The sequence below is a fragment of the Papilio machaon genome, chromosome Z (assembly GCF_912999745.1).
Source record: "Papilio machaon chromosome Z, ilPapMach1.1, whole genome shotgun sequence".
Classification (NCBI taxonomy): domain Eukaryota; kingdom Metazoa; phylum Arthropoda; class Insecta; order Lepidoptera; family Papilionidae; genus Papilio; species Papilio machaon.
This window is the reverse complement of record NC_060016.1, coordinates 5238452-5343741: the sequence shown is the minus strand read 5'-3', so window position 1 is coordinate 5343741 and position 105290 is coordinate 5238452. Positions and strand designations below refer to the sequence as shown.

Here is a 105290-nt window from a genome sequence, read left to right as displayed (position 1 = left end):
TATAGGAATGGATGCGTGAAATACATAAAAGGACAACAACAATAACTATTAAAATAAATAGCTCCTTATATTACATAATGAAAAAATTATTCACGCTTTATGGTAATAGTTGCCAGTTTACAATATATGTATTAAATTTACAAAAAAAAAATGTACTCAAAGTGAAGTAATTCCAGAACAACAAAGGTAACAACATATGAACATTAATTATAACCTGTTACACATTAATAATTTAAATTACTCATACTTTTATCGGACATTAATAAAAATACAAAAACGGCCTGAATAAAGGATTCCGATTTGCTCCAAACTGGTACATGCCGACAACTGATAAAGTGTTAGTTTAACGTTTTTTATACATTTTAAGAAAAATATGTTGTAATCAGTATTTAGGAACTAAAAATAATATTACAAACAATGATATTTAAATTATGAATCACAATATAAACGTGGGTTTACATTCCAAACTCCTGTACAAAAACACATTGCCCCGCATTCTCTTAAAAAAATAGGGATAACATGTATTTTTTATTATATAAATTCAAAAGTGAAAACTCGACGGTTATACCAGTTGTCTTTCAACACGATATATAAAATAGCGAGTATAACTTCATTAGAAATATAGCAGGAATATCATAGATATATAACTATAGATGGAGTGTTTCATACAATTTTGACGTCTTTAATGTTCTGGATTAGGTATCTATGGTATCTTTGCACATGTAATACTTTTTACGAATAAAATAAATAGGTTTTAAAGTTTACAACATTTTGTCTTACATTATCACGAACCTATGTGACACATTATTTTTAGGGATATAAAACTTAAACTGGTGTCCATCGATTTTCTATCCCTGATTTCATATAAACTCTTAAAAAGACAGAAATATATATTATATAAATAAGTTATAAATAGTTTTTGCGAGTTATTCGTCCAACTTTGTCGTACTTAAATGCTATTTGGTAAAGCACACCTTTTCCTCTTGTGATGCAAAATTAAATATTACATTTTAATGTTTTAAAATATGATGTCACCGACCGATGGTAAATGCCGCCCCTTTGTATTTTGCCTAGGAAAATTGTAGAATCAGAAAATTGTCTATCGAAAAGAATATATTCACAAGTGACGTGTTTTACATTCGACATTTTGTAAAAAGTCATCATAACGATACAAAGTGTTAAAATATAAAACATCATTTTGTCTAGACCAATACAAAATGGACGGCGTTGACGATCGTTCTTATATAAGCGTTTGCGAAAAAAACTACATCCGTATACCCGTGTGTATATTAGTGAATACTACAAACTAGGGGATTTGTAAAGTTGCAGGACTAACAAAGACCTACAGGAGTTGATCATTTTCATAGACTGGATAAAAATGGCAATAGAAAAAATTGAAGCCACTTATGGAAGAACTCAAGTATTAAAATGGACGACTTTTTAAATCATAAGCGTAAGGGAAGTTCATTTACACGACACAAAGATATCTGACCAGGTGGGCATAATTGGAACTAAATTAAGATAGCACACTAGCGCCCTCCTGTCAGTGTCAAAAAAGTGTCACAAGGTCGGTTTCGTTATGAAGCCGTCATGTTATATTTTATTCTTTTGTGCCATTTTCTATGACCATGTGGGTTTCACCAGATAATATGTATATCTGACAGTATTAACCGCAATATCAGCGCCTCTCATTGGGTTAGATAACCTTCACTGAGTAGACTTCGATCCTGCGTTTGTCGTTTGACAACTTTTTCACTGATTTATGTATTAAATTGGTAAGAATAGAAAAACACTTGTAGCAAGTCGTTGTTCACTTATCACTTATTTAGAATAAATACAATTGATAATGAGGATCGATATAAAAACGCGAATATATTATAAAAATATTCTCTTAATTTACATACAACTTGTAATATCACGTTAGATAATTTTAAAAAATATTACATAACTGTGATTTTATAATAAATATATAACATTACATGTTTCATGTAAAAAATATGTTAATTTGAACAGCTATATTAGATTCATAGAATATATAAGTTTATTTGTACATAAATTACAATAAAGCACTTTTTAGTACCAGGAATTTTAGCTTCTAGCTAAAAAAGATTACAATTTTAATATCAATTGTTAAAAATCTTTTTAAGGTTATTGCTCATTATACCCACGTGTTAGCAATTTGCCGCGGCTTAAATAAAGCGATTTTGTGTGGATTACAAGTCAACGTCTCGCATTAAGCGCTTTAAAGTGATTAATTGACTATATGGAATCATTCGTTCTTCGTGTTAGACAGCTTAGAGACAAGAGGGAAGCGAACTATTCGCAATTGGTTCGCGTAGTCGCATACTATGGCGTCCTTAAGCGGCAATATTTGTCGTACAAATATGCAGCCATCGCTTTGTCCTTAAAAATATATACATAATATAAGGATTGTTAAAAATTGTACAACTAAAAAAGTATTGTAGAGAAAAATTATGTTAAATGTTCCATCAGACTAGCTACCACACAAAGAGTCGTATATTCAATTAAGAACCATTTCTAAAACATTTATCTGGGATATTTTTACTTTTGTTTCCATTTTTATTAATCTAAAGATCGCAATAGCAATTGAAAACTTGATGCATTATTTAAAGGGTAATTAATTAATTTTTGTACACCGTTAAAGTAATTAAAATTATCTTACCTAATAATACCCTTCTTATGACATCTCCGCTGCTTAGGTCGTAGACAGTGAGGCCGCTGCGGTCACCCATCACTAGTAGTGTGTGCGTCAGTGGTAACATGCGACTCATATAGTTCAGACCCTGACAACATATTGGATAGATTTTACCAGGAATTTTAAGAAAAAAAACTTTTTTTTAGTAAATTGTGCCTAAATGAGCATCGCTACAATTCTGAAATAATCACTGCCCATAGGCATTTGCAAAAAGGTTAACATTTTGCAAATGAGGAATATAGAAAGTGCATATTCCCTTCCCTATTAATGTATAGGGTAATGCCCTCCCCTGCCAAATTCATTATCGTTCTTTCTTTTACAATTATGATGGAAAGGGGATGAGGAATAAAATGTGTGCCGGACACAGAATCATCAGACAAAATGCGGAATTACATTCACGTCTATCATCGGTACGTTCCTTAAAGTACAGTAGTAATTGAATTAGATTTCTCAGCTTCACACTTAGCGCTTATTTTTCAAGTCTTAACTGCAATAAAACCATGTTAACTTACAATATGTATGGAGTTGAGCATGTGACCTTGAAATCTATCCCATATACAGAGGCGTTCGTCTGCTCCTGCTGACACCACATAAGATGCGGTGTACGCGAGTGACGTCACCGCGCCGTCGTGCGCCTGCATGCTGTACAAGCACGCACCTACGTACAGTACACACAATCAGTACATTGAGGTAACCCGCAATGTACAACAATGTGAAGATTAACATCAACAAACACAAGTATAGATGAATTTAATGGAAATGAAAAATTATATTAAACGTATCTAAACAATTTTGCCTTTACAAGGCTTTAATTACAGACACACTGAAATGTTCCCAAATCCATAGAAAATAAATGACACTTTCTGTTAACCAGCGAAATGTGTAATATGGTTTCATATTCCCATTTAATTCTACCATATGTATAAATGTTTGACTACAAATAGTCCTTATATTTCACAATAGCAAATTAATTGACTTAATACCCTTACACATGCCCTGTTTTTTCACAAATATTGAGTGGGAACACAATCTATTTTGGTACAGTTTTGATATAAGAAACTTGAGGTTAAAAAATACATCACAAAGTTGACCATTGACAGTTACTAAATTATAGATAAAATATTAAAAATACAATATTGAATACTAACCCGTATGTAAATCCCATACGCACAGTAGTCCGTCTTGCGAGCCGCTGCCGGCTATGGTCGGCGTTGCATGGTCAATGAAACAGCTTGTTATAGGGCCGCAGTGGCCGTGCAACGTGAACAACAGACTTAATTCAGAACTAGAAAACACCTGGAATTAGCAAATAAATATATTTTAAATGTAGCATCAGGGCGGAATTAATAACAAAAAAAATTAGTACCCTAGGCACCCTTCCAGACTATGTTTTACAACTATTCCAAATTTCAGCGAGATCCATTCTTCCTCAGTGAAGTACTGTAACTCACCTTTACGACATGGTCTTGAGCGCCAGTCAGTATGCGACCGCCTTCAGAATGCATCTCGGTAACAGGCTGTTGGTGCGGTCTACAGTGTGCAATACGTATACACACCACTTCTGTTAAACAACAAACAACCGTAGCTATAGTTAACTAGCTTTTAAAAAAATTATAATTACTTGATAGTTTCAAAGGAAATTACTTATTACCCAACTAACTATGGATAGTCCAACGACTGAACGAACTTTGATGAAAGAGGTGTTATTACATTACTATTTATCTAATATAGTATATAAGGTTTTATTTTTCTTTAATGAACCACAACAAAAACACCACTCAAGCCTTTAATGAAGAGGGGTAGAGAGAGATCAGAGAACTCCATTTGGTATGGCCAAAGAATCTCCGCAATCCACTTTTCACCATTTCGGGACACAGAACGTGATGAATGACGCCGTCTTTTTCTCCAATTCACATATACGTGCGGAATGCATCACGATGTTTTCCTTCACCGTACGAATGTCGGATAAATGTACATATGTAAATCGAAAAACATGTACATGGCGGGATTCGAACCGAATTTCGAAAGTCAAGTACTTAACCCCTGAGCCACCGACGCTCTCCTTAATGAATTAATATAAGTTAAATTAAATCTATACCTTCACCATCGCTATAGTCAGATTCGTATGAGAAACTCATGCGTGGGCGTCCGTCGTCATAGTCAGTACCACGGGTGCTACGCATAGAATCTGCCGACCCGGTGCGTTTGTGAGCTGAAATACATACACAATAACATGATTGTCTTCGAATACAATGATAGACAATGATAAACTCGACAGTTTTCGAGTATAACATCTCAATACTATCAAGTAAAAATAAACTTACTTCTTCTATAAGCGGTGCTGAATCTCCAATCAACGTGTGCGCCAGAGGTGGCATTGTAAGCATCGAGTCGCAGTAGTGTAAGATGACCGCTGAGGGAAGCAGCACACACCCGCCGACCACCGCTCAATGCACGCACGTGCGTCACGCCCCCCCATCCACTCTTACTCTCCGACCCACACCATATACACTAAATACAACAAATAACCGTCAAATTCCACTGCCGTTACAATTTAACAATATAAATGTAAAACATATTGGTTTCATACAAGTGTTCAGTTACAACATGTTGGAGCTTTTCATATATTTTTTTTTTATTTTATGTAATTTTGTATGTCGATATAGATTTTAAATGTTTTTATATTTAAGACAGAACTATGTCGGTAGTTCATCCTATACCAGCCCTGATAAGCATGTTCAGCTCTTATGGTGACAGTTTGCTGTACAATAATCAACTCCAATTAAGTAAAGTGATTTCAATGCTTTGTCTGAAATCTACTAGTAGAAGATAGGTTTAATGTCGAAGTATTCTGTGTTTTAACTTATAATTGAGATATCAGAGGACTAGTTCCATAAGCAAAAGGGAAAATCCCTTCTCTGGGGGATCCCTGGACATGAACTTCTGAGATTGTCTTATGAAAACAAATTTTTATTCTATTAAATTGATGTAATTATAAGATCTTACCATTAATTTTCCAGAACTGGCTTCCCAGAACTCGAGCCGTCCATCAGCACAACCTAATATAATGAGGTCATTACAAAAGTCAATGCACCACACCGGAGATTCACTGAATGCTTTGCTTCTACAATTATCCTCAAGCACTGGACCCGCATCACTACTAGTTCGTCTGTTCATTTTATTTTCATGCCTGTTCCTTAAAATACTTGCACTTTCAGCACTAGAATTGAAAACAAATATACTTTCGTTGTTCTTTTCATTCACTTCACTATCTGTAACACTCATATCACTTTTGTTCACACTTAAATTGTTCGTATTGACGTTTTCTTTGGTCTCGCAATATTCCCTTCGACGATTGTAGTAAAGATCTCTGAAAAAAAAACAACATGTCTATTTATATACATATTACAAGGTTAATAAGATTAATAATATTTTAACTTGTCTAACTCTGGAGTAAGTGACATTTTTGACACGTGTTTGTTTTATTCAGTACAATAAAGTGCGAATAGTTAAATTCGTGTTAAAAATGTTTTTAATGTTATTAAAAGAATATATTACTTGTAGCTTTTAGCGAAGTTATATTTAGTTGTTTCGGCAGGTGAAATGTACGATGGTGACTCTCCGCTCGTAGCCCGAAAACGTAGCCCACTCAGATGATCACTTAAGCCCCCTTTGTAGCGGGAAATATTCTGGAAAAACAAAGATTTTCCTACAGTAATGCATATTTATACGCACATATTAAGTTAGTTTCATAATACTAGGCTTACTAGTTTTAGCAAAACATAAAAGTTATAATAACAAAAAAATGCTAGAAACAGTTTTTACAGTTTTTAAGAGCGTCGGTGGATAAAGGGTTAAGTACTTGACTTGCAACCTGTGGAGTTTAGTATCAATATCAAGGAATATCACCATATACTGATGTGTTTTTCGATTTTCGATTTACATGTTATGTACATTTATCCGAGATTCTTACGGTGACGGAAAACATCGTGATGCTGCACATATCTGACAAGAAATTCAATATGTGTGAAATCAACCCGCACTGGACCAGCGTGGTTGACTAAGGCCTAGTCACCCCTAATTTAGGTTTAGGATCCTATCCCCTAGGTGGGGACGTATAGTGAGCTGATGATGATAGTTTTTACAAGGCATAAATATTAAGTCATTACATTTTTGATGTCAGATGAAAAAACATAGCAATAGGAAAATATAAATATGCATTCCTCAATGCTTTGTGGAAAAAATATACGAAGCAATAAATATTTAAATGCAGATATAGTACAATATAGATTTCTATTAACTTAAATTGATCGTTGAATTCATAATTAGTTGACAATTCATAATATGCCTAATGGCGACATGCATAATATATTAGTTTTAATTATTCATTTTTACAAATAGTAGCGGATTACCTAAGGCAAAGGTTTTTTTTTCGACGATAAAAAACCTCTGCCTCCCTCTTTTAAACCCTTTATCCACCTAGAGATTAACTACGTATGACGGTTTTTTCGTACAACAATCGCTATAGCGCTATTAGTAAAGTACAGTCAGCTTCATAAATATAGTGGCAGTCAAGATATCCAAATATATAGGAACACCTAAAGTGATCAATTATATAAGTACAACCAAAGTCATCAAATTAATTGAAGCATCCACTCTGCTCAAAAAGATCGAAGCGTTCACATCGTCATATATATGAGTACATTCAAAGTGCCCATAATTATAGTAACAGACAGAGCGTCAATAATAACGAAGCATCGAAAGTATGCAAAAATATCGTAACATTAGACAAAATTGAACTCTATCTCTATTCACTTATGATACACTTTGAAATATACTACTTCGGTTAAATTCATTTGACGCTTTGTATCAACATAATAGGTTGTCCAGTAAGTTCGTTCCGATTTTCAATAGGTATTTTAGAATAGACCCGAATATATTACAATTATTGAAAACATATGACATGTTTACATAACACATACATACTAAAAGAGGATAACTTCAGCCATATTTTGACAAATATTAGGACACGATTCGTTCTTTTCTATTAGTTTTATAAAAACTGATTGACTTAATTTTTGTCGAAATAAATAAGACGTTTTGCTATAAAATCGAACAAATATAATTTAAAAGACGTATGCCAAAACTTAAGGGCCTTTAAAATTTCCCTTAAAAATGGGCACGAACTTATCGGACAACCCAACATTTTTCTTCTTATTATTATAACGCTTAAAATTTATAAATTTACGATACATGACAGATACCTAATCTATATATATAAAAGAAAGTCGTGTTAGTTACACTGTTTATAACTCAAGATCGGTCGAACTGATTTTGCTGAAAATTGATGGGGAGGTAGCTTAGAACTAGGAGACGGACATAGGAACTTTTTATCTTGTGAGCATTTTTTTTATTCCGCGCGGACGAAGTCGCGGGTAAAAGCTAGTAAGTAACATCAAATTTTACTCTGTCACAATATGTGCTAGTTTCAGTGTTTTACTATTTTCGCCGCGGTACGTAAGTTTAGTGGTTCGAATCCCAGGCTTACAAGGTTTTTATTTTTCAATATTATCAATCACATATAAAGCTTGATTTTTTTTAATGAAAAGGAGAAATCTGGTAATGTACTTAGAATATGTTTTTTCTTAACAAAAACAATTTTAAATTTTTATTTTTGGGGTATTAAATATTTAAATAAAATTAATAACGATTAGGTTCGGCCATCTCGGGATAAAGCGAGTGGGCGGAGAGTGTTTTCATTTGTCATTGCGGTCATTGAAATTGAATTCTACTCGTATATCCATATCCTTGAAATACACTTTGAAAGTAGGTATACAACTTCTGTTAAATTAATTAACAATTTGTATCAAAATATTTTTCTCTTACTGTTAGGTATCTTCAGTCCGGTTGCAGTAGAATTTTCCAAGCGTAGATTTATTACACGTATTCGATGTCGCCTGTGACTTAGTCCGCGCGGAATTAAAAGACGAAACTTACAATAACAAACGTGAACAATAAAATAGTAATAGTAACCAATAATTGTTGCGATAAAGTTCAATTTTATATAACGCTTTGATAATAAAATTAAAAACCTTAAAAAATGTAAAAATAAATATACATAGTTTGGGATTCGAATTGCCAAAACTGCGTATTACAGCGAGCAGTTAAGCCGTAAAGCCAAACTGTCATATATGGTGACAAATTAAAATTTGATATTGCTTATCTATCTCGTACCTATCTGTCATGCGGGACGTAAACTTGAAGTAAATAGCAAAAAAATGTTTTGATATAAAATGTCAAATGAATTTAAACGAAGTAGTATATTTCAAAGTGTATCTTAAGTGAATAGAGATAGAGTTCAATTTTGTCTAATGTTACGATATTTTTGCATACTTTCGATGCTTCGTTATTATTGACGCTCTGTCTGTTACTATAATTATGGGCACTTTGAATATACTCATATATATGACGATGTGAACGCTTCGATCTTTTTGAGCAGAGTGGATGCTTCAATTAATTTGATGACTTTGGTTGTACTTATATAATTGATCACTTTAGGTGTTCCTATATATTTGGATATCTTGACTGCCACTATATTTATGAAGCTGACTGTACAAGCAAAAGCTATATAAATTATAAATTGCAGTCGCATGCGGCTTTTGGTTAGTGGAAAAAGGATGTTACTATCTCAAGTTCTAGTATTACGCCTAGTGCTGTGGCTATCTTGCCTGGATGTCTGTTTATAATTTTGAAAGCGATGGACAAGGTATTAATGTACTAACAACAAACATAACAGTGAAGAGAAGCAGGTGATTGCGAGCGCCATTTTTAACATCAAACTTACGTCAATAGTTTTCGGCGCTATGTCATCAGGCTTTGAAGACACTGAAATAAATATATATTATAATAACATATTTATTAATAAAGATTGTTTGTTTTAGTGTTAGTGGCGCTGTGGTTAGGTTAGGTTATAATCAGGTCCTGGGTTCTATTTGTTTACCCAACGTTGAAATTTCTGAGTATACGTGAGGGAAACGTATATAAAACCGTATAACGCTAGCTTTTCATTCTAAATAAAAATGTTAATATTTAAAGTAATAAAAATAACTAAATACCTTTTAAGATATCATAAGAAGCATCATTCGCTGCGATTTTTTTTAGATTTGTCTTTTCATGTAGCTCCTTTTGTAATTTGAAAAACCTGTAAATAATAAAGACATCAATATGTTAAGGTGGTATCGCATAAATTGTGCAAATTAAAAAATTAAGATCTATTTGCAACAATTTCACATCTGCAAAATTATCACGAACTAAAAAGTTACATCGCAGTTAAAGTTTGAAAAACCAGACTATACTAGGCTAGGAATATTGTATAACATGTTTCGAGACACATTTACGTACGCATTGCGGTCGATGTTAGTTATGATCTCGCCATTGTGTGAGTCCCATACTTTGATGTTGCTCTGCAGACACGAGCTGACAATGGTGTCACCATCCGTAACTAGACATTCCACCTCTTGACTGTGACCAGAGACCACTAGAGGAACCGCTTCCATTACCAACTGAAAAAAAACTTTACTAATTAAAAAAAAAACAATAATTTCACTCAAGACACACAATTTACCTATATTAAATATAGTTAAACAGGACGTTTGTATATAGATCTATGCCACAAATGCACTGCGGCACTAAATCGCCGATGTTTACAACGTGTGGCATCTCTTTAAATTATTTATGAAAAAGCATAATATATTTTTTAATATATTACCTGAACGGCTGGTTGTTTAGCAATAATCTTCCTGTACTCTTCATCTTCATTCCAAGAAGCTCTCCATTCAGCGTAATGTCGGGAGCATACACATCTGCAATTTTATTTAAAAATCCATAATATAAAGACAAAGTGAATGTTAAAATACATTTGTAAGTAAATATTTTAATTTTAATTCTTATATTTGCTTTTTCTTTTCACTTCTTAATAATAATAAATGTACCTGTATAATACCACCATCATGTAAGCTATTACAGCGACGCTGATCGTACATAGTATCGCTAGAAGTAAAATTTCCATAGGCGTTGTAGGATAAATGGGCAAATCTGTCGCCTTCCCCCATTGATGCGCCTGACTTTTAGTTTCTGTTAGCTCGAAATCTTTAAAAAACAAAATATAATACTTATCAAATCATACTAAAAATTTAAATAAATACTTAAGATTCTAAAGCTAAATAAAAATCGATTATTAAACGAATTATTTTTTAATTTTTATCGGAGATATTAGTAAAATAACGTAACGAACTCCATTACAGTGATACTTGTGTCATCTCATTAAATCCCTTTGACATAACATAGACGTCAATACACAAGTTTTGATGCAGTCGAAACCAACAGTATTAATAATATAATCTAGGTACCAGGTAATATATCAATGGGGTCTAGCGCGGCGGCTAATGCTTGCCAGCGGAGCGGCGGGGGCTCCCTCTCATCCGGGTGGCGAAGCCCCGCTGCCAGTTCGGGGCTCACCCGATGACTCAGAAGTGTCGGAGGCAGGATGACGGCGTACCTTCCCGTCACCGTCTCATTGTAATTCGAAAGTATCGCCGACCAATGCGAAGGAGATAGTCTGTGAAAATTAAAAATAAATAAAATAACGTTCCATTCTGTTACAATCAGAATGATTCACTAACTATTCAGTCAGTTCATTCTAAGATAAACATTTTTTAATGAATTAAATATTAAACCTCCTTATATTCCTACAGTTGAATGACTAAATATCACAAATATCTGAAAATAAAGACTATTTTTAGCGTAATAAATATGTTGAGTTGATTTTTTTTTTATAAAAGAAGGGGGCAAACGAGCAGCGGGAACACCAAGGTGTTGATAATAAAACACCGAAAATATATTTAATATAATAACAGTATCTCGCCGACTTATCTCTAACAAGAAAATAATTAACAAAGTAATTAAAAGTACATATCAAAATTGTAAAAGTAGTACTATTTATATTTGTTTATTATATTATTACTTCCAGTTTAAATATAAAATTTGTTCGCGTAATAAATCATTAAATTGTATTCTAATACATTAAAGCGACTTATTTACAAGTACAAAAAATATAACACGGAAGAGCTAAACAAATTATATATCAATCTGTTCTGATACTAAATTTTTTTTAACAACAATTATAATAATTTAACGAAAATTAAGGAAGTGAATCGGATGCAAAACTACTGAATTACGAATTTGGACATCGCTCATAATTGAATAAAAACGTAACAAACAATAGTAAAGACTTCCTACAGACGGTACTGAATCATTCAAGTGATAAACGCTAAGTGGCCCACAATATGAGTAAGTGAATTGTTATGTTATGATCAAAAGTATTTTAGATAATATTCTAGATAACGTAGCCGTGAAACACACGTGTGCATTTTTTTTCTCTTTGTAATATTCAAGTGTCAAGGTTAAAACCCGTGTTGCTATTTCAATGTTACGATAATTCGTTAATGGTTATGTTAACTAAATGAACGAGCATAACATTTTATATTCTGAAATTTATATAATAAATATTAATGTATACTAGTAAGTTACATATATTCAGTAATATATTGGGTTGTTCGGAAAGTCATTTCGTTTTTATTTCTATTTTTTATGTATATTTCTATCTTTAATAATGCCTTTATCAGCTCCAATCGACTTTCCAGGACGTGGTTCTTCTTCGTCGAAAATACACGAACCCTAAGTCGATAAAAAACGAAATGACTTTCCAAACAACCTAATACATATGCATTACTACTAAACACGCTTTACGCCTTCATTTTTAATTGTACAGTCGAACTGTCAGTTAAAACTGAATACCTTTGTGGTTACACGCGTTTAGATTAGAACGCCAGTTAAACTTTAAAATTTTTGTCTACACACATAATTATTAACTGAAAGTATGTAGCGGGCTCCGCATATATTTTATTTTATTAAAACATAATACTTGTATATGAACGAAATAGTAACTAAAAGACGAATAAATGTTTTAATATTTTGTTATCAAGTTCATCAATCAAGAAAATTAGAGTGAATATATTATATGTAAACTTACCTTGACCAGGGGCGAGAATGTGGTGAATGTTTCAAAAAAATCGTATCATTTGTATCGATAGTTTTACCAACTTCTTCTGTATCTATTATAGTAGAGAATACCAAAGGATGTCGATCACTGTCATTGTATGTCATATAAACGGCCTGTTTCGTTTTATTTCTTTCATAATCATGTCTTGCGCTATCATTGTCTTTTTCTGTCGTTATAAAATAATCTACGATACCCGAATTGTAAACAATCATCGATATCCACACTAACATCCAGACCATGAAAGCCCGCTGAAAGAATCTTGTCCGAGCCCACATGTTCACTAGACGTATTCTTTTCGGCACTCTGTGGTCTTGTATGCTCGCGTTTGAATTACGTTTAGCAACAACATCGGTCGGAGTATTATGAGCTAATCCATTTAACCTCGGATGAGATTTGGATTTTCTTATCTTCTGCGGCGTAATGTTCTCTTCTTTATAACTATCATTAAATCGCCAATTCAGTGCGTTGTTAGTGTTAAAATATTCCTTTAAATGTAACTTATTATTTCTGTCCGGGAAACATTCCATTCGTCGTACGTCGATGCCGAGTATCGTCGCGAAGAACACCATTTGTACGAAATAATCAGATATGAGACTAACTATCATGAATATAGAGAACTCCTGTATAAATGGCACGAAAGTGAAGAAACTGACTGTGAGTATTGTTATTTCTGTGAGTAAATTTTTAGTGATCGACCAGCCTTCTTTACTGAGACCTTGTGCGAGTCGAATTTTAACATCCAGCCGTGAGTCGGTTGACGTCACACTTTTTGTTAGAACAAGAATGTTTTCTAGGCCAACGATAATCACTAAGTATGGAAAGATTTCTTTGCCTTGTAGGCTCAATGAAAATCCAAAGTAGAAGCAAATACCTATAGACATGGATAGACTGCCAGCTACAGTGACCACAGCGCAAGCGGCCAAGCCAAACTTTGATCGGATAAATTCTATTTTCCTCACCGAGAAATACACATAAAGGAATAATCCAAAAAATGTGATCAATAATGGTATAGGCTCGCGGTAATTGAATTGTCCAGGGTAGTATATTATGGTTACTTCATTGCCACTTATCGCCGCTGAATCTTGATACAACGGATATAATTCTTTAAGTTTATGAGTCAGCGAATTGATAAATCTGGAATAAAAGCAATATATTATAAACATGTCTTATTTACGCAGTCTTCGTTCCGCAGACGGAGAAGGATCCTGTCGTGCGCGTATTTATTTAAAATTAAAATAAGATTGTGTCTGCCATCGTATTTGAATGTTGCCATAAAAAATGTAATATCGTTAAGTATTTTTTGATTTATTTCTGTCGGAATGATATGTTTTAAAATAACAGTTATTTATTTTTTGTTCACATATATTATTGTTATCATACAAATATATTTTATCTTATATTTGCATAATTATATGACAATAAACCCTAAAACATATTATAAATAAAAAATCCGAAAAAGTGTAGAATTGTTATCGAAAAGCAAGGCCCACTGGGTCGCTGCATCATGACATAGTCCATGGAAAGTTCTGGTACCTTATTTTTGTAACAAAAATTTCAATCAATATACTGACCTTTCATTAGCTTCTTGATAGAATATTGTAATAGCGTACTGCAATACACGTGGGCGCGTTCTCAATGGATATCGCTTGATGCCGGTATCACGGAGGTGCATGCCAAAAGCCATTTCCGCAATCGATGCTTTACCTTTTTGGAGACTCTGCAGAAGAATTAAATTAATAAACTAGAAACATAAAATCCCTTTATTGGCATAAGAATTAATCAGCGTGTATCTAAAAATTAATGTATCTGTTTGCTTCTCCGTCTATTGTTAAATGTAATGGATTTTTTTTATCTTCAATAAAAAAAATATAAAATTGTATTGTTTATTTAATTTACATTATGTCTAAAATCTTAGTACACATTAAAAAAAATAGCAAGAACATTACTTTTATTTACACTTACTTAATGATCAAATGTAATTAATTCCATAAAACCATAACAATCTTGACCATGAACATTTGACGATTTATTTTTTTATATTATAAGGTGGCAAACGAGCAAATGGCCACCTGGATTCGCCGTAATAGCGAGGCGACCGTTGCCCATAGACATGCAGACGGTTATGATATTAAGAATGCTAATGGTGTGAGTTAGTGCTACAAAAACACCTGCGTCAAGACCTCGTGCAAAACGAAAACAAATCTTATTACTATTTTTTTTGTTTTGTTATTCTCCAAGTGCAAGATACAATGACAATACATTTTTTTATAGCACTGAACCTAGCATGTGTAGTCAGTCAAAATAATATCAATGGTCTTAAAAAAATTACATCAAATTGCAAGCAAAAAGTTTCATTAAAATTTTATTATCATTTTTTACATTTCCAAGGTAGAGGCATGTCCCTTGAACCAAGTATTTTATCTTGCTGATGTCACTATAGTCATCTTATATATAGCAGATTGAATAAGGGAATGAAGAAAATGTTTATTCACAGATCTTGGGATCCTTGGGATGCTGCTTCATACAATATATGAATTGTAGTAAAAAAATATAACAAACCTGATAATTATAAATGGTGTTGATTATATTGGCATCAAGGGAAAAAGTCTGTAGATTTTGTTGCCACAAGTTGGCAGGTGAAAGTAATAGACAGCTGTACTCAGGCATTACTCTTTCAATACTCGCTTTGCTCTCACGTCGTTTTATCCCTTCAATTTGATAGCAATGTTGTAGCAGAGAACCTTTGCTGTAAAATTAACACACATATACAATATTTAAATAATGTGTGTATAATTAAGAAGCTGAAAATCACCAATGATTTTTGTTTATTATTTATAAAATAGAATAAAAATGAATCTAATATTAATAAATACAACAATTGATAATATTTTTACAGCTATCAATTTTGTAAAGTTTATGTTTGGCATAAGACGGCAAACATGACACCATGCAGGGTAGGGAATTATGATCTCTAAATGTCAATTTCAGTGAATGAAGTAACAGAAATAACAAAATTATTTGACATGTCTTACTCAAATGCAATAGCAATAGTACTAATCAAAAGTGGTAATTCATACTGCATGCAGGTGTTATTCTACCTTAAGTGATTGAGCTATTGAGAATATAACACACAATAAGCAAAGCTGATGCAATAACTAAACAATGTCTATTAAAAACCAACAACAATTATCTTTGGAGGCAATTTAAATATAAACAATTTTCGCTACATTTTTACAGCACAGCAAAGAATTGATCAGGCATAAGTATAACATAAATAAAACATTTTAGGGAAGTTAAATAAAAATTTGTTTTTGCACTTTCATTGTTGCAATTTGATGATAATAGAGAAAAATAAAATATTAGAGACATGAATAAATGAATAACCAATCAAATAAAAAAAATTGAGCAAAAGCTACATAAATCTAGAATTTCTTTCATAAAACTGTTATAAATCTCTCGCTTAAGCTGCATCATTAGCATGCATTAAGTTAAACTACAATAAATTACATAATAAGCATATTGTAAATAGTTTAAACTTTTATGACATGTTATAAATTAGTTAAAAACTATACTTGAATATAGTCAATAACTATAAAATAATTATATTAAATAACCTTAAAGAAAAAAAATCAACATTACAGGCACTGTAAATTTTCAGTTACTCAAGACAAATAAGTAAATTCCTATTACTTAACTTCAAAATGTTAATATCTTTAAAAATGCTAGCTACATGATATACTACTTTTTGATATTACGGATACTTACGTTTCAATATCCTCATGATTTCGAATTGTTTCTAATAAACGAAATACCTCTTGCAGTGGACCTCTAAATGCATCCCACATTCTTAAATTACTATTCCAAGGTGAGACACCTAAAATGAACAATGCTTATTATATGCCATTTATGAAAATGTTTGCGTAACAAAATTGCAAAACAAAAATATTTCTACTGTCACTTTTGTCTTCTTAGCTAAAAGTTATGGATATTTCAGTTCAAACTGATAATACCAAACAAATAATTAAGGTCCTTAATGAGGGTCAGTACTAGATGAAACTGGATAATAAGGTAAAATATTGTATTTTACATTATTATCTATTTTTTATTAGTAAAGGGTCACCTAATTTAACTAAAATAGCAAAATAATAATTTTCTAGACATAATGTATTAATTACAATATTAACTTACCTATTTTTAATATAATTTGTTGTACATAGAATAATGGTTTATCTTTGGCCCATATGTAAGGTAGCTTTTGTGTCTCATTATGAATATGGCCTATCTTCAAAATATCTAAAAAAAAAGATTCATCAAATTGTAGTCATATTGATGAAAGCAAAGAAATAACATGATAAACAAATCAACCAAAAACAGATAGTGTACACTGTTACGAATTGATTGTTAACTGTGTATTACAAAGTATTGTACAAAACCCTAGTTTGGATTACACAGACAATCCTACAATACTTGTTTCGGACCTATTAATTTTTTTTCTGTTGATTATTACCTTAGACAGAGATTAATAATTAAGAATTATCATTTGTTCTCACCAGCATAGTGACAATTTTTAGTGTGGCAGTTAGTTGGGTTTTCAGTATTGTCATGTAGAGGTACATTGATCACAGTGGGTATGTTCCCCGGTAAAGGCACATTCAGTAATGGATAGCTGTAAACAGAATAGCATATACAACTGACTCGTCAAGGACAGTGTTTCTTTATTAAACTACAATAAACGATACTTACCAACACAATAAAACAACTGAGATGGCGATTGTTATCGCAGTAACGGGATAAGATGAACAAAACAAACCATAAGTATAATATATTTGAGCTACTCTTTCGGGAAGGGTTGCTCCTGCCATAGTTATCGTAGTGTTTATATATTTTCTAAACTGCGTGTGTAATTAAAGGAATTCACGAACCCATTGCACTTAGTTCACAGCACGAATTCGACATGGAAAACTTATATAAAGTATTTTTATCCGATATTAGACATGATACTAGCTCTTACATGTCTTGAAATATTAATTACGATTAATCCGGTATTAAACATTATGTATCAACATGCCGCTGTCTAGTATTCACTATTACATCAGTCATCAAACCAACCACGCAATGTTGACAGAATTACACAGTCCTATCTTATTGACGTTTGACAGTTCATGGCATAAATAATTGCCATAGAAAAAAAATTACTCGCAGATTAAACACCAAAATTCTACGTAATTCATTTTAATGTCCTGTTTTTTTGTGAATAATCGTTATCTAGTATCCACTGAATCAACCTACCAAGAATTCAACCTACCAAGATTTCAACTTAATTTGTAGTAGTTTACAGTCCAACCACAATAACTGTAGTGGATTAACAACAGTAAGTACAAATTGATAGTTTGCACTTAGCAATTGATACATTTTATCAAATTTGTTCTTCAAATTATTTTTGACCGAATTCAAAAAGGTCCTCAATTGGTCTATAATTAATTAATCTGTTTTTCTTTTATATTTAAAATATACGGCTTTGTTGGCCGTGTTTGTCCATTTTTTAGATGTAAGCTGAATATCTTGATCAAGCTTAGCAAAGATGATTGATTGTTTAACAACGACGTTTAGACGTGACAGTAACAAATGACATATACGTTATCATCATCCTTATCATCACCATTTTATTATGCTTTTCGTTCTCAGTGAAAAATCAGATAACACATAGGTGTTTCGACGGCGGGATTCCCACGATTATCTGTGTCTTTTCTTGCGAATGGTATATTATTTATTTCTAGTTTCTACAATAGTTAGTTAAATTTGCTATGAAAAGGTACTCACTCTTATGACGTTTACATCTGAAGCATATTTGGGCGAACAGACTAACTTAACTTTATGTATATGTAACATGTTTACACAACAGCTGGGGTGAACTTACTCTCTACGCTGCTAAATTACATCACGTCCAGACAGACACTAATATATATCGTAATAAAACTATCAACATATAAATATTATCTAAAGCTTTTACATTACTAACTTCCGGACTCACAGTCAAACTCTTAGTGTGGCAGTTAAGTATGTAGGTATTAATCCTCTAGGTAGGTATTAAGGTCTGGTAGGCCAAAGGCGTCAAGTCTGTACCTATTACCTGTCATCTTAACAATATTATAAATGCGAATGTTTCGATGGATGGATGGATGTTCGTTTGAAGGTATCTCCAGAACGGCTTCATCAACTAGATTCATGAAATTGTGCACAGACGTAGAACATGGTCTGTAACAACACATAGGCTACTAATAAATATATTTTTTTAATTACTGGCGAGTCGCGGGCGACAGCTAGTATACGATAACTATGTATATTGTTGCGATATAATTGCTCGTAACAATCGTATATTCCATTTGTAGATTTCAGATGTCATTACTGACAATTAAGCTTCAAGATAAACTATTTCAGTTTGGTTGAATTTCTGTATAGTTTGGTGTCAACGTCTATGTGTTAGTAATCAGTTAAAATTGAATCCAAACCAAGAGAGTAGCGTCTAAAGAGATCATGATGACAAAATATAATATTAAAGCATTTATTTCTATTATTATATAGTAAAAAAAATATAACACAATACTAGTGGCGTGTCATTAAAATTAAGATTTTTATTAATTTAGTATACCTACTAAAAATGTAAATAACTTACTCGTATTGAAGGACATAACTACAATGCGCTATTACAACAACATCAATAATCTTTAGCGACGTCGAGAAGATATCAAGGAAATTAATGAAAACCCCTACAGAAATGCAGAAACGTTTAAAACATTTTAAGTTTAGACAAATTAGTACTTAGCGAGGGACGTCTTTGGGAACAACACTTGAGTGTAATATTAAAATCCAAACTGTTTTGTGAGAATAAGACGAGGCTGCAAAGGCTCAGTAAGCGTCTTATCGCGAATGTTTCTTTGCGGAAACGCCGCGGCCACTTGCAACCGTCTTCCGCCAAGAAATTCTTAGAGTAGCCAAAATATTTATTTAGTTTAATTTCTATAAATCAGCTGTATAACGCAACATCAAAAATCAAAGAAGGTAGACATAAAGTTCTTACAAGATAGACAAATATTATAATAAAGTGTTTATTCATATAGGATATTTATTCAAAAACTTAAAGCATCTTCTCCTTATGGTATTTAGATAGTTCAATATAAGAAGATTAAAACATACATTTTACTTTCGGCTTCTAAGATTCCTTTTTATTATAATTAAATATTAACAAAATTCATGAGAAGCTCAATGTATTTCTATATTCTGGCTACTCACTTTTTAACAGCGTTAATAACGGTGGAATTAAAGCGCGAGAGGCCGCCGAGGACGATTTAATTAAACCTTAACGAAGATCCCTCCTTCCCCAACCCTCCCCGCCACCTTTACCTGTTCAATGTTCCGTTTCATTTTTGAATCTATTTCCACTAAACGTTAGGCAAACAGCTAAATTGCTAAGGACATTCTTTACAACCGACAACATTCTCATTTGAAAGAAGCATATTGTTACAAGAACTAAATATACTGTTAAGAATAAAATATATACTTGCGTACTTTCCTTAACTATTAGTATAATATGTGATTCCATTATTGCTTAGTTAAAATTAATATCTCTTCAACATAATTTTCGTTTTATTAAACTTTTAGCACACTTTCCACGTCCATATCTAATTAAAACTTATTAAAATTTTAAGTAATATATATTATTCATGTCAATTCTAATATCTTAGCAATATTGCTATCTAAGATAGAATTATCTATCAAATATTTAGGCTTTCTTTCCAGTTATAAGATATCATACATTACCTTTACACCTTTTAGACTTAATACATATATCTAATACAAAGTTAACACATAAGTTGGTACAAAATAAGAGTACTATAAAATGTATGCACTCATAATTATGAATTAACGTTAAACATATGTTAGATTGTGGTCAAATGATTTTCAACGTTAACCCTCGTAACGTGAGTCGTGAGTAGTGACTCAGATGGTCGCAACGTCGTATAATTGCTTACATTTGACGCCGGTCTGCGTCACTGATAGCCAGCGCCTGATCCCCCGTGATTTACGGCCTGCCGGTCCGCTAATGTGCACACAGCCTTACCGCAAGATGCGAAACCCGCATACATAGCAGCGCATACAGTAACTCTATATTACTAAACTAGAAGCAATTTCTATTTACATACGCTTAGATTAAAAAAAGATGCTTAATTTAAAAAATATGGTAAATCCTAGATTTTTTTCCATATAACAACAGTAGTCACTAGATTTTTTTTTACTGAATTTATATGAAATTTTTTGGTAAATAACATTATTTGTTAAAAACAGTTATATTGTTGGTCAGTGTTTACCAAAGATTGGCTTATAAATTCATCAAAAAATCTAAAATCTTGATTCGGCAAATCGTCAATTAGCTAACAACATCGTGTAAGTAATTTTGATCAAATTTAGAGAAGACGATAAAAACTGTCTATTTGAAAAAATCGGTGGATTTTTTTTTGTATTTTTTTTTTTTAGTAATTAGCTATTTAGCGGGTAAGAAATACTTCTTTAGTTTTTGTCGATTTATTCCATTTTAACGTTTTTTTCTAAATTTCTTTACCTTTCCATTATCATGTGACCAATGGTATTTTTTGGACGGCGTGTGACCAATGGTTAGACGCGGAGTGAGCAGCTCCATCTAATTGCATTAAAATGTGAAAACCGCCAATTTTCGACTTGAGCGGTGTAATAAGGTAAGGGATGAAATTGGTTTTACTAAATTTTAATTTCATAATTAAATGTAATTTTCATATGATTTTATTCAATTAAATGCAATTTTACTAAGCATTCGTTATTTTTAATATTCTTCGTTTTATTGTAAAACTTCAAACAAACTGTACCGTTAGATTCTAGAGATGTAAAAAAAAATTAATTCAACGTTTTCATTAAGGTGAGAGACTTGTTCATTTGCAAAATGATAAATATGGCATAAATTATTTCATTTAATATTCAATTTCGTTCTTTCGCCGCTGCTTCGGATATTATGAGAGAGCAGACACTTCGTTGTCGACACCCTTTTTGTATTTTTTTTATCCGTAACGATACTGTTTGGCTTCAGACACTTAATTTTGAGTTCAAACATAGGGGGAGATTCGTTCAAAAGAACACTTGACAAATCCAAAGTGTGCACCTGAGGTTATAATTCTCTAATATATTGCTGGATCGGTGATCCATTCATCAATTACTCGTATGAATGTAAATTGTCACAAAAGTTTCTTATTTACTTACAATGATTTCAAGAAACAGCAATATGATGCCTTGGATCAGTGGTTAGGATGTTTATTTGTTACAAGATTCCATTTTCGATTTTAAAAATAAAACTGGAAGGTTGTTTGTCAAGTTTACTGTCTTAAAAATATTTGCAATTATCCATTCGTTAGTTTTAATCTTTAATATAATGCAGCGTTTTTTATTATTTATGCTAGCAGTCGCCCGCCACTTATTCACCGCATAGTAATTTTAAAAAAGTAGCCTTAGCTACTAGATGCACCATACAAAAAAAATGATAGTTCCAAAGCACAGTACTACTGGTTTTAGAGCTGGTTTTAAGTTTTCAGCCTCGAAGGTTTGGAACGATCTTCCTCCACCACTAAATAAAATAATATCGCATTCAGGTTTTGCAAAGAAGTACAAAAAAATCTACTGGAGTCACAAACCAATCAGTGACGTAAATATATAAGATTACTGTTCACTTTCAATCATATCATTCCATTTAACCTATAGAGAAATAGTTTGTATGTATTCATATTTATATTTATATCCTTTAAACACCTTAACCTTTTTTGTTGTTATTTATTTATTATTTTTTTACTCTCCATATAATGTTATTATTATTGAAAGTTAAAATTATTATTAATTTCGCACAAACACTGTTTAAAATTTCAAAAATTGTACTATAATTCTCTTTTTTTTTTTGTTATTTAGTTTAGTTACCCTACCACCTAAGTGCAAATGTTGTGAGAGCAAAGGGGCCTGCTGAAAACTAGCTCAGGGAGGGCCGATGTCGTCCCTGTATCAGCTGAGCTGGCTATCTTTTGCCACGTTTTTTAATCTTTTTGTTTTAATATTAGTTCATAAGTTTCTTTTGTGTGGCAATAAACGCTTATTCTATTCTATTCTATTCTATTCTACCGCACAACTTTGCTACCTTCCAGTAAAAGTCCCGTTCAAATCAGTGCAGCCGTTTCGGGGATTATCTGAAACAAACGTGTATTATGGGACAGACAGACAGAAGAAAAATTAAAAAAAAATGGTTTTTCGTTATTGGTAAAGCGTATACGAAATATTATTTTTTTCCGATATTACATGCAGACACTCCAATTTAATTAACTGTATAGGGAGACAGGTATAAATAACAAGAACAAGTTTTAGTATTTCTTGTTAGGTTTTCCACTTCGCGTACACTTAATAAAGTTTCGTACGATGGTCCTTAAGTCTGGCTTGTCAACAACGGATAGTTTGCGAAATTTACGATGTGTTATATTATAATTTAGTGTTGCGAGGCAACAGTAAAGTTGGGCTTAAAAGATCAGGGCGGATGCCGATTATGGCCATAGAAAAGCGGTGCCGGCCTTTGACCTTTGTGCGACACTGTTGACTTGTTGTGTTACAAGATTAATTATTAACATAAACAAAGTGTACTTTTTTAAAGCCTAAACTTCAAATATTAATTTTAAAAAAATCTAATGAAAAATAGGGCCTCAATTGCTCGAAACTAAATTTTTATTATCACACTAGCTGTCGCCCACGACTCCGTCTGCGCGAAATTAAAAAAACTTATTTAGTAGTCTATGTGTTCATCTAGACTATGTTCTACATCTATGCCAAATTTCAACGAGATCCCGTAACCTTTGGTGATACCTTCAAACAAATATCCATCTACCCTAGAATCTAAACATTCGCATTTATAATATTAATAAGATTGTCATAAACCAATTACAATTATAAGTAACTTATTAAAAAAATGTATAACCTTATTATTAATTTTAATTTAAAATCAAACACAATATAAAACACTACACTTACCTTTTGGTAGTCGCTTGAAAATTTGTGCGACAAAGCCGTTACCGCCGTCGCTAGACATTTTTATGAAATTTAAAAGTTCTTGCCGCCGGCGAGCCGGGGAAAAAATGCGATTAAATATGTTTTGTTCAAGAGCAAGACATTAAAGCGATGTTAAGGGTGTGATAATAAGGGCGTTGATAAGCGTTTATTAGCCGGGCGGGCGCAGCCCGACGGCCCGGCAGGCTCAATAACACCACAGGACCGTTATCTGAGGGGAGTTAAATCATTTTAACGTAGTTTCGAGGTGCGACTCCTTTAAGAAAAATGCTACGTTACGACGCTTATTTGGCTTTTAAATTGCTGCTCGCTCGGCGAGACAATCGCCGAGAGTCGAGCTGGTTCCCTTTTCTTTTCATGCCTACAATACTTTTTAATTTCCCAAACTTTCTGCCAAGGGTGAACTTTGATTGTTTTAACATTTTGACCGCTTATTTTTTGCCCTTGGCATTTTACCGCTCTTTCCTACCGTAGCTTTATCAACTTATCATGTCAATTTAAATTAAGAAATGCTCATATTCTTTCCAAAACTAAACGCCTTTTATGCAATTGTAAATAGGCAAATCGGTATCTGAACGTATGTACTTCTTTTATTAGTCCACAATCTAAATAAAAGAGATAAAATACTAAATTATTTGTCTTATTTCCTAAAGGATAATATGAATATCTTGGACTACTTAAGAATTTTGTTGTATTCACGAGTAAGATATATTATTATACAACAAACAATTACAAACGTAGAAAACAAATCATGGGAATAAAAAAATATCAATCATCCGATGACAACAAGATTTAAGTATCAAGAAAGCTATTGTCGGGGGAGGATTGAAGGTGACTGCGGGGATTGAGTCAGGGAGGGGCGGCGGGGAGGTATAGGAGTGTTAAGTTGTGGAGCAAATCCCTCGCGGTGCGGTCACAGGTGCGTTCTGCGGGCCGGCTTAGCGCCCCGAACCGCACTATTGATGCCCCCGCTTGCCCTACAATGTGTACCAATGATTTACACAACATCGATACCGCCCATCACGGGGGCATGTGTCATAATGATTTGAATTACCTTTATAAGTAACTAGCTTTTGCCTGCGACTCCGTCCGCGCGGAATAAAAAATAGAAAAGGGGTAAAAATTATCCTATGTCCTTTTCCTGGTTCTAAGCTACCTGCCCACCAATTTTCAGTCAAATCGATTCAGCCGTTCTTGAGTTATAAATAGTGTAACTAACACGATTTTCTTTTATATATATAGATAGTAAAAAACACAGCTATTGCTGATGTTGAGCTGAACTTTAGCGGTAGAAGCTTAATTAAATAGGGTACGTGGTACGGTTTGGATTTGAATCGCAGAAGACATAGGTATTTAAGGTTCGCAAGGTTCAATAAGACTACGACATAAATTTCAACATTAATGTCTGTACTATTTACAATTATCCGGATCGTGTCTGTCGCGGTGTCGTAGTCTAATTCTACCATTAAGTATTCAATTTTGTGTAGTTTATACTTGCGTCTTTTGCTGTCCAGTTCACTCTTAATTAAAAATGCATGTCTTTTTATGTACAGGTATGTGTAGAGGTTAATTTAAAAATTACTGAAATGACTTAAATACTATTATTTAACTGCACAGTTCGATTGAATAAGTGTTAATTAGGATTATAAGCTTGATTACTTCACGTTCAGCAATATGTGTACAATAACAAAGACCCATACTAAAAGTATCGTGTACTTAAAAAGTCGTTTGTTTTTACTAGATTCCAGACTAACCACTAGGCACATTTGAAATATTAATAGTATAATTGATAACATAAAATTAAAGAAACTAATTATGTACATTCTTTTTTTTACTAGCAGTATACAATCAGATAGAAATTTAATATTGAACCTCAACCGTCCCTCTATATCTACTTAAATATAACTGGAGTCTCGACAAGCTTGGGGTCGTAAAACATGTCGGGTGCAATTAGTGATCTAAAATTTCAATTTGATTGGTGTAATTGCACCTCTTTACAGGAGCCGCGCCGCCACAGTTGTTATAAAGCGTTTCTAATTTAATATCATTTGCATAAACGTGACCTGAGCCTCGCCGGATTAGAAATACCTACGTGAAGTACCAACATTATAAACCATTCTTAATTTATTTTAAATTTTAATGGATTATTTTTTAGTTTTTATGGGCATTTTATCTAGGTTTAGATAATTAACTAGTTAACGAACCTAACTTTAATGTTTTATCTTAATACTTGATGTCACTTTCACACGTATATTATTTTTTGCCACACTCAAAGCTGTTCATTGGTCATCGATGGAAGCACTGTAGATTACTGCTTAAAATCGGCAATCAAACTATTATAAAGAATAATATTGGCTTTTAAATTAATTGTTAAAAGTGTGTGCAGGCAGACGGCCGACGATGGTGATGACGAGGGGGCCAACAAGGGGTAGGGTAGGTGAGGGAGGGGGTGGGCAGCCCGCACACCCCTGTCACAGATACAAATCGCGCGGATTTACGCGCACTCCAGCCCCACTGGAATTTATCCGGCGCTTCTATTTACGTATCCTTTTATTTGTTTCGCTCCTATTAGTCCCGATAGAGAATTTTTATGTTTGCATGCCCCTGGCGCCTGCCCTCGTAAAGCGGCGACTTGTGAACGCTTTACAGCGACGATAACACAATTTTCAAGCTAGCGATATTCGTTTATCGGATTATAGGGCAATAACTTATTGTCCTGAATCTAGTAAATATTTTCGTTTACATTCGCACGGCTCAACGTGAATAATTACGCCCGTTTGTTGTTTCGAATCCAGGTGCGTTGACAGTATAATCCCCTTAGAGCCGGGTCAGGTAATGAGTCGCGTTTACAGCATCCTGCAGGTACTATCGCTGATTTGATAGTGCCTAGTTACATCATTACTCAATACTACGATGTATAAAAATCGAAAAAGTTGCCTAACGGCTAATGAAGAAATATAAAATTGATTAATATGAAAAACATTTTTTGACTAACAATGCTAATTCGGCGTATGTAATTACAAAATTTTCGAATTCGTAGAGATCTACGATCTGCGTAGCGTGCTACGTATGTGGTGACGGACAGCAATATTATTTATAAACATGTTTGTATGATTTTATTTATATAACATAGTAGTAGCAGTTTTTTATTTATACAATGTAGTTTTTGAAATTAATTTGTTCCACAAGTAGCAACATTCACTGCAACGTCGGCCACAGTGGATGACTAAGTATAAGACCATTCTTTACTATGTAACACCATGTTGTCAAGCCAATATTTTTCAAGTCCAAATATTTACAGTAATATTTAACTCTAGTTAGTATATAAAGTCAAGCAATATGTATGAAAGTAGTGGTAATAATACTTAACTATTTGTCAATTGCTTGTACTAGCAATTACTATTTAATAGTGTCTTGTCTGTACGTAATATGTACCGATATGCAAGCATATTAGAATTTATTTATTGCACTAAAGGGAGAGAGAGGATGAGAGGGAATCCGGCGGGCAAACATTTAAATTAATGTAATAAAGAGGCGTGTAATGCATGGCTTTCGCGGATCGGGGGATTAGCGCGGCTAAAACGTAGTCGCTTGGATTTTGTCGCGGTTTAAATGCTTACTCGAATATATTAGTAGAGTGTAGTATACCTTCGACTAATATTTAGGAATTTGACCCAAGTGATAATAATAATGAATTATTATCATAAAGCAATAAACATAAAAATTAAAGTAAGATATAACATTTTGCAAATCAGACTAAATGTTTCCGTTATTTTTGATTTTCATAAGTCTACAAAAAATTTTGACAGTGTCATAGTGTTATAACAATTATCTTATTAAATATCTGGATGTAGTAACATATTTAAAAAAGACTAATAGTCGATTCAATTTTTATAAAACTAGAATTGCTAGCGTAGCAATGTTCAATAAGCGATCGGATGAGAATCGACTAATTACGTTCGTGTCGGCATAAATCGAGCCTCTGTCGACGGAGCTTAACTGCCGGTTAAGCCAACCGCCTGATAATGGGGTTAACGTGTCCACAACACTTAAAACTCTCCTCTCGTATTATTTCGAAGCACCCTTTTGTTGTACATTTATAGTTTTGCCTAAGCTATTAATTTATCTTTTTACTAGTTATAAGTAATTTTGTACAATAATTACATTATATTTTTATTTATAAGCTTCATGTTATATTTGAAACCTTTTTCCCAAACATTTTAGGTATAGTATAGATAAAATGATAAACTAAATAAATAAATCAAGGACCTTTTTCTCATAGGAGAAGGGGGCAAACGAGCTACGGTCCGCCGAAAGTTATTTGATCCGACACCCATGGACATCCGCAACGCCAGAGGAATCGCAGATGCGTTTCTGGCCTTCAAGGAAGGTATACGCTCTTTTCTTGAAGGTCCCTGAGTCGCAACTGTTTGGAAATACTGCCGAGGACAGAGTATTCCGCAACGCGGCTGTGCGAAATAGAAAGTTTCGCGGAAAAACTTACAAAAAGCTAGTTGTGAAAAATGTAGAGTAATTTTTAAGTCGATGTGTTCACTTTATGAAATTGATAAATATAATCTTGGCATATTAAATTCATAATAAACATAATAACATTAATGTAATAGGCAGGTAACATATGTTTTTATATCTCGGGGACAAAAGCGACATCTCCCGAGGCGCGTGACGAGCCGTCGCGTTATTATGAAAGTTTGTCACCGCGCCGTGGGACACATACGTAATCCAGAAAAATATTACAACTTCGAAACTAACGAGCTCGTATAGAAAATACAATATTTATGTTTCACTGTTTTTCTTTAAAGTAATTTGGATGGAATTTCTGCAAACAATTTTTCTATGATATTACCTAATAAGGATTGTTTCATTCAAAATTTGCTTATAATGAAGCAAGATGATATGATAAAAAGTTCGTATTGAAATACGAGATCTTTTGTTTTATAGTACTAATCTAAGTCAGCAGAGGTGCTTAATTTAGTCAATCAGTTCATTTCAAACTAGCTAAGCTAATTCTAAACCTAAGTATAAGTATAAATATTGCACATCTAGGTCTTGTTAATAATAATCATATGCGAAAGTAACTTATTTCACTTATTACAACTGTATAAATACATCGATAAATTTTGTGTCAAAAGGAAAAACATACATCATATCGGTCTCATATGTTCTGAGGGTCAAATAAAACATTCCAATCACGTTGACTCTCATGTTTTACAAACCGATACGACCTGGGCTTTACGCGTAACTCCCATAAACGCCAATCAATTGTAATACTTAAACCCAAATAGAAAAGGCACACTTCGATGTGGCAAAACAAGGTCCGCTACACATGACAATGCAATCAGCGGTGACCGGGCAGGATTTGGTTCATACATGAGCGGATTTGCGGGATGAATAAGTTTCGACCCCACAAAATAACATAGACGCCTTATATTACGTTACGCCTTCCATAAGTCCGTTTGCAAAATTCTTTCAACCTTTAACGGCTGTAAAAACGGTCAGACAATCAAATCACTTTCTTGTTCAGCTCAAAGAAAATTTTTAATTCAAATTTTACTCCCTTCATAGATCTTTTAATGTTATTAAATTCGTAATGAGTCAAATTATGCAATTATAAATGACCATACCTTAGTGTATAAAAGTCTATTATCATTTTTTTCAGGCAATTGGTGATCCAACACATGATTGTAATGTAGGGCAATCGTAGCGTTCGAATCGCTTCGTTCCGGATGTAGTCTACGGCCGGAGATCGGGGATGAAAACGATGGTAAACCGCGACTTTGCTCTAGAATGGGCTTTTTGATTGTTCGTAGAGCGCGCCGACGGGCGACAGGGAATGGGCGGCGGGGTGCAGGACGCATAGCGGGGGGAAGCGGGGCCACTGATTAATGTCGCCGATCTAATATTCTGACAGGTGCGGTTGTGCCACCAGCTAATGCCGTTGTTAGCATTGCAACGTTTTCAATTTTACGTGGAGAAGGCTTCTTGCAACGAGCAATATCGGAAAATAAAACTTATTTAACACTTACGATACGGTAAAAAAAGTATTTTTGCGAGTCTGTAAAACAGCATCAGAGAATAGAACAAGAGTATTAAAATTCTCATTCTTAATTTTATTATAATCTTATTTTAGATTGAGAACCATAGTAATGTTCAAATGATATGCTACCACTTCGCTAATAATAAGTAATAATATAACCGACATATATTCAGTGAGCTAAATTTTCTATTTACCCTTCCTACAAAATTCGACCGAAATTTCTTACGTTCACGTCGTCAATAAATAACATATTCGCGCGACTGACAGCTGTTACTAATCTGTCCGTCCGTACCCCGCCGACGTTAGTTGCTCCCGCGACGAACTAAAATTTTCTCTCCGCGAAACTTTGGAAACACCATTAAGTCAATCTGGTCGTTTTACAGATGTTAGCTGGATATTAGCAGCGGCACGCGCACCACCCGACCACTGATCTTGCGTCACCTTTTAAAGTAACACTTATATTAAAAGAACGATATGGATGTAATAAAAATGTAATAAACATATTAAATAAAACAAAATAATAGTGGAGATTGATAATGATTAAGTTGATAGAAACCAAACAAGATCATAATAATTACTGTAGCTGTTCCCAATGGCAGTAATAGAACTTCAAAGAGTTAATTTTGCTACCTGCTATTAGAATAGTAATTAATTTAGAAATGTATCTACACTTATTATACCTTATAGTAAGCAAGGTGTGAAAACGATTGTAGTTCAGTATTTGTATTCGATGATAACAATCCATTATTTAACGGAACATAAAAGGCGTGGTTAAGGTAGCAAAAATGTAGTTAGGATTACAAAATGAAATAAATTAGTCAATGAAACTCAGCAAGCCAAGGATGCATCGCATCGTGCAACCCTTGGTCATTAATCATTCTTAGCCTCGCTCGTATTAAAACGCGGTAAATAGGGGTCATATATGAATCATAATTACAAAATAATTTTAACATTTCAAATACACAAATATAGAATACTATTAATAGTAACTATTCATTAAATAGATAACGCAAAGTTGAAAAAAAGATAATCAATATGTGAATAACTATTTTGTAAATTATTTGAACATTTCCCAGAAACTTTATTTTAGAAACAACATTTTTATGGAACGATCACTACGAATATAGTTTTCTATTCTTTCCACGCTTCGCTCGTCAACAGCTCACTTATTTACGAGATTCGCACCCTAACGACTTCTGAATGTTCCTCATGTATTCTGGTTTTAATATTTTATGTGCAAAATTATGTTACATTTAAAATCTCTTCTTGAAAAGTATAAAAATATGGGCAAACATTTCGAATGAGTTTTCATCAATGTTATTTTTTTTATAATCTTACTTGATGCAGAACGCAAATCATACCTATTTGGTCGTTTTGGCTCTTCTCTGTAATCAAAATTCAAGTAACTTCTAACGTCTGCTTTTTATTTTGTATTAGATAGATAACAATTTAAAGCTTAATTGATTTCAAAAGTTAGATAAATAAAATAGTCGAAGCGAGTAGTATAGGCCTTTGAATATAACCGTAGCGGTCGTAGCCCGTAGCACCCGCCGTAGCGGCGTAGCCCACACCAGCTGCGCACAAATTGCTTACACTCGATAATGGCGTTTTCAATTTGCGTAGATTTAAAAAGATAGATACGACCGCGTTTAGTAACTCTGTTACATTATTTCATTTTATATTAATTTTAATCAATAAACACATTTAAAAATAAAAACATCATGGTTATAGAATTATGAAAAAATACATAATGAATAATAACTAAGCAATTTAATTTAGACAAACTACTTCGATTTTGTACTCGTCTATAACATCTAGATTTTATATAGCTGAAGATATGTCCGTATTCTATAAATCATTTTATATTAATAGTAACTAAAGAACGCATTATCTTATAGTCCATATCATATAAAATGTCATGCAAACAAAAATTTATACAAAATAATATGCATTGCCTGGTACGACGCCAACAGCGACGCGATTTGAAGGTAACATTTTTCAGTAAAACACGGTGATACGGATAATCCGAGCGCGACATAACAGAGATTGTATTACAGCAATAAGTCCGCTTCGGAGCTCGATAAACGGGAGCTTAATCCGGAGCGAGATTTTTTCACACGTCCCCAGCGATCCGGGCGCGGGTGCCTTCGGGAAAACTAATAAAGAAACCATCTTGCAGTCAGCTCAAGCTTGAAATGTATTTTTTATATAATTTACCGCGGATTGATTGCTTGACACGCAACTGAAACTTTCTCATCTTCTACAAGCATATAAATATACCTATGTATGGCATGTATTTATTCGAGGGTCGATGTAAAATAAGTATCATTTACGTCAAATACACTGTTATATGTATATGTACTGTACACAGACAATTTGCACACAGATACGGTTAAAATTACAATGTCAGAGTTGTAAATAGGCGGGCGACGTGTCGAGTGTCGACGTGACGCCGGCCGGCGGTCACGCACTAATTACGCCATCACGTGGCGTCCGCACAAAACACGTCGTCACGCCTAGAACTAGGCTCGACGACGAAATCAAATATCGATAATTTACACGAGACATTAAAATACTACCCCATGATACATCCTAATTCAAGCAACCCCATGATACTTTCTAATTCAAGAGACAACCTGCATTGAACCTGTACATCAACCACCGTTCGAGTTGATGAACAACGCACCTCATCAGTCCACCTTGTCGATTTCATGTATTAAGCAATTATCTCACACTGAACTTCTCTTTAAAAGATTACGTATGTAAATGTTCAAGTGAGAATTTAATATTATATAACAGTCAATCTTAAAAATTGGATTATTTAAATTAAAAGTTATTACTACGGTAACAATTTTGTAAAATTTATTTAATTTTGTTGTAGATGATAACGTCACTATAGACGCGGTCAGTAGCGGCTGTCGTCGGTGACAGGGCGGCCGCGGCTGCAAAAAGCCGAGCAAAACGCGTCGCACTGTGTCGCCCCGCGCCTCACCGTGCCACCGCGCTGCACGGCACACCGCAAACTGCATCCGACGCACCCACCGCACTTGTTCCACAAATTACTTTAATTTATTCCACACTAGCATTTCTGACCCAACACACCTTGTCCTCTTATTTCATTAAATTATTTTTGTTTTGTTTCATTTAATACAAAAATTCAACATTTAGACCAAGTATAGCTATCACTTTAGATCGTAGATTGGATTGTGACTTTTATAGTTCATAATAAGAGGAGTACTTAAAAAATATAAAGATATAAATTATGATAAAACTCAAAGTATTTAACAATTACCATTCGAAATAAATGTACACTACAAAGTCAAATACCGATCTCACCGAGATAAATGCGTTTAGGCAGAGGAGGGGTGAAAATCCTTATTCTTTGTATGGGATACGGACTGAGGGGAAGCAGTCAACATCTCTTTGAGTCTCACTTCAAATAGAATTACAGTTGGCGTGAAACGAGCGCCTCAAAACCTTTACCGATGAGACTGTGTTTTTATTTGATAGCACTTGTACGTTGGTAATTACAGTCAGAGCGCTCGCTTGTGGAGTTTATTTTATTTTGCGAAGCTTTGCCGTCTCTTCTGTGTATGTAGGGAATTACGCTCTCTTTCACAAGCTAGTTAAAGCCACACTTAGTTATAAAATAGTTATACATATGACAAACATGCAACCCACTGTCACTTTGTTAAATATTCAAAAGCAAATTAATACTTATATCTCAACCTTCTCTTTATTTCCTTCTTCCCCATGTAACTGATAAAATGTTATTTGATGTTTAAAGTTTTTTTCACATTAATGAATTACTTCTGCCATGAATTTATTAGTTGATGACTTTGTTGCGAACTCTTTTAACCATCGATTCGTTTAGACAGAAATTTATCATATCTGCACAAAACGACGACGTATGTACGCGTATCTCGTATCTCGCGTATCTGCGTAAGCGAATTTTACCTTAATTGTATGAAATGATATAAAAACCTTTAATCCGGTCTACTGCACGTCACATATGATTCTAATTCAATAAGCATAAATGTTTGCTTACGTCGTGATTAATTTGAAACAATCCCAGAACGGAAACGTGTCGCGAAGCTAGCTGATTCAATTATGTCACGTTACGGGTACAGTTCGGCGAGGCGAGAAGTCGGGGAAAAACGGGAAAAATGTCGGCAATAGATCGCGCTGATAAGTGGATGACTTCTCGCATGGCTTGCACTCAAAGGGACGGCCGGCGAGGCGGCATGTGCGGTCCGATGACGCCATCTACCCACCCTCTTTATCACTAACACCGTGTTAAAATATACCAAAAGAATTTAATTATACCATTGATACTGTACAAAATAAACCAACACGATTTTTCACGTGTAGTGTGGGTAAATCCAAAAAGTAATGCAATTAAGAAGTAAAAAGTCATCAGACAACAGTGGGGACGAATAGTTGATGATGAAACAGTCACAAATCCCAAAAACTTTTAGCCACACCCCAGCTCAAAAGTTGCATTGATAATATCACTCTTTAACGAGTTTTTTTTTATTAATTTTTAATCGGTTTGAAAATTTTTCCACCAGTCTTTTCTTTTGTTTTCGTTCTTTTCATTCAGATAATTAATCACTCTCACTGTTAAAGTACATATTATCAACTATAAGGTCTCTCAATCAAAATTACTGTCTACTACGATTCGAACATAAAAGATTGTTGTAGTAATAAGAAAATCTTTGCCACTTAAGGTGAACATTACACTTGATTACGACAGCCGTTAAAGTGAACGAATATCATGTTTTAAGGTCCCATACGATCTCGCGTTGTAACATCGACTTAACCTAGCGGCAATAAAGCAAATCCTTCCCAAATTGCGTGTCGGCTCACACGTCCGACCGATACCTCGCATGTCGATATTTTAAAAGAACGCCGCGAAAAGAGATAGGAGAGTTAGGACTTAGTATCCATTTGCCGAAATTGGCCTCGTTCGAGATAACAACAAGTTTTCGCACCCTCGCCACTAAATGTGCAATTCATACGTGTGTAAACATACAATGGGTTGTTCAAAAATGAACTTTAACATTTGTTAAAACAGTGCATTTTCGCATCGAAAATGGAGAAGTTAGCATATGTCACTGAAGGTGCGTCATCTTATCAGATTATGTCCAAATTTACGTGGTGTTGTGGAATTTTATGGGTAAAAGAATTTAAATTTTTTGGCAAAGAAAAAAAAACTTATTTGAAAGATTACTCAATAATTCAAAATTAAAAAAATAATGATGTCTTCTTTACTTAAGTCTTTTTTCATGGATATTCAACATTTGTTTTTTATTTTGTTACTCATGTTGAAAACATACGATGGTTCATATACATACTTTAGTTAGAAATGTAGTAGAAAGGTAAAAAAATTTCATTTGAGTCTGCATGTGATTACACGCGCGAGCGGGCAAAGAAAATAAGCCCGACCCGAGGGTCTTGTGCATTCCTACACAGTTATTACATCGGGCATAACATGAGATACAAAAGATTTTTATTTTTACAAATGAATTTCCACATGCCCCGTCTTGATGTATTTAAAAAACTATGTATATTAATACATCAAAATAATGTTTGAATGATTCAGAAGTGATCAGCCGGATCGGAAAAATTCCTTTTTCCTATTATCTAGTGTGACAGGTAAAACCATGGAATTAGTTAATATTGATTAAAAACTGTAAAATAACTAGTATTTTTTAATCCAACACTAACATAATTAAGTCACCATGACTTTCCGCTGCAAAAATACTTATTCATTTTATTTATTAATACACGTTGTTAGTCTTGGGATTAGAACAAAATCATCACCAGCATTTTCTTTGAAATAAATATGTTAACAATATGTTTTTATAAAGGTGATTTGACAGTGTAAACTCATGGTTATGTGTAAGTATATCTGCCTGAATGAAAACAAAAAACAAATTTATTATTACTTCAATATTTACGACGGTGTTAAAATATTATTCTCAAATATTACGATTGAAACGTATAAAAGTAACAGGACATCTTGGAATAATGCTTATTTCGTTCATAACCCTCAGACGATCCCGATCTTATAACTGTCATCTTGTCAAACTATAGTAAGAAGCAAAGCCCCCGCATTTCCATGCAGCGATATTTTACGGCTCACCAAAGAAGTAAATAACAACGATAATATAAAACATTTTCCGAACCTTTTGATACCAGTGGAATTTACATATCAACCGTTGACAGAAAAAATCCCTAACACGAGTTAATAGTGGTATCGGGGTGGAAATATATCCGTTTGTTTAGATGATGACTCAAGAATTTTATCGCTTTGTTTGTTAATATTTGTTAATATATTTTTATGATGCAACATGCATGTATCTATTATGTTCTATAAATAAAACTTATCTTTTTTTTCGGACTTGTTTCTCATTTCTACACAAGATTGACTATGATTTGATCGAAGTTCAGAGAGTCCGTTGAAATAATATGACAAAAAGGGACTTATAACTTGTACAGTGCCATATGAAAATATCTGTTATATTGTATAGACAAAAAAATTGTTACGTAAATTTTTAGAACTGCTATGAAATGTTACAGACCATATTGATTGATACATTCCTCAGTTTCCAGCGTCTGAGACATTTGAAGTGACACATGTCGGCAACTTCCATCAACATATCACGGACGATACAAGGATAAGACAAATGCGGTTACGTCTACACATACAATCCACTACACGATTGATCGTGGGTTTCTGAGACCAAAATTCCCTTTTAACATATTATTATCTTATATTTTTATCTATGTTTTGTCAAAAATAATGACAGTGATGACGAAATGTTTTATACAGAAATTTTGATCTCAGAAACCAAAGTTTACTCTACTGTTATTCTGATTTATTACTCAATTTTGTCTTTGCAAAAAATAAATCAATAAGTACAGTCAACAAAGTGGTTTCGCTTTTTATTTACTGTGAATCTCTGACATCTATTACAATGCTGACATGGATTTCAATTGTTTTAGTCTTTGTTAAATGTATGACCTCTCACTGTATTTCGGATGGTTTAGTCTGTGCAGAATTTTTTTGTATTGATACCACCATAAAGCGCATTTGGCTATCCAAAAGCAGATAACACAAAGAAATTCAGCAATGGACAAGGAATACATGAAATAGAGTAAGGGAGAGATCGAAAATATTGCCACTTATGATGCATTAAAAATGCTTCAAATTGTTGAAGTCAAAACTGAAGGTAACGTTAAGGTAACTGACTGAATGGGTACGGTTGAATGGAACTCTGTATTTCTGTATCTTTGCCTACACCTTTGGGTTAAGTTTGAACATGAAACATACATACATTACAAAATAACATTGAAACATTATAAATACTACGTAATCATATATAACTCTCAAAATCACAGTTGTACTGCGAAAGTGGATGCTGCTACAGTTTTATCGTCACGTATATCAACAAACGTATATGTCTGTAACAAATAAAAAAAATCCAACTTTTTCAGGGAGATGTCTGCATTAATGGCGCAGGGGCGGTTCCATCAATATTTTCCACTGGGCGGAGTCAAAGAGAAAAATCGCCGCCTTTCTCACGCCACGCCCATAATATCCCGCTTTTCCTCTGAACCATTACAACCGCAATGCTTTTATTGCATATATGTTTGTACTAAACATTATCTACGTGAACATTTGCGAGCAATACTTAAGCCGCAATTGCATCATACAGAACATACGGATAATATTTTCATTCCCATTATAACAATTAAATAAAAAGTTTATGATAAATATGTCACTGCATTTATTTAAGTATGTAATTTGTTTTTATACATTTATGTTCTAAGCTTTCTAATTCCTTTGTTCACATTGTTGCTGAAGGAGTTCTGACCGCAAGGTTTCCTTGCTCAAAAAATCTATACCAATATATATCTTCCAAGCCTTTTCCCATTCACGTGGGGTCGGCATACAAGATTTTATAAACCTTTAAGTTTTGACTTAAGTTATTACGGCCGACCGCCTGCCTATCTGGAGGAAACCTACTTGGGAGGAAAAAATCTCTACCTGATTTCTGATATACTTGATATTTCATTTTTATACTATGAGTAGAATTGCAGTAAAAATGATTACACCTTCATCACGCACGGTACACAAAAACTGAGATTTTTGACCGAAGTCCATAATACTCTATTGTAGAAAATAATTACTGGACTGCTTAATTTTTGTGCAGTCTTATTCAGTAATCGAGACGAGGATAGTGTGTTCTAAACACTTCCAAATGGTTAAGATCGTCGATCGATATATTATCATTATCATTAGAACAATATTTTAATTAATCTAAATCAAAATAAACTCTACTATTCTTGTTTCTTATATATCTTGATACGTGATTCCAAATATTGAGGCTAAAGCGAAATTGAAGTGTGTCGGCTTCCCGTCGAGTGCATCGCTTTGACCGACGAAGCGGCAAATATGGCTGCACCGGCGGAACTCGAACCGACTGCCTCGGCCTCGGGCCCACTTTCATGTGCGCCGAAACCATTTAATATTACATTGCGACAAACGCTCCTCCCGATTGAAGCCCCCAATCAATAGGCCTGTGCATATCTCAGTTATTAGCTTTTATGACTTGAGTTCCGTTTTGATTCAAAATTGTTATTGGAAATTATTAAATTTAACGTTAGAACGAATAAAAAAAAATCTTTTGTAAAATGGACAACAATTTATTTGTAATTGATATTAAAGACGACGAATTTTTTTTTGTGTTGAATTTATTTTCATTTTATTATAATACTCTCTAAATTATAAAATAATTTATTGGCTCGAATGCTCAGGATTTTTTTCTGTGGTGAAATCGATATTGCTTTATGTCGTCGATCACTTTTATGGTGGTCATTCTTGGTAGCCTATATTTGGCCATTCTTAGTTTATTTAGGTAACTCAAAAAGTGAGTTAGTCACTCATATAAAGAACCAACTAAACTAACATTTACTTAGGAATTTAAATTCATTATATGTTTCCGGCGCGAACCCTAAAAAAAGATACCTTCAAACAAAATTTATCCATCCATCTATCTAAACATTCGCATTTATAATATTAGTAAGATGTACAATTTGTAATGCACAAACTTTATAAAGTATCAAAGAAACTTATTAAAACACAAAAGACAAGATAGAATTTAATTAAACGGCTATCCCTTGTCCGCCGCAAATAATCCGCAAAATGTTAACAAGTTATAAAAATTATGAATTAACGTCAGTGAGACGAGGGTAGGGCGCAGTTCGGCCTGAGGGCGACAACAAAAGCCGCTCCACCACAGCGCCCAATAAAAACTTGACAAATGGCGTTTCATAATCACAACGCATTCCGAGCCTCGTCACCAGTTTACCTTTTTGTCCTCCCCCGGAAAATATGTCCTCCAGAAATAACGTAGCGGTGACATCGCTCATTGTGTTTCAGTTTGCATTCCATTGCAATTACAGTCAAATCTCTCATCTGAGTATAACCGCAAACTCTCAAGTAAGCACGCACCTAGCGGCTTAAGTTCACAGACTGTTAAAGCCCTCATTATTGGCTACTTACGACGTAGTGACTCTCAATTAATGCGGTCGCATCGCTCTGTTGCGGTTTGCATTATCTCGTTAGCCCTACGCTCTCGCCTTGTTATATTCACCACCCGTAAGTGATGCATCATTAAGTTTCAGGAGCTTACTGACCTCGGCTGTAATTGTATTGACCAAGTTATTGATTTACACCTTCACACTTTCTCAAGTACGTAGTAATCTATTATATACAGGACACCTAATTAGATGGTTATTAAATACAGCCTCTTAGTAATTTTAATATATCTATATATGCAATTTCCTCACACACTATATGCGAACCAAGCTAAACAGGGAAATCCCTTATGCGTTGTTGGTATGGCCTTACATTTTATTTTAAAGCGTGTAATAATTGTGCTTATATTGAAATATGAGTAACACGTACAGTTTTCTAGATCAGATTACTAGTGTTCTTGGCGACATCTTTTAAAGAAACATTTATTTCTGTTCTTGTGTTATGTTCCTCCAGACAATGTTTTACAGCTAAACCAAATTTTATCCAGGTCTTATTACCTTCTAAAAAACATCCATCCATCCATCCAAACATTCGCATTTATTTAAGTAAGAATATAATTTGCTTTTAAATACAAAAGAATACATTTTGGCTAAAAATAAATAACAAAGGTATAGTTATCGAAGGTATGTCTTCGTAAGTCTCTGAGTTAGCGTCATAAACTTAGTGTAAGGTCATAAAGTTGCGGGGGACTATTATTATTGTAGGATAGTTTCCAGTGAAGAATTCGTGGTAATAAGAGCGGGTATTAACGTTGCCGAATATTGTCGCTGTCAGCCGAGCGCCCCCTTCGCCCACCAACAGTATTATTAAAAATAATTTCTCATTTTTATTACCCACCCTTAGTGCTCTGACTATAAATGATTACGTTATAAGGAGGACTACAGAGCACAGATTAGTTAGACGTATTTGAGACATGCCAATATGATTAATGTACCAACAAGAGTATAAAGTCATTGGTTATATATGTGTATATTAGATGAAGATACTTTTCAAAGGATGTATCAATTTTTTAAGTAATCTCAGACTTTTTTATTAAAGTAATAGGTAAATCAGATGATGGTAAATTCTTTCAAGTCCTATAACTGTTATACTCTGAATATACTTTTCAAGATGATGAAAAACTGTATCCATTTGTTCCATTTTTTTATTTGCCATTAAAACTCTAACAATGAATGAATTCCAAGATCCGATGTTGTATTTGTATAAAATAACACTACTTAAGTTAATCTTGGGTTATTTGAATTCTCAAGATACAGGAACAGTATCAAATACTTTATTCAACACTTAAAAATATTGAGGTTTTTCATTAAAATACCACCCGATTCAGTTGATTATACTTTTACAAGCACTGAAGTATGTTGGACTTGTAGTGATGTGAAAAAAAGTTACGAGGAGAATTTTTTATCCTTGTTGATTTTTTTATCAGTGCTATTGTTTTCAAATAAGTATTAATAATAATTGTTTATGCGCATACATTTTTTTACAATGACATACGATTAATCGACCGACCAACCGACCTGATATTAAGTAACCGCTTCATATTCGTCTATAACAAAGTAAGTAAGTAATAGAAAAGGCGATCGAAGCGCCCCCTGGCTAGGCTTTTATATTCATAATTAGTCTATAATATGTTGTTAAAGATATTAGATATTAATGGGGTGGCGATGTACTCTTAACCAAGCGAATAGCTCATTTATATCGTTCATTTGTACAGTTATAAAATAACACAGCTTAAATAATACCAACAGAATGAAACAATAAAAGAAAATTAAAATTGCCAATCCTGGATTAATCAATTTGTTTCCTCTTTAAAAATATTTGTCTCTGGAAATATCTTTGTCTAATTTTCTTTGCATGTTCTACGAGTACCTTACACTAGATGTCGTTCGTGACTCCGTATTTTCTGCGTCTGTACCAAAATTCATCATGATCCGTTGAGCCGTTTTGGAGATACCTTCAGACAAACATCCATCCATCCATCTAGACATTCGCATTTATAATATTAGTATGATTACGATCTTCCTCTTAAAGTGTTTTGTCTAAACAATTCTTTAATACTAAAATTAAATTAAATTTTAATTTCTATTACTGTAAGTAATGTAGTTACATCATACAAGTTTACTTTGTAGAATAACGATTAGAAAACGGTAATAAAATATAATAAAAATAGAAGTAATTTATTGTGAATTATATACCTTTATTATCTGCGTTATTATTAGTTCAATAAACATTTTTAAAGTATACAATCTACTTTTTAATTAAATGAATACTACAAAAATATAAAAACACTTTTTATATCATAGACTAAACTAAGAGTATGTCGTATTCGAATGTAACAAAAACAAGATGTATGTTTAGTAATAATTAGTGGTGATAGTAAGTAGTAAGACTGTACAGTTCAATATGTAAAATGCTTAGCTTAACAAATGCTTAGTCACTTTTAAAGAATTTTCTACATGATATAAAAATAAAAAAGAGTCTAGGACATTGTATGATTTTTATTGCTATTTCGTGATGGGCGTGTCAGAAGTGTGTCCGCCCAGCGCGCGGGAGCGCAAGTCAGAAAATCTCCTCAGTCGCTCCCTGAACGTCGCGGAAAGTGCACTATTGTTTAGTGACCAAGTGCGCTCTTGCGTAGTTTTTCCGTACCACCTGAACAATCATGTAAGTACAACTTTTGTATTAAAATCGTCAAAAAGTACTTCAGTCATTTTTTTCTTTTCTTTGAGCCATAAAATTAATATTTAAAAAGAGGATTTATTTCCTTAGTTAAAATAATTAAATGCTTTGTACGACCGCAATAAATATTAATTTGTTCAGAAATATTATAAATTTGTATATTATAATTTATTTTCAAAATTAAATTAATTTTGTTCGTTATTTATAGAACAATTAATTATTTAAATAAGATACTGAGGTTTATTTAATATGTCATTCTTAAAGATGTATTTACATATTTTTTTAAATCTTCAGGTTAAGATTTAATAATAAAAAAAAAACAGTTTATAAAAAGTTGAAATATTATTTTAACTTATTAATTTATCAACGATTATATTGTGTTATATTAATAATTAAGCAATGCAGCCACAATAACAGTTCATTTTTGTGGTTTTTATATAGTATTGCTTTTTAAGCTACAAAATCTGACGTAAATTGTTTTTCAATACATGTTTTTCATAACGCGAAAAAATACGTAATTGGGTTTCTCAACTAAATACAGCATTTGACCTAATAATCACTTTAGATTATATTTTCTTAGTGCGGAATGTTTTTGTATCATTGTAAAGTTTCTTGAAAAGTCTTAAAAAATTATAATAATTATATTTTGGTAACTGATATAAATATGAGAAGATATTTTTTAAAGCAGACTGTTCGGTTTTCTACATTTTTTTAAGATGTTTTGTCTATGTTTTATTATAGGTACGAGAACATCGTGTTTATTCAACCAGTGAAATTTAGTTGAATAAAAAAAATTCTAACAAAAAATTTTAAGGAATCCAAATGATATATGATTGGTTTTGATGTGAAACATCTATAGGCTCACTTGTAAACCGAATTGTTGGCGTGGCGACGCTTGCCGTGGCGACGGGTCGCCACGCTATACTAAGGTATACATATATATATTGTATGTGTAGTAGAGTGTACGGTGTGGCGACGGGTCGCCACGCTATACTGAGGTATACATATTTGTATATTTTATTTTAATAATATTATCTTTTATGCAAATTACTTGTACACACACGATGTTTCACATCTGCCAGGTGTCCCATGACGGCTCACATTTTTTTAAATATAAAATAAAAAATATTTAAAACTTTATTGCTTCTTTAACTTTGTAAATGCATTAATAAAAATGAATATTATAAAGATAAAGACCACTAAAAAGTTATTCATAAAGAAAGCAGATTTCCTTGTTATTTATGATTTCTTTTAATATTACATTTGTCTAGAACTCGGAAGGTAACTTCATTTTAAATTTTAACTAATATATGTATAAGTGAAAGATAGAAGTGAAACTAATTCAAAGAAAGCGTAGAGTATTTTAACAACAACTTCCAAAATTATTTTCAGGTTTGCGAAGATCCTAGAACCGAGTTAAAACATGGCAGGGATCGTTTATTTGATTTATCAGTAAATGGTAATCGTTTGAACATATTATTGAATTAAATATGCTCTGCGAATTGAAATAGTTGTTTAATATTATATACATCGTTTTCTAATCCTTTATTTTTAATGTGGTTATGAACGGAAGTTTAAAAAATATTTTTAAAACTAGAATTATGAATATATAGAATTGTTGGATTGACCGGAATTTGTGCTTTTACAATAACATATTCAACAATTACGCCCATCTGCCAATTTAATTTGGTCTCTGAAAAATGTATTTCTATAGCGCTTAATAATTTATTTTCTATTTTGATAGCTTCCTATGGTATTGTAAATCAGTGGTATTTTCTACAAAGGGACATGTTTGAGCGTTATCGGACGTATCGCTACGTTAAGCCACAATATGACCGCAACAATTTCATTGCTTTGTCTGTTCCAAATCTTGTAATATATCAATAACTTTGTGTTTATTTGGCAAAATAAATTCTATCCAATAATTCTTATTCCTTATTCGAAGACCGTTTTACGAATTTAAAGTTATTAAACATCAAAAGTCATAAAAATCCAAGTAGGTAACTAAACGAAGACATATGCCTCGGATTATGCAGGAAATTACATAAAAACGATTAAAAAAATATTTTTTAAATAAAAATAAATATATTTGAAACTCTAAAGCGCAGAAATGAAATACCCTTGGCTATAAGTATGTTCTGAATCCGTATTTTCCATTGTACACGTCTTTTCGGTACACACTTTGTAATTAAGAAGGTGTTTACCAATTATTTTATTCCTTTACAAGAAACATATATTGTAACATTTAAATAAAAATATCTACGAGTATTCGAGAAATGTATAAGAGAACGATAGGCAATGATTCTTATCGTAGCACTTATTGAAAAGAGGGTCGAATTCCTATTGCGCATAAATCAGGACTCGTATTTCGTTCAACCGCGGCTGGTTTCCTTTTTATTGCCCACTTATTGGCCTCTTACAAGCTACTTATACTTATTAGTTACCTAAATTACATACCCTTTATTGAAATTATCCTTTATGGGATTAACATATCTTAATGACGGAATTAATGTTTTTTTACAGACTAACCGTTTGTTTTCGAGATTAAAATCTCGATAAAAAAACATATCGTCAATCCTGTCATAAGCTTTGAAAAACAGAGATAACAACATGTTTCAAACGGAGATTTTGGTTTCAGAAACCACGTTAAATAGAGCAACATATATATACGCGTATATACACCCACAAAGCTATCTGTATCGATGGGCATAAGTCATACTAAATTATGAAAAATCACTAGCGCCCCTCTGGCAATGTAAAAAAAGTTTCACAAGCTTACCGTACCGTACTGACTACCTAAAAAACCTTAATAAGAGAGCACTCTTATCAAGTTGTTTTATAACATTTTCTGTGCCTACCTCTATAGGTTTTTCCTATTTTCTGACAGAATAATCTGTAATAGCAGCGCCTCTCTTAACGGCGCATATATCGACGCCCCCACCGAATAACCCCGTAATAGGAAAAGTCTCATTTTTCAGGAGAAGCAAAAAACCGTATTTCTTTAATAACTTCATCAATAATTATTGTACAAGAATCTTTTAGATACCAAAACAAAGCTAATTTTTATAGCTACATTGTATATAATTTTCATTCATGTATTCCGGGCGTATTCTGTGCTATGAAGGAAAAATTATAATACCAGAAAAAAAAAATCTGTTTCAAAAATGACTTTTTTACTCCGTAATTAACATTAAGATAAATATAAAAAAATCACAACGTGTTAAGGACCTTTAGATGCCGAAATCGATGGAAAAGCAAGAACCCGGTAAGAGTGCATTACAGGATTATTCGATGGGACGTCGAGATACTGTAAGTTTTCACTGTCGAAAACATGCATAAAACGAAATGTCATTCTCTCGTTTTCAAAGAATAAAAGCTAACTAAGTTAGCTGCTAAGCTAACATGTTTTTAAACTGATGTTATAGCAGTGAAAACTGAGGATTGTAATGAAAAGAACTAAATATTATCGTGAAAATATCTCTCTTATTAAAATCTGAAACTGTATACTGTAAACAAGACTTCGAAAATAGTTAAAGGCCTCTGTGCGAGTGCCACCATATGTATCACTTCATAACGTTTACTTTAGAGCGTGTATTTATCGCCGGCCCCGGGCGTACTATTCTTTTCCCAATTGTTTAGTTTCGGCGCAACAACAATAGACCGGATAGCCGCCAGTAACGAGTGCCAACTGCTCGCACCCGGAACTCCTTGCTACTGATCCACTTATCATAACATTAAATTCTCTGTTTATCACTTGTTACAACTTACACATACATATCTCCCTCATTTCTCATATCTCGGAACTAAATAGCTACTACTACTCCCGATAAGAATTTTCTTATTCTTTGGGCCCAATTAAAATATTTAAAACGGGTCACTGAACATAACTAAAAAAAACTTGGAACTGGGTATACGCCGCCCAAAAGCAAACATTTGGTGGTCACAGAAAGATCAGAATCAATAATAATTGTTCATTGAAGTAATACACTGAAGTACGTACCATTCGATTGAGTAATCAAGCCTGTCCATCTAACCAAGGCTGATTCTGCATCAAAGAAATACTGATAGCGAGACGAACGACGGCTTCAAAGTAACATGTGCGTATTGGCAGTACAATGTGGTTGTCGTGTTTACATTGACGACGATCTAACGTTCTGACGCGTCTCTGCACAAAGGAGATGGCTTCTGTTTACCTCCCCGATTGATTACGACAACAACGCCATTCAAACCATTATACATTGGACATCACGACTAATTGGAAATTCAAACGAGCTGTCGCCGATCAGAAGGCGACTGTAGCGAACTGCACTGATTGCAGCAAACCCAGAGTCAACGTTAGGTCAACTGTACAATAGTGTTAATTGAAGATTTTAATCCTATTTTCTCGTAAACTGCATATTACGTGGATGTTTATTTCCCAACTAAAAATATGAAATAACAATTATCAATCGGTCGCCGCGTAAAATAAGAACTTATTTAGTATCACAGCCAATCATTTTTAAGGTTAACAAGCTTATTTACCTGATACGTTACACTTTGCTATCTCGATAGGCATGAAAGTTAACTTAACAATTAAATAACATAGATGTTTTCAAAGAAACCCGCCACCGTTTTCAATATTGTTGATTGCCAGATCATGTCAATTGGCAGTAAACTTTCTCTCGTATTCCCGTGAACTGTGGAAAATCAATGTCAATGTTATAGTTGATAGCAGCATAATTGGATCTAATTCAGACGAATAATAGTACAAAATATTGTTTGTCCAAGTTACCCTGTAGTCATTAGCTTGCAGTCTTTACCCACCAAAGTACGGTCACTCGCTTGTTAGTATAAATGTGAGGCACTGGAGGTGTAATACAATTGCTTTCAAAATAAACAATTTTATAAGCTTTCTTGTGTGTGTGTGCGGTTTGATCGCTTTCAACAGCCGTAATTCTCGACTATTTATTTGTTTCTTTTGTAAAACTTGAATGATTACTTTCCACGAAACTATCAATACGGCAGCCGCTTAAAAGTGGTTTATGAGGTCGTTAATATTTCTTTTAAATACATTTATAGAACCACCACTGTATTTTAATGTCACGATGTAAAAACCCATACTGCACTGAACTATGTATGTTCAAATAGACTGCAAGATCTGCTTCAAGCTCAACAATCTTATTGTTATACAGGTGTTTCTTCAATGTCGAACCAATCCTTTTTTGGCAAAACCGACTCGCACTTTTCTATAATAATGTAATAATTAGATGTCCGAATCTGACTGTTACATGTACGATGATCAACTGTCAATTTATTAAATGAAATTTTTGTGGCTTCGCGTAATTCCATCATAATGAATAGCTATTATCGTAAGAGATGTTTATAGAATTCAGTCATGGAGGGTTTCCTGCACCACATGGCGCCTCAGTTCCTGCATCCGGCCCTGCAGAGTTTCGGTTGTGGCGCCTTCAGGCCCATCGGCGCTGCCTTTCACCCCTTATACCCGGGCAAGGCATTTGCAAGGCATCTGGGCGAACAGTACGCCCTTGGACATACCGTCGGACAAGCTCTAAGGGTATATATTACACATAAAATATAAAAGAAAAGTGGGCGAAGAAATTATTCTTAAAGTTTTTAGGCTTTCAGCTAGTACAGCTTTTAGTTTTGGTACATTACTGAAAAAAAAAAATATTTTATTCATTCCAGCTACGCTTCAATACTTCTAGACACAGACAATAAAGTCTCAGGGTTCGACTCTTGACCGGATTGGTAGTCAAGTTAATAAAACTGTTGTATATCTATGGGTTTGTATATCAGAATGTTCGCGACGAGACTGGCACTCCGCCGCTATACCGGCACAGCTACGTGACCCGCGATGACACGAGCTCCCCCGGATCCGCCGCCTCTGCCTCTCCGCGCCCCTCCAAGGACGACGAACCTCCCGTCAATGCTCCATGCACTGACTCACACGACTTCTTTTCCCGTAAGTAATATCAATGCTGCTGACCAGCCCACTCATTACTACAAAATGTGTCACACTGTTTCGCTAGCTTTATATCGCTACAACTATTGTTATTTGAGTACTCTGGTAATTCTATGCCGCCAATACTTAAAACAGGATGTCCAGGTCTAGAGTGAGTTACTGAGTGATTTAGTTTAAGGAAGCATTGTGTGTGACCAGCTGACGGTGAGCGCAAGACGTCTTGCGGAGTTTGTGGCGCGCGGCTGGGGCCCGGGGTCGCGCAGGCTCACTTCCTGCAAGAGCTGCAGCACCTATACAGTTTAAGTGCCCTCCCGAGGGACGCCGCTGTGCCTTCTACCCACTCACTACATCATCAGGATGAAGATGCTCGCTGGGAGGTAGGAGTTCTACATGCTTTAGGAGAATAAAAAAATGTATAGGTCTTCGGTCGAGACCTAATGCAAACTCTATTGTAATGGATTACTTGAATGCCCTAAATATCCCCAATTCTTATGCCATAGTATATTGTGCTCAGACATATCAGCGTATCCGCGCGAACCGTCAGCGTCGTCTGAAGCTGCGCACACGCAAACGCCACCACACGGTGGAGAGCATGCTCGGCTACGAGCTGGAGGAGGAGCGACGGGAAGAACGACCTCGGGAGCCGCGCTACGATGCTGAGGATGAGCCCGTCGACGTTGAGGGCGACTCCCTCGGCTGGCCCGATGCCGCTATTAATGTCGACGGTAGGCCACGAAATATTCGTTACAACCAGTGCTTTCATTGTGTGAGCGCACATCTACGTCTGATCGTGAATAGTTTTTGTGAGTCTACCTTCTTGTCCTCGAGAATTCAACACAGAAAAACAATATTAAACATAACTAATTATAATTATACCTATAGTAAACCCCACGTCTATTGTCTTCTAGCCGCTCTCTTTCTTTTCATGAAGTTCTCGTGTTGTTTTTTATTTTAGATAAGGATCAGCGAAACGACGGGGAAAAGCTGCATATTAGCTATAGCGAAGACTTGGAGATATCGAGCACCAACGATGCGATGCAATCGCCTGAACGCGTGAGGTATTTTCTATCTACAACCCTACAACTTAGTTATTTCTCTTATTATGTATTATTTTTTAATGTTTGCAGCTGATCGATTAAATAAGTAAGTATAGAAAAGAAACCTCTGTAAGGCCCATTGTCGTTATAAAAAATACAATTTTTTTACACCCGGTATGCGTAAATCAAATTACTTGCGCTTAACTCGGTTACTATGCTACAATCTAGGAGAAGAAGAAGTTTATTTATTTTGAATACATTTTTGGAACAGGATTGAAACACCAAAGCCGCTGCCGTTAGAGTGCAGCAAGGGCGAGCCGACGGAGCGACCAGCGGAGGTGTCGACGTCGGAGTGGGCTCCTGCCGACTGGTCCGCTTTGCAAGATCCCTATCTCCACGCCAGGCACAAGCCAGAAGGCGAGAATTTACCCTCCTCCACCGATACCCGGAACTAGACACAATATCGGATAATAACCTAAAACTCCGTTAACAATCAACCACAATAGATACAAACTCAAGAAAACATGATTAATCCGCAGTCAATAATTAAAATCTTTCATAGTTTAAAATTTTAATTCAAAATCGATTTATTAAAAAAAAACATAATTATCTATGTACATAACTTTTACATATTAATTAATAATCAAAAGTAAATTAATTACTAACCGTTAAGATTTAATGTTATAGAAAGGAACTCGTAGCTTTCTAGTTTGATGTTGTTAGTATATGGCAGTCTATTGTCTTTCTGTAAAAAGCTTGTCCTATTTATGTTTATAAATGTAAATTACGAAAATGTATTAAAAATAGCCATAAGCTTCTCCTATATATCAGGTTAGAGATAGAAAAGTGAATATCTATATTACCTATCTCAATTTAGAACAATCATTTATGGTAATTAATTTGATTATGTTAATAAGTGTATTCCATGTTCCATATTTGAATATTATCCTTATCACTGTAAGTTTCCACTGTCACATCACCTGAACAAAAACAAACATGTCTATATTTTTTCAATGATTATGAAAAGGATGACAACCTTTTTCTGTAATCTCATGGTGACCAACACCGTTATGTAAAGGTGAATATACACTAGAGCATTTTCTCAAGCATTTCTATGTAATGTAACGTTTTAACGAATGATATGATACAGGTAAAAGCATAGTTTCCAAAGCACGTCTGGTTCATGAAAGGGTGATACATAACAACATATCATAGAGCGGCTCGTTGTTATGTTACAAGTAAATGATCTAATCTATACCCACCTTTATACATATATATATATAGACAAACAAGGATATCTAACCCAGTGACAGAAGCTGTTTCTGTCAGACTTACTTAGGCATAGAAAATTACATAAAACATGGTATTAGCTGTAATGTCCTGTTTTATGTCATTTTCTATGTACAGTACAGTACGACAAGAATCTTGTGACACTTTTTTGACATTGACAGATCGACGCTAGTAAACTGTTATAATTTATTTTGATTTATGCCCACCGGTCAGATAACTTGGTCGGTCTATAATCTTAATAAAAGTTAGTTAGATAAAGTTACACAGTTTCATATGCTACCCTTTAAGATTTTAGCAAAATATGATCGATTCGTTGTTAAGTGCTAAAAAATGTAAAGTGTTTAATAGAATTATATAGAATACGCAATAGAATCCCAGGTTTAAACGTATCCTTGCGTTCCCACAGCTGAAATACCTGGACAAAAAAATAAAGCCACTTTGGCACGGGAAACCTACGTTAACAATTTTAGGATTGTACATATTACCTATATGTTAAGAGCAGCCTATAAATGTTTTGTTTGGTTTGCAATTTTTATATATACTTCGTATTGTGTCTTATTGTTTTAGATTTTAAAATGTGTAAAACACAAAAATACAATTTCTATTTTAACTCATTCGTGCTAAAAACTTTAGATATTTATAGTAATGTGTAGTGAATTTTAACTTTTAACTATAATGCTTAGTGTTAAATAATACTTAAGGGTCCATAGGCTCCTTTTATACAAGCAAGGCGCTGTTGTTGTTTGAAACAATTACCTATCTATAGGTGTCCTATCTATAGTATTGAAAAACTCGCAAACGAGATCCCTTATATTCGCTTTGAAATAACACAGACATCAATTTGTATAATACAAATAATTCAGCATTAAAAACAGTATGAATAATACAATTATTACACAAGTTATATTGCCTATATTCAATTCAAATTAAGCAATGAAAACAAATCGCGATTTGATACTGAAATAAAAATCAATGGCTAGAATATATTTGTGAAGTTTATATAATTCAGTTAATATTACAGCGCAAAAAATACATTTTGGAACCGTTGGGCCCTTATGAGTAGAATAAATTTATTAGCACACTTTATAATTCATTATTACTTTAAAATTATCAATTACATGTTGTCTTGATGAAATTAAACTATTAAATGAAGTTTATTTTAAAATCTCTAACACGTACCATTCGCCTTTCTTGATACGGTAATTTATTTTTCTGCTAATAGTGAAAAATAAAAAATTTACTGACAAGGGATAGGTAAACATTTAAGAAAACTCATTTTCAAACAGTAATAAGGTCATTTATTTGCAAATTTACTTTTTTTTACTATAACCAAAAGGTGTTGTCATTGATTAAAAGCAGTATGTACGTTGTCAACATTTCTTCTTATACTTCATTTATTAGAAGCAAAATAAAACTGTTAATTTTCAAAAGGAATCAAAGGGAACAATTTCAGCGCGGCGGCTTGCTGCTGTAAGACTGCTGGTCAATTTGATCGTCGCTGTCCTCCGTATGGCAATTAAAAGGAAGAGCTTTTGGAGGGTTGATTCTGAATGATAATAATGAAAACATTTATTAATTGATGACGGATACGACGTGAGGAAGATGTGAAAATATATGATTCTTCGTTTCATAGATTTTTAGGTTCAATTTTCATCATAAACTTTTTTTTTCGGTGGTTGTATTTTGATTTTTTTTATTTCTTTAAAATATTTCATAAAAAGTAACGCTTGTGCTAGGATGTGATGCATTAAGTTATTAGCATTAAAAATAAAATTGTATAACAATAAAATGTGATGAAAATAGTTACATTTCTCCAGATCCTTGAAATGTAACTCTTTTCATCGGATAAGTCAAATATACTTACTTCTTCAAAAAGGGCATACTTTTCCGGCAACTGGCGGTTTTTAGAAATTTTCCTACGATAACGTTATTAGATTCATACAGTCTCAACAGCTGATCGAATGACATTGATTTATATTTCGGCAGCGTCAGAGTTATTTTTCCGAGCTTCAGCACATTCAATTTTTTAACCTGGACCTAATTGAAATTGACTATATATATATACAATAGAATAAAAATAATGAAGCCCACAGTTTGTCATGACCAGGCCATGTTCAACCGTTTTAATTCGATCAATTTACCTCAGCCTTAACACCCGCGTCGCTAGTGCAGTGACGGAGGCCTGTAACAAGAAGACAGTTCATATTATACATCACGTTTTACGTTTATGTGGTATACCTCTCAAACCGCCTTAGATAAAATTAACATTTAGAAATATAAATAAACATGTAAAACTGTGGTTTTTCTTCTGATAAGTGAAATAAATATAAATGCTTTTAGCACAAAATATTACCATACAAATTTTTTGTTACCAAATGAAATACGATAACAATAATAAAGTTAATTACCCATGTGATGAGCCATTGTGGATGGAATTTCTGATATTGGTTGATTAATTTTGAGGCCGTGCAAAACCTACGAAAAAAAGAGTTATATGTATATATTAGATTTACTTAATTGTATGTATTGTTCGTGTGCAAACACTATTTTAGTATCTAGTAAAATAAGTATATGTAGTAAATATCTTATAGTTGCCTAGCAACGGCCGCTTAAAATTATTGTAGGTATTAGGTGCAACCGTAGGTATAACAGTGGAGTTCCACTGCCTTGATACTTGGTGCCTATACGCATCACTTCAATCTTTTGGCAAACCATAGACTACAATAGGTATTAATACAAGTGTCAGTACGGTGAAGTTCGCGATAAGATTCAAGCTTTATGAGGGCTTGTTAGCTGCGAGCTTATGTTATGCAGGAGTTAAGTGTGTCCATCACGATTCAAGATAAGCGTGTGCTTAAGATGTTTGCGATACCTAAAATTGTATTCTTCACAGCGTTGTATAAGAGATTGCAAGCCACATTAAAGTTTGGATAGCACTGTACCTGTTGAATGTTCAGGCCCACATTATGCGACGGCGTTACCGATTTGGATGTCACAAAAGGAATGTGTGCTTTATTTGTGCTGGGCTCGTATGCCTTAGTGTTCCTTTGCTTCGACCGAGACGACACAGTCGGCAACTCATAGCGCCGCACCATAAACTTCATAACTTTCCTTATTTTTTTGCTCTATATAAAATTAAATTATTTATAATTATTAACCGTTTTGAAAAAAAACAACTTTCTGATTTGGACGCCTTTGACTAATGGATTTCATAATGTTATTTGGTCTGTCCTTACGCTGTACTTACCAATGTCTTTAAAATAACTATATTTACATGTTTATTCCACTCGAGATGGGCAGTTCTCGGCTGTTTATACATTCAATAGCAACAAACATTGCATAAGCTCTGCTGACTACTGTTAAATACTACTTACGATAATGTAATAAATTGTAGACAAATCAACAAATTGATAAATTTCCATAATTAAATAATCACCCTTTTAGATTCATCTCCACTTTCGGTATAACTGTCAGCAAGAGGAGCGGGTGCGGTGCCCCGTACGGCAGCGTAACCTGAATTTATTGAATAAACTTTATACATTTTAGCATTTAACTGCCTCTGTGTGTCTGTGTACAAGGTGTTATTACTGTAACAAATTTTACTATAAACACGAAGAAACAATATTTAAACAAATTTAATGGAAAATGATTCAGTGAAATCTTAGGTACAGAAGTAGGTATAACCAATTTTTCATGACTGAATTGCCTTTATTTTTAAGTTATGACTCAATTTATAAAAATATCTATGACGTATTGAGAACAAGTACAAATTTTAATGCATATTAAATAAGAGATGGTCTCAATGCTATAATTACTATTGAAGTATATGATTCTCTCTTTTGACATATCACTAAATCAATGATGGTGTTTGAAATATATTTTTATGTTACCACCGCCACTATGTTTCATTTGTGAAGCAGCATAATTATCTCGCCAAGTGTCACCTGAGGACTCGCTGCGATTTATATTAAACAGTTCCACTACGGGCCGTATCGGATTTTCATTCGCATCATCTTGATATTGCAGAACAAAACAAACGTTAAAAAGGTCAAATGCAAAACTAGTGTTACTCATACTTTCTAACGATCCTTTTTAGCTACTTTTAGTTATATCGTTACGGTGGTTTTTAAAGGAAAACAAATGACTGACAGCATTGAACTCTGCCTTAAAAGAAGAAAACAGTCAATAGTTTGTTGAACATACCCGTTTGTAGCGTCAGTTAACATACTACAGTGAACCTTTAAGTACCATTTTTATTTTATTTAAAAGGTCATTTTATTGTCCGGTTAAAGAGACAAATAAATATTATTATTACTGCGATACATACTAGGGCGTCTTCTTGTCTTATAAATCACGCTATGACGCGATGATTTGGATGCATGGTCTGCAATAGAAATTATCGAAGTATAAACATAATTATTTTGAGGTTCTACCATTTGATAATTGATTGCAATGTCCTATATTGCAATGTCTTGAAACGTTTAAAGTTTTTATAGTGGCTTCCTGAGACCAAAACAGATATAACAATACCTTTTGTAAATGAACTTGATCTCGGAAATCACATTTAGACATTTACATTATTCCATCAGTACAAAATAAGATAGTGATCGATACCATAACTGAACATCTAAACATCTATGGAAATTGAAAATCTATGAAAATTGGTTATTGGGTAAGCGCAAAACTTTTTAATCATATATATTGTAAACATACTTTCTCCGTCGCCTCTTACGCCATTGTCTTCGTGTACTGGTGACCTATGAAATAGAAAAAAATCTATAAGGTCTTTTAGAATAACCGTGGGTTTCTGAGGCCAAAAACTCTGTATAAAACATATCGTCATCCCTGTCATTATCTTTGACAAATTACAATATGTTTTAAACGGCAATATTAGTGTCAGAAACCCACTGTAAGTGCTATTTAAAATGGACTTTGCTCATTTAGTTGACGAGAAATTGATGCATGTTCTGTAAACGCTGGTGTCCAGCGCATGAAAGTACAGTCTAACAAAAATACTACGTGACAATTTCGAGGTGAACGAGTTATAGCAACGATACTTTTCATTTATGTTTATTGTTTCACAAAATATTTTGGACACAACTGTCATCTGTACTGCGGTAGTTCTACCATTATGACATAGTTAATATTCATTCTATTTCGAATGGAATAGTATAGTATAGTATAGTATAGTATAGTTACATATTATTGCCTGTTTGTGCAAACTCGTTGTCCCACTCGCAATACGTTGTTTCTTTCTTACATTGTCCTATAATAACAACGTGAATTGTAATATAAAATAGGGATAAATTACACGCAAAACTTCTATCGTCATCAAATTCTATATTTATTACCTCTTGTATTACTATTAATTAAGGTGTAAACAAATAATTAACTTACTTTTTGTATTCTTTTTATTTTTTGTTACATAATCTGCATTGCTTTCGGACATCTTTCCTACAGAGTTCTTACCAGTTGCGCTTGTAAACAAAAACATTTAAAAAGTAAATGTACAATAGACACAAATTAATGAAAATTAACAATCCAGAAGGTTTTAATTTCTACATGATACTTACACGTTATTGCCTGTTTGTGCAAATTCATTGTCCCATTCGCAAACTGTTTCCTCCTTACAATGTTCTATAATGTTAAAAAAAAGTAAAGAAATAATAAGCTACTACCAGTCTACTAATTTTACTAACGCGAAAGTTTAGATGGATGGATGGATGGATATTATTTGATATCCATACACGCACGACAATTTCCAGTCACCACACTAAAAATGGAGACCGCTTGCCGGTACTACATGCTGATTACCTACTGCTTGAATCAGTCCGTGTATAGTGGCCCTAGGTCAAACTAGGCAAAGTAAACTTACTTTTAGGATTCTTCTTTCTTATTGTGACATAATCTGAGTTGAACTCCGACATCTTTCCCATAGTGTTGATTCCAGTTGCACTATAGAAGCAATACAATATTTGCTCGTATATTAAAGTAATAATAACAATAAGCCAAGCGTATAGAATAGTAGTAATAATGGTATTCTAGATTTATACTAAATTTATACTAGATTCCATTTTCGATCAAAGACGTGTGGGAAAAGTCAGTCTACTTATCATCTCAGTTAAACTCTTTTTAATCGTTATACAGATGACCAATATAAAATAAATCTTACTTTCTTACTTCTTACTAATATTATAAACGCGAAAATTTAGATGGATGGATGGTTGTTGAACGGCTCAACGGATCTTGATGAAATTTGGCACACATGTAGAACTTAGTCTGTAAGAACGTATAGGCTACTTATTCCGTACTTTCTTAATTCCGCGCGGACGGAGTCGCGGGCGACAGCTAGTGTAACAATAACTTAACAAAATGTGATTTATTCTAACCTTCTTTTTTTCAAGTTTTTGCGTCTTTTGGAATTAATAATATCTGAGAGTTTTTCTTGTAATTCTGTGCATCGGGTTTCCGCAAATTGAAATTTATCTTCATGATTTGTTGCTGAAACTTAGTATTACAGATTATTATTAGTTAGAAGTAATTTATTTTATTATTTATAAATTCTGTTTTTATTTATGAACTAATGCTTAACCGTAAAGGTACTGTGAAATTGGGAAATTTATACTGCTAAACCTTATTACAATTTTTATTTTAATGCTCTCGTTCATTTTGTTTTTGTGTGAGTTCTGTAAAGATTATCGTGAATCAAATATTATTATAGAATTTAAAAAGTTTCACCTTTAACAAGTAACTTTCTTTCCGAAATGGATCCATCCAGTAATACACCAGCTATGCTGCTGGTACTTTTATGGTGTTTATCTGTTCAAGTAAAATATTGGTCATATAAAAAAAATTAATATCAGAAGAAACTAATTAAAATATTTTATTTAGAAACAAAAGTCATGATGTTGACATTTTCTATGATTCGACAAATTTGCATAAACAACTGCAATCATTGATCCTTGTAATATATTGATTAGAAGAGGTATGCGAGAGGAAACGCTTTCGACTTGCCACTGAAAGATTCAGTAACAAATTGAGTCACATGCGGTTTGGCAATTTGACCGGTATTTGCATGATGTGTGTGGATGGACCGGTTGATAGCAAGAATAGGTTTATAGCAAGAATTTATGCACTAGTTTGTTGCCCAAGAACACGCTTTTCACGAGTACACTATTCTATTCTCTGAAAATACGTCTGATAATGTAAGTTGAAATGTACATTAATATTTTATCCTAAATTAAATATAACTAAATATTCACCTTTTGTTAACTTTAATCTATCACTCATTTTAACTTGAAATTTTTTATTGCACAACTAAAAAACTTCGTTCTCAATTTAAGTTTGATAATGTATTAACTAATAATTAAAAACGAGGGTGTTAAACTGATAAAAACACTAAAAAATTCATTCCGTCAAAATTGCCATAACCTTACCGGCTCGCGAACAAGATAGGATCGTTTTTATAAAAATCTATAAGTACATTAAATCCAATTAAAACTAAATTCAACTGTCAATAGATATTTTACCCAATGTAAACACAATCCAAAGAGTCTGAATGTAATATTTACAATAGTCGAAAATTTGTACGATTTTGCGTGGGTTTTATACCTATTTGTTTAATTTAAGAGCGTTGTTTAACAGTGGTAAAGTTGGCAGCAGCCATTGCTGATGTATGATCCAGAGGCCAAATCGAGTCTAATAAAAAAGAAAGAGGTTGAATCATGGAGGTCGGAGAGAGGGTGAATAGGATCAGGACCTTATTCAGTTTATCCTTCCTCCTCTCTGTCCAATAAAGGTGATTGCAGAGTTGCAGATGTCTCAGTAGCAATCACATAACACCACGTAACCTATAGACCGACAATGTTATTCGACCAGTGAGCCTGGCACGAATATTTAGGACAATCATATCGACGCTGGAAAGCGTAAACGCTGTAACCCCGAAAGTATGAACTTTACAGGAGAGCCAAAAAATAATAACTCGTGAGCTGATACGCCTACAAGCATGCAGTATTTAGCAATGTTGTGTAGTTTGTGCTAACCTATAATAAAATCATTATCGTTTGATAATGGTTGAAATTATTAACGTGTGAAAAACATATTCGCGATTTCAAGGGTTACAGCGTTTATGCTTTCCAGCGTCGATATTCATGACAGACCTTCGTATCGTCAAAATTAGTATGATATTTTTGATGTACTTTACGCCCGATTGAGGCGCTTTATACAAATTGTGTCGATAACGATAAGAAAACGACTATCAAAATTATTCGTACTAGGCCAACTAGTGGGTCTAACTTATGATAGCTCGCTAGCGCCCTCCTTTCAACATCAGAAAAGTGTCACAAAATCCTTGTCGTACTATGCTGTCAGTGTGCTGTCTTGTTTTTTTTTTATGCCTTTTCTATGCCTAAGACTCTGTGGCCTGAGTAGATTTTACATATTTTCTGTCAGAACTAAATGCGATAGCAGCGCCTCTCACGACATAGAATACGTTGCACTCCACACAGGATTGGGGTGATAAGTAAAATAAAAAAAAACTTAAATATTTGACTTATATTTATTACATTAATATAAACGTAATCTAATTACAAACCAAATGATGAAGAAATCCAATAGATTATTATAAATTCCAGTACATTAATATACACCTAAAACTAATTACAAACAAAATTATGAAAAAAAAAATCCAATACACATTTATAAATTAAAAATTCCAATTAATAAGCAATTAATAATCATTTCATAGTCATACATTTCACTAAGACGGAAATATAAAAATGTTAGGGTAAATTTTTACCTTTAGATAATATAAATGAATCATTATGTATATAAATTAAATGGTAAGCAACTTTTTAGTTTGCAATTGTTATTAAAATTGGTACACAATATAAAGTTGTAATATAATAATTTATAATAATATTAAGGGACATCACATAACATGTAGAGGGTTATAGGTTAACTAAAAAGGGTATCATACTTGTTACAAGTAAAAAATTAAATCAATAAAAATTATAATCAAAATATTATGAATTTCCAAATACATGTCTTCCTGTAAAAAAAACTACATTTAAAAACTACACATGTATTGAATACTGCATGTGGTTCAAATCACAAAACTGGAAAAAACAAATTAAAGTTTTTATATTAATATAGGAAGTCTTTCATTTCTACTTTAATTTATTGTTCAAACCATGTTCTTATTTATAAAATTATAATAATGGAAATTTCCGGAAAACTACTCCGAAATTAAAGTCAAAACAACTATTTGAAAATCAAAATTTACTAGAATTGAAAATATGTAAGAATTAATAAAATTAATAAAATTTTCGTAATTATAAACTTTACCCCCCAATTCAGCTAGGAATAAACATGAAAGGATTTCTAAGTTGTCTTAACATGTTGACTGCATGTGTTTGAATGCATAAATATTTGTTTTAAATTATCAATAATATCTGTCAATCATTCATATAGTGAATGCAAAAATGCAAAGTAGAAATATTCTGGTCTTTACATATTAATCTAAATTACAGTATTAAACAAATTATCATGTAAAATTTAAACAATACTTAATTTGTGTAATGGACACATACAAGGTATTAATTCTAGACAGCTAAATATGCACTGAATTCCTTGTTTTTTTTTGCGTTTTTCCAAAATATGTTCATTTTTTTATATCTAAGACACGACAATTTTTTAATACAATTGTGCCAAAAGTGGAATTTCAATTATAAATAAATAACTATTTAATTTCGACAATTTTTTTTAAAACTAAACATCGGTTTTCAATGAAGTTTGAATTTATCAATTCTTTAGCATACACTGTACAAATTTATACCTTGTAGGTATTCTAATTACAAGTCAAATAATAATTCATATTAATTGTAATAAACATAGTCTAGGGAACGAGTATGAAATTAATTTAAACAAGCACTTAAAAATAACCCGGAATAATCTAAAATGCGGAATAATGAATAATGCGAGTTTTCCGGAAAACACTGTATGAGAGAATTCCCATAGTACAAAACTGGTTGTCAATAAGATGATTTCATAATGATAAATATTATCATTTTTAACATTTACTGAGATCAGCTCTTCTTCTAACATTTCCAAGATTGTTACTATCATAGTATATTTCTAAAAAATGTTTACAATTTGAGGAAATTGATCTTTGTGTACATATAAAAATGTAACATTGAATACCACTATTGTTCCCTAGACATTGCTTTGTATTCTTAAATATCAAATATTGAAATGCTTTATTGAATCCATATAAAAAATACCCAAGTAAAATTTAATATTAATAATATATATTTAATACAATTAAAAGAATAGCTACAGCTATAGTTCCGACCAGGAAACTTATGTCCGAAATTAATAAGAAACAGGATTTAGCCAGTAACTAAACACCGGCCACAATTTTCTTATTGTATGATGAATTATATACATTCATCTCAATACTCATTGTAACATTTTAAGCTTCGTCAATGTGCTTAGCAAAATTGTGCATTATTTCACTGTTTCAAGCATCTACAGTTAATTGAACATTTTATTGGTCATGACTAATGCCATTTTCACACAAGGACTGAACGATGCAGTACGCTTATTGTTTAATCACATACTTACTGTCAATACAGTAGCCATATGTGTTAAAACAATAGCAGTACTGCACTACCTTCCTGTTCTACTCTACATTAGTTATGGTACTGTCATTGTCTATAACAAAAATTTAAAGCACTCACACTATTGGCCTGCGGGCTTTGCCGATGGATTCCTGGCACAGATTTTTCATATTTATTTAATGCAAACTTGCTCATAATATATAAGGTCAAATACAATTTTATAATGTTATTGTATGAGCAGTTAAATTGCAGCTGTAATATTCAATATTTTTAGATATGGCATAATATTTAATAATTGTTATTAGATTATAAAAAATATGCTGAATATTACAGTGATAGCTTATAAATATTTGATAGCTTTGAAGGTTTTAACATGTATATGTTATTTTACCACACAAATTACAGAATCCTGCATCCCTTTTTCTTTGGTGGTTCCGGAGGCTCCAGGGCAGCAAGAATAGCTTCGTCAAATACATTTTTCAATCCTTTCTGAAAATCAAAAATTAACAACACATAAAGTCATCAATATCCAGCAAGATGAACCCATAATCAAGTAAGTGCCCCTACAAAATACTGTAGTGTTCTTTAGAAAAGTGAACACAGACACATTATTCACTATTATTATAAATATTACTATGACAAATAAAATGGCATTAAAATACAAACTCAGAAGATTTAAAATAAAAAGTTAAGATAAGTTCCTACTTCTCATGTTTATATTTCGTTTCTATAAGTTTTTTCTTACTTTTTTTAATGAAATCATAAAATAGTTGGGCACAAGATAAAAATCACAAGTTTAAATATAAGGACTTGATTGATAATCACTAAAGAACTTAAAAAAACAACATTATTTTATAGCCTACTAGCTTTTACCCGCGACTCCGTCCGCGCGGAATAAAAAATAGAAAATGGGGTAAAAAATTATCATATGTCCGTTTCCTGGTTCTAAGCTACCTGCCCACCAATTTTCAGTCAAATCGATTTAGCCGTCCTTGAGTTATAAATAGTGTAACTAACACGACTTTCTTTTATATATATAGATTAAATAGTATTTCAAATACAAACCTGAGTCAGAGCTGAACATTCCACATATTTTACAGCTTTAAGTTCCTTAGCAAGTTTCTCTCCTTGTTCAAGGGACACTGGCTTCTGTTTTATCTTAGCAAGCTTCTCCATAGTCGCTGGATCATCACGTAAATCTATCTGCGTCCCAACCAGTAAGAATGGTGTCTTTTGCTGATGATGAGTTATTTCTGGCACCCACTAAAACATTTTTTAATAAAGTAGTTTTTAAGAGTACCAAAAAATTAAATGTAAATTATAAAGTATTTATTCAAAGTAAATTCAACATTACCTTTTCCTTGACATTTTCAAAGGAGCTTGGGCTCACTACACTGAAGCACACAAGGAAAACATCTGTTTGAGGATAACTCAAGGGTCGTAGTCTATCATAATCTTCCTGACCTATAAAATATTTACTACATTAAATAACACAACATTTTATAACATTCTAAACGTAAAACTATAGACAAACATTAAATAATTATTAGTTAAATTTTTAAATATAAAAACGAGATGTGCTTTACCTGCAGTATCAAAGAGTCCCAAAGTGTATGGTTCTCCACCAATCATAACAGTTACGGCATAATTATCAAAGACTGTTGGCACATATTCCGATGGAAACTTGTTGGTTGTGTAACTGATCAGAAGACATGTTTTACCAACAGCCCCATCACCAACTACTACACATTTGATAGTCTGCATTTTGGAGACTTAAGCAATTAGTGTTTTTTACTTCAATAAAGCCCTTGGTATTTTTTTAATTTTAGTTATTCTCCTGTCATAGCCTCACAAGAGAGACAAGTACCTGAAACAATGAATAAAAGTGCTTTAGGCTTCAATTTTATTTATTAAAGGCAAGAATTTTAACAACATAAAACGAAAACATTGAAAAATGAAGAACAGCAACATGCAGATATAGTGCAAACAGGGTACAGAAATCATTAATTTTAATTAGCACAGCGCATTTGCATCAAAATAATATTATTAACAGATAAACAAGAAACCTCTATAAGCAAGAGATATCATCCGGTCTCGAATTACAACCTCCATAAGCCCAAAACTCAGGATAAAGAGAAAAATATGGCAGTCTCTCGGGCTCTCAGAAGTCCAGGTTCAATTTTATAAATTAAAAAAATTGATCAATGGTGAAATTCTTTCTCTTACTTTACCTATCCTAAATAGTGTATAGAGATAGTTAGAGTGTAAGAAGTCTAGCTTGACTCTATATTTTATTGCATAAAATGTTTAAATTATATTATATTCAAGTAGCATAATTGTGTCATTTTATAAGACAAATGAAATGTATAACTTGTTACAAATGAAGACCTTTATCATCTAATCAAACAAATATCAATGTATACTAATGCAGCTACTAAAGACTAACAAAAATGACCGGTGGGCAAACTACTAAGTCAAACTAAATTATTACAGCTCACTAGTGCCCCCTCTGTCAATGACAGAGTCACAAGATATTTTGCCTACTGTAGCTTCCATATAATGTTTTTCTTTTATGCCATTTTCTATATCCATGTAAGTTTTTAATTCCTAATAGAACCAAATGCAACAGCAGGGCCTCTCTCATTGGCTGAGATACCTTAGTTTGCCTATACACAATTAAATATTTTGAATTTTAGCTTTGTTTATAAAATTTAGATATTCATTTGCAAAATGGTATGCATATATTACAGAGTATTGCTAGAAAAAGTCTGACTATATTAACCGAATTGTTAACAGTGAAGACGAGAGTATCTGTAATTGATATGTATTTTAAAAGGCTAAAAATTATGATTGTATATTTATTTTGTGCCAGTGCATATTTATTTAATTTCAATAATGTTAGAAATATAAAATAATATAAAATGTAACAATAAAAATTTAAATAAACAAAGTTATAATTAATTAATACAAAACATTAGAAGAATAGAGATATCCGTTGTTAACATCAACAAAACTTATAAAGAAAAGAATAAAATTTCATAACATGTGTTTAATATGTAATCCACTTTAGAACATTATGATACTCTACTACTACTAACATCTTCTCAGAAACTATGAATTCTCAAAATTAACAAAATAAAACTTTATATTGACAAACAATTATGACTAGCATACACTTTCGCCTAGCTGAGAAAATTATGAATTAACAAGTTCCTTGACTGTTAATTACTGAGATCTCTTTTATGATACTAAAATAGAATATCCAACCAACCCCTAACAAAAATGCTTAGTTTTGCTTGTAACCCACAAGACTATTTTAATCTTTCAAGCACATAATCAAAGCAACTTAGAAAACAAGGCTTTGAGTTATATCTTTGAGTTAACCTTTTTTTGTACTCATTTTATCCGAACATCCTATCTAACAAAGAACAAAACCCTTTTTTTCTGAAACATTAATAATCAAAATTGAGAATTATTAAATAATAAGAACTGTGTGGTAGGTAATACAAAATAACTCATACCTCTTCTGTGCCTAAATAAGTGTTGTTGAAGATGAAGAAATTCTCTAATAAATTACCACACATTAAATTTTTTATGTCAATGACTGCTGGTAGTAGGTATATCTAATGTACATTGTGTTTTATAGTATAATTTTAGTTTTTTTACGATATATATGATTTAGACAAAGATCAATAGATATACCTTTGACTGCAATTAAGCAAGCAAACACCACTATTGTACTTTATAAACCAGCCGATGCTTACTAATATTCGCAAAGCCAAATTAACACGATACGACAATGTAATACAAATGTAAACAAAAAAGCACAATGAATTTGTTAAAATAGAAATAAAGTAACACGGTAATTTTAGTACAACTAAGCTTGATAGTTATATCGCTACAGAATAATTAATTTACATGGAGTCATTAACGAGACTAGCTAGTCATCGCCATGCCTTCTTGTCGGATGCCATCATAACTGTTCTGCACCGCATTCCGTTGTACAAATGCACATCCACCTCATAAATAAACGAGTTACAAAACATAGATATGTCTAAAACTTCACAAACACCTATATTGTAATCGAATTCTTGTAAATAGCTAAGGAGAGAAGTATTTCTTTACATAATCACGTCACAATACGATTTGACGTCCATTTTGTAAAGATAGAATACCATCTATGTCGTACTGTTTAAATGTCATAAGTTCCCATTTTATTCAATACTTTTCTTACCTTTGTTTTAAATCTTCAATGCAATCAACAATTACTGCCTGGCTTTGGAAATACTAGAGATATTTTAACTTATAAACTGCGCCAAGCTAAAACTGCCTGGAAACTTAGCGACTAGCAACAACTCAATACTACGTTTTTCGAAGTTGCGCTCCTAGCGCCAACACACTTTAACCACACCTTTTAATAAATGAGAGTGTTCAAAGAGTAGCAAATGGCAAATACCAACTGAACCAAAGAGCATGCAATCAATCAGTGCAAAGCTCAGTCCAGTGTTACCAACTTACTATATTTTTAAAAGAATTGGAGTAAAATAACAAATGTGTTTTGATCGAAAAAAAACTTTTTAACAAGTTTAATTATGAAGAATCGTGATTTTTTACTGCCGCAAAACTTGCATTAATTATAGTGTGTCTATTTAAGGATGATTAGTTTGACAATTCACTAAAGATGGGTTAAGTGAAATCGGTTATAAATCTTTTCAATTTTCGAAGGCTGTGTTCATAGAACTTGCACTGAATTGAAAATTTCATGATTATTGTTTTTGATTTACAATATAAATTAAATTGTTTTTTTTCTATTCCTACTCTATTAAAACTAGCAAAACTAAATAAAGAAATAAAACATAAAACCAAAAATCGAAGTGTTGATAAACAAAAAAGAAATGTATTTAATGTTTTAATTTTAAGGTAATTATGCGATACATAGTCTAATAATTGTAATAAATTCAAAAAGTAATGAACTACCTAAATTTATTGTTCGATTAATTTTATTACTATAACCCCGCTCTATAGTTCGTTACGCACGAACGGTCCGAAACTATAACAACCGTCCATTAAGTACAACATTGAGGTTCGTCTTCGTCCAAATTAATTCGATGCTTCATGGATGTCGGTTATCAAATTAATCATCCTTAAATAGGCACACTATGAAACATTTTGTTATCTCTGTTTTCTCATAGAAGGGTAGAGATGACAATCAGAAATTCGTAAACTTGAAATTTATTGACGTTGATATATTTTTATAGTAGTTTTAGATATTGAATTTCAACACCTCTCAAATGGAACGCTGGGGAATAGTAGTTATAGGCCATACTGGCAATGAACTTTTTTGTAACTTGTAAACTTGAATAAAACAATATATATTTAAAGACATTTTAATAAAAAAATATTTCCACCGTTGTAGAATATATAAAATACGTGCTTTTTATTCTCCTAACTTTAAGGTAGTACCTACACCATGCATTAACATCAAAGGTTATCTTTTAAAACAATTACAGTGCTTCCATAATATAATAAGCATAAATGTTATCTGATTGGAGCGAAATAGGCAAAAATTCGTCCAATCAATTATTAAAAATTATATACCAATACACTACTCTTAAAGTCATAGGAATACAAAAAGAACACATGTATGGAACTATAAGTTAACTTCAAGTAAATATTGCTTTAAGTGGTGTTTCGGTTAGTTACAATTTATTCAGCCTACCTTACTGACTGAATTTAATTATTGCTAGAAAATCTAAATTAGTTACATAAAATCGCGACCAATGCCTTGTGAAAATTATATTGTAATAATTTAATTTATTTTCAATTGTTGGATAAACTTTTATAAACATAAGACTTTTTATATTAATTAACATTAATATCAATAACAACAGCATGTATTTTGCGACAAAGAAGTATTTGTAACCACGGCTTTTTATTGTCGAAACACTTGATATTACTCGAAACCATATTTTTAACACTGTTTTTCAAAGTGAATGACATCTCTTTATATTTATACATACTTTTGCATGTTTGTTTCTTAAGTGAATACTCCACGGTAAGAATTTTGCTAAAAATAAATATACTTTAATGATTTTATTGACAAAGCTATGTAATATATGATTGTAAAATATCAATTATATTATCATTAACATTACAATTAATAACCATAAAAATTTACTAGTAACGGTCTCCATTTGACTAATATAATAAAGTATATAATATGTTTTGAATACACATCACAACAGGAAAAATTCCGTTTGTAGAAAACAGAATATTTTCTATAATCCTAATCTTCATATACATATATATATATATTGCTTATGGCTCTTACATTTAAAAAAAAATAATGCACACACACAGTTAAAAAGATATACACAGAAGCTTAAAAGCATCTATGTCATAAATGTAAAAAACATTAAGAATACTGCAATATTAGAATTAATCAATTAAATAAAAAACATTGTTATTGTGATGTTTCAAAACGACTCCCATGTAAAAAATAATTATTTATAACATTTAAAATCAATTTAATTCACATAACAAATTATTATTTCATCCCATATAGGAAACAGTATATAAAACAATAAAATTGTATAAAAATACCCTATATCTTCTAAACAGAAAAGTCTTATTGATATGAATGGTTAAATCCATTTTAATATAATGTTGACAATTTAATACATTTATTTGGTCATATAAAAATTGCTTTATCATAACACTTTTAATGTAGCTTAAAAAATCATGTTAACAGTTATCACAAAATCCTAATTATAATACTTTAAAATTTGTTTGATTACTGTGTGGCAATGTGATTATACTTTATGTGTAACAATGCTAAGGTGAGGGGAGGTCTAATGTCTTTCTTACGAGTCTCTCCGCTATTTTATTGAATTGTTTGCGATCTTCTCTCCACATTTTCGCAGCATCAACATTTGCACCACTCTCATCGTTGGGTTCTGTTAACCATTTAATGTTTATTGTTCATTTATTACGCAATTTATTAACATCTGTTTTTGTTTTGAAATAGTGAAATATATATGTTTCACATATATACATGTTTCAGTGGAAATCTATGGATTGAATGATCTAGATGAACACATGTAACTTAGAGTCTGGATTATTGCATAGATTACTTTATTTCTTTTATTGATTAGGACAAAGTCGAGGACGAGAACTAGTTATGTAAACTTCTTGGAAAGAATCTCACCAGCTAACATGCTAACTACTGACAGAAGAATTTTTTCTACACTCTGCACAGGCGACCATCTCTCTGCACTGCTTTCATAGCCCATTGGGTCATCACCCGGAGCATGTAGAATGGAAATGCAAACTCTGCCATCAGCATAAACTAAAAATAAAAAAATATTAAATTTTTCCTAAATATGTGGTAATGGGCTAAGGAAAATAATATAATGATTTAACTGGAAACCATTATATCTAAAATTAATTAAGTTTTCTAAGAATTAGTATTTAAGTCATTATAAAATTAGTGAAAACCATAAAGACCATAAAAAGAGTAATAACAAATATCCTTTTCCCAATAAAGTTATAATTGGTTTCATAAAAACAATTTTTAGTTTTTTGGTGTCTATTAGATTTTTGTTTATAATATTAAATGGTCATGGAAGGTACATATGGTTTTGACATACATGGCCTAAGAAATACTAATGGATAAACTATATGGATACATGCATACTGTAGGCATCACCAGATTACCCTAAATAATCATAGATTGTAACTTAACATCAAGTTTGATTATTCAGTTATGTGTAATTTTATGTTCGTATCAGTTTATTGTTTTTGTTTAATCTTTTTTGTGTTAATAACTTTTCTTTCTTCTTCCTTGTAGAAAATGTAAGTCCGGCAACGCATCTGCGATTCCTCTGGTATTACTGATGTCCATGTGGGTCGATGAACACCTTTGTGTTTCAGCTGCCCATTTGCTCCTTCTCTTATAAAAAAAAACCTTCTTCCTAGATAATATTGCTTTTAACATACCATAATTATTGTTACCATGAGTTCCAACTATTGTAAAATTTGTATAATTGCATATTGTTATATTTATAAATAGTAGGCACTTACTATTAGGATGGAACATTTCGCATATAAACTGCATTTTTGGGGGGCTTAAAGGATAATCAGGAGGAAATATTAATTTTGCAGGGAAAATTCCCCCTTCAAAACAAGTCCCTTCTGGTCCTCTATAAAAGAAAAAATAAACAAGTTTATATGATAACATTTATTTGAATTCTATTCATAAGGTATTGGCAATAAACAGTAACTTTGACACCTCATGGGACATCAAACTGGTGGTTAACTCATTACTTGCAAACCGCACATTAGGACTCAAATTTTCAAGGTAATTTACTCTTTACTTTGTAATATTTTTTATTTTGATGTAGAACTTCAAACTTTTGTGGTTATTACTAATATACTGTTCGTAAGAAACAGTATTCTTACCATGATTAGTCGGTTTGAGCTCCCAATATTTCGGCACAGTTGGATGCACCATGTTCACAGGTTGACTGGTGTTGCATGGTAGTGAAAATGTTAAAGATAGCCATATTGGTCTACCTTCTTTTCAGAAAAGTACCTAAGCCTAATCATGGTAAAAATCCCCTTTCTTACAAACTGTATATTTTTTATTTCATTTCAAAATTTCCAATTTAATTATCAAAAAAAAAAAAAAGACAACCATCGCTAATTGTAAACAAAATATTTTTTCAATCACAATAGCAACAGAATAACTGTTTGTGTTGTATTCATGATTTAATGAACAAGGTATCACCATAACTCTATCTGCGAAGTCATTGAAATGGTGTGATCAATAAATTCCAGGTAACAGATTCTAGAAGCTATAAAAAATATTTTCTCATAGTATTTCACAAGATGTAGGTAACTCTCTGTGCGAGTGCATGAGGAAAATTATTTACAGTGAAAAATAAACCTTATAACTTTGGCTTAGAGATTAAATTATTAAATTTTAGTAAAAACAAATTTATTAAAATTTATTGAACATTCTGTATTCATATTGAAATTTATTGAAAGTTGGTAGAACAAGGTATGCGCACATTTAAGGGTGACCGGCCATTGGTTGTTAATGAAAAAAAGTTACCTTTGTGGTTACTAATGATTTTAGTATTTCAATATAAATTAAACTTACGTTATCAAGGCCTCCCACTCAAAAAAGTTTTCCTCATTTATTGGACCAGCGATAATACCTTCTGGAGGATTCAGGGTCAATTCTGAAAAATTTATATATAATCCATAATTAAGCTAGTTCAATGACAAATACACTTTAGTGTGGTTTCACACACTTGCTGGCTATTGCTACAACTTGTATGAGGTCTTGGTTTGGACCTTACACATCTCTATTGCCAGAGTGGCATAGAGTTGCGTAAGTTTCCGTACTTATATAATAGACATGCACAATTTTTACATAATTCTAATACATATAAAGATAAGGAAATAAATTGTCTGTGTGATTATAAATACCGTTAATTTCACGTTTAGAAAGAGCGCAGGACAACCTTGCTTTGTATTTTGTTGTGCTTGTATTGTGTTAAGGTAGATGTGATATTTTAGCGCCACTTTTTTGTATAGTTTCAGCTATAAAAAATATTTAGTTTCCGTACTTACGTTTATATTCAGCCATGAGACGTCGCAAAGCTGACCCTGCCATGGTTTAAAGTTAAAAATGCACATAAAAAACTAAATTATTATGAATGGTCACCAATGCATATTATGTAAATTTATACGTGAAATATTTTTTTATAAATTGCTATTTTTATCAATTTCCTAACAAATTATGAAATTACTGTCAACTAATAAAAAAAATATGTGCTCTTTTTCCGTTCGCTGGTTCAATTTCGATGACTAGACGTGTGTAAATCCGCTCTGAACCGGTTCAAAAGTTAGCTCACATAGTCTTGAACCGTTGAGTTGTCGCTCAACAACTAAATTGACAGCTGACAGCTTATCACTATAACCATAACGACGGGACGATTCGCGAGCTGCAAATACAGGCGTGAAGTGGAAATATTTTCGTGTTTCATCTAGTGAGTGCGGTGCCGAAGGCCTAATTGTAGTAGCTCGTTTGTCATCTTATGATATAAAAAAAGGTACAAAGTGCTGATCTGTGAGTCATTTCGTTGTTCTTATTAAAATTTTTTTTCAAGCAGTGGCTGGTAGGCATGCCAGTGTCGCGTTGTAAACATTTGTTAACCGTGACCTGATCTGCAGATCTTCAATGTCAGTGGAATGGCATAACTATCGATGACACGACTATCAACCAGTGTTGCCAACCGAAGGCCAATGACGTTATTCAACGTGTCACGTCATCTCATGACGTAACAAAAATATTTTTTAAAAAGTAAAACATTATATTTTTATTTTGTAGTGTACAATTCCAGTATAAATGACTAAATATACGTAGACTACACACGTATCTAAATTTAAAATATAACCAAAGAAATAATTACCACAGAAATTTATTATGGTAATATTTGGCCAGAAAATAAACAATGTGTCTTTTCTTTTGTTTAGTTTCGTAGAACATAAAAGAAAATAAATTATATCTATGGATAAAAATTAAAATGTTGTCTTTCATTATGACTCGTTGTCTGATTATCAATTTAATTTAAATTTACGAATAAAGTATTAACTAAAATAAAGTATAACATTGAATAGCAAATAAAACTTTAACATATAACGCAGTTAAACTAGTGGTTAGTGTTGTTTATTTTCTTTCGTATATTCATTGATTAAAATTCTTTACATTTGATATTTTCAGTAGTTAGAAATGTTACGAGGTTTATTATTCCACGTAGAATTTAACACCAATTTTTTTTGGTTCGTTATTATAACACATTGTACAAACATTCATTCAAGTTACAATAAAACGGTCGTTCCCGTTGATTTCGTATTAAATTTCTCATTAAAACGATTTACGTACCGTTCTATTTTAAAATCATAAAGTTAACCTATTAAATTTATATTAATAACCTTTAACAAAAAAGAAAGATAGAAAGAAGCTAATTTTGCTGTAAGCGAAGAAAAATTGCGGATTTATAACGTGCGAAAAGTAGAAGCGAAATTTAAAAACTGTAACTATAATAGCCTACCATTACATACATGTAAAGACGCAAGCAAGTACAAATTAAAGTAAGTAAGTAAGTAAAATTTTACAAACAGGACAATGATAGAACCAGGGTCAGCAAAAGATGTTACAAGATAGGTCAGCGTAATAAAGTAATTATTATATAGGATTATTAATATAGAAAAATTAATCAATTTCATTGTTAGTTTAATAGTATATTATGTATATTATTAAATATTTGAAAATAATAAAAATTGTGTTTTAAACTTCAATAGAAAAAATTACGAAAATTCTAATTCACGAGCCGAGAAGCTTGAGGAAACAAATACTTTTACAATAATGTGGAAAAGCGATATGATCAATAGTTCGGATCTGGCCGAGGAAAACTGTACTAAGATAATTCCCAGCCTTCCTAATTTGATTTCAGTGGTGAGAGAAACTTGTAAATTTCAATATAAAAAATAATGTATCTTTGACTAATAAAAGGGAAGAACCCTTTTATAGAAGATTAGAAAATTTGATGCTTAGTAGTTTTACGTATCAATAAATATTGTATTCAAATTGGTTATCAGTTATAACCATACTTTTTTTTTAAATTTATTAAGGCATAGGATATCGATGTCCTTTAGCCTGGTCCTACCACATTAACATTCTAAAGTTAATCTCAATTAGTTAGTCCTCAATTTCTTATCTAGTTCTTTCACTATTGTTTAAAAAATAGTATTTGATAATAGGAAGTTCTTAAGTGGTAAATCGTACAGAATAAATCGCTGTTATATTGCGATTTAAACTTTATTTAATTTATTTTATATAGCAGGAGGAAAATCTACGTTTCAATTGTAGTTTTTGTACCAAAGCATTCTGCAACGAGACGGCAATGCGAAATCATGAGAATTTTGATCATCTTCCAAGAGCATTGAATGATGATTCTGAACAAACAATTGCTTCTGCACAAACAAATGATCAGGTATTCATTTTTGTAATCCATCAAAATATAAATCGATAAATTACCGACATTACTGGCTGTTAAACGAGACTGAATGTAAGCCTATCGCCTATTGCCGCTAAAAGAAATTTAGTTTTTTTTTTAACTAAAATAACTGTGTATTAATTATCTTAGCTAATTATCTTGTAGGCATTTTAAAATCAACACTGCACCAATCTATAGGGGAGGTCAGCTCAAAGCGGTCACCTTAACTTTGGGTAAAAAAAAAACCTATCAAACGATTGATTTTCCACAAGAATTTTATACTGACGGCAAAGGAGTTTATCAAATTTATGATTAGTGGAATTTAAAGTCTCCAAAATTGAATTAATAAGCATATAATGACTAAATTACGTCAACTTGTAAAAAAAACCGCTTTGCCCGAGGAGCCGCCTAAAGCGGCCAGGGGGGCAAGGGCAAATTGGCCAGCTCCAAAGATACTGCGTTTAATTGTTTTTTTTTTCATTTAACATACTTGACGAAATAAAAATGTCCAAAAATATAAAGAACATTGGTATCGGGTCTCCATGGTTCTTGCGGGCAAAAATTCAGAATCATCAAAGATATGTCTATTTGGAGGCCACAAGCCCGTTTTCTCGAAACCACTGACAGCATTCTGGGTTGTTGCAGCTCGCAAATAGGCAGTACCGAACAATCTGGCGACATATTTTTGATTGATTATACGACCCACATATGTTTTCTGGAAAATCGCTACACTACGCTCAAAATATGTCTTTAATGGCCCATAAACACATAGATCTAGTGGTTGCATCCTGTGTGTAGTGTGTGGTGCCAGTGATACAAATATGACATGACACTTGGAGGCGAATTCTAAGGCTGGTAAGTATTTATGCGACTCATGATTATCCATGATAAGCAGTACTTTTTTTTCTGCCGTCGGACGGACTGTATCTATGAAGAAACGAAGCCAGTCCAAGAAAACAGTGCCATTGGTCCACCCATTATCACTTACAATTGCCTGTGTGCCAGGCGGCGCTCCATCTAGAAGGTTCGGTGCCATTCTTTTCCGTGCAAAAATCATTAAGGGTGGTAGGAATGATCCCGCGGCGTTACAGCAACAAATAACTGTGGTCGTTCTTCCTCGCTCAGTACTGGCAATGAAACCCACTTGCTTTTTACCCAGTGTTGTTAAAACTCTAGGTGGTTTGTTGGAAGACGTTTGAATACCCGTCTCATCCATATTATAGAGGCGCATAGCATCAATTTGGTGCTTCTCAATTTCAGTTTCAAGGAGGTCAAAAAATCTATATACTTGGGATCTGTTAAATCCACGGGCTCTGGCTATAGACGTAGGTTCAGGTCGTCGTAAGGTCAAATTAGGATGACGCTTAATAAATCCTTTGTAAAAATCGTGGCCGGCAGTTCCATTCTTAAAAGGATTAGGAATATTGTTTGCTTCAGCATACTGGAAAATGAGATGCAAAAAGTCCTCCTTTGTTAGTCCAAAGAAAATATTATCCATATGAAATACGTACTCTAAGAGTTCTTCTTCCTGCTGTGGAGTAAACACGGCTTTATATCTGCCAAGTTTCTTTTTCGCAGATCCTGTCGCAATGTGTCTTCTTAGAGTAGTGCGAGGGATATTATATTTAAGTTCGATAGACTTAACAGATCCCCGCTTATCATTTATCTCTTTGATCGCCCGTGCCATAAGATTTTCATCCCATGATGCCTGGCTGGTTTTTCTCTTATAATTGTTCACCATCTAAATAAAATAATTTACCATTATCTATCTAACCATAATACTTTTAATATGGGCAAAGCGGTCAGTTGGCCGCTTTGCCCACCTTATTTATACCTTTACCTTATTCGGCCATTTTGTTTTAAAATTCGGCTACTCATACTTTTATACATTTACGTTTGAGTAAATTTTGCACAACTCAAGCCAAATAGATAAGAAACAATATACGTATCATAAAAGGATTTAAATAAAAAGAGGTATGATCAAAACAGGATGAACTTACCTTGCATTTTTTTAACAAAACATGTAAAAATATTATTTTCGACGCCGTGGTCAAGGGATCGCTCCCAACGGTCCCGAAGGACTGCCTGGCACGGGGTGAGAGGTTCCTTATGTGACAAAATGGCAACGTTCGCGCTCTCATTTCAAATAACCGAAATATTAATAATGACCGCTTTGCCTCCTGTGGCCGCTTTGAGCTGACCTCCTATATAAAAGAAAGTCGTGTTAGTTACACTATTTATAACTCAAGATCGGTCGAACTGATTTACCTGAAAATTGATGGGGAGGTAGCTTAGAACCAGGAAACGGACATAGGATAATTTTTACCCCGTTTTCTATTTTTTATTCCGCGCGGACGGAGTCGCGGGTAAAAGCTAGTTTTATATAAAGATTTCATTTCATTACCTAAATTGTAATTTTTCTTTCAATATCATACTCACTTTTGTAAAATTATTTTTTTCTTGTTCATTCGCCCTTTAAAAATGTTGTATGGTCCTCGTAGAAGGCAATGTTATTTTCAGGGTTTCGAAGGACTTCGCGGATTTCAATTTATACCAAGTAACTTTGAAGGTAACAAGGAAACAACGATCGTCGATGGAAACAAGAGGTGTTATTTTAATGAAAATACAAGTTACATACTATTAAAAGTTGAAGGGGACGACATAGATCCGAACGCATTGAAAGGATACCGCCGCCCCGGTATACTAAGACGCACACAAATTAAGCAAGGGAGACAGACTGTTGATTTAAGGTTAATATAAAATAACAAATTGTAAAGTAAAATAGTAAACGGTATCGTCTAGTGATGATAACAAATATATTAAATTTACCTCTACCAGATTTTTATAACTAGACTCAGTCCTGTAGGTACTATACAGGGGTTAAATTTTTGTTATATTTCGATGTATTCGTGATGTAAAAATACGCTATATACATACGTATAAAGTTGTCTAAGACAATATTTTCATCTAAGAAGTACAATTATTTTACAGAGGTCCTTTTACTTGCTCTGCGACATTGGCCTTGCGACCAGATCTTCAATGTCAGGAGATGTTTTTCAACTGTTGCGAATACTCTCTTCACTATCGCGAAGAACACACAAAGAGGCGGAAGGCGGCCTTGCGCTGCCAAGTCTGCGAGAAAAGTCTATACAAAGAGTTTGAGGAGTCAAAGCCTGCGGGTTTACAAGAAACAACATCGACTATAGCATTTTCTTGTCGTATTTGTGGGGAGAATTTTATGTCTAGTTCCGATCAAGAGGAACACAATCGTATCTTTCATATGAAAATGAAGCCGCATCAGTGCTCTATTTGCGACAAGCGATTCACGCAGCAGGGCGGGCTGCAGCAGCACATGCGCATGCACACTGGCATACGTCCCTACGAGTGCACCTTCTGTCCGAAAGCATTCACACAGAAAGCGGGCCTCGACCAGCACATCCGCACCCATACGAAAGTAAAACCGTTCAAGTGCGTCATCTGCAGCAAGTGTTTCTCGCAGTCGGTGCACCTTCGGCAGCACATGCGCACGCATACCAACATCCAACCGTTCGAGTGCCGCGTGTGCGGTCGCCGCTTCAAGCAGAGCAGCCACCTCAAGTTCCATATGCGCTCGCACCTCGACGACGGCGACGTTGTCATCGATGTGGACACTTATACGCACACCGTTCTGCCACAGAGCCAGATGGACTTTTTGAATATCGCCAACATACAGGAAGTGCAAGATGGCGACACCAAGTACTACGAGGCTAAGCTCAACGAACCGGCCGCTCCCACCGCTGCAGACATTCGCTCCGCTCTACTGCTACCTAACAACCTTCCATTCTCAGTGTAGTTGGATTGGCTATTTCCTTATTAAGCTTCTCTGTGTGGCAGTTAGTTTTTTTCTATTAAGTAGTTGTAAGCGAAGTTGATGAAAAAACTTATGTACCTATGCAGTGATGCATCCTCGCGACTGATAGTGTATTTGATCTCCATACTTGTGGTATATTTTGTAGCACCAGTTTCATTTCAATTTACATTGCCAATGCACTGACAACAAGCTGTCGTATTATTCTCTTTGAGCAGAGAACAACATTTTACTGCAGTGTATTGCAATATATTTTTGTTACTTATTAGTTTAGTGGCACTCTCCTTGTATTACAACAATACTGTTACCTATTTTGCTACGAACTAGAAACTAAGTAAATAGAGACATATTAAAGGAAACATAATTGAACAAGATAAAATATAATATGTTTTTGTCGGTTTGATATTTCTCTTTATTATTCTTACATAATGTAATGTAGAATTCAGATGTAGCAGTATTTAGACAAAGGAATGACGGAGTCGTCAAAACACGGACGCAATGAACGTGTGGGCGCGGGGCGGTTACATTTTGGTGATTTGTATATTGTGTTAGAGCCGCGTATGGCGTTCAAGTAAAAACAAAGGGAACCCGCTGATGGCTGCATCCTGACGATTTAACGTCCCTTTGTCCCGATTTCATATTTATGCCGCCATCGCCATCATGATAAAATTATCTCGCGTATGCATTTTAAATAAATTCCAGATCATAGGATAGGTCAGTCACAAATAATTAAAGCCGTGATACCTTTTTTGACATTAATTTGTCTACTTGTAACCGTTAGTTTCAACTGCTGTAATAATCATACAAAACTTTACTGTCGTCCCTCTCGTTAAATTTTCTTACTTCTTACTCGGTCAGTGAAATTCAAATCTTTACTTCGTTATTTTAAAATGAAGCGCAATGTTTTATGAACAATCATATCTCAAACAACGTTTATCTGTTGAGCGATTGGGCTGCCCCTGTATTTCGCACCCGGAGTTATCTTTTCCCGCCAGACATGTTGTAAAACTCCTAAGTTTTTTGTTAACGTCCATGCCATGCCAAGACCAACTAGTAAGTTTTTTAACCTCGACCAACGCACATGTGGCCGATGTGCCGAGCATGATTTACATTTTGTTTACATCCGCCGCCCGAGGGTTAAATAGTTACCTATATCATATTGTGTAAGGGTTACGTCCAAAAATGGCCAGCAAGACCCCACAGTTTCTTTAAATACTTTTAAACAAATTAACGAACATCAAGTAATTAGTCCCTTGTTTGAGATTGTCAAGCTGTGTATGCCAACCGATTATGTTTCTGAAAGTTCCATCACATCACTTAGCACGAAATAATCTATTAACTAATATTATAGTGAGAAGAAATATTGGCTCAATACCTCTTATATTTTAGCTTTGTAAAAAGTAATTTTTTTTTGTATTGTTTCTCTTACCAAGTTATAATACAAAGTCAAAACGTAATCTAACAATTTCCATCGAAAGAATAAAGTTTAAGATCAACATCGATCTAAACGTAAACAAAATAAATTAAAATTTCATGGCCGATGCCGTGAAAATATTTCTTTTAATGTAGGCATTATATTAGTTCTTGTTTTTTTAAGTATCAAGCGCTCAACAGAATACTAAAGGCACGATAATCCAATGCATCTTTCAAGTGTAGCAAATATAATTCATTGTATCATAAATTCTAGTCCAATATGATTTATTCTTATAAATCTGTACAATATATACTTGCGATGGAAAAAAATATGTCTACCACTTCGTGCAAATAATAAATGGCAAACATCGATGAATCGACTCATTTGATTGACATAAATACATATAATTGACAGATAGATATATTATATAGTCACAAATAAAAACAACTATTTCAAATTTTCGCATTGTAAATTTTACTACTTACCTCAGATGACAAATTTATGCATAACTAAACTTCCCACAATATACACCCTAGGTCCATTGTGTTAGTTTGATCATAATAGTATATTGAAAAAAATTATAGTAGTACCTATATAAAAGTGATAGTTATGTAGACAAACCCATTAATGCTTTCGTCTGTACTTTCTTCTTTAAATCTTTAAAAAAGTTGTTTTTAGATACTGAGAACTGTATCTCAATTAAACTTGTCTAGCCTTTCGTGCGGCAAAGAACAAAAAGCGTTTGGACCGTTTCGATGGCCGTAAATGCGTTTAAAGTCGCCGTCGGCAGTGCCTATGTTTACGTTGTCCGGTAATGGATCCTGTTCATTGGAATGTAGACGTGGCGATGATATACGTTTATAGCGACGTTTTATATAACACTATATTGCACTTATAGTTGTAGATCGATGCCTGCGAACCATAGAATATTGTAGTAACAACAGTCGAGAAAATAGCGATTGCAGCATGAAGTAATTGTTAAAAATTGTTGAATTGATGTTGAAGTAGGAAATTCCCTTGTTATCAAGTAATTATAAAATAGGATTTAAAAATCTGTACAGGTATATAACATGTTTATGAAATCGAGGTATAATAATATGTGTCTACGTCCATGGCACTATATCTTTTGATATAACGGATAACTGTCAAGCCTTCAACACTCCAACTTTCCCCGATGAAATGTTTACGTAGCGCGCTGCGGGCTGCAAATGAAATCGTTGAAATAAATCTAGTTGCCGCTTCCTGAAGTCTGTTTCTTATTAAAACATACGCCTCGCTCACAAAGCAATGAGGAGTAAATGTAGGCACGCACGAGAAGCTGCTACGAGGCGCAAATTGGTGCCAACAGGGCTGCCACGTTTAGATAAATATGAATATGACAATATACAAGGCTACAATCAAAATAATTACTTGGAATATTTAAAAAAGGGAGGGTTGAGGGACTCTACCGATATGATAAGAAAGATGATTTGTTATTTTTTTACGACATTAACTAATTCGGATAAAAAAAATCACCATGAGAGCGAGTTACTTACACTATCTTTCATGTATATTATTTCAATCGCGTGAAGCTGAGATGTAATTCTAGTTTCTACCTAGTTACTTATAAGGTTAGGATGTCTCTTTTTTAACTCTTCGCAACTTTACTTACTGTTAACTTTTTACGTGTACTTACACGTTTGAGAAGTTAGTAGCCCTAGCTCTGCACGCCTGGTACCCGCTGACGGACACTACGCACATGGCCACTTCGTCATAAAATGTGATTTGCGATCTTTCTTGGTTGCCAGCGCATGCATCTTTGTGATTGTACACACAGTGGAGTAAGGGTTGATCAGATAAGCTTCAGCACGTTTCCTACCGGGGGATATAAAAATTAATCTAAATTTCACATTAAAGCAAACGTTAAAGAAACCAAAATAATTTTTTTGCTTGTAGGCTCGACTATAATGACACTTATATCGGACACGTTCCTCACATTCACTTTTGAAAAACAGAGACAGCAATATGTCCAATGTCGAAACCCACAGATATAAAGTTTTTTGTTACATTTATGTACGAATATACATGTCCGTCCGGTAGGTGATAATTTTTTTTGAAATTTAGTAATTGGCACTGACATAATTGGTAGTTAAAATCCAAATTCGAAATTTAACCAACCAAAACTTGTTTCAATTTTTTTGTAGATGTAAAAATTACAACGAAAGGCAATAAATATTAGTCATTATTATTAGCAATTCAAAGTAAAAAAGAAAATTTAAAGAATGTTTAAGACCGAATCGTTGCTATTTTTCATGGTATGTATATTTTATGGTAGGCAGTAAAGCCAAAACGGCCAATCAACCAGGTCAGATTTTGAACTGGTACTAAGGCATCATGAACAGTTAGGATATGCATTCGTATGTCAGAGGGTGTGTCGTCGCTATGCAACCTGCGAATATCGTTCCACGTAGTGGGGGTGGAGGAGGAGGGAGAAAGGGAAGTGCGGGGGTGGGAGTTATTGCATCCGGTAGTTCGGCTGCAGCTCCGGCATTGCAGTCGACGGAAGCGTGCGGAGCAGTGGCTTCTCACGTTTCTATCCTGCATTATAATAGTATTGAATTACCTTTTTAAGCATAGTTATAAAAACTATATTATAATTGAAAATAACTTTTTGTTCTAATTATCCCCTACAATTAGGGGCAGGGCTTATCGAGCATAGTTAATATTGTTACGAAAACATATTTTTTTTGTAAAATAAAACTGCTCATCGCTGAAAAAGTCAATATTATTTATTATTCATGTAATTCAACAATTAAACCACTTTAATGCCATTGCGCACTGAATCATACACAGCGGCAAAATGCTTACAATTCCTGCGCGTCTCTCGGGAAGCATTAAACTCAAAAACTACTCACCCAAAAACGTCAAATAAATGTCCGTTGGGTACGAGTAGTACTCATTTATATGTTTTAGGAGAGACATTTGTCTTCTTTTCAAAAAATTGTTAATATGAACTTTAGGTATATCAAAAGTTATACCCTAGTTTAACTACCAAGTAATGCCTTAAAATTCGTCTTTCCTCTATCCTATTGGGCTGATCGGTCGTCCGAGTAATTGGCGAAATAGAAAAAAATCCCATTGCGCCGATTGGTCCAATATATGGGAAATTGTGTTGCCATTCAACCGATTCTAATTTAAAAGTGTAGATTGCACCTCGTGACTCTTATGTGTGAACAGGAAAGGCGAATAATGAAGTTTTGTTGGTCTTATTTCTAGCATACCTTAAACAAACTTTCTAACTACCCAGCTCATAGATTTTGCTAAACTATAACATTTAATAGAACTTCGATTATTAAGCTTACTTTACCTTTATTTTAATGTCACTAATTTAGTTGAGCTATTTACTTTTCTGGTAGGTTATCTGTTATTCCGTTTATAAAGTGTCGTTAAAACGTTAACATAAATAAAAACCAAGCAAATCTAAGCAACGATACACGACGTGACAATGACAAACTTTGTACAGACATAGTGGTTAGAGTTAGTACCGACTGCCGGTTTGTTATTAAACACCAAGTTATTAGAAGTGATATAAAATATGTCGGCTCGGCGTTACGTTTCATAGTAAGATATGATAAAACTTCTTTTGTGTTGCCGACGTATATAACATTGTGCAAGTTTGTTGTGCTTTGTTATGTTTTACTTTGCGATTATTTTTATCAATTTTTTTATATGTAAATGAATAGTCAAAAACGGATTACCTTTTATTATAAGACAATAACTCTTATACTAATATCTATTTTTCTGTCCATTTCTACTCCTACTGATATATAATAAAGCAATCAAATGACAGACACATGTTAGGACCGATGGGAATATGAATCCTATGGCTTCCTGTTGGGGTCTTAAGTTATTTTTTATAAAAATGAATGTACAGTGTGCATACATTTTTGCGTTCAAAATTATGTGAACTTGAAAATTTACGATAACAATTCTTTTGGTTCTGGTGGTCGAGAATCAATTTACACCACTCATAAATGTCTAATTGCGTACCTAAAATTAAGGCGAAACCGTAAAAACCTCAAAGATAACATCACTGGATCGTAAAAGGTGATGAATGGAGGGTTCAAGATCAGGCTACGTCCGGCGCCCGCGCAGTACGCGCGCCATCTTGTAGGCGGGGCCGCGTCCGCGCGCCCGCATACCCGAGTATCTCTCTCAAACTCTCCGCGCCGCCGAAACATTTGCGGGAAAGAGCAAGTCAGATGGATCTTGGCCGTATCTTACATAAACTTTTCATTGTGAACAGCGCGTGCTGTTTTTTCTTCTGTTTTTAGTCAGCTGGAGATTTAATAGAACGAGTACTAACTCGAAAATATTCATTCTACCTACCTAAGCCCACATGTTATATCTGATTACGTATGTATGCATTTTATATATTCACTATATATAAAACTAAACTATACAAGTGTATTTGTGATGAGGTGTTAACATGACGATAAATATGTGTGAACAATAATAGTAGCAACGGTGTTTACTACTGAAGCAATTGTTTATGACAAAGATCAGCAACCCTGCTCCCGTCTGGTCGCGTTTTACGTTTATAGAGATACTTAATGTTAATTATTAAAGTATTTGTATATTGCGACACGGGAATTAAATTTAAACGGTAAACGCGTGGATCACCGCTACGAATGCCGCCATGTTTGCAGATCAAAGTGTAAAAGGAACGAAATAAACTGCAAGAAGTTTAATTGCTGCTTATTGTTAGTTAAGCAAATTTTACATATATTTTGTCTCTCTTATGGATAAATGAAATTGAATAGCTTAATCGTACTTTAAATGTGTAAACGAGTCGAGGCTTTAAACAAATCTTTAAAACAATTTTCTAAAAGACTTACATGGACCGGCTGTTCACTAAAGACTACCAGGGTACTTGTCGAACGATTTTAAAACTTTACACGCCATAGTAAGATACAAATTTGAGTAGATACGTTTTTTTACAATGACTTCCACGACGAGCATGCTCCAGTCATATGAATCACTAGTCACATGAAAATCGTATTACAAAAAAGCACCTTATCACCCGTAGATAAAGAACGTTTTTGTAAACCGACGATCGTTTACACGAGACTGAGTAAATAAATCCGGCAAGTTTAATGCAAAACTTTTGGTTTACGCTTTATGGTAAATATTTGGTATACGTCGTATAACTGTTTTATAGATCTAGTAAAATGTTTGCTTTAATTGTGCTAGGTCAAGAGCGGCCGTTCGACAGGCGTCCTTGCGACGGATAAATATTATTGTCTAAGCGGGTTTTCCGTTCTTTAGTGTTTGTACGTAAATGTTGATGATACAGGCTGTGGGCGAGGGTGCAACGACCGCCGGTGGACTGCTGCCCTCCACTCCTGCTCCACTCACTACACTCTCCTCTTTTTCTCCCTAGCTCTACCGTGGATTTTGAGGGTGACGTCGCCAGGTGTAGGAACTGTCAACTGGAAACAATGGAACTCAATAACTGGCTGTTATACGAGACAGCGTGGTACCTAAATGATAGCACAGTATGTTGTTGTGTTGTGCCTACTTGAACTTACTATGTTCTACTATATTGACGCCTCATGAAATAGGTAACTAAGGTAAATAACAATAAAGTGTAAAGTGGGAGTCATCATTGGTTATCAAAATGGAACAGCGTCAAAAAATTGATTAAAAGCATTTTCCAAATTGCAAAAGATTTAAGTGTGCTGAAAAGCGTGGGTGTGGCGGGGAAAAGAAGACGCATAAATAAGGGGCAGGAGGGGAGCGGCGCGGTGTGGGCGGCGGCGCCGGCCGCGCAGTGGGCGGCCGCACTGTTCCCCGACTCGCGGCTCGACGCGCACGCGCCCGCGCACGCATGAAGACCGAAGACCAAACCAGCGAGGAGGCGGCGCGCCGCGCGCCCGCCACGCGCAGGCAAGAAAAGCCACCCTTCTCTTACATAGCCCTCATCGTTATGGCGATACGTCACTCTCCCAACAAACGACTCACCCTCAGCGAAATATATGCCTTCTTACAACAACAGTTTCCCTTCTTTCGAAGTTCCTACCAAGGCTGGAAAAATTCAGTTCGACACAACCTCAGTCTAAATGAATGCTTTGTCAAACTTCCAAAAGGCTTAGGTAGACCCGGTAAAGGTCATTACTGGACAATAGACCCATCGACCGAATTCATGTTCGAGGAAGGTTCATTCAGACGGCGGCCTCGTGGTTTCCGGCGCAAGTGTCAGGCGCTGAAGCCGCAGTTCGCCAGCGGCAGCTACCTGTGCGGGGGCGGCGTGGCCGCGCTGCCGCCCTCACAGCCGACGAGCTACGAGCTAGCAGGGGGCAGTAGTTCGAACGCCGGCGGCTCGACCGCTATAGATTACGGCGCCTGTGCTTACTCCCACGCGAGCTCTGGTGGTCAGCAGCTAACGTACGGGGGAGAGTACTGCTCGTATGGAGGGATGGCGGAGCGCGAGTGGCCCCTGGCGTACAGTGCGGTGGACCCGACCTACCGGCCGCCGCCTTCATCACCGCCTTCTCGACACGACTTGCCCGACATCCTACCAAACTATCAGTATGCCGTCGCTAATGAACATGGTAAGTCTTTTCTGTTTTTAATTATGAGATAATAATTTAGATAACCTCACAAATATGCAATGTTTTTAATTACTAAAAAAATCGCGTGATTTAATAGAACTAGACTAGTTACATTAAATCACGCGATTTTCTAGAGGATTTCTGGGCCTAGCGACAGACATTTGTGTTTGAAGGCACACATTGCTAAATGTAAACACTACTGATAACAATTTGGTTTACTGGTATTATTATAACCCGAACACAACGGGTATAAAAACCTATGTTATTATTCAAAAAATATATAATACTTACTTTTCTAATTTATATCACTAAGTAATTTAATTTCCTGTCGATAACTTATATAGTATATATTTTTTATTTATATTTATTTTTCATTAAATGACTACCTAAACTGCTAGTTGTATAAAAAGTCATTTGTACACATAGAGTACTTTTACTGTAATTAATGTGCAGATGAGGGTTGGTATCAGTGTCACCGTTGGTTCATGAGACCAAAATCTCTGTGTAAAACATGTCGTCATCCCTGTCATTATCTTAGACAAAATAGAGATAACAATATGCTTAAAACGGGAATTTTGGTCTCAGAAACACACAATTAGTCATGTTTAACTTGTCTAAAGATTAAGGAAATATGAAAGTAATTTTTTTACCACTCGAACGGTACGACGACAGCCTTACCGTCTTCGCAATCCACAACTTCTGTTTCACGTCACCATCTCAAGTGGTGCAGCAGCCGTCGAGTGCCAAACACATTACACTCATAATAATGTTCTTGACGACTTTACTAACGGTATGTGCTACCGCTTCCAATGTTCCTTTAAACAATATTATAACCAGGTCGATAGGGTAAGCAGATATTGTGGTTTGGTACGATCTTAGTACAAGTCTTTAGCGGGACATTTTTATATTGACTTTCTTGATAATCGTCTGATAATATTAAAATGCAGAGTTGCAATTATTCTCAAGTTTTTTTTCTCATTCTTGATAACTAGAGTTTGCAGATTTGTAGTATAAGTATATACCCATTAATTAACTTTTCGTTAAGGTAAATAAAATTTAAATAAAAATAGCATTTTGTGTATTGCTTAATGTCAAAACAAAAAACATAAAATTAATTATGACTCTAAGAAGATTTATGTGAGAACTTAAGAAAGTTTTAGTTTTATATATTACTAGCTGTCGACCGCGACTCCGTCTACGCGGAATTAAAAAAATACATAATAAGTTGCTTATGTATTTTTTTAATTCCATCCATCCATCTAAACATTCGCATTTTTAATATTAGTATGATAATGGGGCAAACGAGCAAGCGGCCGCCGTAATACGCCAAAATACTGAAGTGACCGCTGCCCATAGATATCCACAATTGCAGATGATTTGTTACCTTTATTTGCAAAGTAATCTTTAAAATCGTAGCTTATTAGTCCAATAAATGTTTACAAACTTCAGTAGAATTTTAATTAATAGTTTAAATGTCATTAGTGCGTGCACTATGATAACTAAATATGGGTAAATCTACGTACGAAAGTAAATGTTTTGTAGCTAGATGAGATTGATAAACTACTATGAATAATATCTTGAATATTATGTACATAATTTATGTCCACTGCGTCGGAAAAATATGACGGATTTAGATGAAATTTTGTGTTAATAAACGCTCTATATTTTAAATAAATTAGAGCACTATAAATAGAGCGACGGCTTCCAATCTTTTGCAATATGCAAGATTGAAAATTTAATCTTTAATGTGTAGATTTACAATACTACTCCAAAAATAATTATTTCAGATTAAAAATGTTGAATGTTAATTTTTTATTCCTGAACAAAAATTATTTTCGTAGTAAATATATTGCAGAATGGTTACACTCATTTTTTTCCGTTATAAATTCAAAGCTTAACTCTCTTTAAATTATGAACTCCTGGTGCATGAAACTATTCCGCGCTGTAGGTAAACTTTTGTAGTTGTTTGTATACTATACAAAAGTAAAAAACTAACTACAAGTATAGTATTACTATCTGACGCCCGCGACTCCGTCCGCTCGAAATTAAAAAAAAACTTAATAAGTAGACTATGTGTTCTTCCACACTATGTTTTACATCTGTGTCAAATTAAAAAAAAATTCACAAGTTTTCTTTAGTACTTAAAATAATTCTGAAATACTCCACAAGTCGCCGCCTAAAAACTTTTCTGTTTTAGTCTATGTCTGAACTGAAAATCGGTTATTTTTATTGTTCTACCCACATTGTTGCATCAACTCTACGAAAATCAGTTGAAATTATATTTTAAAGTACGCCTTTAAACAATAAATAAAATGATTAAATTCTGATGACCCTAATCGCCATTTGTAGATAAAGATTTTGACCTCCGCTTACTTTGTTATAGCTTGATAGCATACCGATCAAAATTGCTACTCTACATTTTAAAATCTTGTGTCGCACCCAAAATCTTTAATTGGCCACTAAAGGTAGTACTGCATGGTGTAGTAATATGAAGAAGCAGCAGTAAGGGGATTAAGTAACCTATATTTGATTTTTTGTAACAACTTTCTATCGAATAGTTTTTTCATATCTATCCATAACTATAACCTATCAGAAAATGGCGCCAAGTAGTTCTATATACAGGGAATTCATAATTTCAGAGGAGTAAATCTAGTCCGAAGTTATAAATGTGTCCATTGTTTTCCGGTAAAAGACTATGGAAATCCAGAATAACAGTAACGTGATGTCTCCTCACCCCTAAAAGGTATTTAATACGTTGAACTACTAATAAAATTGTAGAAAAATCAGATTATTAGTTCACACTATTTAAATTTATCAGCCCTATTAGAAAACAATATTCTAGGTTCCTCGAACAATCATACTGTGATCCTTAGGAGATGAGGAAAAATAAAGTTTATTTTGTTCAGTTAGAATTCATTAAGTTCATTTGTATTTCATGTATATTGCTTGTTTTTATTAAAATATCTATGGGCCAGAAGAATTAGCCCAAAAAATATGATGAATCAGTAAGAAATTATAGTTTTATTTCTGTAAAACATTAGTTAATCATAATAAACTTGGTAAATACCGTATCGTGTCACAATGTATACTTCTCAGCGCTTTCACTTTCAGTATTTGTCTGAGTATTGATTCGCAAGATGCGTTACTGAGTGTGACTTTAGTTGTAAGCAACCTAAATTGATAAAACCTTTAAAACTTACCTTTTTAAAGTGCATCATGTTATTTTACGGATCATATTTAGTTTGTTAGCAATTTTTTGTGCCAACTTTGGTTAATACTCCTCTCCATTCTATTTAAAAATTTCCTTAAAAAAGTGAACACTAAAATAAAGTTCATCACAATTGGCTTAATCTAGAAATACTTAACTGATTTGTTGCAACGAACTCTTGACAAATATTTAGTCAGATCTTTTTGAGATTTTTGCAAGTAGCTTCTTGTTAGTTGTAATAGATAGAGCAGTCACCTCTTTGTTCTAGCGGCATAAAGATATTGTCACAGAGATAATATGCCCAAGATTTTTTGATACTATGAAATAAGTGGTTTACATAAAATATGGTGTTATCAGTTTGTGACGTCACCACCTGCCTCGAGTACCAGGAGTACATGATTCATGAGAAGTTTCATGCAATTCGATCAATACATTGCCCTATAAGATATTCATGCGCAGTTTGACGTCACTACAATACTTTCACTTTCAATATGCGCAATATTGCGAGTTCCTAACATATCCTTTGTTCAGAGATGCGCAGTAAGATATACGACATATTTGCTTCTCTGAAGATCGTAATTTAAGAACTATCTAATAAAGGGCTAAATCTAACTTAAATGCGGATAGTCATTTCAATTCAGAATTTAAACATATAAGAACAATTTTACAGCGTACATAGATGTCTATTAAATACTGTGAGCCGAGCACAGGGCCGGATAATCGACGATTTATTGCAGTCCATGTGCGTTTCGGGCTGTTTCTTAGAAGCAGCAACACTCCCTTACGACGGTCATAAAAGCTGCGGTAACATGTGCAATGGCAGCGATTCCATCGCTTGCAGCGCTCTGCAAGCGCTTGCTATTAGTTCGAAGCGTCTGTAAGAGGCAATACAGTTAAATATTCTTATTCTACGAAAATGCAATATTAATAAGTTTCTCGTTTTACCAATTCATTACGCTTTAATTATTTTTAATAAATGAATGTAACATATTAAAAAGAGGTATTAAATACCCATAAGTTTTATTTGAATGCTCGTCTCTAATTTATCAAATTTGTAATACTCGCCATGAATTAGTACCTACTTAACTGAATTAAGTGCAAACATAATCGTAGCTTACAATCTTATAATCATTATATTTATCATCATCATTCATAAGCCAGTGCTATGAGCTGAGATATTGTTTACAAATTAGTTGTAAAACTTAATAATTAATTACTAGTTTGACGATGAGGGTACCTAATGTATGTATGTAATTTAATTTTGATGTATGTAAGTTTGTATGTAAATTTACCGAACCGTTTTTTGACGAGTCGAGATGACATTGGATTCGTCATCATTCACGGAGTGTCATTGAGTAAATTACATCGGCATAAAACATTTGAAGAGGGCGGAGGTAGTACATTTCTAGATAAATTAGTGATAAAATTGTTCAAATCTCACTCGTCATACCTTTTTTACATTGCTAAATTTGTTTTCGACGTTTTATAGTGTATTCTAAAAAAATAAAATGTTTTGTTTAAAATTTAATCTTATTTACTTTTAAAAGTAGCCAATAAGCTACCACATGTACAATATCTAGCGCCATTAATTGTATCAACAGTCTCAATCATGATATATCTTCGCGTTAACTTTACATATTATTTTTTAAAGGAATGTTTATCCAGCAGCTTCTTTGTTGCTCACTAACAATATATCTATTGATCCTACATAATCTGTTAAACCTTCACGATTAATCTACAAAAGTATTGATCACTTGTCATCCGCCTTCAAGTGGCCTCCCGCAAACTTGATTAGGTTTCTTCCATCTTGTGGGAGGTGAACTTACCCTGCGTCGACTTCTATGTTGTTTTTTATTTAACAACTTATTGCCCATTAATACGCAGATATGAAATTATTTTACTGCTATTTATCACGAGTATAGATTTCAATATTTGCTACTGATAAAACTATTTCTTTTGATTGATTAACCGCCTTCTTTCAAATAATCATTCACCAAGCTCTTCTATGAGTAAGTAAGCTACTCGTATGTATACGCGTAAATTTTTAAAACATTTTTTCTTGAAATAAACATATCAAATGACAGTTTATTTATGCAGTCTGTACATTTTTTTAATGAAAATAGTTATCATTTTAGAAGTTCAAACATATCAGTTATATTGAAAGACACTCATGTGGAACATCATCGAAGCAGAATCGTAACCAATGTCGTGCTTGCTCATAAAAATGTATGTAAGTACTTATCTTTATTGATAGCCTACACCTTGTTATTTGAAGTCGATTAAATTTAAAACTAAGGCAAGTCGAGAGCGGGGTGATATGTTTCGGTTTACGCAGAGATAATGGCGTGTTACTTTCCGTACGCGCCATGGTGACTGCGCCTGCGCCGCCCGAGCGCCTGTACGCCCGTAGGCACGTATGATCTGTTTACACATACGCCCGTTTGTTCGAGCCGTTTGATCTTTATAAATGCAATAGGTATTTCAAGAATACCGACGGAGGAACTCAGACGCGAGCTCGCTTTAATGAAAAAGAAAAAGACGAGAACGATTTTTAAGAACGACAACCTTGATACAATGTTTATTCCTGGCTATAGGTGCTCCGTTTATGAGCATTTTTTATTTAGCGTAACTGACATGTGTTTGAAAGTTTTAATTCAGTCCTGGATGTAGAAGGCGCCCGTCTCTCCGCCATTATAGATTTCATTTTCAGCTCACGGTTAACCCGCTTAGTGAGGTCATTCTGCTTGTTCATAATTATGACTGATACCTAATGTTTACATGCCTTCAAAGAAGCTTCCATCTCAAATTGATACAAGAAAAAAATTATCTGACAGTAATAGGGAAAAAACATTTTCTACACGTGCTATATTAATTTCATCCATACATATATTTTAGGGTTGTTTTAGGCCACAATAGGATTGTAGAAAAAAATCTAAAACATGTTTCACGAATAGCAGAAGATAACAAATAAAAGGTAGTTATTGTGGCTACATCGCCGTAACTCTACAGGTTGAGCTTTTGTGATACCGGACATCGCCACTTGCATTAGCTGTTAGTGTTTTTGTTGTTAGTCTTAGAGTATAGTTAGTACTTATGACGAAAAGGGAAATAAATGTTGATGACTATAAAAGCCGAAGAAAATATGAAAGGAATGGAAGACTTTCTGCGTAAGATAGGATTGAATTCAGATATGACGACTGATATTAAAAGAGGTCACTATGACAAATGACCTTATTAAATATATTTTTATAACACTTGTATAATACTAATCTTACTAATGCGAATGTTTAGATGGATGGATGGATGTTTGTTTGAATGTATCTCCAAAATGGCTCAACGGATCTCGATTAAATTTGGCATAGTCTGGAAGAACACATAGGCTTTTTAAATTTTTTTTAATTCCGCATGTACTGAGTCGCGGGCGACAGCTAGTATAACTAATAAGACTAAACAACGCAATATAGCGCAAGCAGTAGCGCTATATCGGCATCAGTTTAGAAACCTTTCTAAACGTGCGTTAAAAATAGTCAGTGTAATTGACACGGAGATCGATGCATTTTACAGTTTTAACGCGATGTGTGCGGTCTGCGGCATCGCACGTTATTTCTATAAAGCTTCTTGCACGACCCGCTCTGTAACTCCGCACCCGACTAGATTAAGTAAATACATAAAAAATACATACACTAATCCCCGACGACGAACGCCGGAACAAAATGATTGCAGTTCACCCTTTTACCCCTTCAACCATACATCTTTGTTTATCTTGTTTTTATAACCGTAACTCAATATGATGCAATCATTAAATGAACTGACTTTACTAACCCAAGGTTTGTGTGTTTATTTTTTTCTTTATTGTTTTACAAAAAATAACTTTAAAACATAAAAGAATCTAGATAAAGTGATGCATGACAATATGTTTTTGTATTATTGTTTTGTCACTGGAATTTTCAATAACAATGGAAAGAACGTCAAAGTTTTAAATTGTGCATAATAATATCCGAAAACTAATTGTGTCCAAGAAAAAGTTCGCAAACTTTTCACGTGACACGAAGCCAATAAGGTTTTAGATTTATCATCTCTTTTTTGGACCAAAGTATATCAAATCAATAGTTTTGTTATGGTACCTTAAATTTTACGTGAACTACTGTATGACCATGGTACAAGAATGTTTAATGTACTGTATGTTACTGATAAAAATATATTTAATAAGTAATTTAAACTATGCACTTATGGAAAATGATCGACTTTGACAATCGGCTAATTGTAACTATTTTGCTTCGAGTTAATTTAAATGTATTCAATAACTTTAAGTTAACTTTTATTATTTCAAGTTAACATTAAAATTGTATATTCATTTTCTTGGCGTTATTTCCTTAATTATTTGTCGCCCGCGTTTATAATATTAGTAAAATTAAATTATTTTGCAAATCTAGGATGGTTCGGAGGCGCAATACCAGATTATCTTCGAAATTATACACCGTCCGTGACCTGAAATAATGTCCCCTTCACGATCTCCTACAACAGGTACAAATATTTAGTTAGCTGACTTAAAATCAAAGCGAATTGAGAAAATAATATGATGATCATTTATTTGTAAAGATTTGTAAGCAATGCCGTGTTAGGTATACAAAGGTACCTTAGTTTGTTTTTGGTGATAATTAAAACTAAGTACAAAATAAAATGTCCATATCCTTAGTATATTTAACACGACTATTGTAGATTATCTGACGTATTGCGTCCCGGTGAATCCTTAATGCCCAAAACTAACCAAATGTACCATCGCTTTGTATAGTTTTCCTCTGGTAATAATAATCGGAAATAAAAACTATCACTCGACCCGCCCCGGCATCGTAAAACAATTTATTAGGAGCACATAACATCAATATAAAATGAATTATCTTCTTTTTATTGCTGTAGTGACATTAAAATATTTAGACTGCCTCGCGCACCACAAATATCCGGCATTCAGGATTCACATATATCGCTGGCGATCATTCCGAATAATAAAAAAGTGTATTTTGTTCATCATTATCGTTATTTGCTGTGCGATTTATGCGAGTTCTCTTTGCGTTTTATTGTTTTTTTTGACAGTTCATTACCCTCTAGTATTTCCCACCTCACCTGAACGCACCACTTAAAAAACTATAAATCTATAGTTAAACGATGGGAGCACTGAAACGGGCGGGATACGATACGAGTGGCCCCGGCGCGCGTCACTCGTCGCCGCTCAACTTGGAGCAATTTATCCCATCGCCAAAGCCCTCGACTTGCTACCACGATCTGGAAAGTGATGACATACACCAGAACGCACGCGAGCTCACTGAGTGCGCACTTTAATTTTCGATCACCAAATTGTAAGTCATTTATCGAAACAAATTACACATTCGCCGCTTTTAAATATTCGATGTAGGAGGACGGTTTCGGCTGTTCCCTTATTTCCTATCAAAGATTTTTATTTAAATATAGCCGAGTTCATAAAATTATTATTCGGTTCAAATACCTAACACGTGTTGGGATTCTGAGAAAATAGAAGCTCCCAGTAGGATTTTATTCCTAAAATCGTCGTATTGGGAGGTTTGTTTAAATTACGGCTATTAGGTATTTAAGTGTTCCACGTGGCCGACAACGGACGAGCGGCAGGCAGAGCGAGGCAAGCCAGTGGAGGCGAGGCGAGGCGAGAAGCTGTCGATGGGAACGCGGCCGTGCAATTATAGCTGGCCTGGCCACGGCTACACGTTTCTCATGAAACATGTAGCTATGTAATTTTACGCAGCCGTTACATGAACCAGCGCGTTATCAGCCAACTCAACGTATACGACCGCTTTTATTTTACTCTATCCTTTGATTTGGCTCAAAATTATTTCATAAAACAGCTTTAAAATAATTTTATGTTACACATAGACACTTCTACAGTTCTAGCTATCGTTTCTTCTCATGTCTAGCGATAGTATCCGGTATAGTTAAAAACATTCTTTGTTTAATATAGCTAGAAAAAGACACGTTAAGGAAACCTTTACAAGTCACCGTGGATATTATGGCAACATTTTTATAACATTATAGATTATTTTTTGTTTCACCGGATTACTGTATTGTATAGTAAGAGTAAAAAATGAGGCACAATTCAATCTCAAACGTACAAAACGCAGAGCTACACGCATCATGTGCTATTTCTGTTTATCCTAAAAATGTAAGACTGAAACTAATAAATTATTACGCGCAACAGTACAATAGAGTAAAGATGATACGGTACGTTAATAAAAGAACGGTTCTTTCATTTCCATTATAAAACCTTTTTAAAACAATTGTACAAACACTATATAATAACGATTGATTAGGTTAATTTATTTTCAAAATTTTGCGCCAAAATTTTGATTTGTGTATTTTTTAGGAATATCGAAAGTTAAGGTAATAAACTGTACAGTTTCAGTGGCAAAACGTTAGGTAGATTATAATATGTATATCGATGGCTCTTACGAATAAGGGTGAATGTGCAAATTGACAACTTTTCAGGAGAGGCTCTCAAAGTTTCAACCATATAGAAAAATAGGCAGCATAGGCCCTTTTAGTTCAGCAAAAAATTATATTTACACTTGTAAATGTGTATTTTGTCTAATGCATGTTATTAACTAAACTAAGCGGTAGCTTTTAACACGAAAAAGTAAAAATCATTAATTTGTTCCTTTGACACATATATAGGACCCATCGTTATAATCAATGTGGGGTTACAGTTTCGAAAAATCATGCCTTTCTAGTTAATAGAAATCATTTTAAACTTTACGTTGGTGTTTCCTAGTGTCCTTTTTTGTAGAACTAATATAGTTCTACATTATCAGTTTTTAAATGTTAAACGTTTAGGGCATAAGCTGTCATTTATTCTCGTTTTTACTTTTTAATAAAACATGCTTTGACAAAATAACGATAGTCTAAGTCTAGGGGTCTGTTTCGCAATGTCTAAGTAAAGTGCTAGATGACTAACAAATAATTTAGCTGGCACATAATACTTTATGTCAAAATAGTTTCCATTTCGGTTTCACAGCTTATTTGGAGATTGAAAGTAGCTTATTCAGGATTTACTTGGGCATTATGATACAGACCTTAAATATAATATTAGAAAATGACATGTATGAGTATATTGTTGCTATTTTGAAGTGGTATATTATAAGTAAATAACATGGCTTTTGATTCTAAGAAAAAAACATAAAACATTTAATTACCATTAGATGTAATAAGATATTATTTTTATTCAGGTGCGGCGCCGATGTTTGCAGGAATGCGCGGCGTGCATCAACAGATGCTATCAGGCGGTACGTTGACAGCGACATCTATAAGCGGCCTCGGAAGCTTCGGGCACCATCTCACAACGTCTCTGCCGACCCTGCCACCGGATCGTAAACCATCAACACCAATCTCGGGGCTAGGCCCTCCGCCCACCTCTTTACCAACGCCTGTCCCACCTCCTTCAACATCAACCACTGTACACTCATACTACGATCACATGATATGATCGCAACAAAAACTTCGTTCCGTGACTTTATTCAAGAAATCAATTGATATTGCCCGTAGAAATCCCGAATAATTTCGGACTTATCAAGGACTTGACAATTTAGATGTTTTTGTACTCTATGCTAAAACTTTGGAGATAGGAGAGGATGACAGGAGACATCATTATTTGTATTTAAGTGTTACTAAAGCTTAAGTAATATCAATTTATACATTTATCAGTCTGATTTATAATAATCTCTTATGAAGATTGCTGTAATGAATGAAAATAGTGAGAATTTAAACAATTTAGGAAAATGTAGTAACTACTTATAATAAGTTTGCTATATTATATTGACTTCGAGTATTGTAGTTGTTACGTTTGAATGGTATTACATACGTGGATAAGCTAGGATATGAGATTAATTTCTATATCTAAGGGGGTTCACACACTACATTTAGCTATTAAGAAAGTACAAGAGTTTTCAGCGCATGAAATCACGATCTCAAGCAACTTACATTTCTAAAGTTTTTGTAATAATTATTATAACGTATATTTCACTTATGGCTGCTTAAAAACTTGTGCTTACATAAATGTATTACTTTTTCTTATGAAACTATATAAATAAAAGTAGATATGTAATTAAAGAAGAAAATAAAACGATTAATCAAATATTGGCCTCGCAAGTTTCCAAAAAGAGAGCGTTTTTTCGTTCTTATTGTTTAGTCTTCTTCTTCTTGAGGTGCCTCTCTGACTAGCTAAGGTTGGCGGTCAGTTCTCCATATTTCTGTTTATCCCTTGCGAGGCGAAACAGTTGGGCGGCACTCGCAATTCCAGTCCACTCTCTGATGTTACGCAACCACGATTTCTTCCGACGGCCAACACTCCTTTTGCCGGCAACTTTTCCCATCAGGATGAGTTGGAGGAGATCATATCTGTCGTGCCTGAGCACGTATTGTTTAGTATTGTATTAAAAACAACAGATCTATTTTTTCATTTATTTTTAAAAGTGTAAGACATATAATTACATTTTAAAGCTCATACGTAAACAGAAATATTTTACAATTTATGCGAAGTAGTACACGAAAGTATAAGAACGAGAGGTAAACTTACTACATAAAATTTAGTGATTTGCTAGAATATTGAAGATTAACGAGTTAAATTGTGAGTCATTTCAATTAGTTAAGACAAAACATATCTAGGAATAAATACGACGGATATTGTATGTTAACATGACACAGTTAGATGTAATTTTATAATTTTAAGTTTGTTTTTTTTAAATAAATTATAATTATGAAATGTTTTTATTTTCAAAAACTCCCTAATATAGCTGAAAAAAAATAAGAGTGATATATAAAGAACATTTGTATGTCTCTACAGGTTTAAAAACAAGTACACAAAAGCTTTAATGATAGCGAATAATGTGAGCTCAATGTATACCTATCAGCTTGTTGATTGAGGTTTTATTTTATTTTTGACTTGGGCGTCGCCACACGATGATCTAAGCTAGGTCTACGGGAGCAGCTATCATAAATATGGTCTTATCCGAAGTAGTTATTGTATCTATTTTACATTTTTTAATTCTCTAGGTGAGGTAGTAACTACCCCTTCCTACTCGCCCTAGCGAGCTTAGATTTAATTTCTAAATAATTATTTCTTAATTGATATACATTCTGGATTCAGGGATACTCACATATATCCTGGAAATCGACGTTCATAATAACATATAACTTGGTAATAGGGTTAAGTGAACATCCTTAATTTCTCATCATACTAACCAGATTATATGCGATACTTCATCCATTATTATAACTGTCGTCACACTGGTGTTTTCTGGATTAGAATAACTGCGACATTACCTAGCCTAGAGGTTTGAGAGTGCCTTATCCATTTTTAAGCGTTTTCACGATGAACGTTTTTTGTAAGGTGCTCAATTTTTAAAATCAGTACAGTCATAGATTATATATAGGTGTTGAATTTAAAAGTTACCACATTTAAAAGTTACATTGTTACTGAAACAAGCTTTATATAATTTAAAAGATGGGAAAATTTAGTTAATTGGATTTACTAATTGAGTTTTTTATTTTAATTATATTTAAATTTGACTTATCTGGAAGTAAGATTAATTTAGCTGTTGTATTAATTATTTTAAAAGTTTCAAATGTCAAACGAGAATCAGTCTAATAAATGTCAGTGATCAACAATCAACTGTCAGTGCTTGTTATGTTGAATTTCATAATAATCATAAAATAATAAATAAATACAATTTTATCATGATATCAATATGGATGATAGATTTAAGCGTTTAATCAAAGGTTTTAAAGTCATTTCGTTGATTGGTGGATGTGCCGTGTTAATAACTTATCATATTCGACAGACATGTAGATCTTTAGACAAAATTATCAATCTAAACGTTCTTGACGCGGAAAAAAAATATACACCAGAGTATATATATATTGATGATCCGAAATTTGATTTGAAAATGGTACAATCTACAGAGACACGGCAATCAGTGGGCTTGTCTCGTATTTGGAAAAGTTTGAGAGATTCTTTGGCATCCAGACTTCTATGGCTATGTCGTCACGGGAATCAAGAACAACGCGATCTCGCTCTACAACATTTAGCTTCTTTTAAGAATAATAAGAAATGGGAGTGTTTAAAACTAGCTCAAGCTCTCGATATGAACACTGCAGTGTTACTTGCTCGTACTCGTGGAGCTGATTTACGATACTTTTTACCCCCGCCAATACATGTACGAAGAGCTGCTTTATCCTCTGAGCTCATGTCTTTCAAATTACGTGATATGATTGTTGGCGTTCAGAGAATAAGCCCACATAGTTGTATCAAATACTTTTTGTCTAAATATTTTGCCAATCTACAGGAGCAAGCCATGGAGGCTGACAATATTCCTGCTAAACCAGACGTAATAAGTGAAAGAGAGCTGTGTATGTTGTGCCTTGATGCTTTATATCACCATATTATATTGTTTCATTCTAAAAATTATATTGACGATAAATCAACTTCAACACTGATAAATATGGATCTATTGCCTCGCTTAGCTGAGTTATTTTTAAGATATCGTAATGATGTTGACATGGATGTATGTATACTGAAAATTCTTACTGTGATAAGCATGCACACAGTTTTACTAAAAGATTTTTTTCAAAATGGTCTGATTGGTGAACTCTGTAGACTAATAAAATCGGAGGATGTTCGCTTGTCCAGCTCTGCAGCAGTATGTCTTGCAAACCTTTCTGGGGAACATTGTTTCCGCCCTGGATTATATCTATTACATCCATTGTATCGAACAAGAACTAAACCAATGTGTGACACTTTATTAATACATGGGCTGAGAGGTGGTGTATTTGTTACATGGCGCCAACGAGATCCTAAATGTGATGGACCACTAGTTATCACAGATGTAAAATCTAAAGTTAAATGTGGAAAGCCTTGTGTTGAAGAAGAAGTTGGTGTTAACTACATGGATCCTGAATTAAAACAGGTACTAGATGATTTAACAGAGATGGATGAAGAATCTCTGTTATCAAATATGGAAATTGTGTTGCAGGATATACCAATCGAGGCTAAAAGGGATTCTACAGTAAATTCTTTTACTGCAGCAAAAAAAAGGATTGCTTTGATTAGGGAAAATGAGGATAATTGTACCTACACCCATTGCTGGCCCAAAGATTGGTTACCCAAGGATTGTAAAAATTTAAGAATTTTAGGAGTAAATTACTGGAGTTCCCTTTCAGAATGGTTAGAAGGGTGTCCATTACAAAGTGCAGATATACCCACTAGAGCTGTTGAATTGATCCCAGCTTTGATAGATGCCAGAGTTGGTCAAAGAAATGTGCCCATCATTTGGTTAGCCCATTCAATGGGAGGACTTATAGTGAAACAACTTCTCATTGAAGCTGCAGAAAGTCAAGATGATTTGCAAAAGATTTGTGAACAAACAAAAGCTGTTCTATTTTATAGTACTCCGCACAGAGGTACTTCTCTTGCTAGTCTGCCTCGAGCAGCTGATGCAGTGCTGTGGCCGTCACATGATGTAAAGCAATTAAAAGAAAACTCTCCTATACTTCTAAACATACAAAATAAATTCCTGACAGTTGCAGATAAATATGACTTTGAAACCATCAGTTTTGCAGAGAGTATGCCTACTTTGGTGACAGCTTTTAAAGTTCCAATGCACTTTGTTGCTGCAAATTCTGCTGATTTAGGACGTGGTGTATTTTATCAGCTACCTTTAGATCATTTGACTATATGCAAACCTGCATCAAGACAATCCATTTTATATACAACAGTTATTGACGTCATTCAAAGAACAACACATAAGAAATGTGAATTGCAGTATCCCAATATATTTCTTGAAAAATTTTACAAACTATTTTCATGGCGTACATTATTTAAAGCCACAGGTGTTATTGATTCAATTGAAGACACTCAGTATAAAGAAAGGTTTCGATGGTTTGAGAGAATTATTCTTGACACATACACGGGCAGCTGTTCCGACTAGACAAATGTTAAAAACTTCTCAGCATAAAATTATATTTGAATTTTATTAAATTGTGACATGCATGTAAATTATTATTATTTGTGTAATTTGTATAAAAATTAATGAAGCTTAATTTTAAACTGTGATATTTTAATATTCTTCTTTATTATTTATTATTTCTTTTAGTTATTACAATATATAGAACTGTTATTTATAAAAAAATGTTCTTGACTATGCTATGTTTTTTGTTGATGGCAGACTTAGTTTGTAATTATTTAATCACAATATTGTCAAATGTAATGTGTGTTTTATTAAACTTGGATTTTAATGCGAGTTCTAGTTGTTTTATTTTCTTTATTAGTGATAATAATAGTACATAAAAAAAACATAACTTTATCCAAACAAGAATAAATATGATAATGAAACAAGCCAATGAAGATTATCAGTGACTGGTTTCTTTTAAGAAATAATTGTATTTATTTTTACAAATTTAAATTTTTAGTCAATAATATAAATTTTTCAGAATTCTAACGTAAATCTTCTGCAGTGATCATCGCGCAAGAAATATCTTCATGATTAGTTTTGTTGAAAGAAAATCGTCTTACTGTCGTTTTCGTTTATGCAGCATGCTTATTTACAGCAGTAACATTTGTTTAAAAACGTTTTCTTTTTTACTAAGAATTTATTTTTTACTAATTTTGGTGTTTATATAATAGAATATTAAATTAATACGATCGATTAAAAATAATTTAAACTTCAGAAGATTTCCTTCTTAAAAAAATGTACCTGAAATTAGAAATCTAGGTGAAGTAGTGATAAATGGCGCTGTAGGCCCTGCAGTTTTGAAGTTCTAGTCCCCTTCCCAATAAGTGGATTTTGCGGAGAAGAGGAGGTGAAAATAAGGAGAAATTCTTTGTAACGTCCCATCTTTTCAAAGTAGGCAACGCACATGCAACTTGTAAATGACTATGGGCAGCGGTCTCTTCAGTATTTTGGAGAAATCAGGAGGCATCTTGCTTGTTTTTCATCTTCTATCGTAAATAAAACACAGCAAATGTTTTTCCTAGTAAAAGATAAAATAAAAGGCTACAAGACGTCCTCGGCTAGATTTCACACTAGGTTATTATACCAGGATCTCATAAAATAATATGAGGAGATTGTACAAATGACATCTGATGAGCATTCAGATCCACTACACAAACTTTGCTCAGTAAATTTTCAAGTTTTTATAGTAGGATTTATAACCTAGTGATAGATGGCGCTGAACAAGAAATCCTTCCAATATTAATTACATTTCAAAAATATACGAATTAAACCAAGCTCTCATAGTGTCATAGTTAGCAGACTTACATCGCTTCTTACTTCATTCAGCAAATTAAAGACTTCGTTCATTACATTTTTTTAGCCAAATGTTAGTTTTTGTGTGTATCCTCATGTGCGACATATTGGTAGACCAAGTAATTTAAGCCAAAACAGACCTGAAGTTCTGAAATGAAACATGAAAACTAACTAAGTTTTGTTTTTCATAACTGGACCCATTACCTAAATGTCATGGGCTCATAAAACAATTATAATTTTCTGTTGATAGTCCCAGCTTTGCTAAAAAGAACACGGAATCCCGATCTACATGTAGCGTCCCCGGGTCATACAGGAAACATTTCCATATTAAGAACTTTTTTCGAGACCTCTTTATATGTTATGTTTTCCTAGTAAAATAGATAAAGTTCAACACGGCCTCGAACTAGATTTTTTCAGTAGGTGTTGTACCAGGATAACATAGGATACGAGGAGATTTGATAAGCGAACATTTTAAACTAGTAATAAAAGATGGCGCTAAGAGCATATTTCATTTGACACGTTCTTATTTGTTTCCGCCTCAAGTAGAAAAGTTTCGCTTATACAGAACTAGATGGCAGTATTTCAAAACTAGTTTGATGTTTTTTTCCAAGACTGTTTAGACTATTTTCAAAACTGTTTACCTATGAAATAAACAACTTGCGGAAAAGATAAAAACATAAAACATCAACAGAATAGCAGGCGAGTAGGATATTACAGAAGACATGCGTGATGTGGAAGTAATTTCGTTGGATGAGTGTGGTGCCGGAGGCCTTATGTCTTCTTTCCCTTCCCACCAATTTCTTAAAAAGAAAGGATTTGAAGGGAAGTAGATTTGATAGAGGAGGGGACAAATATGAAAGGTAAATATTCCACCGTCGATTAGAGGTAGGCAGCGCATCTGCAGTTGTGGATGTGCATGGGCTTCGGTCGCTTCGCCATTTCGGCAAATTCAGGTGGCCGCTTCCAACTTATAACATTTTTTTAATGATTACGAAAAAAAATTTTCATTTTTAAACCATATTTTAATATACTACACATTAATAAGTTAAATAAATAAACAGGTAGTATAAAGTCACGAATTAATTTCCCGTGTATTTGGTATGAAGTAGGTAACCGTCGGTTCTATATAGCGGGAGGCCGGGTTTCATCGGACTTTAACAGGGAGGAGGGATGCTGATGCCAGCAGGAATATTATAGACTTTTTTTCTAAATCCTGCCTGAAGTCGTGTGCGACCGATAGTAAGTAATAAGTGTATATATAAACAGAATCTCATAATCAATCAAATCAAACATGTAATTTAAAAAGTATTACCATAAAATATTTACATCTAAAACTTACAAAGTTAATAAATAGGAACAGAGTGCGAATCAAGAGAAACCTATAAAACTTACTTTAATACGTCGCATTAATTATATAACTTGCCTGGCAAATATTTGTGTGAAGACTAATATCCTTTCATGGTAACTGAGTGTTTTCGCTGAAGACAAAGGACGGGCTGTGTTTCGGAGACAGTCGGGGATCGATACAGTTCCACGCCGAGTGGTTCCCATAGAGACGTCTTGGCCGAAGTCGAGATACATGAAACAAAAGTTGTATAAAAAGTTATACTTTTAATAAAAATACGTTTCTTTTTTATAAATCAACTTTTGTATCACAAAATTGATTTTGGTAATAGATTTTATGAAACAAAAACAGCTGATACTTATTTAACTCTTGAAATTTTTGGCACTCAAGATTTAGTAAAAATTAATAATTATAAAGTTTTTAAATCTTTGTTTAGATCTTTCGACTTTTCTGGACCCCTCATGGGACCTTAACGTAATGTACATTCCCTCCCCCCCCAATTCATGGCCCCGTATAAATTGTTATAATAGTTTATATAAAAAAATTTGTGGCTATCACCTAAAAGAAAATAAATAAGTACCTACCACATTGACTGCGACTAAACGTGATTGTTGTCATAACAACTTCACTGTTTTGACTTCTAGTATTCAGTTGTTAACCTTCATCTACAGATCAATCATTTTGTATACCAATGCACATTGTTCATTATTGTTCTGTGTACTCAATTTGTCCTCGGTACAAACAGTATACAGTAAGAAAATTACAGTAATTTTAATGATGTTTCAATTTTATTTTTTAATACAAACCTATTAAGCTCATACTGATTTACAATATTTGCATATCTATGAATTGTTTTCTTCCACAGGGTGTCTCCAAAAAATGTTACCAGCTTCATGAACTGGATGCAGCTATTCATTAAACTGGATAATGTCGCATTCCAATTCTCTCGCCTACATTCATGTAAGTAGACTATTGCCGATAAATATTTAATACTATCTACCTCGGCTTCGCACCGCAAATATATATAATAATATATATATTATATATATTTTGTGATAATTATTAATCACATATGTGTGTTAATGTATTTTTTCTACATTGCATAATAATAAGTATATATTATACAATTCTTCTTTACTTTTGGTAGATAAGGAAGTAATGTAGGTGTTCCGTCAAACAAAGACCTTCGTTTGTGATACGAGCATGGTCGTTCATAGTACGTACCCTGTAACCCTGCGTTTAATAATGTGCTATGAAGAAACATGTGCGCTCGGTACTCGAGCGGGTGACGTAATGGAATGATGTCAGAGGCCAAGCCCGCGAGTTCGCGCATTCTAGCTCGACGATACCGAGCCATGCAGGCTAAAATTGTATTGACACACACGAACACCACCTTTGATCAACATTCATTTTTTCCTATAACCTCTGCTTCTATATAAATGTAGGTCTGATTCTGTTAAAGTCTGGCCAATCTGACTTTTTATATCGTATATCATGTATCTCTTTTTTATTTGATTGAAACGAGGTAAGTGTGTAATTATTAAGTCTCTGTGTAATTATTAGGTCTAATCTCTTGTTTCTCTTTTTATTGTGAAATGTCAAAAATCATATTTAAAACGACGAGATTCTAACCTCCGAATGGTGTTTCGGATAGTTGTACTTCCTTTAGAGAAGTATCTTTTGTCCTTATTAATCTTTACATTGATGATCGGAGACTTTTCCTTTTGAAATTTGTAGTAAAATGTAAACAAACAACTTGTAGACTAAATCAGAGAAACAAATTGGCTGTGTGTGTTGCAATGCATTGGACTTTGATCAAAACCCTTGCATAGGTAACTATGGACATAGTATTACTTGTGTTTACTAGTAAGTAGCCGATACATACCAACATAAAAGCACTTCCTTAAACGTCAAAAATCATTAAAAAATAAAAAGGAAAACTTAAAGATAATGACAAATACTTAGTAATATGTAATCTTTAACCTTCTTAGGGAGTAAGTGTTCAGTCACTATGTTACGTGCGAAATAGTATTAGTTTAAGTAGGTACATACTTTTCAATTACGTAACTAGGTGTATATCGAAAAGGGTTAAACAGTTTCAACAACCATTACGTAATGGAAAATTTCAACTCCGTTTTCATAAATGTCTAGAATCTATCCCTATAGATATCTATATAGGTATGTCCCAGTTTAGCAATAGGCATTTCGAAATGATATTGTATTTATATGAATATGTCAGAAAGAAAATTTGCCGTTGTCTTCTTCAACTTTAAAACATGTAAACGTTGCA

At 33.5% G+C, this 105290-nt stretch overlaps 9 protein-coding genes across 12 annotated transcripts; 4 read left to right on the top strand and 5 right to left on the bottom strand.

The window, feature by feature from the left end:
* Positions 1 to 2245: 2245 nt before the first annotated feature.
* LOC106717050 (sterol regulatory element-binding protein cleavage-activating protein) lies at positions 2246 to 17936 on the bottom strand. Its single transcript, XM_045686117.1, has 22 exons — positions 17580 to 17936; positions 17387 to 17502; positions 17025 to 17129; positions 16602 to 16710; positions 15396 to 15582; positions 14408 to 14553; positions 12807 to 13970; positions 11125 to 11333; positions 10708 to 10864; positions 10485 to 10578; positions 10118 to 10278; positions 9832 to 9917; positions 9561 to 9613; positions 6275 to 6405; positions 5723 to 6086; positions 5041 to 5227; positions 4815 to 4928; positions 4168 to 4277; positions 3865 to 4012; positions 3229 to 3374; positions 2684 to 2804; positions 2246 to 2403 (listed from the first exon to the last, which is right to left on the bottom strand). The coding sequence occupies exons 1-22, from the start codon at positions 17696 to 17698 to the stop codon at positions 2270 to 2272; spliced, it is 4161 nt and encodes a 1386-aa protein (XP_045542073.1). The 5' UTR covers positions 17699 to 17936; the 3' UTR covers positions 2246 to 2269.
* Positions 17937 to 42207: 24271 nt separating this feature from the next.
* Positions 42208 to 49830, top strand: LOC106716981. Of its 3 annotated transcripts, none has more exons than XM_045686220.1 (8): positions 42208 to 42283; positions 43691 to 43757; positions 47664 to 47852; positions 48095 to 48260; positions 48459 to 48637; positions 48775 to 48985; positions 49216 to 49318; positions 49569 to 49830. In XM_045686220.1, the coding sequence occupies exons 2-8, from the start codon at positions 43755 to 43757 to the stop codon at positions 49750 to 49752; spliced, it is 1035 nt and encodes a 344-aa protein (XP_045542176.1). In that variant the 5' UTR covers positions 42208 to 42283; positions 43691 to 43754; the 3' UTR covers positions 49753 to 49830. The 3 variants fall into 3 exon arrangements, with proteins under 3 accessions (XP_045542176.1, XP_045542177.1, XP_014366152.2); XM_045686221.1 differs by having other exon boundaries at positions 49216 to 49313; positions 49569 to 49633; XM_014510666.2 differs by lacking the exon at positions 43691 to 43757.
* Positions 49831 to 51930: 2100 nt separating this feature from the next.
* On the bottom strand, positions 51931 to 57405 carry LOC106716980. Its single transcript, XM_014510664.2, has 15 exons — positions 57326 to 57405; positions 56977 to 57094; positions 56463 to 56542; positions 56161 to 56224; positions 55985 to 56064; positions 55787 to 55853; positions 55301 to 55344; positions 54915 to 54971; positions 54478 to 54600; positions 54024 to 54100; positions 53530 to 53712; positions 52996 to 53062; positions 52729 to 52769; positions 52452 to 52624; positions 51931 to 52133 (listed from the first exon to the last, which is right to left on the bottom strand). Exons 3-15 carry the CDS (start codon positions 56521 to 56523, stop codon positions 52037 to 52039), a joined length of 1134 nt encoding a protein of 377 aa, XP_014366150.2. The 5' UTR covers positions 56524 to 56542; positions 56977 to 57094; positions 57326 to 57405; the 3' UTR covers positions 51931 to 52036.
* A 4126-nt stretch (positions 57406 to 61531) lies between these two features.
* LOC106717056 (cdc42 homolog) lies at positions 61532 to 65631 on the bottom strand. 2 transcript variants are annotated; one of them, XM_014510743.2, is made up of 5 exons: positions 65441 to 65631; positions 62793 to 63073; positions 62561 to 62670; positions 62272 to 62469; positions 61532 to 61695 (listed from the first exon to the last, which is right to left on the bottom strand). In XM_014510743.2, exons 2-5 carry the CDS (start codon positions 62968 to 62970, stop codon positions 61606 to 61608), a joined length of 576 nt encoding a protein of 191 aa, XP_014366229.1. In that variant the 5' UTR covers positions 62971 to 63073; positions 65441 to 65631; the 3' UTR covers positions 61532 to 61605. The 2 variants fall into 2 exon arrangements, with proteins under 2 accessions (XP_014366229.1, XP_014366230.1); XM_014510744.2 differs by lacking the exon at positions 65441 to 65631 and adding an exon at positions 65125 to 65354.
* A 2208-nt stretch (positions 65632 to 67839) lies between these two features.
* LOC106717060 (ubiquitin-conjugating enzyme E2 G2) lies at positions 67840 to 70956 on the bottom strand. Its single transcript, XM_014510748.2, has 5 exons — positions 70846 to 70956; positions 70370 to 70451; positions 69289 to 69407; positions 68414 to 68554; positions 67840 to 68162 (listed from the first exon to the last, which is right to left on the bottom strand). Exons 1-5 carry the CDS (start codon positions 70886 to 70888, stop codon positions 68041 to 68043), a joined length of 507 nt encoding a protein of 168 aa, XP_014366234.2. The 5' UTR covers positions 70889 to 70956; the 3' UTR covers positions 67840 to 68040.
* Positions 70957 to 73137: 2181 nt separating this feature from the next.
* LOC123723461 (MFS-type transporter clz9-like) lies at positions 73138 to 75015 on the bottom strand. Its single transcript, XM_045686116.1, has 2 exons — positions 73900 to 75015; positions 73138 to 73251 (listed from the first exon to the last, which is right to left on the bottom strand). Exons 1-2 carry the CDS (start codon positions 75013 to 75015, stop codon positions 73138 to 73140), a joined length of 1230 nt encoding a protein of 409 aa, XP_045542072.1.
* Positions 75016 to 75755: 740 nt separating this feature from the next.
* On the top strand, positions 75756 to 77106 carry LOC106716979 (zinc finger protein 90 homolog). The gene is made up of 2 exons (XM_014510663.2): positions 75756 to 76024; positions 76266 to 77106. Exons 1-2 carry the CDS (start codon positions 75756 to 75758, stop codon positions 77104 to 77106), a joined length of 1110 nt encoding a protein of 369 aa, XP_014366149.2.
* A 7254-nt stretch (positions 77107 to 84360) lies between these two features.
* On the top strand, positions 84361 to 95991 carry LOC106717055 (forkhead box protein F1-A). The gene is made up of 2 exons (XM_014510742.2): positions 84361 to 85128; positions 95584 to 95991. Exons 1-2 carry the CDS (start codon positions 84405 to 84407, stop codon positions 95838 to 95840), a joined length of 981 nt encoding a protein of 326 aa, XP_014366228.2. The 5' UTR covers positions 84361 to 84404; the 3' UTR covers positions 95841 to 95991.
* A 2085-nt stretch (positions 95992 to 98076) lies between these two features.
* Positions 98077 to 100356, top strand: LOC106717052 (protein SERAC1; the record flags this gene model as incomplete). The annotated part of the gene is made up of 1 exon (XM_014510739.2): positions 98077 to 100356. A coding segment is annotated over one exon (2262 nt), but the record flags the coding sequence as incomplete, so codon positions are not given.
* Between the last annotated feature and the right edge of the window lie 4934 nt (positions 100357 to 105290).

Excerpts from the sequence above, each read along its gene's own strand:
- LOC106716979 (XM_014510663.2), top strand. The coding sequence starts at position 75,756 with ATGTTGTATGGTCCTCGTAGAAGGCAATGTTATTTTCAGGGTTTCGAA. Across the intron at positions 76,025-76,265 it reads AGACAGACTGTTGATTTAAG|AGGTCCTTTTACTTGCTCTG; the intron begins GTTAATATAAAA and ends ATTATTTTACAG.
- LOC106717050 (XM_045686117.1), bottom strand. The coding sequence starts at position 17,698 with ATGGCAGGAGCAACCCTTCCCGAAAGAGTAGCTCAAATATATTATACT. Across the intron at positions 11,334-12,806 it reads CATTCTCGCCCCTGGTCAAG|ACTATCTCCTTCGCATTGGT; the intron begins GTAAGTTTACAT and ends TAATTTTCACAG. Across the intron at positions 3,375-3,864 it reads CGTATGGGATTTACATACGG|GTGCGTGCTTGTACAGCATG; the intron begins GTTAGTATTCAA and ends TACTGTACGTAG.
- LOC123723461 (XM_045686116.1), bottom strand. The coding sequence starts at position 75,015 with ATGGTGAACAATTATAAGAGAAAAACCAGCCAGGCATCATGGGATGAA. Across the intron at positions 73,252-73,899 it reads CTGCAACAACCCAGAATGCT|AAGCAATTGTTTGTTCAGAA; the intron begins GTCAGTGGTTTC and ends TTGTTTGTGCAG.
- LOC106717055 (XM_014510742.2), top strand. The coding sequence starts at position 84,405 with ATGAAGACCGAAGACCAAACCAGCGAGGAGGCGGCGCGCCGCGCGCCC. Across the intron at positions 85,129-95,583 it reads TGCCGTCGCTAATGAACATG|GTGCGGCGCCGATGTTTGCA; the intron begins GTAAGTCTTTTC and ends ATTTTTATTCAG.
- LOC106717060 (XM_014510748.2), bottom strand. The coding sequence starts at position 70,888 with ATGGCAGGGTCAGCTTTGCGACGTCTCATGGCTGAATATAAAC. Across the intron at positions 69,408-70,369 it reads GAGTGGGAGGCCTTGATAAC|AGGACCAGAAGGGACTTGTT; the intron begins GTAAGTTTAATT and ends TTTCTTTTATAG. Across the intron at positions 68,163-68,413 it reads AGTAGTTAGCATGTTAGCTG|AACCCAACGATGAGAGTGGT; the intron begins GTGAGATTCTTT and ends AATGGTTAACAG.
- LOC106716980 (XM_014510664.2), bottom strand. The coding sequence starts at position 56,523 with ATGGGAAAGATGTCGGAGTTCAACTCAGATTATGTCACAATAAGAAAG. Across the intron at positions 56,065-56,160 it reads GCACAAACAGGCAATAACGT|CGCAACTGGTAAGAACTCTG; the intron begins GTAAGTATCATG and ends TTTGTTTACAAG. Across the intron at positions 53,063-53,529 it reads TGGGCCTGAACATTCAACAG|GTTTTGCACGGCCTCAAAAT; the intron begins GTACAGTGCTAT and ends TTTTTTTCGTAG.
- LOC106716981 (XM_045686220.1), top strand. Across the intron at positions 48,986-49,215 it reads TGCCGCTATTAATGTCGACG|ATAAGGATCAGCGAAACGAC; the intron begins GTAGGCCACGAA and ends TTTTTATTTTAG. Across the intron at positions 49,319-49,568 it reads CAATCGCCTGAACGCGTGAG|GATTGAAACACCAAAGCCGC; the intron begins GTATTTTCTATC and ends TTTTTGGAACAG.
- LOC106717056 (XM_014510743.2), bottom strand. The coding sequence starts at position 62,970 with ATGCAGACTATCAAATGTGTAGTAGTTGGTGATGGGGCTGTTGGTAAA. Across the intron at positions 62,671-62,792 it reads GGGACTCTTTGATACTGCAG|GTCAGGAAGATTATGATAGA; the intron begins GTAAAGCACATC and ends AATATTTTATAG. Across the intron at positions 62,470-62,560 it reads TTGAAAATGTCAAGGAAAAG|TGGGTGCCAGAAATAACTCA; the intron begins GTAATGTTGAAT and ends AAAATGTTTTAG.